The 121,896-nt window shown below is 42.1% G+C and overlaps 7 protein-coding genes across 8 annotated transcripts; 2 read left to right on the forward strand and 5 right to left on the reverse strand.

Moving 5' to 3' along the window:
* Nucleotides 1-501: 501 nt before the first annotated feature.
* LOC108923470 (lysophosphatidic acid receptor 3-like) lies at nucleotides 502-10,057 on the reverse strand. The gene is made up of 3 exons (XM_018734238.1): nucleotides 9,940-10,057; nucleotides 8,238-9,007; nucleotides 502-1,143 (listed from the first exon to the last, which is right to left on the reverse strand). The coding sequence occupies exons 2-3, from the start codon at nucleotides 8,983-8,985 to the stop codon at nucleotides 815-817; spliced, it is 1,077 nt and encodes a 358-aa protein (XP_018589754.1). The 5' UTR covers nucleotides 8,986-9,007; nucleotides 9,940-10,057; the 3' UTR covers nucleotides 502-814.
* A 6,799-nt stretch (nucleotides 10,058-16,856) lies between these two features.
* LOC108923473 (mucolipin-3-like) lies at nucleotides 16,857-22,297 on the reverse strand. Its single transcript, XM_029254812.1, has 13 exons — nucleotides 22,076-22,297; nucleotides 21,815-21,982; nucleotides 21,081-21,234; nucleotides 20,794-20,878; nucleotides 20,409-20,505; nucleotides 19,763-19,862; nucleotides 19,162-19,274; nucleotides 18,830-18,979; nucleotides 18,439-18,540; nucleotides 17,978-18,100; nucleotides 17,686-17,892; nucleotides 17,271-17,401; nucleotides 16,857-16,995 (listed from the first exon to the last, which is right to left on the reverse strand). Exons 1-13 carry the CDS (start codon nucleotides 22,295-22,297, stop codon nucleotides 16,857-16,859), a joined length of 1,791 nt encoding a protein of 596 aa, XP_029110645.1.
* A 1,376-nt stretch (nucleotides 22,298-23,673) lies between these two features.
* On the forward strand, nucleotides 23,674-37,706 carry LOC108923466 (WD repeat-containing protein 63-like). 2 transcript variants are annotated; one of them, XM_018734230.2, is made up of 22 exons: nucleotides 23,674-23,783; nucleotides 24,393-24,480; nucleotides 26,008-26,231; nucleotides 26,452-26,556; nucleotides 26,664-26,807; nucleotides 27,125-27,324; nucleotides 27,659-27,775; nucleotides 28,018-28,208; nucleotides 28,675-28,799; nucleotides 29,991-30,080; nucleotides 30,545-30,637; nucleotides 32,145-32,267; nucleotides 32,441-32,514; nucleotides 33,071-33,224; nucleotides 33,563-33,659; nucleotides 34,725-34,849; nucleotides 34,970-35,033; nucleotides 35,826-35,956; nucleotides 36,559-36,763; nucleotides 36,866-36,957; nucleotides 37,063-37,182; nucleotides 37,529-37,706. In XM_018734230.2, the coding sequence occupies exons 2-22, from the start codon at nucleotides 24,414-24,416 to the stop codon at nucleotides 37,673-37,675; spliced, it is 2,688 nt and encodes an 895-aa protein (XP_018589746.2). In that variant the 5' UTR covers nucleotides 23,674-23,783; nucleotides 24,393-24,413; the 3' UTR covers nucleotides 37,676-37,706. The 2 variants fall into 2 exon arrangements, with proteins under 2 accessions (XP_018589746.2, XP_018589747.2); XM_018734231.2 differs by having other exon boundaries at nucleotides 24,396-24,480.
* A 5,531-nt stretch (nucleotides 37,707-43,237) lies between these two features.
* On the reverse strand, nucleotides 43,238-77,096 carry LOC108923474 (rho GTPase-activating protein SYDE2-like). The gene is made up of 7 exons (XM_029254813.1): nucleotides 74,787-77,096; nucleotides 63,634-64,275; nucleotides 57,794-58,884; nucleotides 55,060-55,186; nucleotides 47,625-47,806; nucleotides 46,911-47,142; nucleotides 43,238-44,745 (listed from the first exon to the last, which is right to left on the reverse strand). Exons 1-7 carry the CDS (start codon nucleotides 76,750-76,752, stop codon nucleotides 44,159-44,161), a joined length of 4,827 nt encoding a protein of 1,608 aa, XP_029110646.1. The 5' UTR covers nucleotides 76,753-77,096; the 3' UTR covers nucleotides 43,238-44,158.
* A 9,104-nt stretch (nucleotides 77,097-86,200) lies between these two features.
* On the reverse strand, nucleotides 86,201-89,602 carry LOC114911300 (UPF0690 protein C1orf52 homolog). The gene is made up of 3 exons (XM_029254932.1): nucleotides 89,194-89,602; nucleotides 87,609-87,813; nucleotides 86,201-87,226 (listed from the first exon to the last, which is right to left on the reverse strand). Exons 1-3 carry the CDS (start codon nucleotides 89,485-89,487, stop codon nucleotides 87,075-87,077), a joined length of 651 nt encoding a protein of 216 aa, XP_029110765.1. The 5' UTR covers nucleotides 89,488-89,602; the 3' UTR covers nucleotides 86,201-87,074.
* A 2,100-nt stretch (nucleotides 89,603-91,702) lies between these two features.
* Nucleotides 91,703-111,501, reverse strand: LOC114911328 (N(G),N(G)-dimethylarginine dimethylaminohydrolase 1-like). The gene is made up of 6 exons (XM_029255154.1): nucleotides 111,069-111,501; nucleotides 97,894-97,993; nucleotides 97,007-97,080; nucleotides 95,738-95,857; nucleotides 93,441-93,584; nucleotides 91,703-92,477 (listed from the first exon to the last, which is right to left on the reverse strand). Exons 1-6 carry the CDS (start codon nucleotides 111,360-111,362, stop codon nucleotides 92,361-92,363), a joined length of 849 nt encoding a protein of 282 aa, XP_029110987.1. The 5' UTR covers nucleotides 111,363-111,501; the 3' UTR covers nucleotides 91,703-92,360.
* Nucleotides 111,502-116,705: 5,204 nt separating this feature from the next.
* LOC114911327 (protein CYR61-like) lies at nucleotides 116,706-119,981 on the forward strand. The gene is made up of 5 exons (XM_029255153.1): nucleotides 116,706-116,948; nucleotides 117,159-117,372; nucleotides 118,287-118,631; nucleotides 118,736-118,938; nucleotides 119,055-119,981. Exons 1-5 carry the CDS (start codon nucleotides 116,901-116,903, stop codon nucleotides 119,355-119,357), a joined length of 1,113 nt encoding a protein of 370 aa, XP_029110986.1. The 5' UTR covers nucleotides 116,706-116,900; the 3' UTR covers nucleotides 119,358-119,981.
* Nucleotides 119,982-121,896: the final 1,915 nt, after the last annotated feature.

The raw sequence follows: 121,896 nt of genomic DNA on the forward strand, positions 1-121,896 counted from the left end.
CTTTTAACAATAAGAAACAGCCAGCTTTGTTAGAAATGTTATTACAGCACACTAGATCCAACATACATAGTAATCTTAACCTCTGAAACTTTTCAGCAGCCTACAAACATGGCTAATGCGTCAGAGAATGTTGCTTCCACTCTAATTTAAAGGAATATCAACTGCGGTTTCATTTGCATAAGGATACATACGTACAAAGTACCTCTCTTCTATTTATAAAAGTGAGACCAATGGTCAACAGTGCAAAACATGGACATTTTACAGTGTTAAAACTCGTATATTACTAGTTGCATTGGACAGTTCTGGAACATTTATCACCAAAGAGTGAAACGAATACCTTTTACTAAGCAACTTCTCACATTAACTTGAAAATAGTTTCTTAGTCTTAATAATCTCTTTCTTTAGATAATGAAGTTTACATTGTTACATTTTTTGAAAAAATTAAAATATGAACATGAAAAAATAAAAGATTAATAAAGCATAAAATCTCCTTTGGCAAGCTTAAAATAAAGAACACAATAAAATCTTTTGAGGTAAAAAAAAAAAGAAATTATACAGTGGATTTTTCCATTTTTAAAATCAAGAGGTCCTCAATGAGGTTCTGAGAAGACTGTAAACAGTCCATCACCTTCTTCCTGCTGGGCAAACACGGTGCTCAGTTAAACTGTCCTTGCTGAAACAAGTCCAGCTGTCTGTGGAGTGGTCTGTGGACTTTTGCAATGAATTGAGGGATTGCTCCACACATGGCCTCCCTACTGAGACACAACTAAACCGGTCTGCCATTTACTTCCCGATGACATGTCACGAGATGACCTTAGTTCTGAAGCATTACCTTTATGGAGCTTTTACTGTCCTCTGAGGTATACTGAGTATTGCTGGGTTCCTGCATGGAGCCCATTGCCCAGGTGTTGGCCCTAGAAGACCTCTGCCTGCGGGTCCCACTGCAAACACAGCGAAGCAGGTTCTTCAGGGTCATCCACATCTCCTCATCTCTATAAGAGTAGATGATGGGGTTCATGATCGAGTTGAGCACAGCCAGGAGGAGTAGCCAACGCTTGAAGCTCAAAACATTACAGCTTTGGCAGTTTATACCATCCAGCAATAACACCACCAGTCCTGGGGTCCAGCAGACCACAAAGGCCCCTAGTAGACAAAAAACACATAAAAATTCAGGTGGAGAGAACCTTAGTTGCCGTACTCAGTAAAAACCAAGCAACACAACTTAAACTTTGTCTATAAAGGGAATCCATTCAATTTAAAATAAAATTTGTTGTATATGAATAACAAATACTAAATATGCACTGTTTTATATTCAATGCATGCCCCAATTTCAAAAAATGAAAAGCATAATAAAGAACACAGACATGAAAAAGTAATTGAGTGACAGTATATCTCAAATTGGGGGGTGCAGTGGCGCAGTGGGTTGGACCACAGTCCTGCTCTCTGGTGGGTCTGGGGTTCGAGTCCCGTTTGGGGTGCCTTGCGACGGACTGGCGTCCCGTCCTGGGTGTGTCCCCTCCCCCTCCAGCCTTACGCCCTGTGTTGCCGGGTTGGGCGCCGGTTCCCCGTGACCCCGTATGGGACAAGCGGTTCTGAAAATGTGTGTGTGTGTGTGTGTGTATATCTCAAATTTTAAACAAGGATGTAATGTAACTACATATCATTTTTCACAGTATTGTACCATGCATAGGTTAATCTTCCAAAAAAAAGAAAAGCTATTTTAAATACTTCAGAATTTATATATGTAAATGTAAATGTACATGTATGCATATTTACAGCTATAAAGTCATATATAAATGTCTGTGTGTACCCTAGGAATGAACAATAATACACTGAGGAATGGTAGGGTAAATTAAGATATTAAAAGTACAATTTATAACACTAAAAGAACTAACTGATGGAAAAAAAAAGGATTCTGAAGAGATCTGCAAAGACTACAACAAGACTGAACCAGACACTGACAAAAGATTTATATTTTTTCAGGAAATCTACCCACAAAACGTACTGTATTTAGTCTTCGATTGTTTGAGGCTTATAGCTCATGAACAGTTTTGCCTCAAGATAAGGCTGCTTTGTCACCTGTTTTGTCTACGCAACCTACATTTTATCAGAAATCCAGTTTATGACTTCAGGCAAACACGCAGAAGCAGAAACCCAGCTATTCAATGAAATTATGTTGACGCTGGAAACAGAACTTGTAGGAACCTGCCTTATTTATCTGCTGCTCTGCGCACAAATATAACACAGAACAGAAACAAGGCTGATCCTGAAAGTTGACACACCCTTGCTCACTACAGATACACCTGAGTCTTTGTGAACCATTACATAGATTTCTACTACAGTGACTTGAATGTATAATTCTTATATCAGAGATCAGAATACTCCTTACTCACTTAATATCATCAACTGCTTCTCTTAATGCAGGGCTGCAGCAGTCCAGAGCCTAGCCGGGAAACAAAGGTTGCTAGCTGGGCAGGGTACACCCTGGACAGGATGCAAATCCATTGCAAGGTAGTCACACATATATTCACACACGCATTAACACACTGCAAGCAATCTAGAGTCACCAATCCATCTGAAACGCATGTCTTTAGACCATGGGAGGACACCGGAGCACCCGATGTAAAACCACGTGAACATGGGGAGAACATGTACACAGCCCAGGTGCTTTAAGACACCCACCCTAGAAATGCGGAATACACATTCAAAATACAGGTGTTATGGTATGTCGTTACATAATATGTGCTTTTCCTCAAATCCATAAAACAGGGCTCATCTGTGATGCACTGTATACTCCCGAAATATGTATGCAACCAAACCCTTTAATCACTAGATGCAGCCTATCAATGGCATATGCTTACATTTCATAAGCATTCATTACAGAGTGCCATATGGATATGGTAAAATATACACTTTCAAGATGCATAACAAACATACAACATAATGACATTTCTTATCCTTTAATTAAGAACAGGGTCGGGTGAACTAGGATTATTCATCCACTCTAGACGGGGAGCAATTACAAAGTTCAACCACGGTAGAAAAAAGAATTTGAAGGGACGCAGATCATTTTTTTTAATTAACCATATCATTATTTATATAAGGATTTAAACTTTCCATTTCCATGACATATGTCAGTCAATGGGATTAGGAATTAACTGAACAATAGACATGGTGAAGTAAGTGGGAAGCTTCCAAAAACAGAACTAAACATTTTCACTTTTCCATAGCCCCTGACCCCACTCACATCAAACCAGGCCTTTGCAAAGCATATTGACAGAAAAAGAGAATTTAGATTCCACACCCAGCCTAAAAATGTCCTTCTTTTTGCGGAAGGGTGAGAACCTTGCAAAACCTCACAAACATATGGTACAATATACGCATACACATTGCCCTAACTTTATTACATCACCATTTCAAACACAGAACATTCTGTGAACTCAGTTACCACAGGCCCATGAATCTGACATTCATTACAGTATTTCTATTTTCTGATATAGTCTTGATTACTTAAGATTTTGTTGTAATAAATAAGTTGAGCTTGGACGTAAATATTTGGCATATCATCACTCATAGGTACTAAATAATTAGTAAATGTAGTAATTAAATTAAAAAACCAAGTATAGCAGAAGGAGCACAGTTTCATTAGGCAGTTCTGTTGTGCTTCAACATTATGATTAAACTGAATAGAGAACCAAGTATCTCGGCCTCATCGTTTTAAATTGTTAGCTGTTCTTAAACCAATTTTAGCAAACGAAGATGTGATAATGGAGGCACCAACCCAACAGGTTGAAGGAGAGCTCTTTTTCAAAGTATTGATAACATTCCGTGAACTAGCAGAGCGAGGGCCCCCTCAAACACATTAAGGTTTCTTAAAGCTCCAGTGGATATGCAAATGCAAACCTTCCGCAAAGCAACACTGCACGGTCAGTCCACCTGTCTCTGTTCATCTTGCCTCTGTGAACAGCCGACTTGTGTTAGATAATTATAAAGCTCAGTAGAAGACATTCTGTACCAGAAAGGGGCAACTCCTACACATCTCTCTTATCTTTTTGAGAAACAGTGTGGAGAAGCACAGTAACCTCATAATGTGAAAAACTCTAGTAATTGTATCCAGTTCTGAAAGCTGTACATGAGAAAAGTGTTAAGGAAATATTTACTTTTTAAAGTGCCTTTAAACTATTTACTTTTTTACATAATAAATATAGATGACTCTCAGCTTGTACAGGTAGGCGAGGGGTCGGTATCTCCTGTGAACTCCTCCATATAATTTCTGGGAAATACAGCTATATACTGTGTAGGGTATTCTGGGAAATGCAGCTAGCTTTATTAGAGTTTCATCACTGGTCCCTGGATAGTCGATATTTTCTAATTATTCATGGATATTTTTAGGTTGGCATAAAGGTAAACCTTTTACAAACAGAAACAAAGGGTTTATAGGATCCTTTTTATGTGCATCCTACTTAAATATTTATTTTACAGCCACAGATGAAGATAACTTCTGTATGTCACAATGCAGCTATCATGTCCACGCCCACAACACAAGCAACAACACCTGACTCCGCACTAGCTCATGAGTAATCACTCACCCTATAAAGACCCTCTTCAGCTCCCGTACCGTTGCAGAATCTCGTTTGGGACAACCGCCCTTCCTCGTATTACTACAGTCTTGCTCTGTCCACGATCTCCAGTTTTTTGACTCCTTGCTTTGTTTTCCGACCACGTCCATGGATCCTCGTTCCTGTCCTGTTCGCCGATCGACCGACCCTTCGCCTGTCCCTGGTTTTGAGACCTTGCCTCTTCCCTCAACGTCTAACGAACAACGCTGCACTTGGGTTCAGCCGTTTCGCTCCCTGTGTTCCGCGTGACAGAAGCGTCTAATTCACCGCATTCTCTTCCTTACGGAATCTGTGACTCTATAAGCCTCAAGTGTTGAAATTCCTAATGTAATATTACTTAAATATTTGGCACAATAAGTATAATTGCACAAAAAATGTCTTAAAAAATAAAGTGTTACAGAAATCAAAAATCACACTCTGGCTAAAGCCGCTTGTCCTCAGCAGGGTCGCAGAAACCGGAGCCTAACCCAACAACACAGGGCGCAAGGCTGGAGTGGGGGGGCACACACCCAGGATGGGACTCGAACCCCAGACCCACCAGAGAGCAGGACCCGGCCAAGCCTGGGTTAATAAACATTAATCACACACACACACATTGTCAGAACCGCTTGTCCCATTCGGGGTCGCGGGGAACCGGAGCCTACCCGGCAACACAGGGCATAAGGCCGGAGGGGGAGGGGACACACCCAGGACGGGACACCAGTCCGTCGCAAGGCACCCCAAGCGGGACTCGAACCCCAGACCTACTGGAGAGCAGGGCCTGGCCCAACCCACTGCGCCACCGCACCCCCCAAACATTAATCATTACATATCAAATTAAAACTGTAAATATGAACTCATATTTACAACTTTATGGTGACCATTGACCTCAGCACAGATTCCCCAACTATTTGTGAAATTGGGCTCCATAAATGGTTGTCTAAAGAGATGTTAGGTATATCATTTTTATCAGCTGATGAGTTTGAATGATGAGTTTTAATATCCAACCGAATAATGTGACCTCTGCAATAGAGACTGTGATGAATACCTGCAACTACAAAACTTTACTGCAGCCCTAGACAAGGAGAATAAACTACAGACAGAATTATCTATAGTTGAGAAACACCTTGCTACACCAGGCTTCAGGGGTATGACCTTTATATATTATAACCTTTTGACCTTGACCCCTAGCTTTAAGTTTGTAGACATATTTGCAATGGCTCAGTGCACTGTCTCTACCTGCATGTTGTTCTCACCCTGTGTTGAATAAAACAAGTACTGATAACTGAATTAAGATCCCACAAATAATAGTTTTTAATCGAAAAAATATGTAGTAAAGTCCTTATTTGCACTTTAACTAATCGATTAACTTAACTGATGGATACAGAAGAAAAATACATGCTTTACTGTCTCTCCTATCCCTTCATAAAACATTCTTGTGGAACACCAAAATTACTGTAATGTAGAATTTAAAACCTCCTTTCATAAGAATTAGGAAATACAAGCAAATGTAAGCTATACCGCAGCTACTCATATGAGAAACAGAAACAGAAATTTCAACACACAACACTGGCGACCCAGGGGGTGAAACTTCTTGTGGATGTTTTATTTTCGTCGTAGCCATCTGTCAGCTTACACATATCTCATATCTCTTGTAACTCATTGTCATGTTTATGAATAATTAGATCTAAAGTAAAGAGAAATCTAAAAAATGCTAAAAGTTCAAAAAGTTAATTGCAAATGATCTTTACAAACACCTTGGCAGAGAGGGTTCCACCTGTAAGAGTGATTACAGTAATAGAATTGTAAGAAAAAGCTTAGATAGTGCTCTGATTAATCAGTTCCAGTAAAAAATACAAAAAAAATCATTATTTTAAAAATTACAACAGTAAAAGCACAACAGATCCACTGGTTATAGATAATAACCCTAAACTGAGTTACCAAATCACCTACCTTACTTCATTTAGCTGATTCTTTTCTCCAAAGCAACTTCCAATAAACACTGTGTAGTAATATCAGCCCACACCTTATTCACCCAAGGTGACTTACACTGCTACATACACTACTTACAATGAGTTACTTATCCATACACCTGTGAAAAACATTTTCGCTCAGTTACTCACTATGGGTGATTTTTAGAGTCACCGATCCACCTGAACAGCATGTCTTTGGACTGTGGAAGGAAACCACAGCACCCAGATGAGACCCATGCATACACAGGGAGAACATTTAAACTCCACACTGACTGAGCAAGGCTCAAACCCACATCCTCATGCACCATCCAAGCACTGTGAAACAGCAGCGCTACTCAAAACAAATTTACAGCTTTGGACTGTGGAAGAAAACTGGAACGCCCGTAACATACTCATGCAACACATGAAGAACATGTAAACTATGACTATGACGAACACAGACCGAGTGAGATTGAAACCTATGTTTGAACCCACAGATCAAAGCTACACCGTACTGTCCAAGAAAAGCTGGATGAAATGACAATATAACCATAAGGTAAATGATGAGCAGGGAGAGTAAAGGGAGAGAAAAAAGGAGCACATAAATGTGTTTTATGAAAGCAGTTTTTAGCATGCGAGTCTTAAGCCTGAATTTAAAGGTGTTCAGAAGGATTCTGATATTATGGACTTGGTTTTCAATTATATTTTCTCTGTGTTTAAGAGTTAAGACAGCAAATTTAGGATGTTTGGTGAAAAAAACATTTCCAGTTTGAATTAATGACAATTAGGAGTGCGCTAAATTAGAATTCACTTTAAGAGCACATCTTCAGGAACAAATAATGCCTGCAATGTAAGGGAAGCAAGCATACATAAATTGTATTTGTTTTGTTTTCAGAAAAATAATAAGAATGAATTGAATGAGGAAAATTTTGAGTCCTGCCGTAATACCAGCTTTATTTAGAAGCTATGCAAAACTTCTGGCCTATTGCCATTGCTTCAGAAAGGGCCTATTGTAATATCATTTAGCATGAGGTACAGTCATGTTCAATGCCCACATTACATATACCAGGGATGTGAAAACTTGTCAGGAATTGGGAGAACCAAAAAATATTAGCAACAGTACGCAGAGAAGCTATGCACAAATACTGGGTGGAAAAATTAGTCTTGCTTCGAAACTGGAGAACCCCTAGATATGCATATTACAAATTAAAGGAAAAATAACTTTCATGAAGAACATTATGTCTGAAACAAGTCTTCTCAGGCTGTATTTATAATTATCTCCTGCCATCATAATGAATCTGTTTGGTGTTTGCCATTTCTTTTAGCAGTAATTATCTTCATGAGTCCATCAAACATGATTTGACTTGTTTGTGTGTGTAAAGATTCAAATCCAGCCAAATGCAGAAGCAGTCTGTAGACAACAGACTGAGATACCACAACTTCTGCTAACCTGATAAAACAAGCTGTGTTTTTCCAAAAGCAAAATTTCTAATACAAATCAATCAGTTTTTATTTTATATTACATTGTGTAAATACTGCAATTCTTTCCTACAAAAAGAACAACTTTCCATTAATACTTTTTTGTTTCAAAAGAGCTTAGATTAAGCACTCAATATTTGAAACACCAGTGATGTTTAAAAAGGTGTTTCAAAAATAGAAAATGTTCAGAAAGGAAACTCGGACTCACCTAGAACCGTCATTACAGTCTTAATGAGTTTGATTGGAGTCCTCTTGCGGTTTATTGAGCCACTAGTGTGTGAGGACAGAACAGATGTTTTTTTCTTGACGTACATGTATATCCTCAAATAGATTGTCACCATTACCAAGAAGAGTAACAAGTTGGATAGTGACCAGAACACCAGGTAGCTCCTACTGTATATGGGGGCCAATTTGGAGCATAATTCCAGGCTGCAGATGCAATTCCAACCCAGACTGGGCACAGCACCCATAAATATAGAAACAGTCCATACCAACACAATAAGCAATGTCACTCGTCGTTTTGTAAGATTGCTGTGGACTTTCCAGTTCATTACAGAAATGTAGCGCTCTAATGCAATCACTAGCAGATTAGCTAGTGAAGCTGAGAGGCTTGTGTCCAGCAGGCCCTGACGGAAAAAATATAGTGACACAGTGAGCTGTCTGGACACTTCACCTGTGTTAAACATAAGGTAAATGTAAGCAATTCCAGCAAGAAAGTCTGATGCTGCAAGGTTGGCAAGGAGGTAGTAAAATGGGTAATGGAACCTCCTGTTTGTAATCACAGCTGCAATGATCATGGCGTTGGATACGAGGATGAAGAAGCAGAAGACAGACCCAAAAACCTGGACAACAATAAGCTGCTTAGAATCCCACTCATTTTTCTGGCTGTTGTTGCTACTGAAGTTGTAGAAAAAGTCCATGGGTTGGTCAGAGTAGCATATGGTCAGATTGGCCATCTTGCAGCGGCTCTTGCAAACACTGATGGAAACAAAAGGGCACATAGGTCACCTTCTGTTTAGTTGCAGTCAAGGGTTTCCAACCAAGTAAGATGCAAGTCAAATGTATAACTGTATGATATGCATATCATTTAAGTTTCTGCGCTGAACAAAGGCATCAACACCACAATAGTGCGCAGTCATTAAACATAAGCGGAGTACAACTACTACAGGTAATGATAGTGATTACATTGATACATAAATACTTAAGTGACAGTTTTATTTATAGCTGCGTCAGCCTGTATCAGCCCCCTCCCCCCCAAAAAAAAACACTGAATAATACGTAAATAAATACAGTCATCACAGTCATACTAAACTTAATATTTTTACAAGTAATTAGCTGATAGTCTGAGGCTTGCTGCTCACTTTAGAAGCTGGCAAATTCATATAAACTCCACTACTGTACTTACTACGATATTTATTATCAGCACATAGTTTAGAAATCACAGATGGAAAACTAACCTTAATATTTGCAAAAAAAGTTCTCTGTGTTTGTCTGCTTTGTGTACAACTCTTTTACTAGTGTATTATCTGAACATGAATGTGTGGTTATAAAGATATGTGCGCAGGACATAGTTCACTCACTGTCTGCAAAAAAAAAAAAAGATTCCAAATTGAAACTGGAGACAAATCTGTACGTCTTAAGCTGAACGCGACATGTATTATTTAGTCTTCTATTCAGTGAAGTTTGGGGGGAAAAGGAGAAAAGTTCTTTTAAAAAATGTAGGATTACCGGCCCGGCTACTGCAGGCGCTACCCAACTAGGGGAATATGTTCCTTTGACATGACCGAGTTAGTAATACATTCCTGAGGCGGCATTATTACCGTACGGCGCACCGACTGAACCGAACCAAAACGAGAAGAAAACTTGTAGTCACGCACAGGCAACGATGAGTGACCGCAGAACGAACTCACCTGGTCAATACTGTTTATTTGTCCTCTGCTGTTTTGTCGAGAAGAGCGCGGAGGCTTTGGGCACGGCGCTGGCCCGCCACCCTGTCCATTCCGCTCGCGGACGAGCAGCGAGAGACTCTCGGGCGACACGGTAGAACTGGTTTCGTGATGCTGCGAGCGCGGGCGTGCGCGGGCGTGCGAGTGCGCGTGCGCGCGCGAGGGTTGGTTAACGCTGCGCCTCGGCGTGCCAGAGGTGAGGCTGTCGCTGAGGCCCTGCGGGTTCAAGCTGAACAAATAGGCGGTTCAGTCCGCGGGTCGTTGGAACATTGTTTTCCGCAGTGTCTGTATCTTTTTTTTTTTGAAGAGGAACGTTTCAGGTGTCGTTTAATATGCTGCTTTACAGCAGTCTTAGCATGATTTTTTTCTACACCATTTTGCTTCCCCAATACTGAGTTCAGCCTAATGTTTCCCCGAGCAGCGGTGTAAAACTCCGTCCCATTGCCAATACTGTAGTAGTCTACTAGTCTAATGCTAACACTATTATCTTAATGGTAATTGGACTAGTCTTCGTTTTCAGACACCAGTCTTGTTTCCCACAGTGACAAAAGTTATGAAACAAGGGACACTTGTGGTGAATGACTAGAATCCTCATTCACGATTCATCCAGACTTTGCAATTCTACTGCTTCCTGTGTGTTAACTTACATTCCTGTCGGAACACAGCTTACTACTGATGTAAATATTACCTAAATGTTACAAAGACGAAGTTGGTGGCAACTTAAGAACGAAATCCAGAGTGAAGGGGACGTATTGGACCCGTGCATTCTGCAATAGACAAAGGATGATATGAATTGTATGAACTTTATGATCAGCTCTTTCCTGGAAACGACTAAATAGCATTTACAAAGGCAAATTATCAAAGCTGTCTGCAGCTTCGCATATCAAAAACCGAAGACTCGCGAGTAGTACCGGAATTTAAAAATCCTGTATTCTGCCAACACAGACACTGGCCTTCCTCCACATGACTGTAAATTTTATCACATTCAAATACATATATGACCCTTACAGATATGCTTCTTCTCTGGATAATACAATGTGTTTGTTTGTTTGTCTGTTGAACGCACCTGGGAATCAATTTATGCTAATTGGAAACAGGCACAGAAATCAGCTTGTAAACTGGTGTCTGATCATTGCTGAACATACAGTGATGGCTGCTTTGGCAAAGGAGAATGTAAACAACCCTCATGGTGTAATCCATGGGTGGATAAATGGATGTGTTGGACCTCTTATTCACCACTGTCCTGGTTTCCAGAAGGCAGAAAAAGGAGACAAATTAAAGATTTTTCAGTATTTATTAAGCAAAATGTGAATAGGTGAGCAATCACAGACAATGAGACAAATGCCATTCACAGTTGAGGCACTAACAGTAACCCTGAGAATGACACTACAGCTCACATTCAGTGGACACACACACATGGACTCAGGGTGTGTGCAAACTGCTCAGTAACTACTCTGGCCACTACTGGATGTGCGCAAGCTTTTATAGTTAGGCCGCATTTCTGCTGGCTTCCTGTCGACTCCCGTTTTAGGTGCTTACAACAATCTAAATGAATTCCTCATTTACACTTATTTATTTAGCGGTCGCTTTTCTCCAAAGCGACTTCCAATGAACTCTATGTAGTGTTACTTGCCCACACACCTTATTCACCAAGGTGACTTACACTGCTAGATACACTACTTACACTGGGTCACTTAGTAGAACACACTCTGTGTCACTCACACACTATAGGGGAACCTGAACAGCATGTCTTTGGACTGCAAGAGGAAACCAGAGCACCCGGAGGAAACCCACGCAGACAAGGGGAGAACAAGCAAACTCCACACAGACTGAGCGGGGATTGAATCCATGTCCTCTCGCACTACCTAGGCGCTGTGAGATAGCAGCACTACTCGCTGTGCCACTGTACTATCCCACTACTTCTGTCATTATACATATTAATGGATGTTTATCACATATACAAGAAAAGTGTGACTGAAGACATTTAATTTAAGGTCAAATTTAAGATTGATTTTAGCCTAAGTACCCTGTAGTTATATCTGTGATGTACTCCCATCTTGATTTTAAGAACTTACAACAGGATGACATCTGATAGTAAAGCCCAACAGAGAGAAGTAAAATTCGCTAAACTCCTTAGACTAGGAGAAAAAAGAACAAATTCTTCTCTTGCTGTGCAGAAAACAGCAACGGCACCCCAGCGCCAACCTAATAATACTAACTGAGCATTATATTTTTAAAAATTTCAGATGTAACATTTGCTAATGCTGCTTAATCCTCTTAAATAATTTTCAATTAAAATCTAAATGCAATGACTACTCTTTGTTATTAAAAACTGAAAAACAGAAACAACTCCGCTTTTTTGTATTCTTCTTGCACTTCTCCTCTTGTCTGAAGAAGTGTTTCATGATTGTTCGCAGAACTGTACCAGGAAGTCCTGTAGCTTCTGTCCTCAGCTATCTTCAGTTAGAATTGACCTCGTGTTCTGGTTGAATTCTGCGGACTTTAAAACAGATGATGAATAATTCAATTTAATAGGCTTACCTTTAAACTGCATCATATTAAAATAGACATTTAGATACATAGAAGCATTTGACAGTTACTACACTGGATCTTCACCTGATGAAGACAGTTTGGACTGGAAGTCTATTCATAATATCTCGTCACTTACTGAAGGGTAAAGTTCTGTAAGAACCTCAGACAAAGTTATAAAAATACAAAATACTATCAATTTTTTGTATTCATTATCAATAGCTGCTTGTCCAGTGCAGGGTACAGTGCTGGAAGCACAGGGAGTGTGACATGATATACCCCAGAGTTGACACAACTATATTGCAGTGTAACACTTTTATTATTTTTTATTAGCTTCAAACTACATTACTGTTAAAACCTCTTTATAACATACTCATAAGTATGTTTAGAGTTTCTCAACTCCAGCCCACTTTCAACTTTCTTTATTACCCACAGTCAGTAAAAGTTTAAACAATTTATTTTGGGTATGATTATGTAAAAATCTTACATATTGTAAATAAGAAAACTTTTCATTTTAACACTTTTATTAATCTTCAGCTACTTTACAGCTAAATTAAAACAAGCGGAAAAAAATGTATTCTCTGCACCAATCACAAATCAATTCTGATTGTTGATTTATCCCAAAAACCTTTGCAGCATTCTTCATATCGTTATTCATCACTAGTGCTAAGGAATAATAAACTCGTGCTGTAAATACAGTGGAAGTGAATTGCATATTCATAAAACTAGGAAAGTGGAATATACTGTACATTACAGTATGTACAGATGAATATACAGATGGACCATACTGCACTATTTTTTATTTAAGTTGCATTTCCACCTATTGTCTGTGTTTTTTCCTCCATTTTTATCTGCTTCTTAAGAAATTTTTTTGTTTTCTTTGCTGTTAAACTCTGCTAATAAGTATAATGGTATAATTTTTGTTCATTAATTTTCCATAGTATTACCACTTCAAATAAAACTTTAAAAATAAATTTTCAGAAGCATAGGAAGTAAATGAATTGCTAACGACACAAAGGTAGGGGCCAAGCAGTTTTTAGCTCTGCCCTTGGCTTAGGCTTGATATTTGCTAAAAATAAAGCTAAGCTATATAGAAACAGGAACTGGAACACAAGACACTCTATTTTGCTTTATTAGAAATGATAGTCTAAGAACACTGACTAAATACAAAGCGTGTTCATTATCTATTCGTTTCAAGCTGCTAGTCATTTATTGGTGTAAAACTTGATCCAGTGTTTAACATAAAATCCTCTAGGAAAGAATCAATATTAAAAAGATATCTGAAACTTCTTCAACAAGTTTGTGTTTAAACATGAATACCTTGTGGTTGTATTAACACATGGAACAAGAACCGGTTGTTTGAACTGAAAACCGCTATTTTTGTAGAAGTGAAATCATGCAGTTCAGGTGGACTAAACCAGCAGTATAAAAAAAATTCACGTTTTTACGAGTAACTGCACCTGCCTCAACAAGTAGATTTAGGTCAAACTACTTTATGTGATACATTATAATAATATACTGTATATAGGTGAAGATTTTATAAACGGAAGTTATTGGAAAGCATACTTCAGCTGTTTTAAGTGAGACAAATACATTAAGAGAAACCCAACAGCTGAAGGGAATTGGCCCAGTTCACAATAGACTTTAATGGTTTATGATACGATGATACCAGTGTTGTTCATGGGTTAAAATTAGTCTTAAGCAATAAACTGGAGGTGTGGATTGCTTTATGGGCCCCTACACCTAATGAGCCACATATGACAAGTTGGTGCAGGTAGCTGATGTGATGTAATCTAACACTGAAAGGGAAATGGCGATGGAAATAGTTTCAGTCTGCATGGTTGGTTTGTAAAGAATAAGGTGAAACTGTTGAGGATGGCATTTTGAGACTGATCTGTGCATCTCTTCCATTTAGCTCTTGTGTTAACCACAGTACTGCTGTACTTTTACACATTTTAGCACTTGTGTGTGTTGTGTTTACCTTGAAATCTTAAATCATCTTGGTTAAATGTATCTTTCATAAAAAACAAATAAAAATGATAACAAGGTAATGTAATGCTTAAGGATTCGTAGCAGAAATCTCAAGCTTCGCATCGTATCTTTTACATTATACAGTATGAATTCATTCTTAAAGAGTGAATCATAAAAGCACTTTGAACTTTGTGCTACTACAGCATTTGAGTTTGTAGGGACAGCTGGTGATTTATTTGGAAGGCGACTGTAATCAAAGGTCTTTTCCCAGTGTAGGCCAGCATCTCCCTGTAATCAGCACATCGCAGGGTGTGTCCACATTTCTCTGACCACTAATTTCATTTCTCATGCCACAGTGGGCTAGCCTCAGCGAGAGGAAGCAATCTTCTGATGACAGACAGATTGTGTACATTCTCATTGGAACAACAAAAAACACTGTTTTCTTTAGAACAGGAATACAGCCCTTGAGATTTTGCACTAACTTCTTCTTACGTCACAACATAAATCTGCAAAAACTGTAAAACTCATCAAAACTACAATGACTTCTTCATGAAGACAAACCATGAGGATTATGAAGTGAAAAACATTATTCTATGGAATACTTAAAATGTCACATTCGGTACCTTAAAAAAAACCCTGTCTGTAAGATATTTTTACATTTTACACAAGAAAGTTTCAAGGATCTTTTTGTCACAACTCATGGTTGATGAGTACAGAAAAGTATCAGTGCAAAAATGCAAACATAGTACATGTTAGAAATTGCCCTATACTGTTTGAGAAATTAAAAATTAGAGCATGAAAAATAAAAAAGCAAAAGCATCTCAAAGACACTGAAAATAAATGCCTGGCTGCCTAATACACAAACTCCTTTCATTATAAACGACGGTGTTACAAATTTCCAAAGATACAAATACTTTCCTGTTTATTTCTTTATTTTTAATTGCATTTTCTTCACCTATCCATTTTCTAAAATGCCTGTTTGACACAGACCAAACACGACCTCTGTTCACCCATCCAGCTGGTCAATATCAGTAAAACACACCTGAACAAAAGTGAGAGACTGCCTTAATTCATCTCATTTCCACAGTGTCTACAGCTTCTGTCTCATGTTTATAGGCACTGGTGATCAATAACAAGACCACAAATCTTGCACGTTTAGTAGGTAAATCAGTCAGTAATCGTCACTGCACAGGAGTTTGTGGAGACAACACACTTCTCAGGCATTATAAAGTTTTGCTAATATAAACCATTATTTAGCAGCCACCTTTGTCAAAAGCATATTACAAATTTATTTACAGTATACTAAGCTACTTAAAATTATTAACCAATTCATGCAGCCCAGTAATATTTTTCTGGGGCAGTAAAAGATAAGTATCTCCTTTAAGCATTTTACAGTAAGTTTGGATTCAAACTTGTGAGAGAGAGCATCTCTAATCACTACACCTCCCGTTTAGTTTAATTAATTTAGTTTAAAGTTTAATTTTAGGGGGGGCATGGTGGTGGGGTGGGTTTGACCGGGTCCTGCTCTCTGGTGGGTCTGGAGTTTGAGTCCCGCTTGGGGTGCCTTGCGACAGACTGGCGTCCTGTCCTGGGTGTGTCCCCTCCCCCTCTAGCCTTACGCCCTGTGTTGCCGGGTTAGGCTCCGGCTCCCCCGTACGGGACAAGGGGTTTCAGATGGTGTGTGTGTGTGTGTGTGTGTGTGTGTGTGTGTGTGTGTGTGTGTGTAATGTTAGTGTAATGTTAATTGCATTATTAACTTTAATTTAAATGTAACTTAAGGTTAAATCAAAATGTTAAAATGAGCACTGAGCAATTTTTGGTAACAACGCTATAATATTAAGTTCCATTTTTTTGCATTACTGTATGGTTACCAATTCTGGGAGCTGTGGTGTGCACTGTAATAGCAAGCATTGGGACAAAATCTGAGTTAAAACATTAACTTTGTAAAACACAATTGAATTTCAAACTCTAATTCAGATTTACTAGGAAGGATACTTAAAGGCTAAATTGAACTACTTGTGTAAATCATACATTTCTAATCCGTTGCCGGTACATACTGCCAATAAAGTGTTCAGAGTTCTGAGATCTGAGTAATGCTGCAGCACACAGAAAATGCTTCTGAGTCAGGAATCCATAAACAGTGGATACTGAGCCCTCTTGCAGTTACCCAGCATCATTACAAGTCTCATCTCCCCGAAACACTCCCACTTACCCACAGCTGTCAGCTATTGCCCCATGGAGCAGTGTTACAACTGCACAATCACACTGCAGAAGCTGCAATGAAAACTGGCTTGTCTCCTTCAGAGAGAAATTCCCAGTGTGCATCTGATACACTCAAACTGTCCTTTGTAAACCTTGTTTTGCTTTGTTCTGTTGAAAATTCACTTGCAACGAAGCTGCTTGGTCACTGTTGGTAACCTGCTTATATGCTTGTTTGTGTTCTCCAGGAAGGAAACTGCATCAATACCATAGACCAAGGAACTAGCATTGGTATATGCACAGCTGTACTGAGGAGTAAAACTTAGGGTAAACATGTAGTCTCATTAGATGAAACATTGAGTAAATGTGTCTAAAACAGTGATTACAGTAAAAACTGTTTTATGTTCTTAACTATAGGTTCCACTCTACTGTAAAGAAGGAGGTGTACAAAATGAAAAGGAAACTGAGTTCTACAGAAAAAGACTTGTGTGTGCATGTGTCGAAGATCAACTGATTTCTTGAAAAAATCCTTAAAAAGCCTTGCCTGTCTTGTCACTGCTGGAACGAGGGTTGGTCACCACTCCACTGAGACTTACCAAGAATAAAAGCAGAAAAGGCATGGAGTTGGCACCTCCTCTACATGATACTTTCCCATATTAGGCATGTCTTTGCACTCTGCCATGAATGCATGGAGATCTGATTTAGGGTGACCATCTTTCTGGCGTTGCTGTGAAAAAAAAAAAAAAAAGAATTTAGTTGACACTCTTCTCCAAACCAATTTACAGTTTTAGGTTTACACACTAAGCTACTGAGAATTATTTACCCATTTACACTGCTGGGCAATTTATATTTGAGTAATTCAGGGCGAATGCCGTTCTCAAGGTTAAAACCACAGGAACAAGATTCAAACCCTGATCTATCAATTACAATGCAGTGGCTCTGACCAGTTACCTATCAAGTGACCATTGATTTTTCAATATAACGTTGATAAAAGGTATGTTAAAAAGTTACCTTGATGGTTTCATATGTGTCAGTGATGAGGGTAATGAAGAGGCTTAGCACCATGTAGATGAAGAGCGAGGTGAACGAGTACAGATAGAGCCGACTGAACAGCCACACAAAGTAGCTTTTCTGTTGCATGTTCTTGAATGTTGAGAACATGTCGTCTCCATTGATGAGGGAGAAAAGGCACTCTGACACGGTGTTCAAGGTTCGAAACTAGGGGAGGAAACAGAACTTGTTATTCTGCTTTATACCGAAAGAAACGCCTTGCTGCTTGTGACATATTAAACTGGAGACTCACTTTCTCATGATAAGGTCCCAGCACAATCCACCCACAGAAGCAGTAACCAAAATAGATCATGGACGCACAACAGCAGAAGCGAATCACGTTTGGAAATGCTGCTCTCAGGGTTAAGATGAGAATCTGTGTAATTTCCAGGAGAAATAATCTTTACTTTGATGAGGCCGACCAAACCAAAATACATTAAACCCTACTAAATGCATGTTTAGAGAACTTGGTCATACAATACATACGGGTTAACAACTGTTACTGAAATTAAAAGACAGTTATAAAGATATGTTTATGTGCGATGTCTTACAGACAGTGTAAAACGTAATTGTGTAACCATCTGCCTAAAAATGAAATAATGCAACATTTGCGAAGCATTGTCTGGACAGAATAGCTGACCAAGCACCAAATGAAGAGCTCTTAGCAGGCATTTAGAGCATTAAAAATACTAATAAATAACTGTCAAAACTTACGTTATATTTCTTAAAGAAGCCCAAGTAACGAATGACTCCGACCCACACCAACATTGTTGCTGTCCCCAGCAAAATACTGCAGATATCATAACTTGTTATATTCTATAACGAAAAACAGTTAACGATTAACAAGTAGCTTAGTCGTTGACAGTCCTGACTTTTTGCTCTCGTAACACTATAAAATCTATATTTTACTAAGCCTCTTCATAACTAAGGTTATATCAACAATCTGATTCAGAGAAACAGTAGTAAATGACGGAACGGGAATAAGTAAATAGTTATTAAACGATGTCATTTGTAAAGCATGACAGTAATTACCATGATTTCAAAAATATTACCAATGTATTTAAGGTGCCTGAATGAAATGAGGCACTGCAATTTAAGAGCTTACCTTTGTCTGAATTGCAATTTTGAGGATGGTGCCAACAACGGTTAGGGTATCACTGATAACGATCAGTATATACCAGCCGTTCACAAACTCCATCCGGTCTGACCAGGGTACATTCTTACCATGGAAGGACTGGAAAAATGTAATGTATTCCTAATATAAAGGGAAGCAGACAGACGACTTGACTTAATGAATGCCACTGTCATACACAACTCTAAAACAAGACAGGACTTTGTAATTTCATTCAGTGCAAATAACAGGAGGTCAGGGTACCATGACACACAAATTCATAAAGACACATAAATGCAAGCATTAACAAAACTCTTCATACTTACAAACATCAGCTGTATCCCCTTTATAAATGAACGGGAGCAGAGAGCCAGGGATGCCAAGCATATCAGAATAACAACGGAATCAAACAACAGAGTGGAATTGAAGTTCCTGTTCGCTGAACAAAATCAGGGGAAAAAAAATCCAGAGTATTCTTACAACCACGTACCTCGAAAACAAACTTCTTCTTCATTTTTTAGAGAACCACTACTATAATTGTATACAAAGATATTTCTAAATTGAATGACATGCCTTACTGTGGAGTAAAGGGCTCTCAGGGGTTAATGTGTGCAGCCCTCAAAGCAGAGAGCATACAAATGTTTCTCCAAACCATTTACAGTAATTTGTGACTGGCTGACCAAAATCCCTGGTCCATGCAGTATAGGAATCATATCTTAGGCTTACACATCTCGAAACGCCAAGTTTTTATGCAAAAAAGTAATCTTACTGAGATGCAATGTTTATATCTATTGTTACATCCCAAATATTTCATAAGATACTTTATATGTGTTTACTAAGCAAATAAGCAGACCTTATGGGCACATATCTGAGAAGACAAAAGAAACAAAAATGATTTATGATTAGCTTAACAATTACATGACTCACATTCCCCTGTGACATTCCAGTCTCTGCATTCATTGATGTCAACATCATTCTCCAGGTTAATTTTTATTCTTCCACTGTGTGCTGTGTTATCGAAAGTGATCTGTGACAATGAACCAACAGGTGGAGGTTTAAACTGAAGAAACCAAAGAGCTGAGCTCTGCCAAATCGGAGTTAGCAAGGCAACTTTCACTGCAAAAGTTGTCCAGCTTGTCTTGTAACCATGTCTAAATTTCAGAGCCCAGCTTCGGACTGTCATTAACTATTTTTAAACACATTTTTTACTTCATATTTTTATCATTTCTAAATGTCAAAAATTATACATATACACACAGAAGAATTCAAAACCACAGTATTACATTAAGTTAGAAGGTTCTATGAAAAAGTAGCTTGCAGGTCGCAGGGGTTGTCACTGTAGCTTTGTATTTGAGAAACCCCACCTTCTGCTGTGGTACCCTTGAGGAAGGTACTTATCCCAGTCGGCTCAACTAAAATTATACCCAGCTGTATAAATGAGCAAATAACAGTACGTAGCTTAATATGCAAACCTCACACTGCAAGTTACATGAAAAAAAAAAAAATTAGATAAATAAGCAGAAAATCTTTCCCTATACAGTTGGGAAAGAAACACTAAAGTTACCTGACCTACCATAACCATAAAATCATAGCAGTCGGGTAGCTCATGATGGCGAACAGTCTGAAGGTTTATAGCCTTGAGAGTGAAGGAAATAGTCACAGATAATAACCTGGAATACAAAACAGCAGTATTTCAAGAACACCGTCGTCCCAAAAACGTATTGTATATATGATTAATTATTAAGTGGAGTCTTTGGAATCTATCATTCTGGAATTCTTAAGGTTTAAAGAAAAATTAGGAAAAAAGAATTCAAATGTATTTTTAAAGGATCTTTAGAACAGGGTTAAATATGAGGTTATGTGACATGAATAAGAGGTTATGTGAATCTGTATGTTGTAGGTTGCATGTAGGCTATATGATACCTTTTACTTGAAAAAAAAAAAAGAAAAAAACAAACCTTTTAAAATTCAAAGTGAAATTCAAGTAGTTTCCTTCTTCTGCAGCTTCATCTATCTGCCGCATTGGGTAAACTTGAACACATTCTGTCCAGAACAATACATAAAGTGTTTTAATCGTAGGCTACAGACTGAAATGAAAACCTGCTGAAGGATATATTTACAACAAATCCAGTAAGTCATAAAAAGAAGTGCAGCCAACAATTTTAAATATACGTAACAAATGACTGCTTTTTTAATGCAAACTTTTGATTGCTTTATGTGTTTGGTGTTTCACTGTGTACATTACCTGTTTCAATTTGGGTGTCAATGTCAAATGTTTCATTTCCAGGCAAAATGTTACCCTTTCTGTAAAACTCCTGGCAAAGGGAAAGTGGTCCATAGATTCCTTCATGCTTCACATAAGCGTGGTTTCCCACTGTGAGATTTGGCAGGTGAACATACTACATTGAAATTGAATAAACAAACAAACAAAATGTTGGTGTTGAAAAACTGTATCAAAAATATTGATTATATTGAACAGAAATGCATTTTTATTGTGTATGACACTTTTTTTTTAATCCTTCCTCAAGATCTACTGCATTTAACATTTTTGGACAGAGGTGATATGAACCTCAGAAGGAGCAACATCCCACACAACAGGCTATATATATAGTTATTAAGTCACACACACACACATTTTCAGAACCGCTTGTCCCATACGGGGTCACGGGGAACCAGAGCCTACCCGGTAACACAGGGCATAAGGCCAGAGGAGGAGGGGACACACCCAGGACGGGACGCCAGTCCATCACAAGGCACCCCAAGCAGGACTCGAACCCCAGACCCACTGGAAAGCAGGACCGTGGTCCAACCCACTGCGCCACCGCACCCCCGTTATTAAGTCATTTAATTGTATATTTGCATTTGCAGCATTGTGTATACAAATTGTATACACGAAAATTATATATTTTCATATATAATTTTATACATGTAAAAATTTTCCCAATATATATAATTTTTAAAAATGGTACATGTACCTACCTGATTTATTATAAAATAGATGCGATCATACACTTCATCCTTTGTGTAAGCAGCATAAGTATCAGCGGTGCTGTCAGTATAGCCTTTCAGAAAAATATGTCTGAATGACATCAGATTTCCATCTTTGAATGTTACCACCATCTGGTTACTGAGCCCAAATGAAACCAGCTAGAAAAGATGTGACAAGACTCATGAGCCGACTTGTTCACACACAGCACAGCACTGCTTCAAGTCATGCATCCAGAAGATTTCTGCCCGCACCTGAGCTGTAATAATGGCCATTTTAAGGACCTGCAACACAAGTTTCCAAGGCTTCCTTCCCCGAGCTTTGAATTTCTGACAAGGACTCATGAAAAAGTACTTTAATTTACTCCTAAACTTCTCAACAGCATCAAGGTGCAGAAGCAGCGCGGTGTCTGTGTGGACAGACTGCTCATCCAGGTGGTTCACAGACACACTCACGGGGGCTTCCATCTCCTCCATTCCGCACCCGAATGATTGCCGGCTTAGAAAATGAAGTAACTCGCCTCGAGACTTGTGCAAAGTCCATGTTTACATCTGTTACCTTTTTTTTCCTTCCCCTGCATGTGATGTCTAGTCATGCGCCGCTTAACGACGGGGATAATACTGTTCTCAGAACGTATCCCCGTGGAATAGCCTCGATCGCAGAGTGTACTTAGAACCCAGACGGTATAGCCTCGATGCAGTGAAGAGACGCGATAAAGACGAGATTTAATATGACGCTGCTGTCGGCGTACAGCGTTTCATAGTAAACTTTTTTTTTATAAGAATACACTATAAAATAACGATTAAAAAGTAGAGTAAATAAACCAGGGTGCATGTGCTATACTTTTCTATGCCCGGCACGGCAGCGCCGTTGGTTTGTTTACAGCAGCACCTCGAGCACGTGTGACTAACACGATGCGCTACGACGTCGCTGGTCGAATAGGAACTTTTTAGCTCTATTATTATAATCTTATGGGACAACCGTCGTGTATGCGGTCAGTCGTTAAGCGAAACGTCGTTAAGCGGCGCATGACTATTTATATGATGATGTGTGTGTGCTCTAAGGCATGTCAACCTGTAACGTGTAATAAACACATGCAATTGCTTGCCTTCTCAGGAGAAGGAACAGCTGATGGGGGGGTAGAGCCACTGCCTGTGGATCCAAAGGTTATATGTTCGATCCCACCCTCTCGTCAATAATCACTGTAAGTCGCTTTGGAAGGAAGCGTCAATAAATGACGGAACTTTTCTCAGTGTGTTGTGTAGACATCATCTTCATAAAACGAGCTTTGTGTGCAAAATGACGTGTATATAAAATACGTTCTTCTGCGCACACTAGCAAAGCTATGTGCAGCACAGTCCCTGCACAGCTTTTCAGAGAGATACTGCCGCGTGTGCAGAACTGAGCATCCCTGGTCAAACCACATATTTGTTTCGTTCTGTGTGATAAGAAGAAGTTAGAAGAACCTCCGCAGGGAAAACCTGAAACGTGACATATTTTTTTGCAAATGTCAATGCCGAGCTTAGCTGAATTTGAAGGGGGGGGGCAAAGCGTGGCATGCCATGTGTAAACGAACAAAAACAACTTGTTTCACAGAAGTTACCGATGAAAACAGCGAGTGACAGTCAGTGCTCTGTGCGTAATATACTCGTGTCCCCTTTGTACCGGCGCGAATTTCTCTCCCTGTTCACTATACCGTTTACAGCGAAAGCCAATTGCGGAACAAGGTTTGGTTTATTTGAAGTGAGAAGACGGTGATTGGTTAGTTTTTTGAGGGCTGGACTGCTTGTACTTTTTGATTGGCTGATAAAGCGGTCAATCTTAAAGCGTCTGTAACTACTAGCAACGGTATTGTCGCCCGAAACTTGTTCGAGCAAAAAGGACTATGGAACACCATTAAAGGAGGTTTAACGTGAGAGACGTCTGGAGTTCTGCATTCCGAAGAACAATCAGAGTAAAGAGGTTAGTGAGATGTAAGTTAATATTTTGCCCAAATGTATAGGAGGTATGGTAAATTGGGCTATGATGTAATAAAAACTGTTTAGATGAAAATTTCGCTTAATTATCCTACATGCAATGCATGGCATAGCACCAAGCTAACCTTACTCACTCACTGAACATCCCTCATCGTTCAAGTTTTGTCTATAGGTTACATCCTCAGAAGATGCCATTTAGCCATTTAACGGATTTTCAGTTAAAATATACGGGAAAACAGTTTAAGGAATGGTCTATTTTGCTTGCTGCGGTGGCTTGTACTTCTGTTTTATTCCTACGGAGTATCAATATAATTGTATACAATACAGTGTCTGGTCATTTTACCTCAGCAATGAAAACGACTTTCCACAAGATGTCGCCCTACATACACTTATTAAAAACATTTCCATTTCAAAACAAATCGTTTTCATGTTTTTTTTTTTTTTTTTTTTAAAAAGAATGCACAATGATCAATTAAATGAATAAGGGTAAAACTACGTTGTTCCCTCATTGCCAAGTGAAGTACAGATGTTTGTAACAAGATACTCTTTGTTTGTTTGTTTGTTTGTTTGTTTGTTTGTTTGTTTTCGTCCACAGCAGATCGCACTGTCCGCGATCATGGTTGCGCAGAGACCCAAAAGTACTTCAAGCGGCAAAAGTAGTAAAGGTGGTGAGAAGGCAAAAGGTGAAAACTCCACATGGCTTAAACGTTTGCTGTAAAAGCTAAACAACTACGTGCAAGAATCCTGTAAAAATAAGTTCCATATTTATTTGATATGTTAATAATTAGTGCAATCCCTGTGTATCTGTCTCTTGGGGTATGTCTTGTCTTGTTTGCTCTACTGGAGAACCGTACACAGTACAGGATGAAAAATACTATGTGCAAGTTTCAGAAATGTTTTATAAAACTACTAAAGACTTATTGATTATAAGTTGCCTTTAGGTCCATCTTGGTCAGAAATATATGGGTTTTTACTGCTATTGCTAATGTACAGGTTTTTAAACCCTTTGAAAAAATATACTTTAAAGTAAAACTGTGTGAGTATATTTGCACATTTACTGAACAGATGATTCTGCTTTGAATGACATCACATCACATCCATCCATCTTATCAATATGCTATCTGCTTTTCCTGTGGGAGGCAGCAGTGTTACAGAGCCCGAGGACATCACGCTGGACCACTCAGTTCCCATCTAGAGCACCTGAGGATAACATCCTATAAATTGTTTGATGTCTTGCACATCATTTTGTTATTCTGTCTTCTTTTGAATTTGATTTTCATTGAATGAATTGGATTTTCATTTTTCGATTTTGCTGCAACCCCATTTGTTTGCCCAGCATAAATTTAAGTTGCATCAGAGTTTACCGGGTCCTGAAGCGGAGCGGTGAATAAGTAGTACAGCCTCGCAGCAGCTGGGTGGTGCAAGAGAACCTGGGTTTCATCAGTTTCTGTGGCGTTCGCATGTTCCCATGTGTATGCATGTGGGTTTCCTCCCATAGTGTAAAGACGGGCAGCTCAGATGGACTGGTGATGCTGTAGTGTGTGTGTGTGTGTGTGTGCACGTGTGCGTGCGCGTATGCGGCTATCTCTTGTCTAGGATGTACCCTCCCCGGCCTTGCACCCTGTGCTTCTGCGATAAGCTCTGGATCACCACGACCCTGCTCAGGATGTGCCGTTATTGAAATTTGATCAATGAATGAGAGCTTATTATGATTCTCTCATGTACCACTGACACATTTTTTTTCCAAGTATTAAAATATAAGTTAGTTAAACGTTCCTGGTTTAACATAGCTAGTTCTTTTGCACTGGTTGTTCAGAAGCTGTAAATGACAAAGATGACAAATCTGAATAATACAGAAAAGGAACACAGAATGTATTCAGTTAAATCTGTTGTACCGAAGGTACGAGACAATGACATTAACTCATATTTCTGTTTAAAGGAAACAACATGCATGATCTGCCCTTCTACAAAGTACAGTAGTTACAGTACTAATATAACTTCAGTGCTTTCTGCGTTTATTCAGGAGCGTTGCTGAAATGCTTTGAAGAAGCACCAGCATAACGTGTACATTGTAATTATGCAGTGCTTTGTTTACTAAAGCAGGATATGCACAAAGTAACTGCTTATTGCTGTGAGAAGCACATCTGTCTCGAATCATCTTCTGAAACAGCTTGTTTTTGATTTAACCGCAATTTTGTTTGTTACTGTAGGACCGGACCCTAGTCTGTCCCATACTGATGTGCTACCAGATGTCCCTGAAGATATCTTCCCCATGGTTCTCACTTCGGCAACGCAGGAACTGTTCGAGTGCCGTGCAGATGAGGACGTCACGCAGAACAACCCCTACAAGCTGCTCAAAAAGGATGACATACTCCACGACATGAAAGCCAGGGCTGCTGTGTCCGACTTCCACCCAGTCAAGCAGACTGTGCTAGTGGGTAATTCCAAATAAATTCAATTTCATTGTATCAATGTTTGTAGGCTACTTGTTTGCTCATGTTCATTGCGATTATTGTATTAATTACATTACCCTTCCAAGAGCTTGCTTTCATCCCTTGATTAGAATCGTCTATAAATTTGATCACATTTATGATTTCGTAAAACACATTAACTAAAAACACCATACTGAGATGCGTGCCGTTTTTATGATTCAGAACTACCCTGGGGAGGAGCTTCTACTGGTGTTTGACCGAGATTTCAAATATGGGCAAAGCTTCTATCTCGTTTTGACCGAGGAAGCCAAGCAAAGGATCCTACAAGTAAGACGATTTGCAATCAGGAGACGCAGTGAATGAAATTGATTTAAAAATTAGTTAGATTAATTAATTAATTAGATTAGCTGGAGATTGGTGTTTACCCTGTACAGCCCCCTGTGTCTACTGATGAAGAGGAGCCTGAGGAGGAATCAGAGCAATATGTTTGCAGAACACCTGAGCCTCAGCAGCCCTGGGTATCCCTGGGCAGTGAGCTGGAAATTGAGGAAGAATCTGTGAAGGACACAAGAGAGAGGGTAAACTGGGAGTTGTCTTGCCACCCCTCTTGCTATGATGAACAAATTCTCTTTAAAATAAATATTTAAGACCAGGCATCAATTTTGAAAAGCATTTAATATACTTTTTTTGTTAGCAGTGAAAACAAACCAGCCAATCACAATGGAGCTTCTCTTTGTATTTACGCACATTTCCATTAAGATGACACAGAAGCGCAGAAGATTCTTTAAATGATCAAATTTGCTGACATTTACATTTTTTAAAAGCAATACTTTGAAATGTCCTTTGCGCCAGTCACATTCAAGATGTCTGATGTATTAACGAATTTACCCCCCAGCTGAAATATCTAGTTTCAAGGGTGCGGAAAAAGTTTGGAGCACCAGTAAATTTCACTGACCGCAATGCCTTGGAGTCGAAGGAAGGGTACATCGAATGCACCTCGTACCAAGACAGAAACTTCAGACTCATCCAGATGGAGAGGAACAGTGCGACTCAAGCTGTTCTCAACCTGAAGAGTTCTGCCACGCAGACACAACGGTTTGTGTTCACATGCAAGCACCACAGGCAAAAATTTCCTTTGCTTTCTCTGGGATCAGTGAACTACATTTTGCTTGCAAAGTCAGTACATTAAGGTATAAATTGGCATTAATGGCTTACTGTTTGACATAAATCTATATTTGGTTGTGTATTTATTTAATCCTGCTCAAGTTATTTGTTATTGTTATCTTAAAATACGATATGTTGCAGCGATTAAGCAAATTAAACTTGCGGAATAGACACTGATACATACGGTACGTTTCACTCTTGGCTCTATAGGTTTACCACATCTGAGATAAAGATTGCAGAGATTTCTTTGTTATCGATTTTCTAGAACATTCCCAAGAAATATGTACACACAATACAAACCCAGAGAATTGACAGAAGAAGAAAAGGAGAATTACATGAGTTCTGAAAACCTTAAAAACTTTGCCAGCTCAGCTTTTTCAAGGTATTTACTTTCAATACTGTATCTAGAGTAGAGATTGTTTTTGGCAATAGTTTCTATGCCAAGGTAGTTGTCAAAATGTGATACAATTTAATGAAAAAATTAAATATTTGTTCCAAATGTATTTCTTTACATTTGTTAATGTTTTCGTATGTCAATTAAGAAATGGAACAGCAGCCACGTGTTCCATAAGCCTTTCTGCTCAATGCCTCTCCATTGACTGGCTGACCTGTCGTTCTCTGTAGATTTGAGATTGCTATTCAGCAGAACAAGATCATGGACGTGTTCTTCGATGACTGGCAAGCGCTTAGCGAGGGAGACATTGCCTTTGGCGGGAAAGCTGACACTTACCTGAAAGAATACCAGTCTTTCACAGATCTGCAGTTCAGCAAAGACAAGTCAATCAGCTGCATCAAGTGGCACCCTACTATTAGTGGTGAGGCTGCAACCCTTCACCTGCAGCCCAAAAAAACTTGTGCTTTTCATCCGTCCACTGAATTGCGGCCATCGTTCAATTGTGTTAGAAGTCCTGCTTCTCAGGAACGCTTAAATCCTTTAATCCTTAACTGGGACGGAGACTGGAAAATACAATTGTATGAGCGCACTTGGTGAAGTGCTGCTGTCTCACCCTGATAAGGTCACTCATGGGTACATCTGCGAAACTCATGATTAATACGTTGATGGGCATTGAACAATACGCCCTGCTCATATTTGTTAAGATGCTTAATGTAATAAAAGGAGAATCAACAATACATCCACAAATGTGTTCATTAAAGGTTTTTTTCATTATGCACTATGTTCAAACAGTTTGCAGTGCAGCAGATTTTGCCTATAGGTAAAAAATGACTCCAGAACTTGAGCCCCTTTTCTCTGATTTGGTGTCTCTGATGTGGTTTTGACAGGCGTAATCGCAGTCTCTGTAACGGAGAAGATGTCTTTTGAAGAAAGGATCAATGGCTCCACTAAGCTGCTTCTAAACCCTCCTCTCATTCTCTTCTGGAGCTTCTCTGATCCTATTAACCCCCAGGTATGTTGAAATGTGCTCTGTCCTTCCAGATCCACCCTTTAAATCCACTTTGACGGGTTACAACTCTTTTTTTTAAGTCTTCAACTTTTAAAGAAAAGGCAGGCCTAAAAAGTTTGATGTGCTAAGGACATTCTTTGAATTAAAAGAAGGGTTTTACATACATATTGTGAATAGGAATATCAGCTTCATGTCATGTTTCTGTTGTTGTGAGACTTTCAAAACATCAGATTGGTTTCAGCTGTTTACATGATGCAGGGATGACAGGTTTATCCAGGGTCAGAAAAGTACACTACCATACAGGTATGTTCTCATTACTAAATAAATTGGTTAAATGAAATGTACCTATCAAAAGTTATTTATTTATTTATTTAAAAAGTTGCATTCAAATTTAACACGTTGATATGCATGGTCAACATTATACATCAGAGCCTAAACTATGGATATTGCTATTGACAGTATTTACATTTACCAACCAACAGCAGTGACTGGTAAAAGTAGAAGAAGTACACGCTGTGAAAATTTTTGGATGATTTGGACTACTATCCGGTACCGTCAAAGTTTGAGGTCTCAAACTTTTTCCTTACTTGCTAAGCCAGCATCATAACCCTAGACTTGACTCTAACTTTCAGACTGAGTCTCTGGATAGAGATAAGAGCTTAAAACCGTACAGTTACATTATGATATTTAATAACACACATAATAAATAAATGTCAACCAAAACAGAAATTCAGGGGTACTCCTTAGTACTATTTAGTAGTAGTAGTAGTGTTTGCTTCATTTTTACCATTCCCTTATCAGGTAAAGTATACCTGTTTTGAGCAAATTCTCCAAGGATCCCTTTATAATTCAGTTTGTGCTCCCATGCACCGTATTTTTCACATTAACTTCTCATTCACTGTTTTACAGTTTCTAACCAATAGGGTGAGCCAGAATTTATTTTCCCTTACATTTCTTTTATTTCCTGCTGTCTGTTGATATCTGCAGATCGAGCCCCTGTGCAACGTAACTTTTTTTTTTACACAAAAACATTTGAACATTTGAATTCTGGCTCTGTGGTTGCTCTGTGCCACCCATGTGTGGCCACATTGTTCATGCTGAGACGCATCCATCAGGCCACCGTGCTACCCTGATTCCCAAACTGTTCTCTTAATTTTGCTGAACTTTACTAGTCAGTTTTTCAATGTCTTACAGTTAAGGCTGGAGTGCCCAGATGATGTCTTGTCCTTTGATTTTTGTCCATCTGATCCCAACATAATTATTGGTGGCTGCATGAATGGGCAGGTAGAGAGTTCTTTTCGCTATTCATCTGCTTACCAAAGTTTGCATGTATGACATTCAAGAAACACAGGACAAGATGTTATACCCCATGCGTATTCATTAGTGGCTGTACACAAAGACCCAGTCCAACCAACATGAAGCCACAGAGAACATCCAGCATAGCCAACAGCCATCTCCATGACCTGAGAAGCTTAGCTACCTTCTCCAACAAACCAACCAAGTCAACACATCCACCAAACCAACACACTGAACCCACCAAACCAACAAATCCACCAACCCAACACACAGAACCAACCAAACCATCAAACCAAACCCAACACACCAAACTCACTAAACCATCAAACCAAACCAACAAATCCACCATATGAATTGTATTTATTTATTAAGGTAAATGAATGCTTGTTTCCTTTTTCCAAACTGTAAACTCAAACTGTAAAGAATTAATTCCTTTTTTTCTGTTATTCAAGATTGTTTTATGGGATGTCACTGCTCATGCACAAAGGTTGCACGGTAAACGCTCCGGAGAGAGAAGGACCACCTCAGCATACCCAGGCTCTTTCGTGAGTACTGAGTACCTAGATATAGAAAAGTAAAGTGGAGTGTCAGACTGAGCATCTTCCTGGCTTGTGAGGGACGTGTCTAATTTCAAAGCAGCTAAATTGCTGCATCCAAAAAATACTGTACACAATTGCTGCAATCCAGAGTCACAGGTTACTGCTTTTTACTGATTATTATGGGTGTTGCTTTTTGTTATTAATAAGGTTGCTTGCAAAATGTCTCCATGTCTTTATCTACACCATTAAGATACAGTCATACTCCAAGATGTCCCATTTGAGTTGCGTGCAGTTTCATTCACTCGATAGTTTAATTCACTCTCCTTACTTTTATCTTACCAGGTATTTCTTTGCAGTTACAAGGACCAAATTTGGATTTTGCACACCCCCCCACAACGACGTGATGCAAAACATTTATGTGTATTCATTTAGCCGACACATCTCCAAATCACCTTATAATTATTATCTAGTATATAGCTGACACCTTTATCCAAGGTGATTCGGAACATCAGATACGCTGCTGTAAACTGCCTATAGTCATCCAGCCATCTATACAGCAGAGCCATGTAACACACATTACTGACAATTTAGTGACCAGAGGAATCCCACACAAACATGCAGCCTCCACCCAGACTAAGGGATCAAACCCATGTTAAATCACACAGCCCAGGAATTGTGCGACACCATGTCAGCTTGTTCTGTGAAAAGCTATTTTCATTGTTCTTGTTTTCTTTGTCTTTACTGTTCTGTTCCATTGTGCTCAAGTATTGTGTGTATATTTTGTTTGTGGCTGCTTGTTTTGGTTTACGGTGCATAATAGCTACAGAAGAGGTGAACAAGTGCAGGTAGACAGCCATACGTGATAAGTAATGTTAATTACTGAAGTAACTGTCCATCTGAATGGGATTTGGTGATATTTTTGCATAATTGAGCATTAACTTTGAGCCTCAGGAAGGCATAAAAAATTACCATTGAAGCCAGTGGTAATTATGTTTTAGTTATGTCTTTTCCAGGAATGCATTACCTTTATAAAGTGGTGGAAGACTACATGATTTCATTAATACAATTGATATATGAGGTGTTTCAACATCTGTCAAAAGCAAATTTGTTGTGGCACAAGTAATCTAGCCAGTGTTGCATCTAGTATTGTGAGCTTTATGTACATCATGAGAACATGCATCAGAAATTTCTCAAAACAGTCCACATAATTATATAAAATTAATTACTATTGCACTATTTTAAAATGTAACGTCTGAAATATATGCACACAGTTTGCACACACAAATTGAGTAGAGCAGGGTGCGCATTAGAGCAGCAAGAAATGCTGCTGCTTTGCAATTCCTGGGCCGGAGGTTATGAGCTGGGTTCAAAACCCAGTGTTCCTTCCACAGCCCGAAGACACGTTTCAGGCTGGATAGATCATTGCAAGTAGTGTGGTGTATTTTAAGTTGTCTTGAACAGAAAAAGGGTAGACTTCAGGAGCTGTTTCGCTAATTTTTGTTTTGCTTCACAGATGGCCTTTGAAGAAGACAAAGAAAATGAAATTCCTGTTTTGTTGTACTGTGCTGTCTCGAGCATAGAGAATGGACACAAAGCACCAGTTACTGATGTTCAGTGGCTGCCTGAAAACTTTGAGGTGTGGAAATCCACCTGTGTTTCATTCTGTTTACTTAAGCAGTTTATGGAAAACTACTAAATGTGGAATTTTCCTGAAATTCTGCTTTTCGCTGCTTTGTATAGTGGATTTTTTTTCTGTCACTAAACATTTCTTCTGTTGTGTATTTTTTCCTCTACATCATGTGTGTTTAGATTTCCATAACAGGAGTTCCAGTAGAAAACCAGAATCAAATTTGCGTCCAGGTTGTCACCTGTGCCCCTGACTGGTATGGACTAAGTTTATACTGTCAGCTTGTAGTCAAACACAATTAACTGATTTAATGTGCTGCGACCAGTTGTGTTGGCCAGCGGCAGCTATATGGGCAGAGTTAAGCACAGGACAGCAGATTCTTCCACCAAAACAGGTTTTATTCTTAAACAAAAACCAAAATTAAGACACGCCCCCTTGTAGGGGAAGCAAATGGTAATAACTAAAACAGTTCTAGGAAGCACTCCTATTACCTTCCTACACTCCCCAGATACAACTCCCACAGTCCGCAGTCCAGCTTCTTTTAAAGTCCTTGTGATGGCCTCTTATATGGCATCAGCTGGTCCTCATCATTCCATTAGGGCATTATGGTAGGGACAGGCCGTTGGAGGCGCTCATCCAGGCAGATTGTGCCTCCTGCCCTAGGCTGCAAGTGCCCGCTCACTGTGAACTGTTCAACTGTACGTTCTCATGTGCTGTATTTTGTCTTTGTTCTGTTTTTGTTCTTTGATTTAAAGGTTTTATCCATACGTTTCCTGTAACTTGTTTTTTTGTCTGCCTCAAACATTCATCAGCTGCGTGATGTTTTGGGATATTCGAGCACCTCGACCTGCTGCTCATTCCCAGGCAGAAAGGAAACAGAAAATGGAGGAGAAACAGCTGGAGAATCCTCGTGGTATACCTAACACATTCAAATACTTGGACCTGTCTTGGAAACCTCTCATCAAGGTATATGAGTCTGTCGCTGTCTTTGTCAATGAAACATACAAGCAATGTCACCTAAACATGGCCCATACTCATTATCATTATATTATCATAACCAGATTTGATATTTATTTAATGTACAAAGGATTTCATGAATCATTCTTTTTTAATATTACTAATATTAGAGCTTGTATATTATATTATTAATAATCTAGTTAATTCTGTGTCAGTTTGCCTTGTGCCTCTCCAGTTTTGAAATATTTCACATGTTCCAGGTATACATTTCAGTGTACAATACACGTTATAGTACGTGTCAGTTTTAAAATACAATGAGGATTTTATATAAGAAATCTCATCCTAAGGTGATGCTTCCAAAGACAGATGCCAGTGGTGAATACAGTCCGCTCAAATTTAGCCTAAGAGACAACATCCATTGTAGTCGTCCAAGAAGTGGCAAAGGTGAGCCCTTTGACTCTCTCCCTTTCTCTGTTTTGTTAAGGACAGTAAATGTCCAGCAAAGAGGCCTCTCCTCTTTGACCGGCTCCAGAGTGCACAAGATTATTTTAACCGAGACAAGGTTTAAAAGGAAAAAAATGGTGCTGATGGGATTAGTCAGTTACATATCTCTGATCGTAATTAATATGTTTGAACAAATCACCTATGTTTGACCTATTCTGTGTTTGTAAGTAATGAAAGCAAAGCTGAGCAAGTGATATTAACATTAGTTTACAGTGTGTTAAGCATAGTGTTAGAGAAATATTCCATATAGTTTCTGTTTACATTGACACACTTAACAGAGTGATATGCAGTTCAGAGTAAATAAATGTGCATTTCACAATGGAAAAAGAGTTATAGATCCAGACACAGATTCTCAAAGCACTGCCAGTTTGTCCAGTACTACCATTTTTTTACTGGCACATGTTTCACAAATAGCTGCATATAGAATGGATAGCAAATAGACAGGTGACAAGGTAGATGATGTGTTGTACATTTATGGAGCAACTGCGAGATCCAGAGAGGTGGGTCTGGAAATGGGTCTTTTCTGGTATTTATTTGTTCATACATCACTAAGAGAGAAGTTTGAAAACAAGACCTGCAATTTAATAAAGTTGAAGTTATTCCAGCACCGTTTGTTATGGACTGACAAACGATTAGTCAACTGCTCAGAGATTTTTAGAAAACAAACTCAACAAGACAACAAACCCATCATTCTGAGCTTCTTTTGCATCCTCAAAAAGGAAACAAAACAGTACCATTTTGTGTTGATTATACACTTACATTTATATTACATTTATTAATTTAGCAGAGGCATTTCTCCAAAGTAGCATACATCTCCAAGAACAGTACAAAAAGTGCCTTACACCAACAGGAGAGATTTGGATTCAGATATGATTACTGAATAAAGTCCTTCCTGGTCAATGTAAGGTGGTTAGCTCACATGAAATCTGGACTACAACATTATAAAATTACATGATCAAGAACTATATTTGATTGTGTTCTTTCTGTGATTATTTCCTTTTATAGATAAATCAGTGAAAACCACAGATAGGCCTGAGGGGAAAGTTGAATATGCATTGCTAAGAGTTCCCTCCGAAAAGCAGCTTAAGCCACTAGAGGATATCAGCACCATGTTCTGTGTGGGAACAGAAGTAAGCTCACTCTCAAGCATTTGCTGTTAAACTTTAAGTTATAGTTTAATTAATGCTCAGTTAGTGATTGAAGTCCCTAGAAATTCTTTTAAGAAATTCTAAAAAATTTCTCCGACATAGGATGGAGAACTCGTATACACCAGTTGGAAGTTGGGGAAGGATGATGACTCTGGAAGGCTGCTCAGTAAGTCCAGTTAAATCGTTTTATTTCATTTACAGTAATTTAGGTAAGAATGGCACTGGTACTGGTACGACAGGTAGAGCTGCTGCCTTACGGTGCCTGGGCTGCTCAGCTATAGGTTTGAATCCAGCTCAGTCCGCATGGAGTTTGCATGTTCTCCTCGTCCTCATGAGTTTCCTCCAGATGGTCCAGTTTCCCCCCTCAGTCCAAAGAAATGAGCTTCGGGTTGACTGGGGACTCTAAATTGCCCGTAACGTGTGTGTGTGTGTGTGTGTGTGTGTGTGTGTGGCTGCCTGCCTGCCAAGCACCCTGTTCTTCCGGGTTTTCTTCCAGCACCCGAAAACCGTAACTTGGATAAATAGTTAAGGATGGTAAGCGAATAATGAAATGAATGACTAAATATATGAGTGTTTTTGTAATCTTACTGAAACCAGACAGAATGAAGTACACTATTTTTTTTTAATTTTCAAATTTAGATATATTGCAACTTACACAAAGTGTAAATGCATATTATAGCACTTTACATGTCTTGTCAGTATGTTCAACAACATCCAATAAAGTGTTCAGTGGTGTTAGAGAATGAAAACCTAAATGCTCTAGTTTTGTCTGAAATTATTTTGGCCCATCAGAAATGCTCATTTATACCAACATTTATCTTAAAAAGTCTCCTGATTGGCCAAAAATGTTTGCACTTTGACAGCATTACTTGCAGGGTGCTGATTTTACTGCGCTTCAAGATGTTTCAGTGTTCTCTCTCCCCACCAGAGCTCCTCTGTTGTTTGCTTCCTTTCTCAGGTGGGAAACCCTCTCGTTGTTTCATTGTACACGACAGCTTGGTCAACACTGTCAAGAGGTCACCCTTTTTCAAAGACATCATCCTAACTGTGGGAGGCTGGAACTTCGCTGTCTGGAAAGAGAGCGTCATGGTAAATTACCTTAAAGCACAACAGGACCAGAACCAGCATGAAAGTTTTGATATTCTGAGAAGCCTTTTATAATTACAGTGCATTGCTTTTAAATCAAGTAAGTCACAGAGCTACATTTTTTTAAGTAAAATGTATTTTTTTTAAGTAAAAAATATTTATACACATTTGGATTTACGGGATTTTGCTGGATTTTATTTTTTATTAACCAGCTCTAAAATGTAGAATAGATTTTATTCCCACAACTACAATCCTTTGCACTTTGATAAGGTAAAGTTTTAGCGGAAACAGTTTTACTTTAAGTTGTACTATTTCTATGCATGAATTTTCTAGCGGGGGGCTGGTGGCACAGCAGGTTTGGCCTGTGCCTGCTCTCTGGTGAGGCTGGGGTTCGAGTCCTGTCCTGTGTGTCCCTCCAGCCCTATGCCCTGTGTTGCCAGGTTAGGCTCTGATTTGCTACAACCCCACTTGGGACAAGCAGTTTCAGTCAGTGGGTGTGAGTTTTCTAGCTAGCTCTTGGTGTATTTCTTTCTTTCTCAGTTTGATTGTAAAGTGGAAGTGAAGCTGACTTTTTGCATTTCCTGAACCTGTTGATTGTGTTTCAGAACGGTCCAATCATCCTTTCCCCCTGCTCTCAAAAGAGATGCATGGTAGGCTGCTGGTCTCTGTCAAACCCGGGGATGTTCTTCATTGGGAAGGAGGATGGGAATATTGAAGTGTGGGACTTGCTGGAGAAAACCCATGAGCCGTCTCATATACAAAACATCTCCACAGCCTCAATCACTTGCATGAAGCCCTGGATTATCTCTTGTGAGTCTCATTCCCTGAATGACTAGACCATGTTGATCACCTCTGATTTCAGTATTGTGGGTTATTTTTTCTTTTTTTGAATTCTCTGTCACTCTTTTCCAGCAAAGCAGCACTTTTTGGCAGTGTCTGATGATTTTGGAACTCTGCATATCCTACAGATACCATGGACTCTCCGTAATCCATCAAGCAGTGAGGTTAGTAACTGGCTGTTAGTGAAGCATCATTAGTACTCGTAATGGACAGTAGATATTACTGCAGCATACTGATCTACTGAGGATCTGTCTGTATTGTGTGTATAGTCCAGTGTTAACAAGTATTTTGAGAAGGAAGTGACGAGGCTGATGTTCTTCGACAAACGGAAGGAGACGATGGCAAAACAGAAGACAGCTACGGAGGCTGAGGAGCAAAAGAAAAAAACAGTAAGAGAAAAAAATTTCCATCAAATAGACCATTCCAGAAAAAGCAGTTAGAAAAGAATTAAGATATGTTTAAAAAGTGAAACCATAATTTATTACAGTATACAATGATGTGTCTCTGGGTTAATTTCCATCATCCAGCTGTAAGTTCAAAATTAATAACAAATCACGCTAATTTCTAACCTACAACAGCAGATTTCTAGCATTTATTTTCTTATCCAAAAGAGTATATATATATATTTTTTTAAATGTTGCCAATAGACACATCTGAAAAACACTATTTTTAAAGGCAATACTGTGAATTGGATTTACTTCTGAAATGGCAAATAAGTAATTTCATTTTTTGTAGGAATTATTAGTGCCAGAAAAGCTGTCTGAAAAGACTGAGGAAGAAAGTCTGGCAGAGTATGAGAGTTATCTGACCTTGGAGAAAGATATTCTGAAGGAAATGGGTGTCTCACTACAAGAAGAAGATAAGCCTTCAAATGAAGTGTAGTTAAATAATTGTATGTTATTTATTGCCACACTGTTCATCAGCAATTATCATTTTAAAAATTCTTTGTTTTTCGGTACTAGTTTTTCATTGACTAGCATATTTTATCATTTGTGCTATAAAATTAATACTAAGATGTATACACAAGTAATTATTCCAAATTTATAATCTGTGTATAGACCAAAATTTTCAAACAGATGTACCATGAAATGTCTAGAGTATGGTTCAAATTTTTGTTTTCAAGCCAGTTTTTTCATGTGGAGAAGCTGCAATGTTACACATTTAATCATGGCACACAATTTTTAAACCGAACTGGCTAAAATACTGGACTGTGAACACTTACAACGCACTATTCATAAAATGTGATGCATAACACATGGAAAAAAGTTATTCATTTCCTGAAGATGAAGTGGTACCATTTCAAATCAAGACTTAAATAGTCTTTAATATTAAAGAAAGTATGAATATGGTATTATTCCCATGTTGGGTTTTGCTCTCAGACTCAGGTGCCACATGAACAGTCAGTCTGTGGACTCAATGAAATGTAACACTTCTGCAAATTAAATGCTATACGGGTGACCTGACTGTTCCCTTGACTCTCAGCCCAAATTGAGGGGTCAGAGTCAGCATCAAAGGGAGATGTCCATGTGGCACTGACAACAGCAAATAAAGACTTTAAGCATCTCTTCAGCTCATGTCTATTAAGACGAGAAGCTATATTAAAGTGTCACTGCATTAATACTGGCCAATTGTAAACTTGACTAGACCCATTCTTCACAAAATAGGGTTATTATAGCAGAGGTTCCAGTGTGAAGGAGTCAAATTACCTTGATTTCTTATTCAACAGAAATAATAATTGGATTTCAGACAAAAAAATGTTACATGAATTTAAGATACCTAAGGAGTATGTGTTGCAAAAGTGTACATTATCGGAACTGTATGCAATATATGCTATGGTATTTGTATCAGAATTTGTTTCTAGCTCATCTTTCAATCTTATATTTTAACTCATTATCAGTAACTACTTCTCCAGTGTAACGGGTTTTGTATGGTGAAGACGGTTTTAATGGCAGCTGAAGAAACCACTATGGACCCTTTGCTCCACTGGGGAATCCCTTAGTGTCAGTGGAAGAAAGATGCATTTCTCTTATTTTTTTTTAATATAATTTGTATCTTGTTTTTTTTTTTTTAAAGAAAGTAGCTGATTTAATGTACTATTAGAAAACTTGTCTTAAACTAAGTGGTTCACATTTTGAAGTGCTTCATCTGTGAGCGTCTTCTTACTCTTCGAATTAAAAGGCTCCTTTCCACAGCAGCTATGAATCAGTGTGTTTCATCATGTTTTTAAATACTCCCTTTTCATTTTCACAGCAGTAAGCTCAGCTGAGATCAGTGTTTATGAAGTAAACAGTATTGCAAACATACAAGAGGAAACCTGGCAGCACCAGAAAGCGCCTTACCTCTTTTTGAAGACCACACTTTTCGTGTTTTGACCTTTCCATGTGGCCGATTTTATACCAGTTTGCAGACGCTCTGAAAGCTGCCCAACGACTTGCGTCGCTCATGGAGTCAAATCAGAGTGAAAAGGGGTAAATTCTGTCTCCTCGCTCTCTCGAATGTCACACTAATGTTTCACAGTAAACATGAAACTTGGCTATCGCACAACCAGTTTGTAACACCCTTTATTTTTAGAACGTTTCACAAGTCCCATCCCCTTTCTTTGGCCTGCTTCAGGAAGGAGTTGGTGTGGTCTAGGCCATCTCAGCACACTCCTATGTTTGGCTCAGAGGCATATACTTTCCACCAGAACTGCTCCTGGCAGCAACCACCGGTAACCTGATCCTAATTTTACTGGGAGGCCTGGACATCGTCCGGAAATCAGTGACATTTGACCTCTTAAATATTCTGAGCCCTCAAACATTGAAATCATGCTATGTATATTGGGTGCTTTTGAGAGTAAACGACTGCCTGTGGTACAATGATTCTACCTTGACTAGTATAGATGCTTAGTTGTGCAAAACGTGTTCCACTCATCCTTCCACGCTTTCTAACGTAAAACAACAAACGGCTGGGAAATTTTCTTAACAAACGTGTTCTGGTTTGAAGTGGGTATTCATTAAGTGACAATGTGAACGGTGGACTGGCAGCTGCAAGCTCTTAAATATTATTCTAGAAGGCAGTGTTCCTCTTTTCCCAGACTCTTTGTCAACACGAACGTCCGTCAGCGTTGAGTATAAGATCAGCCGCTCAGCTTTCAGATTAGTTGCCAAGTACAGCCCAGTTCTGGCCAGAAGAAAGGGAGGGAAAGATCAAAAGCTACTGGACTTTTCCCCCTCATATTTATCGTCCTGCCACTGCAGGAAATTGTGGTCCTTTGGGTCTCTTGTGAAAGGCTTTCATTTGCTAGCTATTGAACGGGTTTATTTTAAATAACGCAACAAAAATTTGTATATCAGCTAAATTGGCGTAATTAAAATCTGATGTTAAATAACTGATTTTCGAAATGGAATTATCTTCAAATATGTATTTCCGTGTGAATACACCAAGCATTTGACTCTCAGCTACAAGTGACAAGCTTTTCGAGGATCTGTTCCGGTGATGTTACATAGACCTTAAAGCAAGGCCCCCCGTTCCTCCTGTGAGCTGCTGTTGCTGCTCTGTGGACTCCTGTTTCACACAAATACACGTGTCAAGGATATTCCTGAGTGAGCAGAACGCTCTCAAAACAATAAAAGTTTCGGTGACTTGACAAGGCTATACGTTACCAATGTCATTGGCAAAACCACCAGAAAATGGTCTGTTTTTTCTTTGTTACCCAGAAAAGGAACTGGTTTAACAAATGTTTCTGAGCGTCATGGATTGTTGCGGCAAACCCCATAATATAAATTACTCAGCATCTCCTCAACAGTATCATCTGCTCCACAGAAGTCCCTGTGACAAACCTCCATTTGCATGCAGACACCTGTTTTTTCTCATTTAAAATGTGGAGAATTAGAACTTGTTCCGATGGTGCGAGTAAATAGGCCGTATTTCACATGAAATGCACAACGATGCATACAGCAATATTATATACACAAGTGCCCAATTTTGGTGGCCACAGCATAGCATAGAACAGAAATGTTTTAGCCTTAAGAAGTCCATTTACATGAGATGGATAAACACTGAACTTTTATTTTGGTGCTATGTGCAAGTACTTGTATACTCTAGGGAGAACACAGCAGTAAGGACACCATCTGCTGTATCCTACCCTAAACTGCACAGGCCACACATGCAGCCTGAAACTGCTTGTCCTAAGGAGGGTCATGGCAAACCAGAGCCTAATCCAGGAAAACAGGGCTGGAGGGGGAAGGGACACACCCAGGACAGGATGCCAGTCTATTGCAAGGCACCCCAAGCAGGACTCAAACCCCAAACCCACCAGAGAGCAGCCACAGGTCAAATCCACTGCACCACTGCATCCCTTGCCTCTCCAGGGCATGAGATCAAAATTCTACCAAGTAGGTGTCTGTATATACACTCAGTCTTCACCAATCATTCATGATGACTACTCTCCTAGTAAACATTACGGAGCTGGAATATCATTCCAATTATTAACACTATTGAAACACTGCAAAATTGAAAGCTGATGCTTTCGTGATGGTTTTCAGGTATTATTTTTTGGTATAGGCTCCTTTCACCTTTATCTAAACAGGTAACTGTTTCCAGGTGTTTGAGCTCCCTGATCATCACCATACAAGTTTATAAGTGTTACAAGTGTCGAAATCTGCAAGCGCTTGAAACAAGAAAAAAAAATCTGTGACATACTGTCCACGCACCTAAGACATACACAGTACATATGAGAAAGTCTGGATTTCCAGACATTCACTTCAGGTATCACTAATAATTATAATTTAGAGTTGTACTCTCCCCAAACCTATGAACATTACAGTACAGCTCTAATGGCAAATCCTCCCATCTTCCACAAGTCCACAGGTCCCATCAATTGGACAGCTGCTAGTAGAGTGGTTAGCCCTACTACCTTTAGATCTAAAGGTTGCTGGTTTGATCCCCACCTCTGGTTGTAGTACTAATAATTGTAACCTTAATGTTGTAAGTTGCTTTGGGGGGGAAAAGCATCAGCTAAACAAATAAATGTAATGATTGTTTCACTGACAAGCATCTGAAAACAGGACTATAGCACTATATTCCATGGTTGTGTTGAAAACTCAACTGCACTACAATGCTGTGTACTTAATAATCCCATCACAGTAATATTTTGAGATCTTCTTCTTCACAATAGGTGTCCTTTTCCATGCTGCTGACATGTTTTTTTTTTTTTTTTTCCTTCCTCCAGAAAATTATTAGCGTTATACACCCAGCACCAAGGAAAAGGCAATAAAAGTGCAAATGGCGTACACTTCTGAGACTGAACACTGGAGTGGGAGCTGTATCCACATGTCACTGGACTTTCCCTTCATTCCTGACACGAGACTGACAGGTGTTATAAGACAACATTAACCTTTCAGTAATGAATAATAAAGCCTGAAGGGAGCTTAAACTCTAATCGTTAGATGCCAATTCCCCCCTGCATAACGACAATAATTCTTCAGACTTCAAATGCACATTGACAATGTGATCAACTGTTGACAGAAAAAGAAAAACTGAAAAAACAGCAGACATGTAGGAGCAGAAAATAGACTTTTTTTTCCATTGAAAAGATTTTGACCATAAAATCAGTAAATATAACACAAATAGCCACTTCATACCAACAGAGACTAAATGCATGAACTTATGAAACATGTATAGATAAAAATAACAATGCTTGTACATATTTATATTTTCTACCATATTTTTACAGCTAAAATAGTTTCATTAGTCCCATGGATTATTTCAAAGCACATTCCATTTTCAAACAAGGAAATATACGATGGTTGCTAATACTTATCAGTACTACAAAGTAATTAATTTTAAATAGGAATATACAGAAATAATCTGTCAAAGAAACAGTAACGTACTGCAAGAACACGCACACTCACACACATACTGTATATATAACCATTTATGGAATGTACATTCATACTAAATACTGCAAACAACAATTTTGGTCTTTTAAATAAAATATTTTATCAGAAATCTTAAAATTTATGGTCATTCCAGGGAATATTGTTATGGGGCAGTTAAGTTTAAAAATTTTTTTAAAAAGAAGAGTGTCCATTAACTCATGAACCAAGGCATGCAATAAGTATTCATTTAAATGTACTGTTGTACATGTTTCTGTTTGAGAAACTGCATAGCTGTATACATGGGGAGAACATGCAAACTTTTCCCAGACTGAGCAAATGCCCAAACAGCCCAGGAGATGTAAGGTGGCAGAACTAAAATGACAGAACAGAAAAAAATTGTAAGGTGGGTGATGCAGACACATTGTTCCAATATTCTTCCACTTGAAATGACAACATAAATTATGTTATTGTGGTATGCATATAATATATATATATATATATACATATATATATATATTTTTTTTTTGGACATTCATGTGTGTAAATGTCATGTTTGACAAAATTTTATACTTTAATATGCTGAGATGGTAGACCTTCCATATTTTATATAGAAATTGTTTAAAAATGTACATCCCTAAAATGTATGTGTGTGCCTTTGTGTTAAATACTGATAATTTTTAATCCCTATCTGAGTGAGCAGTTTTCAGATCATTAGGTAGCAAATGTTCTTTCACAGAAAATGAGGTCTTTCCCACAATATTTGTTTCTGTGAAATGGGAACAGTTGTTTCACAGACATGTTCCTCTGATATTTTGATTTAAATGTTAAAAAAACTGCCCGTGTTCACATTTTATGAAAAATACAGAGAGTTAGAAAAATAGAAAATAATATCTGCAGGTACACAGTTATAGAGAAACCTTTAATAAGAGAACAAGTACCTTTAGCTTTTAAAGGAGCAGAGTAAATGCTAGCACCTAGTGGACATTTATCACATCACTTGTCATTGTTTTCATATATTACAATTCATTTACATACGAATGCAATAAGAACTGCCAGCTGCCCATCTCAGGAGCACGGTGCTTAAGTTATCCCGTCTTGATCAGCGGTTCAAGCCTCCTGGAAGAAGAGATTGCAGAAACCTTGCTCACTGACCATCGCCAACACTCAGTCCATAACCTACGTGTACTTACACTCTCCTGAAGTCTGCTTCATAAGTGCATCGGTTTACATTAAAATTTACCTTTAAAAATCTCTCTGCATGTTTGACCTTTACACAATTAAGGCACCTTTTACACCCCTTGGGGTTAATGGATTCTTCTAATAAGAAGAAGGATGAAAAACTATCTATAGTGACCAGAATGTATTGCGGAATGCCTGTGGCAGATGACAAACCCCTAAAGGGATGAACAAGCGAGATGTTCCACAATCCATAGAAACATCCTGGTCAGCCCTGAGCCATACACCGGAACTTCTGACTGACTGACTTATTTACTAGTTTCTAAAGTCAGTAACCAACATTTAACTTGTTCTTGTTCAGTTCCCTCTCCAAGTTGCCAATGAGAGTGTCAATACTCTCCTGCAGGTCCTTGAGGTTGACCCTGTTGCTTAGAACCGGGCTGATCTCCTGGATCTTCATGTAGGCCTGGTATGTGTGCTCTTTGGCTAAGGGTTCCTGGGTGGATATAATATGACTGGGGGAAACGTCTTTTTGGAGGTCCCCTTGGCAAGTCTCCAACCCCTCTTCAACTTCATTCTCCTCCACAGCTTGAAACACCTGGTCCAGCTTCCCTTGCTGATCCTCTGTGTCCTCCATGTCCTCTGAAGGTACATCATCGTAGTCTGCCTCCTCGCTGGGCGGCCGTTTTGGTGGCTGGAGGTAGTTGTCTCCACACCGGCTCCAGTCCCCAGCGTAGCGATTGCTGGGACTGTCCAACCGACCCGGTTTGGGACGCAGTACGCCAGCCATCTCTGCCTCGCTTAGGTTCAGCACCTGTGGACGTTCCCTCCTTCTGCGCAGGTATTGGGGGGCAGGAGTAGTCTCCATTGAGGGCTCCTTCATTGGGGCAGAGGTGGGGCTTTGGGGGTTCACCACTGATGAAAAGAAAGAGAAGGATACCGTACTATTATGTAGAGTTTATAAAAGTGAGTACGCGCCAAAGACATGCCATGCAGCACATAAACATGCCAACTGTACAAAATTGCAACTGCAGTGTTTTAACCATCAATAATCTAATATTAAATTTGCTATATCTCTAAAACTTGGCATCATAAACTTGTTTGGAATTGAACAGTTAAATGCCCTTCTTATGTATAATGAGAATTTTTTTGTAGTGTTATGACAGTTTGGAAACCCTACTATTTAAGCATTAATCACTAAAAACACAGTTGAATTTCAATATATATACAGAAAACGCAGCCTTACAAAGGCTTAGAAGGGGCACAATCACATTATAAATGCGTGCGTACAAAGTAAAGAAGAAAAACTGCACGGCTTTAGTCGACCTTGACGCAGACTCAGACACAACCGTAGCCCAGTTACCTGTACTTCTCCTTACTCTCTGTGTGTAACTGCTTCCTCCAGTGAGCCGTAAAACAGGAAAAGAACGGGAATAAACTACAGGATTTTAAAAAAATGCAGAGGCAATAACGTCAGCGCAGGACGTTAAGCCCGAGCACAATGAAGCCGAGCAAGTTTGAAACGCTTTTTTAAGAAAGCAGAAAGCAATTATGCTTTTTCCTTTTGCCTCAACCTGAAGCAATGAAGAAGCTGGAAAGCCTCAAGAACCACAGCTTTATTTCCAGACGTCATAAAAAGGGAAACACTGCAATGCTGGCAGCATTGCAAATCAATCTCGAGATATGGTGCAGAACTTGAATTCCCAACATATCACATCACGTAAAGCAAAGAATGAAGGTTTCCCCTCCTGGCCTCTGTTACCACACAGTTCCTCACTGCCTAAAAATACCATGGTCACTGACCGCTCCCTCCCTCCCTCCCTCCCAGCACCCCTCTTCTTTCTGTGCGCAAACTGTGCCGCTTCCCTGAGTACCTGCTCTCTTTTCACACCCACACTCCCCAACACACCTCCCTCGAGGGCTAAAGTTACCACGTACGTCCTACAATTATGGGCTGAACACAAGAGCCGAGAATATAACGTAATGAGTGAGACGTTAGATTTTTAAGTATAACCTAACAAGTATGGAATGTAATGACGACACAAACAGAGGTGAAGAATCCATTTCAATGCAGTCACAAAAATTGCTCACATTAAATTCAATAAGAACATACTAAAACAGGAAGACTTCAACAATATGAAACAAAATTTGTGGGGTTTTTTAGCCGTTTTTTTTCAGAATTTTAGGAGGATCACATTATATTGCTGTGCATTACTACTAGGCATCAGGATGTAAAAGGTAATGAGAAGTAACATTTCCGATATTCTTCAGGGAACCCTAAACCAGATATATAATATAGTAATGGAAAAGCCTTCATGCAGCTACTCCTGTGATGTATACTGGTTTATGCTGCGGTATGTGACATTTGGATTGTACTCAAGAACCACATGCTTCCAGATCTCTCCTGTTGATGAAATGCACATTGTATTGTTCTCTGAGATGTACAGCACATCACTTTGGAGAAAAGCATTTGCTAAATGAATAAATGTAAATGCAATATACACAACGTGGGTAACAACATTAATGCTTTGAATTTAAATCAGAGTTATAATCGAAAAACCCAAAAGTCAATTCTTCCTCTTATCCACATTTGATGCATTTTAGTTTTGGTTATGAGCCACTAACACGAGGAGTTATATAAGCAGAGGGGGCTTTGAACTCAATATGCAGCATATATTTTTCCAGGCAATTTGTTAAAAGGCTCCACCCAACAAGAGTGGTTTATATTCGGTTTCCTAGTCATGATGAAACACTTTGCGGACTATTTCATCTTTGATATAACGTTTGCCAACAACTGCTTTCAACGGCAACCAGCAAACCTCAGAAAGCAAAGTCCTGAAAGATTGACTCTAATGGACCGCATCTTTGTCGACTGCTGGGAGTAATTTGCACTAATCTTTAGTATTTTAATAAAAGCATCGGGCACTGAAGGCCATGTAGTAGGTCTGGGTGTTCTTAGGCATCCACTCACAAAGTCATTTCTCTGTCTCCACACAACAATTTTGCTCTTGCTACATGACACAGCAGATTCTCAGTGGTCTCTTCATGACAGGTGAGTCAAGTAAATAAACCGAGAGTACCTGGCCATAGCTGCAGGAGGTAGTGAAGAACTTCTATATGTTTCTTGAAGTGAAGGGCACTGGCCAGCTCTTCGGAATCAATGAAGACACGATTGCTGTGGCAGGAGGCCTCCTGGCGCTGGCTGAGGAGCACGGGCCCGAAGCACACGGCCAGGTTCTGGCAAGTCATTTTGTTCACTTCGTGATGCGAGGCAACCCGTTTCAGATGGTCCAGCAGCTTCCGTAGAGTTGCCTGCCATTGACGGCAAAATGAGCAGAATGAACAGTTTGATCCAAAAAAATTGGACACTTGGAAGAACAGCAAAAAAAGGTTTCTCCCCAAACATGTGCAAGCACTGTTACTGGAGATGAAGCTGAGTTAGTAAAAGTTTATTCACTGACGAAACAGGTATACAGAGGAGAGAGGAGATGGCCAGGCTCCAATTCTAGACACACTAATACATAGTGCTCTTAAAGAGCTCTGCTATCTAAAGGTCTGTGTTATTCTCCACATATGTGTTTTCTTCTCAAATGATCATACTTCCAGGTCAGAAATATGAAAAAATAATAATTAAAAAAAAAAAATAAATTAAGTAGCATCCAACAGCAGTATCTTCCAACTTTAGAACTACACCTAAAAATCAAATAAAATAAAATGAAATTTAAAAAAGAAAAAAAAAAAACACACAGAAACCCACTAGCTGCCCCTCTAAAACATCCCCCGAGCGTCATTACCTTCTCCACATCTGGCAGGATCTCCAAGAGGCTCACGGTGTGCTCGGAGTCCGCCGGGTCATTCTCGTTCCCATTGGTGCCAATGCGCAGAGGCCTCTTGGCCATGAAGTCCAGAACAGCCTCATACAGCTGCTTGCTTATCAGAGGGTAGGGCAACTCCCGCAAGTAGTCTTTGAGAACACCTGCCCGACGAGGAAAATGGACATGCATCACACACACGGGTAGGACACATCAGTGTATGGTTCAGCATCCATCATAACAAGTGACAGACCACTCCGTACTGACGTCTACTGCACAAATGACTGGTGTTATAACTCATTTCTTGGCACGTGAATGGAGGAGGCCATCCGGTGTACAATCGTTACTGTGCAACGCAGCAGGAATACAGCTAGAATCAAAATCGTGAGAGTTTTTGCTCTCGTTTATAGCACTTTGACGGATACGCTGGGCTGCATCGGGGTTTGTTTTTAGAACCTGACTGGAATCAGGCGTGACTCCCCAGCCTGAGAATGTGGCAGCAGCCGGTGTTCAAACCTGTAATATCTACTCCCAGGGCCAGATGTAGCCAAAGCAAAACATAAAACACTATCTTCTCAAAGCCAGATCTATACTCCGTAAGCCAGAAAAACAACTGGCCTATCTGTGACTAATTAACAAAACGGGAAATAGAAGCCCATAAATTTTGGGTGGACAAATGACCAGCTGTTACTCTGGCACGGCCCTACAGACCCCTACACCACCCCCTGCAAAGACCTTTGGGTAAGATCCTGTACACAGCAGGCTTAAAACTGTTCTGTAGACGGTTCCTTTGTCTTTACAAAAATAAGGGCTCATTGACAGAGCATGACTGCTCCAACATGGTCAAAGAGCCCTTTCCAAAGGTAAAGCGCACTCCCAATGTGTGAAAAGACTTAATTCACAAAATCTTTTTTTTGTTTAAGTATTAGCAAGTCTGTCTCGTTAGACAATACACTTTTGAATTTTGCTTCAAATTTTCAGTACAATAAAATAGTAGTAGCAAATATCACCTGACATTTAACTGAAATTAAAGTTTTTCCTGGTATTTGATCCACTTCATAAACTTGCACTACATTATCTGTTTCATAAATGGTTGTTTTGCATAAATTGACTACTGCTATAAGTACAGTAAATACTTATTAAAATTTAAAGTCTCTTCAGCAGATCCAAAATGCTTTCGTACAAGTTGTTTTTGACCTGCTAAAGTATTCCTATGCATCTCCCCTCCTTCTCTCTCTCCATTCGCTTCCTGTAGCTGTAGTCCATATGAAGTTCAGGACTCAAAGATACAGTCTACAAGAGGATCAACTTTCCAAAACCTACAGGACCTAAACACTCGTTAGACCACATGCAGAAGTCTGCTCTCCTCTATCTCTGGATGCTTCATGATCCCACTCATGAGAGTTCCATGGGAGTTCCAAAACCCTACATGCTCCTATGAGAGCTTCAGTCTCTAGGTTCTCGGTTTTTGCCTCCTAAATTGGTGGAATGAGTTCCCTCTATCCCTCAGAGCTGGGGGCATCTAAACATTTCTTTCAGATGCATTTCTCTCCTGATCTCTGAGCTGCTCTACAATTTGCATCATACCATCTGTCATGATCACATCTCTATTTCCTACAAAAATCAATTCAATAGGAAGCTACATCAAATTAACTGCTTTGAGAGTTATGTCTGCATCTAAACCTCTTAGCTTGTTATGAAATGCACATTGTATTTACCATGAGTTATACATCAGTTTGGAAAATAGCACCTGCTAAATAAGTAAATGTCACTCAATATATTTAAATATATTTAAATACTGCACCTTTAATACACTTTCATTTAAAAAAAAAAAAATGTGTATGCTGGGAATTTTTCCCGTAAATCCAGATTTGTTTAAGTCAAATTTACATAAGCAGAGGTGTGTCTGTAGTGTTTAATGGTAAGCTTTTGTGACCTGAAATAAAGGGTATGAATTTTGCTTTAAGTCCCTTAAATTAAGATGAGATTCCACCTGCGTTTCTCAACCAGCTTCCCCAACCAAATGCACATTACTGTCTTTTGAAAGCCCTTGCATCTGTGCATATCAAAACTGAAGAACCGGATGTGTTTGTTAGTTGCGATTTTAACTGGCTTCACTGTTAAAAATGGTAACTGAAGAGCTCTCCCACCCTGCTACTCATCGTCTTAGACAAACATTTGTTTTGCAAATGAATGTTCACGGACTACAAAGGGATTCTTAAATACAGAAATTTTAAAATCGCAGTCAAAAATGGACCCCCGCACAATGTCACGCCCACACCACCAAGCCAAACGACCACACCTGCTGCACTTTAGAGCCGCCAGGGATAAAGGAAGCCACGCCAAAGCACAAAGCTGCGGAATCTCATTGAGCCCACCGCTTCTCCTGCGACAGTCCGCGAAACTCACTTGCCTCCTCGTCCTTACAATCCCTGTCTTCTCGGTTCCTGATCATCTCCTGCTTCATCTGATCAACCTCAATTCCCATCTCGTCCAAAGAACAACGCCTGCACGTCAAACGACCTTTGCCTGTCCCCGACTACGATTCTTGCCTGTTCCCTTGTCCAATCCTCCCAAGAAAAACAAACCCACAATTGGGTCCTCGCCTACACCTCGGTCTCCTAGACACAGTGTCATGAACATTACCTTTGCGTATGCGACTGTTCCTGGAAACTCAGATAGTGTCTTTTTGTTGCTTTGGGTTTTTCCCTGTGCAAAACACCATCGGTCAAGATTCGACAGGTCTTAAAACCACAGCACAGATGGGAATCTACTAGGAAAGCTAATCTGGCGTCTACGACTCCTCAAGTCATCTTTGCGAAACGAAAGTTCTCTCTCCGGTAATCTGCGACGGTGCGGACCTGCTTCATGGCTACTCTTCAAACGCTCCCCTGCAGCAATAAGCTGTCAGAGCTTCAAGCTAGGAGCAATGTGGCAAGAAACAAGATGGAATAGAGAAAAAAATTTCTAAATATGTTAATAAAAATCAAAAAAATCATCTCAGAAGATCATCGCTCACCCCGCAACCACGTATATAACATCTACATGCTCCTTACAAATAAACACAGAGAATGTCTACACAAGCGTGAAGTGACCCAGGAAACAAATAATGCTGCCTTTATGTTGAAGTAAATGATTAGCCCACAATGACTCAACTGTGTGTTTGGCTTTTTTGAAGGGTGTCTTAACCACGACTGGCTGTACCTGGAGTTCAGCACAAAAGCCAACCGTTCAACAAAGGCACGGTCACGACTGGGGAGACCAAGTGCGCTTTCTCCAGGTGTTCCCATAGCACATGTCACAGCCAAGAGGAATAAGAACTCAAATTCTTAATGAAAGATTAAATACTAGAGAGGCTGCTAATAATTTTACACTGGGAGAACTTCTTTCAAAAGGTCTGGTAAGAATATAATTTCAATATTAATATATTTTTAATCTAGATTGCGAGTACTGTATGGCATTCGTGCTTCACCTGTTCTAAATACAGGTACAGCCGCTGGTGTGTAACCAAGGGTCACTTAAAGAATGTGTTCTTTCATGTGGTGGCAGAGAGGTGAACTGCTTGCTTTTGTCACCGCTGACCCCAATGCCATCCTGCACCGAGACCCGCTGCCAACTTCACACGAAGGAAACGAAATGCGGAACCTCCCGAAAACAGATGGGAATTTGTTCAGAGCCACTAACTGGGAATGGAATAACCTCAATCCCCAGCCCTCCCCTGACAACCAGTGCCTCGCGTGCGATTATGACACCCACGCAATTTGTACCTCTTTGTAAGCGCGGGTGCCTCTTTGCCAGCCTGCCGTTCAGTTAATCCCAATGCATGAGACAAATACCATCTGTGTTTGTTTGGAAACAAAGGGGCCGCTTGTTAATGACTTTCCGTGTCTTAACGGGGTGGTGTGCGCTGCATGGCGATCGCTGTGGTTGGGGGTGCGACAGACTGTGAAAGTCCCCACCGGCCATCTAAACTCCAGCGCTCGAAAGCACTCCGACGTATTAAAAAGAAAAAAAAAAGAGAGAAAGAATTTAAACCATTTCTGATCAGCTCCATTTCTGCCTTGTTCAAAATATATTTAGTCTAGATTATTTTCCTCTGTTTCTCTGGCTTTTTGATTTTGGCTTTGTGACAGACCCTGATGAATCCCTCTGTCCACGGCCCGCAGTTTCACAGACCGGATTTTCTGTTACAGGAAGCGACATCTGCCATCGCAAACCAAAAATATAACTTCCAGTAGGATCCTTTTGCACAGTGACAGCAAGGATACAGAGAATTTCAGAGCCTAAAATGCACGTAACTCTGACAAGCAGTGCCTGCTGAACATTAAACAGCTCTACCTTGCACGTTTCGGCAAGGTAAAGGTGGAACATTACCGGGGAAATACACGAGGGCTACAAATCAGGCCGTTCTAGCCATCTGCATAGCGGGATCTCTAGGACACGGTGCTTCCATCTGCTCTCCCCGGATAAGTCCGAAGGTCAGCGAAGGCCAGCGGGGGACCCGAACGCAAGGACCGAAAATCTCCCGGGAAACATCGGAGACAAGTCAACAACAGCGATTCAATTAACAATCCGCAGGTGACCCCACACATGGCTGCTAAGTCATCTGTGCAACTCAAAGCCTGCGAGCCCGAGCTTGCGTCTCCGGCAGATTTATTCAAATTGCGTCTTATCTGGAGTTCGCGCACTGCACTTCAAATCAAATTAATTATATATTTGCAGCTACGCTTACATCCATTCATTTCCCACACGCCATTCTCCAAAACGAAGTACATCTCGGGGAGAAATAGAACGAGTGCATTGCGCCAACAGAAGGAGAGATTTGGAAGCAGACACGTGATTCTGGAGCAGAGTCCATTTGTCAGATTCTACCATATGAAGCAGTATTTGTCACCCAAGTAGCTGCGTAAAGGTTTATCCGTTATTCGACGACTTCTAATCACACAATTATGAAACGTAAACATGTATACGTTCATCACGCGCTTAAAAGATCAGGGAAGAAGTGGACGTGAAAGAGGTGCTGTATTTGCTGTTACTTAGACATCCCTTTATCCAAAGCCGTTATATTTTGAGTAACACTTCGTGTTAACCTTCAAGCTGCGGAATCATTTTAAATCATTTAGGATTTAAACAAACCAATTTTTTTTACGAAAAATCTAGGGCCACAGTCGCTGAACCACATGCGACTCCAAGCTACAATCTAGAACAACCCCCCATACACACACACACACACACGCACACACACACCACATGTTTTGCCAGCTCCGGTCTGAACTTTGACTCGTGCTAATCTCTTTCTGCGTTTCTGTTTTCTCGATGAGCCACGTGACACACGGCACCGCGGCTCTCCTCCGACTTCTCCTGCTTATTAGCTCAAACAAGCCCCAAAGCCCTCCCCTCCATCCACCTCCAAAAGCACTCGCTTCGCAGAGCAAATTTAGACAGCAAGCGAAAACCAACAATCCGTGTTGGTGCGGGGCCTTTTTTCGGGACCGCTCAACCGTAAACTGTGTTCTTTACCCTGACATGCAAATTCATGTGGATCAAAGCGGACATGATACAGGATCAGTTTAGTCAGCCTCTTCTAAAAAAAAAAAAAAAAAAAAAAAACCCAACAAGAGCCCACAGCTTTCAGCCCCCATCATGTTTCCATTTTCCTGAAAATAACAACATAACACAAGCCTGATTCTCGCTGTTCCCGTCGCTGCGTGGCAAGGAATGCCTGACTGCTCGAGCCTGTAAACAATCCGGCTTTTTGATAACTCTTCATAGATAATTAACTCCACAGATAAAGGCTGCCAAAAAAAAAAAAAAAAGGAGGTCTGTTTTCAACAGTATAACAAAAAAAGTGGGAACAGCTTGAGAGCCAAATGTTGACTGGAACATAAATTGCTGTATTCATACAAGCAGCTGGTAACTGACTGCGTTGGGCTCCTTCCAGCTCAGGTCAGGAGTTGAAGAACTCCTTGAGCCTTGTTAAATAGTCTCAGGTGACCTTCGATGGTCAGGAGATAGGTAAGATGGCATGTCTGAACCTGGAGATAAAAATTACTTCAATGCAATTTGGTTCATGTCAGGACACTCATTTCAAGCCTCGGCAAGGCCTGACAGGAGAAACCCTAAGTGGAATGTTTTATGTTTTTTTTTTTTTTTTAAAGAAAAGATAAGACATTTGTCAGGACGGGCACACACTTGTGGACTCTCAACAATACCTGAGAAAAACAGTCAACAGCAAGAGTCGTTATTGCTCAATCAAAACACGGTAGGGTGTAAAAACGTATTCATATCACACTCTTCTGTATTTACATTTATTCATTCAGCTGACTTGGTTCCCCAGTGCATTACAATATTAAGCTACTTCGAGTCATTTTCCCATTTATACGGCAGGATTACGTTTACCGGAGAAATTTAGGATAAGTACCGCGCTTGAGGGCGCTACACGAGGAGGGGGGATTTAAACCCGTGATGTCCGAGATCAGAGGCAGCGGCTCTAAACCACTATGCCGCCTGCTGGGCATTGCTCCAGAAGTTCTCCAGTCATTCATCCATTTTTACAGCAGAGAAATGTCTCACACACACACACACACACACAATGGGTGAATTAGAGTCCTAAATTCAGTTGAAATGGATGTCTTTGGACTGTGGGAGGAAACTCAGAGAGAACATGGAAACACCAGACACAGACAACTGGATTCAAACCCATGTCCAAGTACACCGTCCAGGTGCCGTGAGAAGCCAACACTACTCTCGGCGCTACAGTGCTGCCCAATAACAGAACAAACGGTAAAATACAGAGTCGTGTCTCCTGACTCAAGCGCAAACCCTAATGCTTCGCACGCGCTTGGAAATATCCATGTATCCTACCGACCCGAAAAGTTACGCCGTTCACAACTGACTTTCTTTCCATGGAAAACGTTTTAAAAACATAGCATTGTTTCAGTTTACGGTGTTCAAATCATACACAGTTGTGCACGGATTATTAAAACCTATTTCAAAACTACAACTATATTTTAGTTTTCATGCCATTCATCAGTTTACGTGAAGAACTGCTAACATGAATACACTAATTACATGAACTCACCTCCTGAGCATCTAGCACACCGACCAACTTCACTGAAACACATTTTCCTTTTACAGCTAGTCGTACCGTGAAATACATTACGGTATTGACATTTTTCACCGATTAAAAATGCTTGCAGCAGATCACAAGCAAGCATTTAAAAAGATTTTATATGCAAATACGAACATACAGAATTAGCACATGTGCATAACGTTATTTCTTTTTTTAGCTGCCATATTAAAAAAATAAAAATAAAACAAAAACATTTGCTTTGCAATACCATCTGGGCAATTTTAATGTTATTAATGTGACTTTTCTTTACTGCAGACCTGTTTGTTGCCGGGTGTCAGGCTGTACCTGTGATGACGTTGATGTCTGGGTACTGGTTCTCCGAGAGCTCCACGAGCCGACTGTCCCTCTCAAAGGCCTCGCGCAGCTCCTTCTTCACGGCCGCCGAGCCACAGAGACGGTAGAGACCCACCACCTGGTCACGAAACATGCATCTTTAGCCAAGTCACCCAACACCTGCCCCTCACCAGGTGCTGCTCTTTTAAGGGCTTCTTCTACAAATACATTTATTTACTTAGCTGACACTTTCCTCCAAAGTGACTTATAATGTCAAGTTACTTACAAATTTATGCAGCTGGGGAATTTTAGGGTAAGTATCTTGCTCATGGGTACCACAGCTAGGGGTGAGATTCAAACCTACAACCTTTGGGGCCCAAGACAGCAGCCCTAACCCCTATGATAACAATATACTCACACTTCATTAAAGCAAAATAGCTTTTTTAAATCTCGACAGAGTTTTGTTAGGATTCTTTGTAAAACCTTTAATGTTCACAGTTTAAGGTCATTTCAAAGAAGCGATGGAAACCCTTGTACGGTATTTCACAGAAAATTTGCAAAATGGGTTCGTCTTTGCGGACACTGTTCCGAGTGAAGATTTTTTTTTTTCGGCGACAACTATATTTGTTCTCTAATAGAAATAATATCCTATTCCAGCATAGAATAGATGTATATCAACAATAGGAAAGTGTATCATATCAGCACATAAATCAGAGAGAAGAGAAAGGTTTGCCGTGCTCAACTGTTCCTTCCCGAGAGCAGCCCTCGGACGCTCTGACAAGCGGAGGACTGTGCGGAAAGAGACACGATGCCAACGTAGCGCCGATCTTCCAAACCTACACATTTCCGAAGGCCAGCTTTTTCAAGTTCACGAAATAAACGCGACCAATCCGAAACGGCAGCGCTACGATCAAAATAACTTTAGATTCCTTTCTGTAAACTCTTTTTATACCGATTCACTAAATGTTTTATTGCATGTCATGAAATGCCACAGCGCCACAAACATCTGGCAGGAATGTCATATTCTGGATCAATGGTACGTAGTGTTTGACTGTGTTTTTTTTTTTTTTTTTTTGGGGGGGCTGTTTTTCTTCCCCTCCTAACCTATATTCTCGCCTGATCTGATCTTGTTTGTTTTCCTCCCCAGCTCGAAAAGCGGGTCTCAGACTAAACCTGCGCTGCCAGCACGCACTGTGTTTAAATACACACCAGACACGTAGGCCTCGCAAGCCTCGGAAACACAGGACTATTTGAGGAGTGAGAAAACATCAAACGTCGTAACGGCCGCAGGCATCCCTCGTATTTTCACGGCAATCCGACTCTTCGGATTTCCCGGCCCCGAGAGACGCGCGTCTTGCTTTTTAACAGAGACCCAAATTGACTCCCGGCCGCGATTTTACACTTAAGAACGTTCAAGCATGTCTGCTCTGCGTGCCTTTGTGACACATGCTGTAAATTCCTCTTAATCTACCGCTGATCCTTTCCCAGCTCAGACGCAGGGCCGGAGGGGCCAAGCCGAGGGCCGCTATCGCTTTGATAGCACCCTGCGGCTGCCACGCTACGCAGCAGCTGCGAGCGCCAGGCCTGAAGGGCGTCCTCGTCGCACGGGGAGAACATGTTGACAAAACCGTCCCGCGTGCAAATGACGAACAGCTCAGGGCAGCCGGATGGCACCCGAGCGGCGACCAGGCACGCGTTTATTGCGGCCGTCCTCACTAATTGGGAGCAGCGAAAGCCGGGAGCTCGTTTTGATTGCCATGCCTTCCAAGCGGACGACTGAATGCGGACTGGCGTGTTTGTTCGCTCTCTCTCGGACATGCTCTAGCCCACGCTACAGTCGCCGGGCCAAAAACGTCAACCGCTCCCCCCGCACGACACAGAGGCTCCCACACACTGGAAATCTCCTTCAGCACAACTTAAAATCGTGCAGAGTCCAACCGAACGACCCTAGGCAGCTACGCAACTTACTGCAGGGTTCGGTCCAGGAGTCCTCGCCAGCCTTCCCCTTAAGTTAAAACTACTACCGCCTTTAAAAAAAAAAGCCAGCACTGAGCTGTAACAGCTCTGGTACAGCAAGACCTGACTTCTACAGCAGCCTAGCGAAAGTGAGCGGGAGGGTATAGAGTAACGAAAGCGCATTTTTCATTTCGGTTCGAGAAGGAAGGCCAGCGCAGGTGGTCCTCGATTTATGATGGGGTTCCGTTCTGACAGCGCTGTCATGAGTCATGAATGCCCTCACATTAACCATCGGGATACATAAATTATTAACGTTATATAATAGTATTGAAATCAGTAAAGAAGATCTAACATACAATATAAACACAGTACAGTATTATACTTTCTTGGCTACATTATTTTCGCTTTTAAATACTGTCTTTCACATTCTCTTTAAAGCATCACTAGAACACTCATGTTCTTGCTTGCTAACTGTAAATAAAAATGAACTTGAATGGAATCACAAGGGACAAGTTCTTTAAACAAATAACGTTTCTGTACACAAACTGCGATTGCTGCTAGACACCCAAACACCGACTGAGAACCAAAGAATAACAAATATGGCAGCCAGCCTATGCTATTTTGCAGCAGACGGAGCGGTCGACGTTACACTTTACGACCAAATGTCAGCCCTCGAAAAACAATATAATGAGGTTATCCGGACGGCCGTTGTCCGTCATACATGCCATAACCCGAGGACCACCTGTACAAGCCTGAGCTCTTGGTTTCAGAGTGCCGTCTTTGTGCTCACCTGGCAGCCTCTCTTTTCAATCTCAGTAATGCACTTTTCAATTATCAGGGGCACCATGAGCCCTACATTCTCCCGCTCCACCACCTTCCATGCCTCCACCCCAAACACTTGGGGCTCCTGATCCACATCAGGCCCATCAAGAGAGTTCTGCCACTGCTCCATCAGGTTGAGCTTCACATAGATGACGCCACGAGGCTCCAGCTTGACAGCTAGCTGGTGGGTCTTCGCAACCCTGAAGAGTGTGGGCAGGACCACAGTGCCATGACAACAGACACGGTTCTTTCGAGGAGTGGGCTCCCAACTGAAAACGACCAATTTCAGGTGCTGAGCATTCTCAAGCTCAATATTGAAGGTGTGGTCCATGTCCAGGAAGGTGGTCCTGCAAGTCAGCAGAGCTGTGCGTGCCTTATTGACACAATCCACCTGGATGGCACAGTAAACATCACGAGAGTCAATGCGTGGTGGCTTCAGATCCTCTGCCCCATAGAAGTGCAAGTTCATGAGGCCTGAAATGTACTGCCCAAACTTGGGCTGGTCTACAAAGCAGTAATGCCGGAAAGCGTCGATGTCCAACTCTGTGCCATGCAGCTTCGGGCTGCTGTTGGCTGGAGGCTCCTTGCTTTTCCCAGTCTTGCCCTCGGGGCCATGCTTTCCTGACTTAGCCACCAGCTCTGGGGAGTCACCATCGCTGAGGTAGCCCCCTTTACTGGCAGACTTGGAGCCACCACCATTTTTCTTCTTGCTGTAACTGTGCTGTGTGGATACACTGCTGTCCAGGTGGTAGCGTGAAATGACATTCCTGCTGGCTGCAGTTTGGCCTCCTCGAGGAGAATGCTGTGGGGGACCCTGGACGGTTTCCACACCAGACTTTGCAGAAAGAGTCCGCAGCTCTGGCTGGGTGCTGTTGCAGGTACCTTTCACGCTCAGCTTTCTGCTGAGCTCCGGCAGCTTCTTCATTTTCATAGACAGCTTCCTCACCGTGCGTGGAGATTTGATTTTGTCTGGGAACGACCAGTTAATGGAGCTGCCCTTCTTTGCCGGGTTCGGACTAGATGGAGGAGAAAACCCAGAGCTGGACAATTCAATGTCATCTGGGGAAACACGGAGAAACACAAAAAAGTCAGAGTTAACACACTCGTATCCATGGTGTGCTTCATTACGCACAAGTTCTTTCATACCGAAAATTGTTTGTTACTGCAGCACAGTTAACACTCCAAGTAGGTTTTATTATAGCCGGTAGCGTAGGGGTAAGAGTTACTGTCTTTGGATCTGAAGGTCACAGGTTTGCTCCCCACCTCTCACTGTAGTACCCTTGAGCAAGACACTTACCTTAAATTACTCCAGTAAAAAAAAATTACCCAGCTGTAAAAATGGGTAAATAATTGTAACCTTAATACTGTAAATTGCTTTGGAGAAAAGCATCAGCTAAATGAATAAATGTAAATTACATTCAAATTAGACTGTAGATAATTTATTAAAAAAGTAGCTTTTTTTAAAAACATGGAAATGTCTTAATCCATTCTGAAATGAAATGGTACTAAAATGTTGCCATTATTATAACATGAAAAACAACTGTAAAGCACTCATGAAGTTGACGTTTTGTTCCTTTTTATTTTATAAAGTTAGGAAAGCAAAGAGATTAATTCTTTCTCTAAAGAAATCCTTTGGGGGAAAAAAGTCTAAGCTTCTCAGCTCTTGCCTTCTACATAACCTCCATCAATTTCATATTCTATTAGAAAAAGAAAATTATTCACTTCCCACAGCGCTCCAGGCTATACAGCTTTTGTTCAGTACTATGACTGTCATCCTAAAGTAACCCACCTGTCTTTTCAGAACAACTGAAGGCATAGAATAAGATCCATTTAAATGAGCAAAACATATTTTGTACAATCAGAAACCACAACTTCTCTAGATGACTGCTTAATTAAATTTGAAAAAAAAAAAAAAAAAAAAAGAATTTCTCTTGCTGGCTTCCGTCAAAGGATTTCCACCTTCATTAGACATCTAATCCTTTATCATTAGGCAAAAAACCGCCTCAAATCAATGAAAATGATCTTGAGGCCAACAAAGGGATTGAGATCTTGATGACGATAACAGGATTGATGGAAGCCGTATATTGTGCTTTTTTCCCAGTTAATCATACATGCTGCTGAAATATGATGCGTTAGTCTCACACAAAGGTCAGTAAAGCAGACTCCAGTACCGTGATCATCACTTCTTTTTTTTTCAACCAACTGGGGACTTCTCAAAAATGCTCCTTGTCATTTCAAATTGTAACGTGTGCAAAATTCCACATCCATTTTTTGTTTTTAACCGCAATTCTGCTGTACTTTTAAAACAAAGAGATTCTGTTGCCTCTTCGCAGCTTCGAGCTGGGGCACAGACAGCCAACAGGGGCAGCTCTATTTTCAGAGGGCCTGCTGTGCTATTCTGGCAGGAGGGTCTGGCCGTGGGTCCGGACAGAGGAGGGACAAAGGAACCCCTTGTCCTGCAAAGCCGAGCCCCGTCCTGCAAGGGGCTGTCCTGCAGCATTCCCTAACAAACCACAGCCATGTTTAGACCCTTTCTTTCACGAATATTTCCTTTTTCACTCCTCCTGCCAATAACTTGGGCAGATTTAGAAACTAGGAAGCTGGTGGAGATCTGTTCTTCAGATCTGACCAGAGGGCCCTCTTAAAACAGTAACAGAAGGCAAAGAGAGCAGGAAATGCCAAACAACATCTGTGGCTAGGGTCTCCTCAAGACCCCAACTTTCCATGTAATATCCATCTACAGAACGAGCACAATGTTGACAGGAGGTCATCCAAGGCACTGTCAAAGTAATACTGACTCTCAAACATTCATGCAACAAAGTCCGCAACAATTTAGATTCAACAGATTATTTAACGCCAATGTGTATAGCTTCCTTCTGCACGGTACATATGGTCCAACTCAAAATAGGTAACTACATCTAGCCGGCTCCTTCAGTTGTGTATGAAGAACAAATGGAAATCAGCAGGAGGAGGAGGGAAACCTAACCCCCACACCCGAGGATCAGTTTCACAGCTTGAAATGTTAACTCAAAGGACTTCAACTCAAGATTGGTAGGCGAGAGCTGAAGAAGCTCAGTTTCATCTACTGAAACCGGAGAAGTGTTGACGAGTCTCTCCAGACCCCCTACCCACCCCTGTGGGCCATGTCCCTGACAGTCCAGACAAAACATCAGCTGCCATATTCATAGTCCATGATAGCATTTAACAAGGGACAGCCCAGACAGGTGCATATGAGGCCAGGGTTGGTGGCACTCAAGCTAGCTTATTTTTTTTTTTAAAAAAAAAAAAAAAAACCTGTTTACAGTTTTCAATGAATGTCCAAGTGCTGCAATGGGAGAAGTGGTTATCCGATAGATATCGACAGTGCTGAATCAGTTATCCGACTGATCTTCATCAATTACATATTACGTCCTACACATCACATACCAATTTTGACCTAACCATGGGAACCTGCTTTAAAAGTTAGATGTTTAATAAAAATAGCGTTACAATGATTTACTCCCTTCATACAGCCAAGAAATTTTGTGAAGCAGTTAAGGGTCCTTTTGACTGCAAGGAAAAGCTCTAATCAATATGCTATTGGTCACCCCAAATCTATAATAAAAAAAGAAGAATCTCAGCTGAAAGTAATATGAGATATAGTTCCATAACTAGAGCGCATGTCCATTTTGAATGGAGCTCACGAAGGCCAACAAGGTTCCTCTTGAGCAACTCTAGTCATTTCCTGGTGGCTGAAGACGCATAGTGTTGTGACCTGCAGGAGAAGTCAAGCATCCGTACGGTTTTCATCCATTTCCGTTGCATTGTCCACATGCCTGCCACCTGCTACGCTAGTGAGTCTGGAGTCATGCAGCCATGCTAGTGTTATAAAAGCCATCCCCAACACCTTAGAACCGATACCGTACAACGACAGAACCGTTTCCTCCAGACCTTCACGGGCCTCGTGCTCTGCCAGACAGCAAACCAATTCCAAAAGTGCCAGGGATTAAGGTTGCTGTTGAAATATGAATGTAGATTAATTCAAATAGGGTGGCATTTCAAATGGCAGTTATTCGTCAGTTCTGCAAAATAAATGAGCCGCTGGACAAAGCCCCGCGCCCAGCAGGCACCTGGATCACAGAAGTACAGAGATGTTCGGTAAAAGCCATTGATTGACAGCGGTATCATCCGCTTGAACTAAGTGTCACAGAGAGACTCACACAGCATGTCGACAGACACTACGGAGGATTATAACCGCTCGCCTAAGCTGGACTGTTGAGATGAGGATGCGAAATGTTGCTCGCAGTTCATCGCCGCGATAGCAAGAATTACTGAAAGGATAGTTTATCCTAACAAACAATGCCGAGACTGTCTTTGATGTAAAATAACAGGAAATTTTGTTGAAGGGCTGTTATGAGAACCGTTAGTACTGTTCATCTGAAAGAGTAACCGCAAAGTCAACACAGCCAAGGATTTCTGAAACAAACAAATTCCTTTCATAACCAGAGATAATGTGGAAATAAACAGCATCTCGGTACATTAGTATTTCTGCACTTAGAAGACTGTCGCCAAATTGAATCATTCAATTTTTATTAACGCGACCAAAGGGTGTACGATCTTCCTTTTGGATTTATTTGCACCTAAGAAAAGCCTTCATTACAAAAAATGTGCATAAAGGTTATCTGTGTATATATATACCCACCCACCCATCCACATCCACACACACACACAATTTACCACCTCGCAGACTTTTTATACGGTGTTTGCAAACATCAGTTGCATCATCAGAAGGTGCTGCTGCAGCAGGTACCACTGCGGGCGAGATTTAAAGGCACTTTTTTTTTCAACTGTCTACACATTGTGTTTTCTATGTGATGTGTATCACTTTGGAGAAAAACACCTGCTAAATGAGTAAATGCAAATGTAAGGCATTCAATGAGACAGGTCCCGGTTAAGTATTTTCCTTAATGCAACCTACAACACGTAACGACTGCGCGTATGAGAAAATGACAGAGCCACAATAGTTGCATGAAAGAACAACACAAGCACTTTCTCACAGCGATTTTATATTTATTTAGCGGACACTTTTCTCCAAAGCAACTTCCAAGGAACTCTGCGTAGTGTTTTCAGCCCACACGCCTTATTCAGCAAGGTGACTTACACTGCAGGAGGGAACCAGAGCACACCCAAAGGGAGAACATGTAAACTCCACCTGAGCCGAGTGGGGAATCAAACCCATGCCCTCTCGCGCCACCCAGATTCTGTGAGACAGCAGCGCTACTCACCGTGCCACCATGCCACCCACAGCAACGTGGGTGCTTTCATGACACATTATGTCCATGTTACCAAAGCACAGTTAGGTAGGGTTAGGTGTTCGGCCTTCCTGAGAAAATGGAGGGACCAGGCATGATGAATAGCTGAACCTGCTGGTAAAGTGTAATGTCTGGTTGCTGAGCAACATTGCCCTCGTACGACAAACAACAATTATGTCTGTCGAGCAATTATTGCACCCTATATAAAAGACGTGGTAAAAGTTCATTACAATTTCTAAAGTCTTTATTTACAAAACTGGTGATGGTACATAGACTTCGTATTCTTTTTCGGTTCATTGTTCGCATTGTGCCTCGGTATTATCACCATCGCACCAAAACAGCATATTTAAGTGCAATTAAGACATTGCAAACCTCGCAGGTATTATTTTGCGCGGCAATTTTAAGTGCATTAGCTCATCGTACCGCCGCGCTCACTTTCACAGCACTATAAACGGCAGACGGCGTAAAGCCTGATGTCTACGAAACATGCGCTGAAGCAGGAAGCAGCGCGCAGTACCTGGAGCTGTGTTCCTCGCAGCTGGGTTCTCCGCCGCCGACTTGCACGCGAACATCTGCCTGCGCAGCTGCGTCGGCTCCGTGGAATGCGCGGCAATCGCTTGGCTCGCCTCGCCCCCCGGGCCAGCTCGACACACGTCGGCACCCTCCGGTCCAGCGGGAGAGGCTCCCGCGGCCCCGGCCGAATCCCCGGCGCTTGCTCTCCTCCGCGGGGCCTGGAGCACCTCTGGCTCCTCATCCTCAGGGATGGGGTTGTACCAGATCTCGCCTTCATCGTCCGCGTCGTTCTCCTCAGCTGAATCCACGGCTTTGGGAGCCGGAGAGCTCCTGGCATGTCCCGCAGTGCGGGACACGCTCACATGTAGGCGTGGCGGTTTGGGAGGCGCTGCCTGGGGCACGGTGGAGTTTACCTGGAAGCACTCCGAAGGAAGGGCTGCGGGGACGGCCACCTGGCCGTGACCGCCGTCCGACCCCACCGCGGAAGGACCATCCTCTGCAGCGTGACCCTTCCCAGAGCTCTGCTGGAGCCAGTTTCGTTTCTTGGAAACGGTGATGGTGTTGAGCGAGGGCCGGGAATCGTTCGCCCTGCCGCTTCTGACCTCCGCGGATGCCGCGCTGCGGCTGTGAACATTTTCAATCAGAGCTGCAAAAGAGAACAACTCAAGTCTTGAAACGGGACAGGGACGCTCGCGCGACGCTGCCGTTACTGGCGAGAGACATCGGCTGGCATCTCGAACGCTTCTTTCGATCACAGGTGAAAAGCATTAAGAAACTTCCAGGCAATGCTAACCTCGAAGCCCGCTCAAAAATTAATCGGCCCGTTTCATCACCTATTACGCGAAACTGTGCACATCACCAGCTTTAGTACTTCTAGAAGAGTCCTCTCCAGTTAAATTCCCCCCATCGAAACACAAAAGTACTCCCAGCTAACTCTTTGACACAGATTTACTTAGCATTGCCTGGGAATTACCTTCTTTAAATTCATTTACATAACATACTGCAGTTGTATCATGAAACATGGTTTTATTCATGTTTGTTACATGCAATGCAATAAACACACACACATTTTCTGAACTGCTTGTCTCATACAGGCTCGTGGGGAACCAGAGCCTAACCTGGCAACTCAGGGCGTAAGACTGGAGGGGGGAGGGGACACACCCAGGACGGGACGCCAGTCCATCGCAAGGCACCCCAAGTGGGACTCGAACCCCAGACCCACCGGAGAGCGGGACCCGGTCCAACCCACTGCGCCACCACGCCCCCCGTGCAATAAACGTTTTTATAAAATATAGATGCAAAAACAACCAGAATATTCTGTGAAAATCCCGTTTTGGTGTCGGATGCTTTCCATTCAGTCATAAAACCAATTAATGCACACACTCATTAACACATTGCGTTATGCTTTATTCTCAGATTTTTCCACAAGGTCTAAGGTTATAGTCTACTAACTAATCATACATTATAAGTAATACACTGGTGATATTTTCTGAAGTACAACTGATCTTATGATTAAATGGTTTTTGTCCCAAAATGCTCATGTTGTATTTCAACAAAATTTTTCATAAAAACTACTGCAAGGATACGAATTTGGATGCACAACTTGTCTAATCAATAAGTAGCCGAGACCGGACGAAGCTGCACACGTCACCGCGAAAAGTACCAGGACCTGTTTTTTGTTTTGCTTCATTTCTTCTGCAGCAAATGCTAACTTACAATTACGTACTGCAAACCTCTGGCACACTTCAGAAGCACAATTTTGTGGGGATAACTTCCTGACTAAGGAAACATGTGAATTGAGGAAAGGAAAAAAAAAAAAAAAAAAAAAAAGTTGCGCAAAGCACAAGGAGGACTGTCGACTCTGAGAGGGATAAAGTTCACATCCGCGGTAAATTGGAGGAAGAAAAACAGAGGATGAGAGGAAAAACGGCCAAAATATGATTTCAAAGTGAGCAAAGTAAGTCGTGATTGAGCGAGGAGCGCCGGCTGTGCCCTGCGCAGCGCTCTGCTCGGCTTCGTCGGGTGGCCGAAGGTCCCCGACCGACCGCGTTGAGGGATGCGCCGTGCGGCCGAGACTCTGTGAGGGAAGCCATCGGATCGGTGTGTCCATGTCTGGGGACAGCGCTGCCGCGCAGTAGGATGCAACCTACCGTTGCCAACCAGAGACGCACGATCAAGCTACAAACAAGTGCATTATTCATAAATGCAGCACAGTCAAAAGTTTGAGTACACCTGGGCAATACTAGCCTATATCACTGGGCATTGCTGAAGGGCTGGCAAGATTTATGGCAGGATTTCCTGCTCAGACATGTTAACTGAAATCCAAATGTGAGGAAAATAAAATTTCCAGTAAGTGTACTCAAATCTGTGTGTGTATAGTGCTCATAAGTATGTGAACCCTATAGGAATGCTCATTATTCTTGTAGAAAATCTACATCTTAAATGTTAAAATAAACTTAAACAATTAATGAATGACTATGATTTACACCCCTGATTCTACTTGCCTTAAGCAGCGCAACTTGGGGTTCACTTATTTTTGCACCTGCACCACTTCCGTTTTTCTACACGCATGAGTTCCTGTAAACGAACATATGGAATTGGTCATCACGTACCTATTGTGTCGGATGAGAAGGACTGCTTCTCATCCAATAACCCACACACACATTTTCGGAACCGCTTGTTCCATACGGGGTCGCGGGGAACCAGAGCCTGACCCAGCAACGCAGGATGTAAGGCTGGAAGGGGAGGTGACGCGCCCAGGACGGGACGCCAGTCCATCGCAAGGCACCCCAAGCGGGACTTGAACCCCAGACCCACGGGGAAGCAGGACCCAGGCCAATCCACTACACCACTGTGCCCCCCCTCATCCAATAACCATTTTGTGGTAAAACTAAGGGACACTAGGGGTTCACATACTCTCTTTCAAGGAGCACCGTATAAACAGAAAAAGAACTGTTACTTGGTACACTCAGTTACATCCAAAAAAAAAGTTTTTTTCTCAACAGCTGGCAAATTGTATTACAGCCAGCATTTATTTCCTGAGAGCTTGTTTTTTTTTTTCTTATGATAAATGACTTCAGATGATCACAGAGCTCACGACAAGGTGATGTGAGGGCAAAGACAATAGTGAACATTATCCTTTTTATTGAGCGTTTACAAGGTACGGCTTTCAAGACGAACAGGAGCTTTAAGCGACATCAATAATGTCTCTTAAGATATCAAAGAAAGAAGAGGCCGTGCAGGATTCTGCCCCGACACGTCGAGGAAGGGTCACAGCGCCGTGTTGTTGGATGCACGCTCCATCCGAGACTAAATCTTCGGCGCATTAATCATTAGTTCTCCTTTCCGAACGGAAACATTCTACAAACTCAACCTAAATTACAGAGCGACAGAAGCATTTCACTAAGGCACTGCGATCGGGTGATAATTAACTCTCGGCACCGCAATGAAGGGCCTTCGTTTCTGCTCAAACCAGGATTGGATGTTCCCTCCGAGCAATAAAGTAAAAGGATGTAATAACACGGCCGTACTTCACCGAGTGTACGTTAAGCGACAAAGTCAGCCTGATTACTGTAAACTTTTTTTTTTTTTGTTTAGTTTTTCTGGAAGCAGAAGTGGCTTCATCAAAAACAAGTCATCCGGTTAAAGCCGAGAAGGAAAATCGTGACGAAAAATAAACAGTTCTCCTCCAAGCTCCGTACGCCGTGTTCCGGAGAAAATAAGAGGAAAGGGGACAGCGGCGCTTCTACAGGTGTGTCGGACTCAGAAGAGTTGAGCGTGAGTGTTTGCGGTGGATGGAGTCATGGAGTCACACACAGCAGGCAGCATCGGGGCAGCGACCGTGCCGCCACAACGCGTCCCTCTACCGCGTGTCAAGTCAGGGCTGTGTTCCCAGTGCCAGTTGCCGTTATTTTTTTAACGGGTTCGGAGATAAATGTGTTAGTATGATGCATTCGGGGGACAACGCGGTTGTTTCTTCAAAAGAAGAAGAAAGAAAAAAAAAAACCCTTGCCAAGTTGTGGCACTGATTTCCTGCACCCCAGTTCGAAACAATTCATGTGGCTTGACTGCTCATTTGTTCCCCCCTCCTAGAGAGGGATGTTGTCACGTCCACGCCCGCAGCACAAGCAACAACACCTGACTCCGCACTAACTCATGAGTAATCACTCACCTTATAAAGACCCTCTTCAGCTCCCGTACCCCTAGGGACAACCGCCCTTTCCCGTGACACTTCGTTCACAAGCATCGCTAGCTCTTCGTTCACGTCCTCCGGTTCTTGACTCTTCGCTTCGTTTCCCGAGCACGTCCACGGATCCTCGTTCCTGTCCCGTTCGCCGTTCGACCGACCCTTCGCTAAGTCCCCCGACCTCGTCCGTGGATCTTCGCTCTGACCCTGACCGCCTATCGACCGACCCCTCGCCTGTCCCCGACACCGAAAACTTGCCTCATCCCTCATCTCCTGACAAACAACGCTGCACTTGGGTTCAGCCATCCCGGCTCCCTGTGTTCCGCGTGACAGATGTTGAACCCCCCCCCCCCCCGCACAAAAAAGGGACTGTTTTGTTGTACTTGAGAGGTCTCACAAACTTGCTGGTAAACACACACACACACACGCTGACTGAAACCGCTTGTCACGGGCAGGGTCACAGCGAGCCAGAGCCTAACACAGGGAGCAAGGCTGGAGGGGGGAGGGGACACACCCAGGACGGGACGCCAGTCCATTGCAAGGCAAAGCGGGACTCAAACCCCAGACCCGCCAGAGAGCAGAGACGGGCCAAACCCACTGTGCCACCACACCCGCATTACTGGTAAACTCTGCAGCTTTACTGCAGTCCAACGCAGTACGACATCGGCGACAGCGACGACCTCACTGCGGACCCCCTCCTGCTGAAAGACAGCGTCTCATTTCCCTCGTCTCTCTCGCCGCCCTGGTTACTCCGCCGGCACGTCCGAAGCAAGGGTGCGAGACCCGGCTTGTCCACCGCAGAGTGCCCAACCTTTTCCTGCCAAGGGCCGCAGTTATTAACGCGAACCGATTCGAGGGCCCCGGGAACGAAATCGTAGCCATAAAATCACAGCATGTGACACACTGAATCTTAAATGTCTAAAATGAAAAAGCGATCGTTTCGCTGTATTTCATTTTGGCGCACCGTACGTTCGACTGTGTGTTTAACTGTATCGGTAAAAACACAGCCGTAACCACGGTATTAGCGGAACTGTGTAGTAGTTATAGTAGGTGCAGAATATAGTAATTTTACAAAACGGTCTTGTGGCCCACAGGCAGCCTCCAGGCCACATATTGGACCCCCCCATTTCCAGAGAGTATGGTGCCAAGGTCAGAGCTCACACACACACACACACACACACACACACACACACACACACACACACACTCCACTTCCTGTTTCGTAGAAACGCAATCAGAAAACCATAGATGAGAGATGTTTCACCGTGTGATTAACGTGCCATTCGCACATTTTCATTTGCTTGTGGTGGACTGCCATCGCACAACAGGAAGCGAGTAGCTCTAAGCAAGCTTCTCGCCACATACCAGGAGCATGTTCTCGCCTGTAAGGCATTCCACGCTGTAAGTAAAAATTTACTACCGTCGCCTCCTCCTCCTCTTCACATTCAGAAACGGATAAACAAATAGGGAAGGAAGAGAGCCGCCGACACATCCGAGCGCCGTAATGTGCCAAGAGGATCGTGACCCCAGTGTAAACACAAAGGCACCTAACAAAATTCTATCCTCATTGAAAGTAAATGATTCATGTACAATACTATAGGGTGAAAGAAAAAAAAAAAGTGTCTGAAACTGCTTGTCCTGAGCAGGGCTGTGGCAAATTGGAGCCAAACCCAGCAACACAGGGTATAAGGCTGGAGGGGGAGGGGACACACCCAGGACGGGACGCCAGTCCATTGCAAGGCACCCCAAGCGGGACTCGAACCCCAGACCCACCGGAGAGCAGGACCCAGCCAAACCCAATGTGCCACCGCATCCCCCTTCAAGATGAAAACGAAAGCGCTAATTAAAGTGATAAATTTTCTCTTGAAATTGAGGAGCTAGTTAAAACTGCGTGGAGTTAAAAGAAACAACCGAAGCAACCTTCACCCTTGACACCATAAACATGCCTACATCGAAAAGTTTGTGGTTTATTAAAATACGAGCTACAGAACTAATGAAACGAATAGGAATCGGAATCTCGGTCCGCATTCTGCGATAATCTTTTGAAATTTCAACAATGGCTATGAATGATTTCTTGCGGTCAGACTGTAGGGAAAAAGTCAAAGGGAATGGTCTCACTCCGCGAGCTGCCTAATCAGTTGAAACTTCACTGGGTCTGAGAACTTTCTAAATGTCTTGGAAGCAACTGCTTTTCACTGCCCCCAGAATTTTCTGAAAAGCATTTTCTGGGTGCATTATACGTTCAAAAAAAAAAAAAAAAAAAAAAAAAAAAAAACCGAGACTGAACACCATTGTCAGAACAATAACGCTTACTGTGTCGAATTAACTATTTTCACAAATGAAATATCTATACCATTGGCTATACCTTCAAGCGACAGACGGTCACTGAAGGATTCGGATAAAGCATCTGATGAAACGTAATTCTTCAATAAGAAAATTTTCGGAATATTTAATTAAATTAAATGATTTTTCTTAAATATTTTGGAATATTTGAATTTGAATATTTTGAATTTTTTGGAATATTGAGTTTAATTTGTTTAATGATAATTAGCAGCTGTATAAGAATTATCAATCATTAAATATTAATCAAACAGCACAGTGGGCTTTGCATCGTTCACATTTATTACTTATTTAGCAGACACCTTTGTGCTCGGCCACTGACAGTTTTAGGGCTGCAAGCTAAGTGATTTATTGACCGCACTGACAGGAACAGTTCATACTAAGTACCTTCCTCAAGGGTACAACTGACAGCACAGCAGGATTCGAACCAGGAACCTTCAGGCTGTAAGACGACAGCTCCAGCCCCTATGCCAGCTGCTGTTTCGCACCCAGTGCGAACAAGTGGTCCCACCCCCACCCCCCATCATCACCTGAAGGTTTACATTCTTGAAAGAAATCTTCTGTCTGAGGTGCCAAACAAGCAAAGGCAGACAGTTGCGCGGCAAAAACAAAGCTGGCGCTCGCCTGGCGGTGTGGCATCGCAGTCAAGCGTGTCAAACAGGTGCCAGGAAGGCGTAAATGTCCTTCCAACCGCGATCGCATGAGCTCACCGGTCCTGGATATCGTGGCGTTCGCTTCTGTGACAAATGCCACAAAGGAAACGCTCTTCCCTCGTATAGCTATGGCGGAGCAATAGAGTTCCCATCACTTATTTAAAGGATCTAAACTACACACACACACCTTCTGAACCGCTTGTCCCATACGGGGTCACGGGGAACCAGAGCCAAACCCAGCAACACAGGGCGTAGGGCCAGAGGGGGAGGGGACACACCCAGGACGGGACGCCAGTCCGTCGCAAGGCACCCCAAGCGGGACTCGAACCCCAGACCCACTGGAGAGTGGGACCCGGTCCCACCCATTGCGCCACCGCACCCCCCATCTAAACTACATCAATGGCTATTATATTTCAGATCAGTGCGACACTTCTGCCATTACGTGAAGGCGTACGGTTTCGTGTCAAAGTATTTCTTGATCCTCCTGGTGACAGGTCGGAGAGGACGCTGTCAGACCCATCGTGGGTTTCACTGGCAGATCACCAGTAGCGGCACACGGTGAAGTCCGCAGTGACCGGTCTTGCTACGGTCTGGTCCCTGCTAGCCAACTAAAGCAATGTTAGTACACTAGTTACTACTGCGCACACACACACACACACACACACACACACACACACTGTACACATTGTACAAAATACTTAGTATTAACAAAATTAAGATTTCATTTACAAATATCAGCTTTTCAGGTAATTTTGAGAATTGGACCTTTTGACTGATGTATTCAACAAATTTTACCTTGTTTTCACCTAACAAATTTTGAAACCCATAAAGAAAAAAGTTAAAATCAAGACCAACATAAACACCTTACACTTACGGACCACCGCTACTACCGAACTGAGGATATTGAGCAGAAATACACATTTTTCTGTTCACGTAATAATTGAGTACAATAATTAATAAATACGGCATAAAAAAATCTCTATGATTCACAGATAAACCGTGTATTAAATCACATCATAGATGTCAGCATATAGAAGAAAACCTATCACATTTGAAATATGAACAAAAGCACTGAACAAAAGTAATTAAAGCTATCTTCGCGGAAAGTAATTACGGTACTCCAAACTAATAACTAATTTTACTCCTCAACTTCACAAGCAAGATTTAGAAATGGTTCTCATAGGAAACTGGTCGTGGAATAATTAAAGCGGCATCTTTGACGCAAAGCAGCTTGTCATTTATGTATCCATATGTCAAGCTTTTGTGTCTTTTTCTTCCCCCCTTTCGTGCAACAATCGGAACAAAATTCCCAGTCACGCAATGGCCCGCACTATCCCTGGAGCTATATTCTATAACTATACCCTTTACACAACACCCCCCCGAAACAAAGTGTGAAAAGCCTCCAGAATGCATTTTTAAAAATTGTACAAAATACTTAGCATTAACAAAATTAAGCTTTCATTTACAAATATCAGATTTTCAGGTAATTTTGAGGATTGGACCTTTTGACTGATGTATTCAACAAATTTTGCCTTGTTTTCCCTAACAAATTCTGAAACCCATAAAGAAAAAAGTTAAAATCAAGACCAACATAAAAACACCTTACACTTACGGACCACAGTTTTTTTTGCTCCATTTTACTTGGGTATTAATTTAATAATTCCACTTAGCGCACAGTAAAATAATCTCACAAGCCACACGCAGACATTTTTCTGTCTTAAAAGTTAAGTTTCAAGTTAAAACCATCTAGTTAATCATTTAAAACAGCCACTTCTCACAAACGCTTGTGATCCAGAACGAAAGTCAGGTTCAAGCACACGCCGCATTTTCGCCCTCCCTTATGATATAACTTACCTGGATAACTTAGGCAGGGGCGGCATTAATTTCCCACGTCTTTTAAATGGTCAAAAAAATAGCGCGGCGAGCGAATAAGAGATTTCACCTGCACGGGTCACCATCGTTCTGCAAGCGATCAGCGTTGTTTTTAACCTCCGTTCCTTTTCCGACGCCGCTCCACGTGTAAAGGGTACAAGACAGAGCACCTGGTCCAAACGCCGCAGAAACAAATTAGTCCAAAATCCAGATCAAGAATCCTGCGGCCTCAGGCGGGCAATTCATTCACCTAACAAGCTCCACGTAACACGTTACGGTGCCAGTAACCCCCCCCCCCCCCCCCCGCCGTCTTCATTTGTGCTTCAAATTTCCAGAGGGCACACAAACTGATGCAGAGTCAAAAACCAAACACTGTCAAAAACTGTATAGAAATCCTCATCCTTGACACAACTAACCACAGGCCGTACCGACTACGCAGTCATCTAAATTTAGTATGGATACGGTATTATGAGAGGAACTCAAAAACATGTTTGGCTCTAATACCAAGCTGAATTCTGAAGCCTTTCATCACATGAAAGAAAACTTTCTGTATATAAGCAGAGAGGAAACAAAGTCAGCAAACAACAACCAACCTGCAATTTCTACTCTTTCGTACAGGATCCACATAAAGACAAACACATACACACATAGAAGTTGGGGGGAGGGGGGGGGGGGGGGGGGGGGGGGGGGGGGGGTGAAGCTACAAAATCGAGATTCATACCACACTGAACTTTTGACATTCCCGAAATGGATCGGTAGTTCGGTAGAGTTGCCCCTGAGAGGCTGGGCAGCAAAATCTCCAAGCAGACCTGCGGGGAAAAAAAAAAAAAATCCATAACCGTTCCCTCATGGGGGGAGGAGGCGCAGTGGGTTGGACCGGGTCCTGCTCTCCAGCGGGTCCGGGGTTCGAGTCCCGCTTTGGGTGCCTTGCGACGGACTGGCGTCCCATCCTGGGTGTCCCCCCTCCCCTTCCAGCCCTATGCCCTGTGTTGCCGGGTTAGGCTCCGGCTCCCCGCGACCCCGTATGGGACAAGCGGTTTCAGATGATGTGTGTGCGTTCCCTCATTTCATTCATAGAGAGGAACTCAAAGAGGGTACAAAAGAATTAAGCGGCACGATCTCCGCTGAGAAAAAAATGTGTCGGGGAAAGAAGAGCAAAGCAAGCGGCAGCGCTGCTGTACATGTGCGTTTTTCTCATTTTAAAGACGAGAGCGGGGACGTTTCCCGGCACGGCATGCTGCCCACCAAACCGCTCCAAGGGCACCGCGGAGCCGGAGGCCCGACCGCCCGTCTGCAAATAGATGCCGATGGTGAAAAAGTTCATTGCTTGTGTGCAAATTGAGGCGGAGGCTTCTGCAGTGCGAAGGCTGAAACAGTTTGGCCAAACTGTCAGAGCCAGGTCAACAGTTGTCTCCTCTAAACAAACAAGCGCCAGCTCTCTGGGTCAAGCGCTCCTCTCAACGCCGATAGGGAGAGCAAGTTCAAACAGCAAACCCTGACCAGTAACTGGGGAACACTGCTGCTGACCATAGAATATTTTGCAATGCTTTAATTGTCATGAAATATGCTGGAAAATTACCAAGTGATAATGGAAAGACTTCAGAAAACAAAACGCGTCGTTTCCGAGTAGCCAAATCGATGTCCGTGGCATCCGAGGGATCGACCAGCCCAAGATGCACGGAACTCACCGTTCCCGTCACCCCAGTCTTTAATAATGCACAGCATTCTGATTTTTTTACACAGAAAACCATTCGTTTCATGATACAAATGCTTGCGATCACGGCAATTACAAGACCGTCACACCTTCAATACGTATTTCCAGCACCCAAAAACAAACAAACTTGATGGAGTGTGTTAGTAGGTCACCAGCTACGGCATCACCCTCACCACGAATCGACGAAACGGTGTTAAATGGATCTACGTTAGTGTGGATGACAAAGGCTCCCACCACCGGGTAGAAGAAGCACCAGTGAGAAAAGCAAAGAGTCCAGCCATTCGACCCCTTTGCTTCGCAGTCAGAGGAGTCGCCGGTCTTTAATGGGAGATGGTAACGATCGAGGGTCGAGAGAGAGCGGATCCTGTCGCCACGCTTGGCGGCGTGCCTACCTGACTGCTGAGCGCCCTGGCAGGGAGCCGCGCTTTTGCTTTCCTGCGTGCCGGTCGTCTGGCCAGTTGACTTTGTCCTGTCTGCGAGCCCACGGGCAGAGCGCGGGCCCAACGAGCCGTGGACGCGCGGAGAGGAGCCCGCTATGCGCCGCTTCATCTCCGAGGAAAGCACGCGGCCTTTGTGCATCCACTCCTGCATCTTGTTCACCGTCACCCCGTGGGGCTTGGCCGAGACCCCCGGGGACCCATTCAAATCGTGCTTGTTGCCTTGAGTTTCCGCATAATCGGATGAACCGGTGAGGCTGTTGACGGAACCGCCGCTCTCGTTTAGCAGGCCGTTCTCTTGATGGAGCTCGTCGCCGCTTATTCCGCCCCACGTCGCCCGGGTCTCGGGGCCGTCCGTCGCCGTCGCCCCTCTCAACTCCCTGTCGCCGCAAGCCGTGGCTCTTCGAGAATCGAGGCTTTTCCCGCGAATCTGACATACGGGGTACCTGATGGCGCCATCGCTCAGAGGCCTCGGCAGCAGGGCCTTTACCCGCGCGGCGCCCAGGTTCTCGGAGCTCTTGCTAAAGAGGCGGTTCCCGAGACGGGGACCCTGCGCTCCGGTGCAACTCAGCAGCAAGGAGTCCGTGTCGGACAGCCGCCCGGGGCTGTTCTTCCCCGAAGACCACGCGTCACTGTCTACGGCCCTGGCAGACGACCGCGAGCACACGCTGTCCCGAGAGCGACTGGAGGTGCTGTCGTGGTCGAAAAACCCGTTGACCCCAACTTGGCCGTCAAAACTGATATCCTGCATGGCGTTTATGAGTAGATGGTAGGCTTCCTTCAACTGCGTCCTGAGCCTGTCCGTTTCTACGGCGCTACCGCAGTTCCCCTGTGCGCTGCGCTGCGATCGCGTCCCATCATCATTACTATCCGGGTTCGAACTCCCGGGTTCGTAAAACGGGAGGATTTCGTTGTCGTAGTAATCGTCCTCCTCGCTGCTCGCTCGCTCGCCCACGTTCGCCTCAACTAGGTACTCCAAGTGCGTGGGAAAAACCATGGGCGACTGTAAACTAGTCACCTTCGCGAAGCCGTTCACCTTGCGCGGCCCCGAGCGATCGGGCGAAGCGTCGTAACTTTCGACGGTTCGGATCAAAACGTTTTCCTCCGCTCTACGACGCCCGGGCGAACAGCAGGGCTGAGGAGCCGGCCGACGGAGGAGGGGCTGCTGTTCGTGACCCGGTCCCCGCACTGCAACCGCGGCTCGGACCCCACGGGGCTCCACGAAACCTAAGGGGACCGGGTCTGTTCTGTCACCGGCAGTGGCAGCGGGGTTCCTCGGCTCCTCTGGGCAACTTTCACCCTTGAGCACCGGCGTGCACCGAGCACCTGTCCGCAGAGCCGCCGCGCCGCGCGAGCCGCGGGTCTCGCACGTGCCGAACCCGATCGAGTCGCCCAGGAAGAGCTTTCTCGGCACGACCGCGGCGTGTTTCCTCCGGTCGCACGGCCGCCCCGAGGAGCCGGCGACCGAACGCAGCTCGTGCCCGCGAGGAGCGCTCGCGTCCAGCCCGCCGCCCCCCCCGCTCGGAGGAGCGCGCCTTTGAAGTGAGACCCCCGGGGGCTCCTCATTAACCCGAGCCCCCCAGCTCAGGGGCTCTTCGCTGCCCCCAACACTCCCCCCGGTAAAGCCCATAAAAGCAAGCTCGCAGGGGAGAGACTCGCCGGCGGCGGACACCGAGTCCTCCCTGTGCTCAACCCCCCCGTTGAAAGAGCTCGCGTTACCCCACATGGTGTCGGGCACAACACCCAACTGGGTCACCGACATCGGCGCTCGCTGAGCCGGATCGGCCCGATTCGGCAAAGCGTTGCCTTTACCTTCTCCGTCCCCATTAGGCGAAACGCCGCGTCCGCTGAGCGCCGTCCCTTTCTTGGATCTCTTGCCCCGGAGTTTGGCCAGTATGGTCCTCCGCAGAGGGTCAGCCATTCCTCTCGGCCGCGGCGCCTCTCCGGCTTCAGCAGACGCGCGCGCACGAGCGGCGACCGGATTCGCTGCTCAGCTGCTGGGTGAGAAGCCCCGGGTGACCCGCGAGGCGCTCCATTCTCGGGTGTCCGCGCTCGCTCTCTCTGTGCTCCGCTAGCGGACTAGCACTAGCATGGCTGTGCGCGACAGTGCGCGCGTGTGTCTGTGTGTGTGTGTGTGTGTGTGTGTGTGTGTGTGTGTGTGTGTGTGTGTGCGTGCGTGCGCGCAGAGCTCCCGGAGCGCCGCTCGACCCCCTCCGCTCCCTCCCTCTGCTCGCAGCTCAAATAGTTGGAATAGTTTGTGGCGGAGGTGAAAGGCGAAGCCCGTTGCGCAAGCTCCGCTCTTACACACCTCCCCCGGCTCCTGCAGTGCTGCGCGACATCCCTTCTGTGCGCCGTGCGCTCGCGAGTCGCCATGAAGCGCTCGCGCGTGTACCCGCGCTCGTAAAGATGGCTCGCGAACTTCGTCGCGCTTCACGTAGCCGCGGCGCCCGGTCTATAACCCTGTTAAACTCAGTTTCTGCCTCCTTCCGCGTTGTATTGGCGAGGTTTTACGTGCGTTTTCATTCGATTCCAGCCTCGTTAGCTGAGGGGAACGTCGTCTGTCCGAATGAAACGTCCCCGGTTACGACTCTGTCTGTACAGTAGTTCTGCGTGAGAGTTCTGTGAGACTTGCTTTATGAGTGTGCGGTCGACATTACTGCGCTTGTAGCGGAGTAAAACGGGTGCAGCGGTTGTGGCAGACTACATATCATGCCTTGGTGAAGGTGTTTAACTTCACACTTTTTTAAAAGGCTAAACAGGAGGTGAGGAAACGTTGCAGGACAAGGTGAAAAAGAGCCGGATCCCGATGGCTTCCGAAGCTAACGACGTAGCCGAGCTCGCGTGCCACTTAGCGTATTCTAGTTCGTTTCTAACATTTTTTTTCAATCTATTCCATTGCTCTGTGACTTTCAGAGTCAAAGTTTGAAGGAGTTTCCCCCCCCTCTGTACCATGAAGTCGTTATGTGAAACACTGCGGCACGGTGGCGAAGAGGTAGCGCTGGTGCCTCGCAGCTCTTGGGCTCTGGGTCCGAATCCCTGAGTTTCCTCCCAAAGACGTGTGTTCCAGCTCAACTTATCCAGTTAAAATGTCCTTATTGTGTGATAAGTTGCTCTGTTGTATTTGTCAGTAGTGCATTGTGTCCCGAACTGCTACAGCTAAACTTCAGAATAATATAAAAATTAAAACTATTCATAGTAGTCAGAATCATTTTTAACAGTCAGACAATACAATCACTACTCATAAAGTGCTCAATCCATAAGGTATGAAACAAAATAACTGTAAATGGGTTCTTTTAGCAATGTCATCTTATAAAAAGATAAAGATACTATATCAATAGATTTTGTATGGATACTGTCGCTGTAAACTCCTCGGCAAACAATCCAACAAATGTCCGTTTACTTTTTTTTACTAACGTGTTAATGGACCGCCTCGCTATCCAGAATGTGCCTTGTGTCACGGCCTGTGTGTCTGAGATACGCTCTGGACCACCCAACCTAGCATTAAGACAAGCGGTTATGGAAACGGATGGGTGAATATATGTAAATATGCATGAAAGATTAGCTAAAGTGACTCCGTAGACTTTGCTGAATTGATCGGACCTTGAACAGCAAATACGAGAGGAATGAGAAGTTTTATATACAGCCTGGGTAACCAAGAGGGATCGTACACCACTGTTAAAGCGAGAGTGTGTATGTTTCCAACAGCTTCTGCCCCCCACCCCAGTGCCTGACCAGCTGTTACATTTCTTCCTTTAGCTGACACTTTTCTCCAAAGCATCTTACAACTATTTACCCATTTACACAGCTGGGTAACTTTACTGGAGCAATTTAGGGTAAATACCTTGCTCAAGGGCACTACAGCTGGAGGTGGTAATGAAACCTGGCACCTGAAGGTCCAAAGGCAGTAGCTCTAACCACTATGCTACCTACTGTTCCACACAAATCACATTGCCTTGGCAAGTAAGGCGTCAACATATTAGCTCTCAGTGACAATGTTACAAATAGCTGTAAATCGACTTAATCTTTTTTAATCTAGAATGCTCTGGAGGGGTGGGCAGCCACTGGCACTTTATGCTCCAAAGGTTTTTATTTCCCCCCTTGCCTTTCGGTTGGGAGTTTTTTTGTTATTTTCGTTCATGGTCAGTTTGCTTGCTTACAGCTTTAACAATTGCATAGTTATTGCAGTAATTTAATGTATAGTCGAGCTTTTATTTATATTATGTCCCTAATCCTTTGTTTGGGGCTCTGTATCACTGTTTAAGAAGCGCGGTCTATGGAAATGGATTGAATACTGCTCACGTCAACAGAATTTCCCAGAATCGTGGTATCAAAACCTACTGATGAAGGTAAACACCCGCTCTTGTGTTCACAATGTGACTGACACTGGTTACACACTCAAGTGCACTGTAAGCTGGTTTAGAGCAACAGCATACACCTGGTACTTGGAAGATAATTCCCTGAAACGAATTCGCAGTGGTATCCTGCTGTGCTGACGTCCAGGATCTGGCTAAGAGGATGAATGGGCGTCCAAAAACATTTATGTAACTCTTTACAGAGACCGTAAGGCTCTTAAATGGCTATTTATATGTGAGATAAATGTGGCCAGTGTACATTAAACCATGCAGCATTTTGATCTGACGGACAAAGGTACGCTATTTTGGTTATTCTCTTGGCTTCAATGGCTTCGCTGACACCGCAATCCCGGGCAAAGTGCAGACTCACTGGCTACATGGACGGCTCTTCTCAGGCATTCTGCAGAAGTTGCTTTGAAGCTCAGCTTTTCGTTATCCAGTAGCCGAGTTCCCTTCTAATAAAATGAACATCAGTGTGAAACAGACTATGTTTGGTTTTGCCTACCACACATCATTCAGCTGTGTTAATTTTAATCAAGGAGAAAAATAGATATTAGCCACTTTAAATATTATTACATCGTATGCGCAGTGGCGCAGTGGGTTGGACCGGGTCCTGCTCTCCAGTGGGTCTGGGGTTCAAGTCCCCGCTTGGGGTGCCTTGCGACGGACTGGCGTCCCGTCCTGGGTGTGTCCCCTCCCCCTCTGGCCTTACGCCCTGTGTTGCTGGGTAGGCTCCAGTTCCCCGTGACCCCGTATGGGACAAGCGGTTCTGAAAATGTGTGTGTGTATAATACACTACATATTTCATTTTCATCAGTTTACCATTCAGACATTTTAAAGGATCATATTTCATTAGTAGGAACTGAACGGCAACGCAAGGTTTTGATGATGCTCGGCACATTGTCCTCACCTATCTTCCGGTGACCTTTTACAGTGCAAACAAGGTAATGTGAGGAAATGTGTGAAATATAAAGGTGGGGTATGTTCTGGAGTCTGTGAAATTGTGGACTTTATTGCCTTGACAGATAAGGGTAACATTGCAATTTTTTTTAACCATCTTTTGATGGACTTGAGTCTAAAACTTTCAAAAGCCATGGGATGAATTTCTTAACATGTTTTACAGGGTGTGGCAGACAAACTCTCTTTAAGTGATCAAAACTGGAAGAAAACTCTGCTAAAACTGAATAAGAGCTCTACTGCCATTTTTGACAGGTTGTGATTTCTGATTGCTCTTGCTGAGAAGATGCAAAGTGGTCCTGACGATGATTGATGGTGAAGGTGACCGACATAAAAGAATACAGTATATGGCTGTTATACAAACGATTGGTTGCTAGAAAATGATCATAGCTTCTTCCAGTAGTGTTTAAAATGTCACTTTAAAATGTGTTTGAAGTTGTGGTTTTTACAAAGAGATTGTCCACACCCAGTTAGAAGTATTATTTGTCTGATGTTTCTGTCCAAAGAAATGTACAAAATTTGATTTTGTCCCGCTGGGTATTTTTACTGAATGAACTGAAGCTAAAATACATTGCTTTGTGGTACTGTGGAGTAGCAGGGCTGAAACTGGCAACCTTCCACTCACAAGGCCATGTCCTTCACTGTTATACTACCTGCCGCCCATACAGTGGGAAGATCCTCTTTTACTCAGGTTAATGCAGGAAGATCTTAAATTCACTGCAGCCTTCGTCAGGGAGGTGACGTTCGGGCAGGTAAATACCAAAGGCGTGTTCATCATTTAGTTCCTTAACCACGTCTTCATTGTTCGGTAATCTGCAACTCAGTTAACGTGTGCGGTTTATACTTTGTTATGGTTTCTGATTTTTTGGTAAAAAAAATATGTATATTTTATAGGTGTATTTTGCAAGTATTAAAAGTTAGTAATAGCCCCTCAGATTTTTTGAAAATGATTTGTTTTTTATTTTTTTGAATTTGATCACTAGTGTTAATGATACTAAAAATTTTATTTTTACAATATTATTTCAATGTTTCATTTAAAAATAAAACAATATTACTTTTAAAGACTAAGTTTAGTTTACAGCAGTTTTATGCTGTTTTATGTTTACATCACATTTAATAAAGCATATACTGTAAGTGCATGGATGTATAAATTTGTGGGAACGGGCTGCTCCGTTTATTCAACATGTTGGTCTTTTCATGAGATTAACGGGTCAATATTAAGTGTTTGGTAGTAGTCTTCCTTGGTCAAAGTCACTGAAGCCATGGTACAACTGTGCTTTTCACTGTGAAAGTGGGCAGGAAAGAGAATCTAGGGATGATGAGAATTTTTATCAACAATTCTTAATTAGCCGACTGCCAATCTTTCACAGAGTCTGCATTTCTAAATGAGGTTATATAACATCAGGATCAGGATTCAGTCACTATGAACTTTGGAAACAACCTCTTTCATTGGGCCTGGAAATTACGGTAGTACACTCTTCTCTGTTCTCTGTGTGCGGCAAACTTACGGCAACCTGAAGTGTAACAAATAAATAGATTATGACTTGTTTGAATGTTAAGACTCCTCATTTGACCGTAATTGTGGGTTAGGAGCTATACTTTTTTTTATTAAGAATTAATGAACTGTGCACTGTTACAGCAGTATCTTGTGGGCAATACAGAGAAGTGTAAAGGACACTATCAAAGAAATATTGGATTCAGTGGAAATAAGAGAAAATTAGATTGACTTGCTGCGTGTGAACATTAGAAAGTCTATTTTCAAGACAATATTTTGAGGAAAAAGATAAAAACATTGACCACATCCCTTTTTGTCACCAGTTTTTCCTTTTTCTATTCTTTTTTAATTCACAAGTATTGTAACCAATTGTCATATGCTGCTGTGAGTAATCTTTACCATTGAAAACACAGTACAGGTGGTACAATAGGCAAGTTATAGCACTTGTCACGTACGATCTCTCGTTGCGTTGCGTCCAACCAGCTTACAAACAAAAAAATATGCAGTATTGTAACCAATTACTAGGATTGAAAACTATTAGCTAGAAAAGGCCAAAGTAATTAGTTTTTTCTTTAAATAGGGGCAATATTCACTAACGATGAAGCCATGATGAGAATAGACTTCGCTGAAATCTCTGAGTAGAAAAAGAACAAACGTCACAGAACAAACGAAACGTCAAACCATAAAACGATATCAGCGAGCGGTCTTTTATAACAACAAAAACTACGGACAGGATACAAGACAGAACTGACCTTCAATTCGAAAACGATCTTTAAGCGATTTTAACTCAGCACTGACTCCTTTCTGCTGCTCCAGGTCCACCACATCCCCGTTGCTTCGTTTCCTCGTTCATGGCAGGTAATTGTGGTTAACTGCAAGAAGAGTGAAGACCGAACACACTGTGCTTCAACTGAAATATATACAGTGCTTCTTGAAAGTGTGTGAACCCTTAGTTTTACCACAAAATGGTTATTGGATGAGAAACAGTCTTTCTCATCCGACACAATAGGTGCGTGATGACCAATTCCATATGTTCGTTTAGAGGAAATCATGAGTGTAGAAAAACAGAAGTGGTGCAGGTGCAAAAATAAGTGAACCCCAAGTTGCACTGGTTAAACCAAGTAGGTAAGTAGAATCAGGTGTGTAAATCATAATCCTGTACTTATTTCTTGAGTTTATTTAAATATTTTATACAAGAAGCATGGCCACGGAAGGGTTCGCATACTTTCGAGCAGCGCTATATATGCCTGTGACAAATTAAAATATTATAATTTTTGCAGATATGATAGTAGCCTAAAATAATCAAATTAGTAGCTTCGTGTTAATTTTTTCAGCATTTTTAAAAACATTAAGCCTCAGAAATTTCATAAGCTATTTTTGGGATTGCCTTTGATGTTGGTCACACACAGTCAGTCACACATTTTGTGCCTCTTTCTTTTCAGGGAGGCCAATACAAAGTCTGTACTGATTGAATTTATTTTCTGTGCAAGCCCCAGCGCCCCCGGCACCCGCGTCCATGCGTCCCCCCCCCCCAACCCCTTAACCACTGCTTACCCCTGTGCCTCCACCACCTCGGATAAGCATCTGTTCCTGCTCTGGAGCCACGCAGACCCGACGCCTGTGGTGCGGACTGCCAGATTCGCCCCTGTCTATGCATCTATTTACAGGTCAAAGCCTGCAGGCCTTGAGAATAAGGGGGCGGGGGGTGGGGGGGACGGGGAGCACGGCACCCTCACGTACACTGCTTGCACTACAATCACAGCCCGCATATTCCAACCCAACCAGTTCTGCCAGCATTCTGTCTGTTGCTCATATACGTGGACAGTGTACTTGAATGTGTGCCTGAGGTCACCATGGAAACCCATCCTCATCTCCGGTGTCACTGCTGTCACCTGTTGTGTTGTACGTGTTCCAGCTATACAGCCTGTACAAGCGCTGCATTGGAAGGTGTCGGCTAAATGAATACGTGTAAGGTTATCCTTTACTATGTTCCCTCAACGTAAGGAAGTACACACATTTGCCAATAAATATGAATCAACATTTGTATCGATTTTTGAGACACTGAATAAACTTTGAGTTACCCCAAACATAATTCCTCGTGTCAAAGACCAACTCCTGTAACCGCGTTTTGCTGAATCGCAGGTGTAAAAACACGGGACGACGTTTTTGTGCCACTTTCCTTGCTCCTTATGACAGCGGGGCTTTGCTGGCTTCCGTTCAGGGATCGACCGTGTCTTTCGGAGGCCGTGCAGCAGCTTCGCTTCCATTGTTTATTCGCTCTCCTTAGTTAATGGCCCCGATCTTTTCAATGCACCCAGCAGCAAAATTTATGGCCTGCTCACTCCCTCAGGATGTAAATTAAGATGGATGAGTCAACACTGAGAATGCCGGTCATTCATTAGAGTACCACATATTCTCACGTCATCTAGAATACATATCTTTGCCTGAACTTCTGAAAAACTGAATATTCCCAATTTTTCTTTTCTCCTTAAAGGTTCCAGCAAATTAATGCAAATTGTTGCGCAATATATATGTCATTAATATATAATAATCTCTGTAACGCTGATATTGCTGTAGAAAAGTGCTCATTTTATTTAACAAAAGTGGATTATTACGATCTAGTGATAATTTGTTATGGTGAAATTACGTTACTGATTTTTTTTCGTACAGTTCGACTCCCTGTGAAACAAAGTCCTTTTTTAACCTTTTCTTTTCCTCTGAAAAAAGATGCTTTCATTTTGCCAGTAAAGACATGGCGGCTGCGAGAAAAGGGATACGAGAACAGACCTGTTACCACCATGTGGACAAAGGACCCATTCCCAAGTACCCAGTACTCTTTACTTCTACTTGTTGGCGTCCTCCAGCTGCTTCTGATGGACGGATCGCATTTATGCCTTTCTTCTCGAGGTCACGGTGAGCCCAAACTGCCATTTCCCTTACCTGCATCCTGGTTGAACTTTAGAACACGTTCAACATGTATCTCACGGGGCTCACACTCACTGACACTGTCTCCAGGCTCCTCACGTTACAAGCTCTCATTTACTGTACGCACGCAGGCTCTACTTTGCTGCATCCGCCAATGTCCTGTCAAGCAGGTGATCAAAACCTGAAATCCTTCCTCAAACAGCAATTGTATTTGTAATCACAGGGCAGTAAGTAGCATATTGGTTAGATTGACCACCTTGCAATCAAAAGACGCAGGTCCAAAACCCACCTCCTGCTTACTCTGAATTGCTCCAGTAAAACTTGCAGAGCTCTATAAATGGGTAAGTAATTGTATGTTGTTTAGTGTACAAATGTAATACTAAGTATACTCCGGAGAAAAGAGATAATCACTGTCATCTTATACTACGGTAAATGCATGTCTGTCTAATACTAATTTCAGGGGCTGTGAACACGTCCATGTCCTTGACAGGTTTGACCATAGTACCGGGTTCACACTGTGTCAATGGAGTAAAAAATGGACTGTTTACTTTGAAGGCACAGCTGCCTCAAGGGAGCAACTTGAGTGCGAAAGGTTAACAGTCACCTCCACCAAACATACTCTGTAATCCATAGCAACAGCTTTATACCCATAAAAGTACCATCTCCTTACCACATACACGTTTTCTGATTCAAATTTTTGTAAATGATCGTTTCTTTACTGCCGTGTACTCTAATCATGCAGTACATCCATTTCTTAAAAGTGCAGTTACTGCAGTTAACAGCCTTGTCTCAAATAGCTGGTTATATAGTTTGTTCTGCCCTTTGTATTTTGAGCACTTTTACCTTTTTCCCGCTCGCAGTAAACTTTGAAACACATTCTATGATGTGCAATGCACTCGGAACACCAAAGATAAAATCATCTCTTGTCCTCCTGCTGGATCAGACACAAACCTCAAACATGGCCAGACACATACCACAGGCTGGAATGTTATCAAATGCATATTTACCTGTATTTTATAAAAGGGGCAGATGACAGATAAGGGAGGAATTCCTTTGAACTGTTAGGGAACAAACATAATATTTATTTCTGCAGAATATCATTATTTCCCATCGCATATACCTACTTAACTTACTCAATGAAAAACAGTAACGGTTTCCTTATTTTGCTCTCTGCATTTTGAACAAGTCAGATGTAAGAATTACATAAAGAATTCAAATTCTTAGAAATGTAAAGAATGAATTTGCAGCATTCGTTTGTAAAATAGCAAAAATGGCTAATTTTTTTTTTTTTTTAATCCATAAAATACTCCCCCCCCCCTCAAAAGAAACCTCTCAGAATACTGGACAGTGAAGTGAAATGAAAATGCTATGTGAGCAGGGACACAGAGAGAACTAAGTACACTGCAGTATCACTAGTGGCCCCATCTACTGGTCGCCTGGAGAGCTGGAAAATACCTGTCCATCTCTGCAAGCCAATCCAGACAAGAGACACAATCTCCTCTACTTCCTCACTTTTTAAAATAGACCAGTAGGATGGCTATTTGGGGGGAGGAATATATACGTATATCTTATAAAAATATAATGCAGTAAGTGCACGAAAGGAACCAAAAATTCTAATTTTACAAAAGAGTTATGCAGCACAAGATGTTTAGAGCTATTTATTAATGAGACTGATTGCATTGCAACTGACTAATATTACAAACACCAGAAAGGAGTTTCACATAAAAAAAAAATCACAATCACTGAAAATGTAAAAATATTTAACAAGCTCTCTCTTCTCTAGAATGTACATTATATGAGGGTAAGTGAGGAAGTGCATGTTTACTTTTAAGTTTTCTATATTGTTGGCTGCAATGGCAGTTGCACACGCATGTGTGAGCTTTGTTTGTCTAAGTTATGACACAGGTCCATTCTACTCCTGTTAACTGCTGGCATATTATACCACTGTGAACATATCTACTTCCCTTTCCATGTGCACTAAATAAGTGGCACTGTGCTCTTATCTGCTTTTTTTGAGCTGAAGGTGTTTCTGGAAGACAGATCCTTCGCCCGCTTTCAGCACAGTATGGAAACATTTTGTCCCGGAAAAGTGAGCACGAAAGGGTGGGAAAATTCAAAAACTGCCACGCAAGTGTCGCAGACAAAGAATGACGAGGTTGCCTGTGCACATCCATTACTGCTGACAAAACTGACTATGTCCATGACATAGCTCTGGCAAACAGAGAAAATCTGTTGTTCTTTCCTCAGGGCATACAGATGCTTGTCCAATGCTGGCCTAAGTGTGTTAATAACCTAGGAAACTGTTTTGAAAAATTATGTTTAAGAACACTGCATTCTCTCTGTATTCAATTTTATAAATACATAGCAGATTTTGACGTACCCTCATACGTCAGACATATCCAGGGCAATATGTAAATGGTCACAAGTGAAGCGTGGAGCCACTGATGAAAAGCTCTCTGGCACGTGACTCTCAGCAGTAAAGTTTGACAGTCACCAGATGTAACACCGCGGGGATCAGAAGAGGCTTTGCCGTAATATCCTCTTCTCTTCCTCCACAAAGCTCTTGTCCGAGGTCGCCTGGCCAAGATCTCGCTTCCTCTTCTCCTTCTGCTGAAAGCTCTCTACCTTTCTTTTCTTTGCAGACTTGGGACCGTCCTTCTCCTCATCTAACAGAAGAAACAAACATCATTAAGATGTATTAATATACAATTTCAAAATCAAGTGGTGTTCCTTAGAAAATAATGATTTCACACTTGACCACCGGTACAAACTCAGAGCCTTGTGGCCCATTTTCTTTACCTTTGTGGACATTTAGATTACCTTAGTGACATTCTCATGAAGCCATACGATTAAATTTAAACCATATTTCCGAAGGCACATCCAGTTAACTGTTATTACCACTTAATCATATTCTGTTACACCTCCTTATTTAACAAAACGTTACTGTCTAATATATGCTTGTCAAACAGCAGGAACTAAATACTAGTCCATTTCCAGAGGCATTCTGAAGCATGCACATTTGGCCACGGACAAGAGACTGCAGACAACCGGAATGAGAGAGCTGTTCCTCGTCTGGCAGAAAGCGTGCTTTTCCCGTAGCGGACTGTGGAGCGTCATCCCCATTATCCTCGTAGACATTGGACCATTTGATGGCCATATCCCTGCCGGGAGGAGCCCTCTTCTTCTCCTCTGTGACGTAGGACTGCGGCGGGGGCACAGCATTTGTCTTCCACATTTTGAATTCCTTCGGAGGCTGTGTGGTAAAAACACAAAGAGCTTGTAAAGCTTTTTTAATAAATTTAAATAAAGAAAAAAAAAAAACAGACTTTGTTGAAATTATGCCAGCACAACCAATTTTACTACTACCTTTTTCTTCATATATCCATTTACACTGATATTTAGAGAAATACGTGACTAAAGCAGGACAATCAACTGGTCAGTGAGTAATGCGGAATTTTTAATTTATCTTTGACAGCTGACAATTTTTGCCTCCTGGGATCCTGATGAAAATGAGCATCTAAGGCTTCCTTATGCTCAGCACAGTCTTCAACTACATTTCATTTTTATTTGTGTAATTACTACTGCAAGCAGAGAGTGCGGTGGCGCAGCGGGTTTGGCCGGGTCTGGGATTCGAGTCCTGCTTGGATTGCCTTGCGATGGACTGGCGTCCTTTCCTGGGTGTGTCCCCTCCCCCTCCAGCCTTACTCCCTGTGTTGCCGGGTTAGGCTCCGGCTCGCCATAACCCCACTTGGGACAAGCGGTTTCAGACAATGTGTGTGTGTGTGTGTGTGTGTGTGTGTGTACTGTATAGCATTCCTTCCTTACTCAGTCATTTTACTAAATTCGTAACTAAGTATTTGAGTAGCTGTTACGAATGACAATTAAGTAATTGGTGGGCGGGTGTTGGGATTTGTCTAGCCTGATTTTTATGCACCTACTCGAACGATGAACCTCGGTGCAGCAAGTGGTAGGTAGCAAACTAGGTTTACTTGAGTCTCATATCTACAGCCATGGCTCTCTCTCTTAATGTGATGCATAAATTGTACTTTTGCTGAGATGTACGTCGGTTTGGACAAAAGTGTCTGCTAAATGAATAAATTTAAATCTAAATGTAAAATTAACCATGTGCCGCTGACGCTCACAGTGGTGCTGGAAATCAGCTGTGCTACTACTTCATGTAGTAGGATATTTATCAATATTGCACAATATTTACATTTATTCGGTACTTTTTCTCCAAAGCAACTTACATTGTTTCACTATTACACTACCATTTTACACTTATTCACCCATTTATACGGCTGGGTAATTTTACTGGAATAATTTAAAATAAGTATCTTGCCCAAGGGTACCACAGTCGGGGGTGGGGCTCGAACCCACAACCCTTGGATCCAAGGCAGCAGCCTTACCACTACGCTACCTAATTTCAAAAGGATCTTTCTTCCTTTTTTTTTTTTTTTTTTTTTTTTAAATCTTTACACCTTTCTAAGTAAACTTCTGCAACCTGCCTGAGATGAGTAAACAAAAGGCGGTGACTATATACTGCAAACTAGTCACCGCCGCCTAGGCTTACAGTTCAGTCCAGTCCACCTGCTGCTGCTGCGCACGTACTCTGTGTGTGTCCAGCCCACCTCACCTCCTCGGGTGCTTTCACGATGCGGCTCTCCCAGTCGATGTGTTTGTTCAGGGGGTTGTAGAGGAAGGCCGGCTTGGACACACACTTAAAGAGCTCCTCCGGTTTCGGCAACGGCGCTCCGGCGGCTGCCCGTCCCTTCTCCTCCGACTCTCCACCACTCGCAGCGACACGGCGCCTGCGCTCTTCGAGGTCTGCAATCCGGCTTCTTCCCCCTCCATCGTCTTCAGAATCGCTGCTGCTGAGGTCGCCACTCATGAAGTAATGCAACGGGTCGTATTTCTTGTCCTCTGCCATACCGCGAGCGGGCTTCTCGAATCCGACGTCGCGAATTGTTCTTAGAGGATCCGCGCTAAATGCAGCTGAGAGAAGCCAAACAACCACATCGGACGTACGTCGATACGTGATGACGTACTTCCTGTGCAGTGGGCTCGGGGGCAATGAGACGACGCCGAAGATGCTACGCTGCCCCCTGATGGCGCTGAAGGGCGCAGCAACATGTCTGCGGCGGTGCGTTCGACACTCCCCGGGAGCAGTTCAAAGTTCTGTACGAACAGTTTGTACAGCATACGTGTTTCTCGGTACAACCTGTAACAGAAGCATAAACACAGTCCATGGAAAACACTAAAAAGAAAACATGAGATGTCGAAGCACTTCTTAAAACTTCTCTCCTTGCTCATCTGTAACTTTGTACATACTATAGACGACAGCCCGAAGGACACTGAAATAACCACGTGTTACTCGAAATACCAAATATGTCAAAACTAAAAAAAGACCAAAACATGTATGAGTATACAACAAATGTATATAATTTTTCCCGTTGACGCCGTTTCCTTGTGTTGCCTACGCTACACCCTGGGTGAACGTTGTCACAGTTGACTCAAACTGAATTTTGTTCTCCCACACGTTAATGCGCTGTCTTCTTGAAACAACGTAAATATTTCAATTTAATTGCGCCGCACATCTTCCACACTGCGACTACAGTGTCCGCCGAGCTCTTCAAATGTATGACCTACTGGAGAGGATCGCGCTCGCAGCCCTTTCCACTCTCGGGTGTTTGCACCGCCCGGCCGCTAGGGGGAGTGACGCGCCACATGTGAAAGCCACTGCATCACTGTCTTCTCCACCTTACAATGGCGCTGCTGTCGCATTAATGGACAGTCCGCTCTGTGCATTAATATCACAACATATTTTAATGTTGCACTCGGGCTTAAGTCCAAAAGAGCACATTTATATTACATATTTATGAAATTGGCGGCACGGTGACGGTGGCGAGTAGCGCTGCCGTCTCACAGGGTGGTACGAGGGGACATGGGTTCGATCCCACTCAGTCTGTGTGGAGATTGCATGTTCTCCCGTGTCTGCGTGGGTTTCCTCCCACAGTCCAAAGACATGCTGTTCAGGTTCACCCATAGTGTGTGAGTGACAGAGTGTGTTCCAATGATGTATGATAAGTGACCCAGTGTAAGTAGTGTATCTAGCAGTGTAAGTCACCTTGGTGAATGACGTGTGTGAGCTGATAACACAACATAGACTTCACTGGAAGTCGCTCTGGAAAAAAGCGTCTGCTTAAATTGTCCATGGACATATTAAGACAGGCTACATTAAACAACCTGAAAGCCTGACAGAGATCAGCGGGTTCTGTGGAAAACATTACTGCCCTGTTGAAAATGAAGACAATGTTGGGAGGACCGCACACAAACTAGATAGCAAAATGTTTATACAGCAAATCCGATGATGCAATAACATGAGAAATGTCAACTGAAAGGGCTCAATAGATGGTATGAGTTTCATATTTGGCCATTCTGAGCATCCCGGTTCCAGCCGACAGCGAACACAGAGGACCGCTAGCGTTCATCTAGCTTTCGTTCTCGGTTTCTGTGGATGTGAATGAATGAATGAATGAAGGCTCCACATCTGCTCCTTACTTCCCTGCATGGGATCCTCACTGACCGCATGGCAACTGCTATCACTCTCTCCCAAACAACTGATATAAAATGTACTCCTGCCATAATTAGGCATTTATGATTCCCACCCCCCCTCCCAGGGGCATGCGGTGGAGCAGTGGGTTTGGCCAGGGCCTGCTCTCCAGTCGGTCTGGGATTCGAGTCCTGCTTGGGGCGCCTGGTGGCGGACTGGCGTCCCGTCCTGGGTGCGTCCCCACCCCTTCAGCCTTGCGCCCTGTGTTGTTGGGTTAGGCTCCGGTTCGCCACGACCCCACTTCGGACAAGCGGCTTCAGGCAATGTGTGTGTGATTTCCCCCGCCCATACATTAAGAAATTGGTGCACTAAGATTAAATTGTGCTTCTCTTAGAAGATACTCTTCTAAACAGCTTCAGCAGTGGGGACTGCAGTCAGTGGCATTGACCGGACTGTTCCTGAAAATGCTAATAGTTCTTGAAATGTGAAGAAGAAATACACAGTGTTCATTTTCCAATTAAACTAGAGTAATGAGTAAATTTATTTAAGTCATTTATAAAAACATTTGACAAAGTGAAACATACTGGCAGTACTGAACTATAAGACGGATAAAAATAGTCATAGGACAGAATTTCTCCAGTGAAGGTGATTCACGGAGTCCAGCCGTGGCTAAATAATCTTCAAATTTTCACGAGTTACAGAATGTACTCTTCAGCTCCAACCCCCAGGCTAAAAAAAAAAAATTAATAAGCTCAAAGCAGAACTATTGTGGCTTTGACAAAGAGCACAGTATATAGTCACCATGTGCTAAACCTGTTCTTTGGAGAGGAGCTCCATCGTGGGGGTGGATAGCGCAGCCACAGCTGGGAATGAGTAAACAAATGCAATAAAAGTAATATTCAGCACTGTCACATCACAGGGTTTCGCATGTCTGCCAGCGACGTACAGGACGTCGTCTCACATCCTTCTTTTTTCAAACGTTACAAAACAGGTGCGGTTTTCAATTAGAAAATTAAGAGCATTTTGTTGACTAACAAAAAAATCTGGTGTTTATTTCTTTTTTTTGTAAATGCAATTCAGAGGTTTGTTTTGCCACTCCTCTAGATCTATACTATGAGGTATACAAAACTAATATCGAAGGATTGTAAACATCAGCGTGTCACACAGGACTGACTGCTCATATACATCCGGACACAGAAGTACTCGTAGTCGTACAAAAAACAGATGGCCGCGCTGCTCAGTGAGCGCGTTCAGTTCTCCAGCTTCTTGTTAATGAAGACCGAGCAGCAGGTCAAGGCACCGTCCACTTTAACTTTCTCGCTGTTGGACACAGGAATGAGCGTGTAGTCCTTCAACTTCTCAAACACCTGCAGAAGACAACGGCTATATTATAAAACTAGTTCAAAAACAGCGAGGGTCCCACACATAATATTCAATATGAAATAGCGTTTTTCCCTCTGTCATAACAGAATATGTCCATGATATGCTCACTAATTATGTTTTTTTTTTGTTTTTTTTTTTTTTTTTTTTATTAAAATCAAACAAGATTTTTGGAAGCAAACATACAAGCACTCATTTAAATTCAAAGTGCAATCCAATAATTTCTTTACAAAAGACAGGAGATGTTACTGCAAGTTACTCCATCTCAAAAAAATCCTTATAAACTAATGTGTCATTTTGTGGAGGTTGTCCAGGCGAGAACTAATGTTTTCCTTGGGTCCTTCCAAGAAGGACTACTTCTTTGTATCACCAGGTCTGCACACCAGTTGGTCTGAATGTCGTAACCATGATCAAATTCCCAACCAGTGATGTCAAGAACACCAATCTTGCTATTACTGCACTTAGTATAAAGCACACTGGCCAGGAGCAGAAGCTGGAAGCGTCCATTTCACCACACTTCACCATGGCGTTACTAAATCCATCGCCTCATGCAGTTCTCTCAAGAGTTTTACAGCTGAATACGCTGCCAACCGGGATCTTCTTACAGCAAAGCAAATTTATAAGTTCAGCAGGGGCACTGGGATTATGAGAGCTTCGTCTACTCGTTTAATTAATCTCAAATGAAATACTGTCAAGGAGCACCCTCAGCAAAGACTGAAAAAAAATTCAATTTTACATTTGATACAGGCAGAAGAAATAACTGCGCTAAAAGAGCATAAAGATCTCGTTGAGAATTGTCTGAAGTAAAAAAAAGAAAAAGAAGCTAGACAGGCCAGAACAACGAGAGTGACAATTCGTCTTCTGGTCAATGAACCAGCCAAAGTGCTTTAACTAACTGGTCCACTCGGGATGCCCCATGCTTTGTCAAGATGAACGAAAAGCAGGCTCACTTTAGCACTCTCCGGGTATTCCTCCGACGTGCAGTATAGCAACACATGTCCTTTGTCTGGAAGATTCATATACACGCAGTTGGCAGCCATGTCATCAGACACAGTCAGCTTGTCGTAGCGATGATCACTCATCTGCTGCATGACCTACACAAAAGCAAAGAGACACTGCAGGATTTCACAGCTATATGGGGGAATAGAATACAGAAATGACAAGTGGCATTTTGTACCTTAGAGCTTACACCATTAATTCAGCTATTGTAATAATACCACAGAGATAACAGAAGTGACACAAGACAAGAAGCGTTCGCTATATTGCAATGTTTTATTAAAAACTGAACTTTAAATATCAGAAAGACATTAATGAGGCAGTATAAACACCACATATGGTATGTTGGTAATGATGTCATTAACATATATACCTAGTTACCATTAAACACGGAGTTGCCATGACTCTCCATTTAAACCCCCTGTTTGATAGTAAAAAAAAAAATTACTTGCCCTGGAATGAGACATAAGGACCTGTTTTGCTTCCCCTTTTCCTGATACCTTGTCCTGCCTAAGAATTCCACAATATGAATCCAGCAATCCTGAGCCGTTGTCCTCTTGTCCCATGTTTGTCCCAGTATAGATTTTCTGTTCTTTCAAGAATGGTAGGAGTTGAATCACTCGGGCTCATCACTGCCCTGTGCTTTGGTTTAACAATCCACCGGAGTCCACATCTGCTTACTGGGGCATTTAGAGTAAATGTTTGAGGTGAGATGAAGATCCTTTCTTTAGGTGAAACTTGAGCATCTGCGTTTCCACTCAAACGGTCCGTATCATTTTTACCGACAACTTTCTCGTGACGCATTCGCGCTTGCCACATTTGTACGTAACCTTTACGAATCTTCCACAACAGCAAAAACATCAAAACAAAACTAGACAGAATACGTCACAGCGCTAATAGCTAGTGGTTTGGGGGAGTTATCGAAATCCGATGGCTTCCTGTTGACGCAAGTACATCTGATTGATATTTAACACGCGTTTCCAGGAACGCTGCCCATGTGGTTCTCTCTTCCCTACAGGAATGTGATCAGAAACCTCTACGCTGGGGTCCTCTGTCCATGCGTTTGTATAATGGCTAACATATCCGTGCCACACTAATTCAACACGATATAATTACTGGCGATGATCAGAGCGAACGCCCAAGGCCACAATATCCCATGCTTATGTCAGACGTGACTGCAGAAAATATTTGTAGAGAATGACATCATACCTGAAACTACATTACTCGTCAGTTATTATTGAAATGGTTTTTGAAATGCATCCCGTACGCCTTCCATCTTTCCCATCTGTGAGAACTTAGGGGAAATCTACAGAACTTCTGTAGCACCTAGAAAAGACAAACGTTTGGCCTGCAGCGTACACACGTGCCCATATTTACTGCCTGTGACAAACTGCAGTGTAAAATTCTCTAAAACTCTTGCAGGTTTTGCGTCTACACTCAATTTACGTTTTAATTTACAGTGGACAGTTAATTTAGCTGCCATTTCTTCACAAGAGCAGCAAGTCTCCAGAAAAAAAAAAAAAACTGCCAATACAGTAAGAAACCAACCAATTAAAAGATGCAGTCTGGACAATTAATTACTAAGATATTAAATAAGATCACAAAGCACTGAATGAAACCAGAACTAAAGATTCAATACCAACTATTTTTTTTTTTTTTTATATGTAAAGGGCATTCATATTAAGAAGCAGTATTCGGGGACTCTGGTTTACCAGTCGGTGGGAGAAATGTACCAGGCTACTTCTGCAGGTCTTAAATGGAGAAGGATTAATATTAATCCATTCTATTAAATAAATCCAGTTTTGTTCTAAAAACTGATCTGTTACTGACATCAGTATAAAGGTAGCTCACTGGTCAAATTCCTACTGCCAGTAAAATAGACAGTAATCAGTTATTAAAGAAGAAAGAGGGGAAAAAACAGACAGGTAGACACCAAAAAAACCCAAAAGATTCTTCAAATGCTTGTTTCGGAAATAATGCTGCAATACTCCACATGGCCGGCTGTAAAACCTAAACAAACGTTATATTTGCTAGAGATACGTCACCTCAAGAAGAGTAGAAAAGATTACAGTGCACTCCCCATTTCCACACGTTTCTCACACATGTGTACTGATGCCAACCACAAAGTAGTAATAATAATTCACAGATCGAAAGCTGAACTATGCCAGGCTTGGTGATATCATGCTCTCAAGCTGTTCAGTGCAGCGAGGCAAATCTGAATTCACTTTCTGTCTCTGGCTGCCTCCCTTACCTTGAAAGCCTTCTGTGCGGGTTCGCTGGAGCCAATCGCTATAAGATCTGGTCCTGCCATGCTGCAGAAGCTCTTCAGGTGCAGACCGTCAAGCACGGGCACTGGGGACACAGTATAGTCCTGCAAAACAACAGCAACCTGCTGGGTGGCGCTCAAATGTTTCATTCATGCAAATTACTAGTTTAGGACATGACATGAACCTGTACCAAAACACTATAGGTTTAAATCCCTCTGACAGTACCATTAAGTAAGGTATTACTAACCTACACTGCTCCAGTGAAATAACGTGGTAAAAATAAATCAAAAAATCCATGCTGCTTTTTTTTTGGGGCGGGGGGATTAATGTAATGTATATGTAATGTATACATTTCCTGTGGTGACTGTTGCCAAATTCGGAATGGTACATCATTCCATACAGACAGATTGCAAAGAGGTCCTCATCATACATCAGATGTGGAAAAACCACCAAATCAAAATTGCAAAGCATTTCACCTAAGTTTCCTTTCAAATTGTTCTTCACAGGCAATGGTGCGTTTAAACTAAGCTTTACGTTTGTTTTGTACAAAGGGAAAAAAAATCAATTCAGCTGATACAAAAGTAAAGATGTGATTGTTCAATTTACTTGGTATTGCTTCCTGGGTAAGATCATAAGTGACGGGGGGGGGGGGGAGACAAATGTTCTGCCAAGTTCTTAATGGTACGGAAACGATAAAATAAATGTTTTATTTTACAAACTACTTGCTTCAATATGTCCCTAGTTGACCCAGGATAAAAGTACAGGAAGTAAAATATCTCCAATAAAAATAATTGTTTTGCACGTAGAACATGATAAATAAATACAAGCTGTTTTGTACTGTTCAAATTTTTAAAAAAAGAGAGGCACTACGCAACAAATAAAGCAGTTTTTATTTAGCTCCTTCCTGAGCTGTGGGTCAGCTGGTGAAAAGGCAGGTGGCGAAAGTGCCAGACTGTATACAGGGTTGCGGTGAGCTGGAGCTCAACCTGGCAACACAGGGCGCAAGGCTGGAGGGGGAGCGGACACACCCAGGATGGGACGCCAGTCCATCGCAAGGCGCCCCAAGCGCGACTTGAACCCCAGACCCACCAGAGAGCAGGACCCAGTCAAGCCCGCTGCGTCACTGCAAACCCCCCCCAGGAAACCCTTTTGGTCATATTTCTGAAGAAAAACTGTGGGATAAAATATATGAACCATCGGGATGACACACATGAGCAGCTGAGTGCGGAAAACTACGCTCAGAACCGACTGACCTTGAATGCATCTGCAAGAATCTCTGCTCCACGCTGGTTGGTTCTAGTGGATAAGCCCACGAAGAACTCTCTACCTGCCCAGAGACCAAAGACAGAAAAAAATTGAGTCTAAAAATGACAACACCTCCAAGGAACGGAACAGGAGCTGACTACCTGTCACGTGGAACTGATTTCAGTATTGGGGGAAAAACAACTGTGTGAAAATTAAACGCATTAACAATGAATGAGCCGTATCGGTGGAACCATAAACAGACACACAAACTAACAAATATATTATTTGTGGCTGCTATAAACCCGCCATTGTGGTGGCAAAGCAGTAGGTAACATAGTGGTTAGAACTATCAGATTGCAGCTGAAGGTTCAACCCCCCCATCGCTGCTACAGAATGTGAACAAAGCACGCACACACACACACACACACACACTGTCTGAAACCACTTGTCCCAGCCTAACCCAGCAACACAGGGCGTAAGGCCGGAGGGAGAGGGGACACACCCAGGACGGGACGCCAGTCTAACACAAGGCACCCCAAGTGGGACCCGAACCCCAGACCCACCAGGGAGCAGGCACAGGCCAAACCCGCTGCGCCACCGTGCACCCCCCGCTGTGAACAAAGTACTTGCCCAAAATTTCTCTGTAGAAATTACCATAATGTATGAATGATTTTAAGTAGCTCATTATACAAGTCGATCATTACAAGCTGCTTTGGAGGAAAGTGTCACTAAATGAAACCATGTAAATTCTGAGGAACTGTGAAGTGAAGCCAGTTTCCTTTACTATGTAATATTTATGATGCGCGTGTCACGACGGCACACTGAGGAACCAAGAATTCATTTCTTCCGTGTGGTTTCTCGGGGAACACAGGCGTGTTTCATTCAAGGGCCGCACCTGTAAACAGCACGTCTCCCCCATCCAAGGTGGCTGAGTCGTCATCCATTTCCACTATGTTCAAGTTCAGCTCCTGCAAGGCCTGCTTCATTGCTTCCGTCTGAAATAAAAGGCACATATAACCTTGTTAAACAGACGAGTCAGACACGGCGCTCTCACATGACAGAGAGGACTCTATTTATAGAAAAATAAATAAAAAGGGGGGGGGGAGCAAACAGCACTCAGTGTATGGTGAGCGCAAGTAGGTATCCATGAGCAAACATTTGCGGTTGACTAAAAACTATCCAGTACTGTCATATTTAAATGAAGCCAATAATTCCTTTTTAGCTCCAAAAAGGCACTGGAAAAATGTCAAACTGTCACACGAGACACACAAGAAGTAGCAATGAGGTTATGTGAGTGACACAGAGTGTGTGTCTCATTGATGTATAGATGAGTGACCCAGTGTAAGTAGTGTATCTAGCAGTGTAAATCACCTTGGTCAATAAGGTGTGTGGGCTCATAACGCTACGTAGAGTTTGTCGGAAGTCGCTTTGGAGAAAAGCATCTGCTAAATAAATAAACGTAGAGCCACTGTTTAATGATCAGAAAGTGCTGGGTTCAACTCCCCACTCCTGCTGTAGAGCACTGGATCGACTCCCTGAACTCTCTATATACATGGTTTATTTACAAAGTTAAGAACTTACAATATAAACTTCCTACTAAGTTGCCTTGTGGGACAGAAGAAAGAAAACTTCATTATAGCAATGTCACGTCTAGCTCAACCATATCAGCGCCAGGTATCATCGCTGTGTAAATTTAATCTCAATGTATAACTGCAAAATAAGGTTTTTAAACCACTTTTCTCAATGTCTCTGTACTGTTTATAACTATAGTATCAGAAAAAAAAAAGTTTTTTTTTTTTTTCTTTTTAAGAAAGACATATACTTAGCTCACAGGCTGATGTGTTCTGCTAGGGGCATGGGTACTTAACGGTGAGAAAACCTGGAGCGAGAAAGTAGACAGCTTGTGAAGTCATGTACTGTTCCCCCAGAGTCGTATCTCACGGTGAGGTCAGACTACATGATAATGCAAGGACTGCTTCTACTCAGAGTTGCACCAAGGCATGATATCTGTTAAAGCCCTTCACTTCAGTGCTTCACATCCATCACTATGGTGAGAGGAGCCTTCTGGAGGACCCTTGGAGTGATCTGGACAGCAGAAGGCTTCATGAGAGAGACAAGTGCACCTGTGTAAACAATGAATGGCTTGTCCTCTGTGGGGGGGGGGGGATCTAAAATGCAAACATGTAAGGGCTATCAAGAAGTGCAAGCAAAGCACAGTTGTCCACACTTGCACTCAAATTTCACGTAGAATGAAAGCTAAGAAAGAGTTAAAGACCATGCAGCTTTTGCCTTAACACATCCTTTATTTTACCATAACATTTTTGTCGTGTAGGTGCAATAACTCAATTTCAAATTTTTACATCCTTAAAGGGGCAGCTGTTAAATCAAATGGTGTGCTTTGCAGTTCATGTTTGTTTTGCACGTGAGCGAGATCCAGCAGCGGGTCTAAAGCGAGGTCGGCTCTGCTCTTCCACGAGCCACCTCCCCTCAGCCCCTCAGAGCAGCTGAGGCTTCGGTTCCTGTGTGCGGCGCGCAGGAGCTCCTGCGGTCACAGCTGCTCGCTCCACAGGAGCATTCCACTTTAGGAAGGGCAGCAGGTTGCATCAGCCTGAAAGCATTTCCTACTGCATTACGGGACAACTTGTCCATAGAGACAGGCACTCAGAAGTCTGCCCACACTGGAAAACAGGCAGTGGTGAGCTGGGACTGGCCATGGAACTGCCTTTTGCCATCAACACCAGACTGGTTGAACAACAGATTCATGCGTGTGCAAGTGGTTAAAGAATTGGGCTTTTAACAAAAAAAGACCTTTGCACTCTTGACCAACATGTAACTTAAATTCATTAATATCCAGTGAAAAGCACAATTTGTGCAGAAGTTACAGGTATAGCCTTGCAAGTGGAAGGTCCAGGGGTTTGGATCCCCACTCTCACTGCAGTTCCCATGAGCATGAAGCATACCCTGAATTGCTCTATTAAAAACTACCCAGGGGAATAAATGGATAAATAACTGCAAAACCACTTTTCTAAACATTTTACACCAGCTTGGACAAATTCCACAAAAAAAAAAAAAATTTTACTGTGTCAAAGTACCTTCTAGGCAGTCCATTTTTGAAAGAAAAAAAATAAAAAAAAAAACATGACAGAAGTTTACTGAAATTTTCATTCAAAAAAAAAAAAAAAAAAAAAAAAAAAAAAAAAAAAAAAAAAAAAAAGTTTGTGAAGTAGTGTCATCCCAAAGAAATGTAAGATTTTATTCTGTATTTTCCATTCTTGGAATGCCAGTACAAAGAAGCTTAGAGAAAAGAAAGTACAGAACACCATTTCTCTTTATTTGCAATTAATCAATGCAATTACAGTTACATGCTGAGAATACCTGGCTCAGACATGGCTGCACTTGATGCGACAGTTCCATAATGAAGTTCTCTTTCGCCTGTTCCTGTGCCCAAGACAACACACACACACACACACACACACACACACATTTTCAGAACCGCTTGTCCCATACGGGGTCACAGGGAACCGGAGCCTACCCAGCAACACAGGGCGTAAGGCCGGAGGGGGAAGGGGACACACCCAGGACGGGACGCCAGTCCACCGCAAGGCACCCCAAGCGGGACTTGAACCCCAGACCCACCGGAGAGCAGGACTGCGGTCCAACCCACTGCGCCACCGCACCCCCTCCCCAAGACAACACGCAGTATTAAATTCATATTCTAAGCGCCATTCCATTTCCTCTCCCCCTTCCCCCGACGTTTAGTTACTCCCAGCAGCCTACGGCGGCGCTGGAGCCTGGCTTTGAGCAGAACCCGAGGATGAACGTTCCCCAAAAGCGATCATGGACGATGGCCAACTCAACTTTCGGGCCCGAGAGTCCTGAAGGTTATCCAGTTACAGTGCGCCATCAACAGCCACTTTGTTCGGTTTGATCCATTCAAGAGCTACAACGGGGCAAAACCCGTCATATTAAGCAGTCCATATAAAATGCTAAATATGTTTTGCTGTATATTCAATTGACTGCTGTCATCAAGCTTTTGTGACTCATGTAACAAAGGACAATGGTGGCACACAGGGGCGAGTGGAGCAGGTTGCCAAAAGGCTGCTTTTTACGCGTGGTGAAAAACAACACCTTCCCTGTCAGATCCTCTCTGCCTGCTCGCCACGGATCTCCGAGATCATTAGCACAGAATGACACAAAGGTAACGGTGGCCACATCCCAGGCAGAAACGTTAACAAAACGATGTGTGAAATGGTGCTTTTAACTACATTTTTAACCTAATAGTTGTGGTGTGTCCAGAGCATCACGTGATCTGGCATCATATTTTGAGAGATTGCTTCCTTGTTAGCATCAACTTGAGCAACAAAGAGAACAAGCAACTGCTTATTTGACTGCTCGCCAATTATAGTTGTGCAAGTCGTGTAGCGGTTAGAGCTGCTGCCTTTGGACCACAGTATTGTAGGTTTGAGTCCTACCACCAGTTGTAGTAGCCTTGAGCAAGGCACTTACCCTAAATTGCTCCAGTAAAGTTACCCAGCTGTATAAATAGCCCAACACTAAGTTGCTCAGGAGCAACGTCAACTAACTGAGTAAATGTTGTTGCCCTTCTTGACTTACCAATGAATCATTTTCAACTTACTATGAGATTAGTGTAAAAGATTGCTTTAGGAATCGTAATGAACAAAATTTCCTCAGAGGAACTTGGTCACTACGGAATTTGGCCCTTATCATCCCCTAAGCTTTTTTTTTTTTTTTTTTTTAAACATTTCTTTGATTATCGCAGCAGAACAGAGTCAGAAACAGTACACCGAAAAATTGCCAATACCTTAAACAAGCAAACGATTAAACCATTTCACAGGTGTAATCACTTACTACTAAGAAGAATGAAAGGGTTCTAGAAATTGCAAAATTCCAAATTATTATGCAGCCGAAATGTTAGTTTTTGGCGGGAAAAAAGAAACATATGCATTTTATGAAAAGTAATGAATGGCATTCCTATTAGTTTGCAGAAATGTAACATCCACCCCCACCTTACAAAAATCCATTCCCAAAAAATAAAAAAAAATAAAAAAAAAAAAAATTCTTGGCAGTAAATCTTCATAAGGTTAAGGATTAGAAGAATTCATAAGGTTAAGAATTGTCACAAGTCAGACAATTACCATTAGTTTCAATGGTAAAACTTTGTGCTCTTTGTGTACTTAGGAAAAAAGAATAAAATACCAATATACTCAGATTAAATATACATATCAATGCCTCCCCGCAATTAAATCCCCCATTTCTTCCCATGTTCATGTAGGTTTACTCTGAGTGCTTGTTTCCTCCCAATTTAAAAAAAAAAAAAAAAAAAAAAAAAAAAAAAAAAAAAAATTTTTTAATGTGAAATGGTGAATCTAAATTGCTCTTTCTGCGAGTGCTACATTGTTCTGTTGTATAAATGGGTAATACTAGTTAATAAACACTAAGAAAAGCATCTGCTAAACAAATGGATGTAAATGTCTCGTACCGCTCAGCTGTCGTGAGGGGAGAAAAATCCAAACTTGGTCCTAGTAAATATGAAGAAACGCTTCATAAGTGAAATGCTCTTACCCCGAAAGAATGTACCTCGGGAATAACTGCACCGCACATGTCTCAAACCCATCCTCGCGGGGCCACTAAACCACATTTCCAAAAAGACTGGAAGTTCAAACTATTTTAAAAAGAAAAATCAGTGCATGACCAAAATTACTGCTGCTTAGTCATTCATTCAAATCAAAGGCTTTTTGGCAAAAATACAAAGCAGATAAATGCCATGCTTTGTGTCCTTTATCACTGGCTGTCAGACCTGTTGAAGCTGTAAGCATAATTGACATGGATTGTCAGATGGTGACAAGGAAACAATGACCATGTTTCACCTTCATCGGGGCCTTTTGCAGACGCTGCACTAATTACAATAAATGAATGGTGATGCTCATTGCTTCAGAGTCACGACAAAGGCTTCCCATCTTACGCCGAGTTAACAAGTACTCTAGGCAGCAAATTGCCTCGTCCCGAGCAACATGTCCCACTGAGCCAACACAGACCCCACTGTCCTCCTCGGCATCCCTCCGCTCGTTCTGGGGCGACACCATCAGGCCTGGGCTTCCGCTGCCCAGCACTACAGCAGCAAAGGAGAACGTCAGTTTTCAGCGTGGACCACGTACACAACTCGCAGTATATTTCTCCATGAACCATCCTTGTATGCTTACCCTCCCTAAGGCTGAAACTCCTGACAGTAATGCCTGACATGACTTAAAGTGTCCACAGTACTGATCACTGCCAGGAACTCCGCAGGCCTTCAAAGCTATATTTTATTTAATTACGTCCATTCAAACGAGGCCACATGCGAAGGTACGGGTGCGGATCTAGGTGACGTGTTGGCAGTATATAGGAAGAGCCTTTGCTCATCACCTGTCGCAAAACTGGGACCCAAAATAGCAGGAGATAACAATCCACTTTCAATTCTCACTTATTCTATGCAGAACAAGAACACTTTGTGTGAACTTAGAATGGGGAAAAGATGTGCTAGATTCAACCCAATAAATTATGACAAAATGCACATTAAGCGTTGTTACTCATTGTAACGCGCTCGTATTTTTCGCAGAGATGTACAGCACTTTGGAGAAAAGCGTCCGCTAACGTGAAAGTAAGTCTCTCGTGAGTAAGTTGGGAAAGAATTTCCATCTCAGACATGAGTATAAAATGGTCAACTGTCATTTGTTGGAGAGAGGAAGACTTTTTATAGACGTCGAGAGTCAGCAAAGCGTGCACCGGGATGGGGAAATTACGCAGGGGACACCAAATATCCCACGATATCGACACTCGCTCTCAGACAGCGTAGACCACAAACTACGGGACCCGTTGCGAATCTGAAAAGCATTTAAAATTCATGAGTGCCACCGAAGCTAGGCCGTCACATTCCACTCATTCCTGAATGGATGGGAACAGGGAGCAGGGAGGGAGTGCGGACCAGCTCCAGCTTTTATATAATCACAATGAAAGATACCGCATCAAGTGGATGAGGACCCATACTGGAGGATTTTTTTTTTCTCCCCCTAATTTAAGCCACAAATTGCATTCTATAGGTGCTCCAGGGACTCAATGCGTCCTACTGGCCATCTGCAACAAAGCACAGCTCCCTATTCACGTGTAACTGAGGCTGCTTCTTGAACACTGATAAGATTTAGGTGGAACAAAGTGCTTTCCAACAAAGCCGTCTCAATGTAATTACAGCCATAGAGAAGAAATGCAGTACAGCTCATTTTCACCTCAGTAAGATATATTACATCCTACTTAAATGGCTGTGGAGGACTATGCATGGTATTTATGGTTTAAAGAAAGGAAACTTTCACAGGATGGACAAGAGGTTCCATTTCAGCACCATGTTTTCCTCAGCGTTACAGCGAGCCATTTAGTAAAGGTGGCGAGAGAGAGAAGACTAAAGCAGCTGGCTTACGGTAAAAAGTACACTGTAGAAAAGCAGATGGTAATCAAAATGCCCCTGTAAGAGTACCACTAGAGAAAGAGACACCCTTTACATATCTGTACAAGAAAAGGGTGTTTTCGAGGTTAGGCATTGTGACGAGTGACAGAACGGATGCCCATAAGGTTCAGCAGGAGAATATGATCATGTATGTTCCTGCTTTCTCCTCAACATGAATTTCTAGTAAGAGGTAAATTTGGGAGAGGGGGGAAAAAAAAAAAAAAAAACCAGGTAAAATGTTTGCTAAGCCCATAAAAACAACACGGATGCAAGCCAATAGAAATGCATTCAACATCTACATTAACAATCAATTTGGAAAAGTTAGTACTGATGGAATCACCTCTGTACTTTAGCAATTTACACTTCTCTACTGCACATTCAAAAGCTTGACAAATAAAGAAAAATATCCTCTGGCAGTTAAGAACTATTTTAGCCAAAAATAAATAATAAATCATTGTGGTACATATTGTAAATGAAATTTAAATGGAACTGTATTACTATATCATGCTTTGCAGGGACAGCTGGTAGCATAGTGGTTAGAGCTACTGCCTTTGGACCCAAAGGTCGCAGGTTCCATCCATTCCCCCCCCTCGGCTGTGGTGCCCTTGAGCAAGGTACTTACCTTAAATTGCTCCAGTAAAATTACTCAGCTGTATAGGTGGGTAAATAACTGTAAGCTTGTAATAGCTGAAACCTTAACATTGTAAGCAACTTTGAATAAAAGTGCCAGCTAATTGTATAAATGTAAATGCAGCAAACTGGACACCAGTTAATGTAGATGAACTGTGTACTGACCCAGTGGCAAAAAAAAAAAAAAAAAAAAAAAAAAAAAAGATCTATAATCAAATGCCATATATCAGAAAACACTACACAAATGGTCATAGGTAAGGGCTTTGATCATACTAGTGCATCTCCAACATTGCTTGCTTGTTATTGAGAGGAAAAACAAGGACTGCTGCCAGATACTTTAAATTCAACTCCTTAGAAATTAGGAGTTGAGAAGGGAAAAATGCAGACCTGTAGCTAAATTTAAGATTTATCCATCCAATTTAAAAGAAACTGAGGGGAAGTGAAGTGAGCCAAGTATATTACCAAGTCAATGCTAAGCACTCTTTGGAGAGCTGGCCAGCAGAGGCTCAGAAGAGACTCAGTTAAAGGCTCTCACAATTAAACTGAGGAAAGAAGAAGAAAAGAAACAAAAAGGACCTGGCAGTGAAGGATATTTTAATGTCACGTTGCATTCCAGCTCTCTGGTCCCCCAGGACTTTTGCCTCCAAGCCCTCCACCACCATGTGTTGGGGGAAGACCATCAGATCTCATTTCCTCAGAAAAATTATGTTTTACTCTTTAGAAGATGTCAACAGGACCTCTGGAAAACACATTTACGGCAGATCCTGAGACACCACATAAGAGTGAGGTAAGAATTGTTTTGATAAGGCTTTTCCAGAATTTACACTTGTGATTGTTCATTCACAAGCAATCAGTGTTTTGTGAACGTAACAAACCAAGTCACTTCACAGAAACACCCAGAAGAAACGGATCCCTTGCTCACAGAACTTTACATTATTTCTGCTGAGGTAAGCATGCAACAACCACATGATATTTTATTTTTTAAATTAAGACTAAAGTTTTGCTGTCATTCTCTAATATTGTGGCAAAAACCAAGGGGGGGGGGGGGGGGGGGGTGTTAAATATGGGTATTTATGCCACGGGAACAAATTTCAATTCCAAGATGTATAATACCACATGATGTATTCGCAATACTTGATGCATTTTCCAGTCATAAACACCAAATTCCAGCTTAATGCTGTGAAAGAGATTCACTCAAAGTGACTAACAATTTTGCCTTATAAGGTCTCAGATGAGAGCAAGGAAAATCTGGCCTTAAAAACTCATTTCACACAGCTAATAAATGTGCTTCATCTGCCAAAATGGCACTTCCAAGACTTTATAAACTAGACTGCTGACAAATATATTGTGTATAACGATACAGAAAAAAAAATGAGCCCATCGGACCACGTGGGGAAATACACCCAGCATTCCTGAAACTAGTCACCAAGAACCAACTGCTGTCGTAACCGTCAGCGCATGGGATGCTATAACAGCGCAGACATAGGACCAAAAGGCTAATCAGGAAGGCTGGATTCCACAGAGCACTACTGGAGGTCATTTCTAGCATGAGACACCAGGCTCTATGACAAGTCCTCACACTACGAATGGGAGGTCACCTCTTCCTTGCTGCCGATCGAATGGTACTGAGCCTGATCTGTGCTTTTCCAACGCACATGGCACCACCCCAATGTACTCTGCCCTGTCCTGTGTAAATTCAGTACATTTATTTATCTGACCAAGTTAATCATTGATATAACGTTTAGTTGTGGAATGCCGTTAACATTTAACACTACTCAGTAAACAGGAGTAAAGTTTTATTCAGCTGTTTACCGAACAGCAGTTCAACACTCGGACCAGCGCTGGGGAGGCAGGATCTTGAAACAAAAACAATACACTCCTTACATACATTTAGAGTGGGCGTAAGCTACTAACTTCTCATTGGTCACATTCATGCGTTTACATAACAGCACTCGGTTACTGGATAGATTTGGCAGTTTCAAAGAACATGTGCATGAGGACAGAAGGAAGAGAAAACATGGGTACATCATGAGAGTGAGGGACATGGGGTACAGGACAAGATGGAACAAGGGCACCCAAGGCAGTCATGTGTACATGACCTCTGCTGTTTGCAGTCCAAGAGCAAACAACGGGCAGCAAAAACCAGTCTCTCACATTTAATTACTTATCCCTTTGTTTTCAGCGTACGCCTAAACAAATTTTGTATATTGTACGCTACTGCAACTAAACAGAATTTCCCACCGGCATTAAAACATTCCGCTGTTATTCAAGATAACCTCTGTATTCCCCATTAGACTCAACTAATATATATATTATATGCAGCTACATGTGCACTGGCAAAAATGGCAGTACTGGAATAACTGGCTATGCGACAGTCTGGTGTCAAAAGCTCATGGTTGTGAATGTATGCAACTTTGGAGAAAAGCATCTACTAAAAGGATAAATGTAAACCTATAAGATTACAAAACAAGTTGTAAGTTATAAAGCCCTTTGAGAGAAACAACAGAACTAAGCATGACAATCTGCACATTGTTTTATGCTATGTATTTACATAGCAGCTGTATTTATAAAGTTAGTGCCCTTTAATAGATTCACAATTCAGTACCATTTATTATAAAATGGTCAATTAACTGTAAAGTAACTGCAAAAAAAGCCAAAATGTTTTTAAATGTAGTGTTAACTACATTTAATTGAATACATGGACGAAAAGGAAAGAATTTAAGTGTTGGATTTAACATTAAAATTAATCACAATAAAAAAATGCATTGCCTCTTCCAGATTCTATCATACATTTACACATTTTGGAACACATTGTAGGGTAACCAACACAATCAGTCAGATATTCACACAGTAAAGGGATTTTCGAATCACCAATCCCCCTGAAACACGTCTTTGGATGTGGGAGGAAAGGGGACCACTCACACATTTTTCCTGTTATTTTTCTCAAAATTTGTGAGATGTCAAATCAAAGGCTCAAAGAAAATGGGAACTATATTATATATATCTCCCACAAAGCAGATTCAAAAGCAATTTGAGTAAACCTGAGTTTTGTGAAAAGACCAGAATGAGATGTTTGTAGTCAGATCAGAATTTCTACTTCTGTTAATTCCTCTGTGTCCACTTACCAAATTCTTCCTTAATCCTCAATTTCCAAACATCCACTTGAGCAGAGACTTAAGGTGCCACCTGAAGCAACAGGGCATTAGAGTTCAAGCAGCATCCCACAATTTTCCACATAAGACAGCACAATCAGATTACTCCATCTATTGCTCAACTAAAAAAAAAACAATACAATCAATCTGAATCACCTGCATGAACGACATGACAAACTGCTGGAGCCGCTTGCAGTCAAAATGACAACTTTGAATAATTTCTTTTTAAGTGATGACTAATAAACCCATTTATGACAATACATTTTGAATGAAGTGCAAAGGGGAACGTTATTGAATATAAAGGTTCTGAAATGCAGATCTGTATAGTTATTATACTAGTATAAAGGGCAGACTTGCATCATAAGGGAACTCACTTCAGTACCAAGTAGCCTTGGTAACAATATTGTTCACGTCTCCTTTCTCACATTGGTAATAGCTGTAGTCAATGACCTTCTGCGTTACCATATGGGCCCCGACTTAAGTTTTAACAGGTTGTGGCACCGCGGGACAGATTTCAGGAAGTGCACGCGGCAGGTGAAGAGCTTCTCGTTTATAAGTTATCCCAAAAGCAAAGTCAAACACGTTTGGGTAGAGGTATGAGCTCGCAGGTGGCTGACATTGCCAAAGCTTAGCAGTAAACATCCGTTCAGCTACGGTATTACAAAAAGAGCTGTTCTGTGTGAGCTTCATTAGTCAGAGACACAAGATGGCTAATTAAGGTTTACCAGTGGTCTCAGTTGATCTACTGTTATTGTATTTACGGAAGGATGAAGGAAGTCTTTGAAGGTGAACTCGGTCATCCAAATAGACTTCTCTTAAATGATTAAAAATGACTTTCTGTTCATCTCTTGCCAATGGCTCCTGTTCAGAAGGGTAATTAGGAGGATTATTACAATAATTCTCAATTGTGCACTGAGTGCTCTTGACTGGTGTGACGACATTAAAAGGCATGATGTCCATGTTATGACTGGCCATTGTGGACAAGAGGTTGGCCAACAGGAAGCAAAGATTAATCTGTGCTCATTACTGTATGTACCCACTCAGTCCTGGCCAAGTCTGCCCAGGACACACACACAAGGTGTACTACACAAGTAGTCTAGAAAGATATAGCACGTGACCCAAGAAGTAAAGATAAAGCACGGAGGTTCTCGGTTCTGGCTCCGGCTCCATTGTGGTGGAATGACCTCCTTTCTCTCTCACTCAGAACTGCAGAAACTGTTTACATTCAAGAAGGGTCTGAAAACTCAACCTTTTCCAGATCCATTTTGCCCAAGATCTCTCCAGCTCATGTATGGTGTAAATGTTCATGCACTGTAACTTCATGATCTTCCCCAGATAAGCCTTTACACACCCACTACTCCGGCATTGTATGCGATTGTTTATGTATCTTATTCTTAAAAAAAAAAAAAAAAAATTGGTAGGTCATCAGGATTCATCTATCCTGCGTTTTTTGCACCTACTCATGCAATAAACATCGGTGCATCAAGTAGAAAGTAACAAACTGGGTTTACTTAAGAATCACACGTGTGCAGCCATGTCTTTCTCCTAATATAATGCACAAATTGTATTTTTGCTGAGGTGTACCTTGCTTTGGAGAAAAGCATCTGCTAAATGAATAAATGTAAAGTACACAAACACACAGTTTTGCACTAGAAAAAGTATCCAAGCTAAGTTTGCAATAGCAGCCCTGCCGATGTAGAGAGCATCTTAACCCAACATGCCCTCTTTGAGGAGAATGGAAATATTCCTGTCTTTTCTGGAAATTAATGTTTATGCCTTTTCCGAATTAAGCTCTTGGACAACATTTGAACGGCAAGAGACAGATTATGCGTAAATGATTATGAAGCATCTTGGACACCTGCCAAGCATCCAAACAACGGAGTCCAGGAATTGGGTCTGCCTAGTCAACCCATGGGAAGAAGTCTTCTGGCCACCTAAGAGTGTTTTGCAGAACTGGGCACACTCAATCCACCTCAGAGTCGGCGGTTCAGCTAACATGTTGTTACTCTGAAAACAGCACACAACACCGGGTAATAATTATTCCAAAAACAGTTTTCGGGGGCACCACGGGGGTGACGGCTACGGTCTTGCAATCTGCGGATCCTGTTCTGGATTCCTGTTCCTGCGGCACAATGCGACATGTCTGTTCAAGCTATTTACCCTGAACTGCTCCAGCAAAAGTTGTTACCCAGATACAGAAAATTTATGGGTGCATCACTAACCAGACAACCATACAAAACTAAAGTTGTCCATGACCCTGGAGAAAGGCATCAGTTCAATAATGACAACAGAAAGGAAGAGATAGATAGATAGATAGATAGATAGATAGTGTGCTCTTCGCTAATTAGTTGGACTAGTTCATCAGGAGCGTCTATGCACTTTAAAACACTTTACCTTTTAATGATCCTTAGGAAAAGGCAATTAATTTATTGTGTTACATACTGAACTTTACATGGATTCACCATTTATTTTTATACAGCACTGAGCACGGTCGGTATATTTTTACTCCGGTCATTACGGTAAGGACTGATGAAGAGAGCAATTATATCATCATGTGAACCGGGATTCTTCTTACATTTAAAGCTCCTGCCGCGGAGTGACGGCGCTCGAAGCGTGGCTCGAGCTGTGGGGGCAGAATCAGTGAGCGCGCTCTCCGCGCACCCCGACGGCCATCATTCCCCCCACCCCATGGCACTGGCATTACCCGCCGCACCGCATCTTTAGCGCAGCTTAGGTTAGGCCTTTCGTTTCGAAATGAACGGGGGGGGGACCCGCCGCTGTCGGAACCGGTACCTCCTTCCTCCGGCTCGGCGCCCCGGGTCTGGTGACGAGCGCCGTGTCCCCGCACACCACGGCCGCGTCCTCCACGAACACGCAGTCGGGGAGACTCTCGTCCGCGGGAAGCTCGACCACCTGCAGCCCGAGTCTGTGCTTCAGAACCGCGACGTAGTGCTCGTGCTCGCGCAGCGCTGCGGCCAAGTCCACCTGGGCACTGCACGTCCTCAGCGCTCCCTCGCCAAAGGACGCCGGAATGGCTCGCACTACCGAGTGCGTGAATCTACCGAAGGGGGCAGTTAGCGCAGTCATGATGTTCTGCCTTCCTATAAATGTCTGTGCCGCCGAACCGCGTTTGCGTTAGCGCTTTGATTCTGAGAATGAAATGATATCAAAGCGCGTCCGCACATCAGTAACGATAAGAGCGACACCGACCGCGGCTCCAATAAGTGTTCCGGTAAACAGTCACGTGACTGCAGCCCCCCGGGGGAGCGGCCCCCCACGTGCACAACACAAGCACAAACAACCGCACGCGACAGGTGGTAGCCTCGCGCAAGTTAACTGTGATTTATAAACGATGATAATTCTCATTCAAAACCCTGATTTGTTAGCCTCGCTTCATTCACAACATATGAAGATATTTTTTTTTAAAGGCAAAAACACTTTATCCTGCACTTTAAATTTAACTGCCTCATTTCATTTGGATTTCTCTGAATTGAAGAAATCCTCTAAATGAGTTAAGCCAGTTGCTGAGACCCAATTAATTTCCAGGATTTATCACCCGGGGTATGGACCCCAATAAGCACTGACAAAAATATATATAGACAAAGGCTCATTAGCCCTTGTGTAATTTCCAGTCAGTAGTTATATAATACAGCAGACAAAGTACATGCCGGCATGATTGGACACAGCCCAACGAAACATTAAATGATCTGTGGTTGTGAATAGATTGGCTAAACTGTAACTGTACATGTCAGCTCTGTGCCAACAATGTGGCATTGCTTGTAAGATGCAGTTCTTGCTATACTTGGCCTCTGGATGCCAGCTGGTAGTGCTGGCGCTACACACTTGGTGTGTGTCGGTGTGTGGGGCCTCCCAGAGCGGGAAGGGCCATCGTGGCTAAAAGTGTCTCACGCACCTCCGACAGTCTGCTGGTGTTGGGACTGTGAGTGAACAGAATCGTGTGTGCTTTTTTAAAATTTTCCTTTACTATTTTTTTCAACAATGTTTTAAGTATCTCGCTCTGTTTCAAAGTAATGATCACAGGGTGTGACTGTCTTTTTTTCTTTTTCTTTTCTACATGCATCACTAGCATGTCTGTTAATAATGAAATCTGGTCCTCCATAAGTAATGCACATAAAGCTGATTCAATACTTTTCACACAAATTCAAAGTAAAACCGAACCACTGCTTTATGTAATGAGTTACAAGTAATATGCACATGCATTACAATGTTCAAGACCCATGGATTCCACACCATTGTTAATGATGGGCATGACAGTTTAGGTTTAGGGATCCTTTGGCTTTCTCCAAATAAAATTGTGTCCAGTTTTTTAAGATTGTCACAGTGGAGACACATGTTTAGATTTTTGCTTCTTAGTTTCAGCAACTATCCTATTTAGTGTGTCTTTCTCTGCTGGAAAGCTTTGAATTGTGCTGGGATATTCTATTGTTTTGACACTGTTTCCCTTGCTAAATTGGTTTTTTTTTTTTTTTTTTTTTTTTTGGATGCACCCGGATTGCAGGGATCCATTACTTGGTAATTTTTATGTTCCTGTCAGCCGTCTATTGTTGCTCTAGAACCTTACTACAGTATTGATAACTACTTGTCCAAGGCAGGGTCCCAGTGGTTTCATCAAAGTGCAATTGAATGGTTTTTATAATGACACATATTGGTACTTGAATTTTCTTCATAATATCTCAACTGTATTTCTTCCTTTGTAGTTTTTCTTTTGTTTCTTAACAGATGTGTCTTCTTCATGTAATGTTTCCACTATTTAGCCCATAGCCTATGTGTTCTCCAGCTTTGTCCACTGTTTATGTAGTACAAGGAATGGCTGAGAAAGGCCAAGTAGGATGCCTGACACACTGAGATTTCTTTGTGACCATAAGACTCAACGCCTCAGGTTTTGTAAAGCAGGTAGGCCTGTAGCACTAGTTTACCCAACTTTTGATAGAATTCCCTTCTGTGTCATCTTTCACTTCCCTAATGTAAGAGTTGTGATGTCACACTCCTTTGTTAGTGTGTGCTGAGCAGCTCGCCTGTGTGTCACAACTAGCAGGACATAGAGGTGTACTACTAAGTATTTAGTTTTCATGAAAATAATAAAGGAATACTACCTCGGTGCCCACGCATACAGTCATGTGAAAAAGAAAGTACACTCTCTTTGAATTCTATGGTTTTACGTATCAGGACATAAAAAAAAAAAATCATCTGGTCCATAGCAGGTCTTAAAATTAGGTAAATACAACCTCAGATGAACAACAACACATGATATATTACACCGTGTCATGATTTATTTAAGGAAAATAAAGCCAAAATGGAGAAGCCATGTGTGGAAAAACTATGTACACCTTATGATGCAATAGTTTGTAGAACCACCTTTAGCAGCAATAATTTGAAGTAATTGTTTTCTCTATGATTTTATCAGCCTCTCACATCGTTGTGAAGGAATTATGGCCCATTCTTCTTTACAACGTTGCTTCAGTTCATTGAGGTTTGCGGGCATTTGTTTATGTACAGCTCTCTTAAGGTCCTGCCACAGAATTTCAATTGGGTTGAGGTCTGGACTTTGATTGGGCCATTGCAACACCTTAATTCTTTTCTTTTTTAACCATTCTGTTGTAGATTTGTTGGTGTGCTTGGGATCATTGTCCTGTTGCATGACCCAGTTTCGACCAAGCTTTAGCTGTCGGACAGATAGCTCCACATTTGACTCTAGAATACTTTGGTATACAGAAGAGTTCATGGTCGACTCAATGACTGAAAGGTGCCCAGGACCTGTGGCTGCAAAACAAGTCCAAATCATCACCCCTCCACCACCGTGCTTGACAGTTGGTATGAGGTGTTTGTACTGATATGCTGTGTTTGGTTTTCGCCAAACGTGGCGCTGTGCATTATGGCCAAACATCTCCACTTTGGTTTTGTCTGTCCAAAGGACATTGTTCCAGAAGTCTTGTTGTTTGATCAGATGCAACTTTGCAAACCTAAGCTGTGCTGCCATGTTCTTCTGAGAGAGAAGAGGCTTTCTCCTGGCAACCCTTCCAAACAAACCATACTTGTTCAGTCTTTTTCTAATTGTACTGTCATGAACTTTATCATGTAACATGCTAACTGAGTCCTGTAGAGTCTGAGATGTAACGCTTGGGTTTTTTGAAGTTTCTCTGAGCACTGTACGGTCTGACCTTCGGGTGAATTTGCCGGGACATCCACTCCTGGGAAGATTGGCACCTGTCTTGAATGTTTTCCACTTGTGAATAATCTTCCTCACTCTAGAAAGATGGATTTTAAATTGTTTGGAAATGGCCTTATAACCCTTCCCAGATTGATAGGATACGTGTTTGTACAGCATGGAATATGTGGATTATTGGATACACATTATATGCAGTTATTTGAATTTGGATAGAAGTTGAAGTTCTGCAAACAAAAAATGTGAAGAACTTTCTCTCTTACCGTAGTTCCACTGTGATATCTAAGGAAGAGTCTTAGACACTCCTCATTGGAATGTTCCCTTAGACATACTAAAGCACATTCCTCAATGCCCCAGGACTGCTGTTTCTCTTTACTTGTTCCAGATCCACTTAATTATTCCAACTGGTTTCAGCATTCCAAATGTACCACATTCCACCTTTGGATTTTTCCTAATAAACTACTTGAGTTCTGAAACCTGACTGCAAAATATTGAGCAATTTGCCTTCTGGACTAAGGAAATGAAAACCTGTAAATGCATATTAAGTTTATTTGGAACACATTATAACTATAATTTGCAAACAGCAACTCTGCGCAGTTCACAGGAAACAAAAAACCATTTTCTGTAGAAATTCCTTTTATTAAATTTCAAGTATTACCAAAACATGCATGGTTCCTATCCTGGAATTCAAATTTGTAACTTTTTACCCTTGAGTCCAGTTCCTTAATCACTATGAAGTTTGTCTATCTATTTTTGTTATTATTGCTATATTTGGAAGGATTCATTTAGATTATCAAGATCTAATAAAAAGTCCAGTGGTTTTAAAAGTCATACTACTTTTATCCATTGTTTCTGCCAGTGTTACCAATTTAGACAACATGACAGTAACAATAATAATGACTTACAAAAGAACTGGTTAAGCATTGCACATCACCATCTAGTGTTCCAGCGAAGTCATATGTGCAGTTGGGACAACAGTCAGTCAAGCGACTAGATCACGCACAGTAATTCATATTAAAAAGATAATAAAATAATTAATAAAAGCGTATACATTGACGCCTGCAAATGAGTAAAGTTTTGCATAATTTTGTAATTTTAAAGAACAAAAATTAAAAAAAAAAACATCGCAGAAAGGCCTACTCACCTCACCGGTATGAATGGCGCCATGGAGGGCAGTGTGAGGGGGTGTGTCGAGAGGCGCGCTGTTACTGTTCTCACCGCGTACTTTGCGCGCGTTGCTCGCTTTCGGCGTCTCCATTACCACGGGGCGTAATGGCTCGCTGCTGTGCGCGTGCACCACTGCTTGCGTTACAGCACCACACTCCGTTCAACCCCCCATCGTTTTGCATTATCTTCAGCATTTTTGAATCACTGCCTTTTTCCTGCTGTATCGGCACGCATTTTAATTTAAGTAAAATTTTTTTTCCTCTGATACTAAAGGGGTGCAGTGGCATAGGGGGTCCAGCCGGTGTGTGGTGGGTTTAGGGTTCGAGCCCTGCTTGGGGTGCCTTGCGATGGACTGGCGTGCCGCCCTAGGTGTGCCCTCCCTTCGGCCCTGCGCTGCCGGGCAAGGCTCCGGTTCACCGCGACCCGCTCGGGACGAGCGATGTGGTGTATCTATATATTTTTTCAGTCGTAACCCGTGTTTAATTGACAAGAAAGTCAAAGTAAAATCCAGCATGGGAAACTTACTGTATTTATCAACGTTTACACTGTCCCAAATATGCAAATGCAGTCACATCTTCAGTTTATTTCCAGGAATTACTTGTTACAGGTTTAAAAAACGATAACGATCCAGAGATAAAAAGTGTGTTTATTATACTGGTATAATACTGCAAGTGTTAACATGGTGCCAGGAAAGCCTCAGGTTCGCCTTGCATCCCAAAGACTAGAAAAGTTTATTACATGTTATGTTTATTAAAAAAAAGTTAAAACACCTTTGTAAATTACAGACTACGGTAAATGTAATATTCTGAAAGAAAAAGAAAAAAGCCTATTTTGTTATTGTTTTTGAAACGGTCTGGCGTGCATTTTCTCTGCTAATAATTTGATTAAGATCATGTTTATAAAATTTGAGGAAGTTTCGGGAAGAATCAATGAAGGAAAGGGAAAGGATGCGCTCGGAGAAAGGGTAAAATTCATTTAAGAAAAAAGTTAGACGGGGTGGTGCTTCGCTTGGAAGGAAAACGCGCCAAAAACATTCCAGGCATAGTTGTGGAAGAGCGGAGCGGCGGCCAGCAGCGCTATAAAGGCGGAGGGACGCGGCCGCTCGCAGCGCATCTCCAGGCCGAAGGAGCTCCAAAGTGAAGCGGGAGAAGAAACGTCGTGCTTAAGACAAGTGGAAGACCGTCAAATCTGGCGTCTAAATAAAGAGATAAACGGCAAAACTGAAAACTTGCTAGCGTGGAATATTCATATTCGTAAAAACCAGAAACGGGAGAATGCGATCTCTACTGTTTGTCGTTTTCTTCCTCGGAACTTTTTGGATGGTAAGAAGAATTGCACGTGATAGAATAAGACATATGATGATGATTATGAGATATGTCCGGTATAAAATCGTGTGTAGCATGGCTGAGTTTATGATTAAAAAGAAATGTGAAATTGTAGCTCAGCTTCACAAAAAAAGAAAAAAACTGATGACGTGTAAAGTACGTCGTCCGCGGCGTTACAGTGAGTGATTCACTGAGTTTTACCTGCAGGCGCGGTCCTCCTGTCCGCTGGAATGCGCGTGTCCTCGTGAGGCTCCCAGGTGCGCGCCGGGCGCGAGTCTCGTGCTGGATGCGTGCGGCTGCTGCGCGGTGTGCGCGAGACAGCTGAACGAAGACTGCAGCAGGTGGGAGCCGTGCGACCGCGCCAAGGGGCTCGAGTGCAACTTCGGCGCCAGCGTCGGGGAGACACGAGGAATATGCCGAGGTGACGGGCTTGAACAGGATGTTGTATTATTATTATTATTATTATTATTATTATTATTATTATTATTATTATTATGTATGCTTGACATTTACATTCATTTCTTTACCAAACTGTCCTCAACTACAGGAAAAACAAACATGTTGACAGGGCAGGCAGCTCGTGCGTGTGGGACAGTTAGCCCAAATACCACCGTTTCGTTTCTCCCCAGCGTACATTACTTTATTCATTCATCTAGCTGATGCTTCGTTTTAAGCGAATTGAAATTATTGTACAGCTGCATAATTTTACTAAAGCGAATCATTGAGCTTAAGTACCTTGCTCAAGGTGGGATTCGATCCTCCGCCCTCTGCGTCCAAAGTGAAGAAGGCAGCTGCGCGGACCACACCGCTACCAGCTGTCTCTTTATATGAGTTACAGTAAACAAGTGGCTCTATTAAGAACTGATAAGGAATACTAGACTCTTTTTTCTTCCCAGTTAATGTATTACAGGTTTATGGAGCAGTCAGGAGGTCAAGAGAGAAGGAGATGTCTTAATTGCTTATTTAGCTGTCACTGTTCTCCAAAGCAGCTTGCAAAGTTAAGATACTTGCAGTGATTTTGTACCCATGCATAGAGCTGGGTAATTTTTACTGGGGCAGTTCAGAGTTACCACCTTGCTCAAAGTTGGGTGACGTAAATGTTTTTTCTCGACCTCTAATGTATTCTTACACATTGTGTCATCGTTCCATCTTCATTAAAGATATTGGAAGTGGGGTTGTGATTCATTGCATATATTGCATTGCAATATAAAGTCTTTCAAGCTGTGTAGCTCTAGGTAGCTTGTGTGGATGCTGTGACATTATATTCAAGATGCTTAGTAGCAGTAGGTAAAGTGGAGGAACATGGTCAAGTAACAGAGTTTACTTTCTTAACAGCTAAGTGGGAGGGGAGACCCTGTGAATACAACAGCAAGATCTACCAGAATGGCGAGAGCTTCCAGCCCAACTGCAAACATCAGTGCACTTGCATGGACGGCGCAGTGGGCTGTGTTCCACTGTGCCCCCAGGAGCTGTCCCTGCCCAACCTGGGCTGTGCTAACCCACGACTTGTGAAGGTCACCGATGAATGCTGTGAGGAGTGGGTTTGTGATGAAAGCAGGGAGACTGACCACACTCAGCAGCTTTTCAGCAAACAGAGAGGCACAGAGGAGTCAGAGAGTGACCTCACCAACAGAAATGAACTCATTACTGTGTTCAAGGGAGGACTCAAATCACTAGCTGGTGAGGAACTGTCTCTATGGAACTCTTTTTATGCTGACATTGTGTTCTCAACGTAAGGAATTGAGGAACTTCGCTTACATTCCTTCATCCTGTTTGTCTTGCAGCTTTAAGGGTCCTGCCTGAGAACTACCTGACTGACAGCCAGAAATGTATAATTCAAACCACAGACTGGTCACAGTGCTCCAAAACCTGTGGTACAGGCATCTCCAGCAGAGTGACCAACAACAACAGGGAATGCAGACTGGTTAAGAAGACGCGAATCTGCGAAGTGCGACCATGCAGCCACTCTTCCTTCTCTAAGTTGAAGGTATAAAAAGTCTAAATGTTTACATCTGATTTTGTATTTTCGCTTGAACACAAAAGCACTAGCACTGGAAACCCGTTAAGTAAGAAATTTTTTTTTTGTTGTTGTTTCATTAACAGAAGGGAAAGAAATGCAGCCGGATCCAGAAATCAAGCCAGGAAGTGAAGTTCACCTATGCGGGTTGCTCCAGCCTAAAGAAGTACCGACCCAAGTACTGTGGATCTTGTATCGATGGCCGTTGCTGCAGTCCACAGCTGACCAGAACAATCCCAGTGAAGTTTCGTTGCGAAACTGGCGAGACTTTCTACAAGAACGTCATGATGATTGAATCTTGCAAGTGCAACTTCAACTGTCCCCATAACAATGACCCTTCTTACCCCTTCTACAGACTAGTCAATGACATCTACAAGGTCAGAGAGTAAGTCAAGTGAAATCACTGCAACCATCATCAATGACAAAAGAGTCCTTAGAACCTGAGAGGGTACTTGTATTTGTCTGCAATCTCTTCTTTCATCGGAATTATCGATTTTAACATGACAAGGACTAAATGGAGTGCACTATGAGGCTGAAAGCTATGCCAGCTTTTTCTTATTCTCAGAACTCGCTTCATAAAATTGAAGCATTTAAAGTAGCTTCATTGTGGAGCAATTTGTAATTAGACTTGCAAAATGAAGTTCTGAGGTATTTGTGTATTTTGAATCTGAGGTATTATGTGTATTTTGAATGACAAACACAAGAATGTAGCTCAAACTGTAGACTTGTATATATGTATTTACATACACATTTGTTATTTAAAAGTTTGTTCTATGTTTTGTAACGCAAGAGACACCACATTGTCCTTGTTCAATTACTCTGTGGTCACATGTGGATAAAGTGTTGACATTTTCTGGCAGCTATCAAATTACCCGCCCATTAGAGCATTGAAGAGGAAGTGTGTGAAATCTGAATGTTTTAATCGTTATTTATCAAAATGTAGCTATTTTATTGGAATCTTAAATGTAATATTGGATTAAATTGTACAAAATGTTATTAAAGATTTATTTATGAGGCAACTGCTTATGGTTTACTTTATAAGGTTGCAACTTTTGAATGAGAAACGCTAAATTAGACATATATTTCTTATAAACTACTGAAAAAGAAGGGGGTGTGGTGGCTCAGCAGGCTTGACCAGGTCCTGTTCCCCTGTGGGTCTGGGATTTGAGTCCCCCTTGGGAAGCCTTATGACGAACTGGCATCCCATCCTGGCTGTGTCTCCTGTCCCATGCCTTTTGCATTGCTGGGCTAGGCTCTGGCTTGCCGTGAGCCCCACTTGGGACAAGCAGTTTCAGACTGTGTGTGTGTGTGTCCTAAAAAAGATAATGCATGGCACCATAGACTTGTGCACAGGTCCTTTTTCACACCATTTTCTACTGGAACAGAGTAGTGTATATGACAGACTGAGTTGTAGGTTGCTTTGGACAGAAGCATCTGATAAATGTATGTAAATGACGTTGGGGAAGGAATGCCACACTTTAGCTTGAGGTGAGTTTTTTCCAAACTTGCATTCATAAATTAGCAAAAGCTGTGCTTTTCACTTAACCTTAGAACAAAATAATTGAAATGAAACATTTCTGAAATTGGGGGTTATGTCAAGAATTCAAAGACCAGCAGTCTTCAATTACCAGAGTACAATACTGACGACAGCACACCAAATGTTGATGCGATTGAAATATGTAAACACATAAGACTGAGTAAGTGCAAGTAACATTCAGGACTACATATTTTCTGTGGGGATGAAAAAGTGTAGAAAAGTCTAAATCAAACATATTGTAGCGCAAGATTCCACACAATAAAGCACATACACTGATCCACATTTTATGAACATTACAGTTATGAATTTTCAAAGATGTGAACTTGTTTCATTTATTTTAATAGCATTTTTTCATGGTTTTTATGAGGTAACATGTTTCCTAATTTCATGTAGCTTGAGCAAAATACTTTTGCAACAGGCTGTGTAGGTGCCTCGTATCGTCTTGCCTGTATGACTTGGGGTTGGTTCGATTCCTGTTCGGTCTGTTTGGTTTCTGCAAGTTCACAAGTGCTTCAAGTGACTTGGTGGCTCTAACTTACCTGTTGTGTGTGAGTGTGAGTGAACAAGTGTGTGTGATTGTCCTGCAATGGATTTGTATTTCATCTCGGCTATACCCTGACTAGCCTACTACTCTATGTTTTTCAATAGGCTCCAGACCACTAGGATCCTACATTGGGATCCTGCATGTAGTTTCTTATAATCAGTAAACTGAAGTTAATAAAATAAACCTTGCAGAGTAGATGGTTTATTTAATCTGTACCTGAGGATTTTACAAATTCTAAGCCTTAAATAAATTGAGGGAAGCTTGTGTTATTAATCTTTTGTGATTTAGTCCATTGTGATTTAATGGTTACAGTGATTTTGGATTTATGAACAGAGTTAAGAACAGACTTCCTGTCCAATCTGTTCGTGAGCCCAGAAGCCATTGTAGTCGGCACACTTCTGTTATTCACCACTGTATTACATGGATGTTTCAGGTTCGGATTAAAAATGTTTAGTTATGTGGGTTTTTGGTAAAACTGGTGTAGAGCTAAGGGTCAGCATCAGCCAAACATTGTAAAACTGCATGTGGTGATGAGCTTTGATGGGGGTAAAGGAATGACTTTGGAATGTTCCAGTATCTCAGACAACAGGTACCATGGCAAAAAGCAGATAGGTGCCAGAAAATGTCTTGTTCAAAACATAAACATAGAAAATATTTCAGTGGAAGGTGTATTAAATCATGTTATTCAGTGCATACACTAATATTAATGTAACTTTCAGGCCTACAGTAATTATTTTTGTGTAGAAGAACCCATTTTAATTCAGTTGAAGTATAGGTCCTGTTATACTGAATTAGTTCAAGAGGTTGAAAAATTAACTTTTACATTTATTTATGTAGAAGACACTTC

This window comes from Scleropages formosus, chromosome 9 (assembly GCF_900964775.1).
Source record: "Scleropages formosus chromosome 9, fSclFor1.1, whole genome shotgun sequence".
In the NCBI taxonomy this organism is placed as follows: Eukaryota; Metazoa; Chordata; class Actinopteri; order Osteoglossiformes; family Osteoglossidae; genus Scleropages; species Scleropages formosus.

Coding starts and splice junctions, on each gene's coding strand:
- LOC108923470 (XM_018734238.1), bottom strand. CDS start 8,985: ATGGCCAATCTGACCATATGCTACTCTGACCAACCCATGGACTTTTTC. Junction 1,144..8,237: donor GACTGTAATGACGGTTCTAG/GTGAGTCCGAGT, acceptor TTTGTCTACTAG/GGGCCTTTGTGGTCTGCTGG.
- LOC108923473 (XM_029254812.1), bottom strand. CDS start 22,297: ATGGAGGAGATGGAAGCCCCCGTGAGTGTGTCTGTGAACCACCTGGAT. Junction 18,541..18,829: donor AAATTGCAATTCAGACAAAG/GTAAGCTCTTAA, acceptor TTTTCGTTATAG/AATATAACAAGTTATGATAT. Junction 17,402..17,685: donor ACACATATGAAACCATCAAG/GTAACTTTTTAA, acceptor TTTTTTTCACAG/CAACGCCAGAAAGATGGTCA.
- LOC108923466 (XM_018734230.2), top strand. CDS start 24,414: ATGGTTGCGCAGAGACCCAAAAGTACTTCAAGCGGCAAAAGTAGTAAA. Junction 30,081..30,544: donor GTGGCTGCATGAATGGGCAG/GTAGAGAGTTCT, acceptor CTGTTATTCAAG/ATTGTTTTATGGGATGTCAC. Junction 33,225..33,562: donor CTTGGAAACCTCTCATCAAG/GTATATGAGTCT, acceptor TCTCATCCTAAG/GTGATGCTTCCAAAGACAGA.
- LOC108923474 (XM_029254813.1), bottom strand. CDS start 76,752: ATGGCTGACCCTCTGCGGAGGACCATACTGGCCAAACTCCGGGGCAAG. Junction 64,276..74,786: donor CCAGGGCGCTCAGCAGTCAG/GTAGGCACGCCG, acceptor TCTCTTTTGCAG/CTCTGATTGAAAATGTTCAC. Junction 47,143..47,624: donor TCCTGCCAGATGTGGAGAAG/GTAATGACGCTC, acceptor CGTCAATGGCAG/GCAACTCTACGGAAGCTGCT.
- LOC114911300 (XM_029254932.1), bottom strand. CDS start 89,487: ATGGCAGAGGACAAGAAATACGACCCGTTGCATTACTTCATGAGTGGC. Junction 87,814..89,193: donor TCGTGAAAGCACCCGAGGAG/GTGAGGTGGGCT, acceptor TTTACCACACAG/CCTCCGAAGGAATTCAAAAT. Junction 87,227..87,608: donor GGAACAGCTCTCTCATTCCG/GTTGTCTGCAGT, acceptor TTCTTCTGTTAG/ATGAGGAGAAGGACGGTCCC.
- LOC114911328 (XM_029255154.1), bottom strand. CDS start 111,362: ATGACTGCGCTAACTGCCCCCTTCGGTAGATTCACGCACTCGGTAGTG. Junction 93,585..95,737: donor CCGCACAGAAGGCTTTCAAG/GTAAGGGAGGCA, acceptor GCTTTTGTGTAG/GTCATGCAGCAGATGAGTGA. Junction 92,478..93,440: donor AATACCCGGAGAGTGCTAAA/GTGAGCCTGCTT, acceptor TGTCTTCTGCAG/GTGTTTGAGAAGTTGAAGGA.
- LOC114911327 (XM_029255153.1), top strand. CDS start 116,901: ATGCGATCTCTACTGTTTGTCGTTTTCTTCCTCGGAACTTTTTGGATG. Junction 117,373..118,286: donor GACACGAGGAATATGCCGAG/GTGACGGGCTTG, acceptor CTTTCTTAACAG/CTAAGTGGGAGGGGAGACCC. Junction 118,939..119,054: donor CTTCCTTCTCTAAGTTGAAG/GTATAAAAAGTC, acceptor TTTCATTAACAG/AAGGGAAAGAAATGCAGCCG.